The sequence below is a fragment of the Gossypium arboreum genome, chromosome 2 (genome assembly GCF_025698485.1).
Source record: "Gossypium arboreum isolate Shixiya-1 chromosome 2, ASM2569848v2, whole genome shotgun sequence".
NCBI classification, from domain to species: Eukaryota; Viridiplantae; Streptophyta; class Magnoliopsida; order Malvales; family Malvaceae; genus Gossypium; species Gossypium arboreum.
In genome coordinates this window covers 26,836,475-26,980,653 of record NC_069071.1, presented here as the reverse complement: position 1 = coordinate 26,980,653, position 144,179 = coordinate 26,836,475, and the positions used below count along the sequence as shown (strand labels likewise).

The window sequence follows — 144,179 nt, the reverse complement described above, 5'->3', positions numbered from 1 at the left end:
CTTGCGTTCTAGTAAGGTAAATGAAATGCTAATGTATTAAGATATATATATGTGCACGATATTTGAGGATTTTAACTGCTAAGACACAGAGGCCTTGTGTGAGATTTATATCCTGCTAAGTCCGGAGGCATTCATGCTGATATTATATCCGGTTAAGTCCGAAGGCATTCCTCACGATACTATATCCGGGTTAAGTCCCAAGGCATTCGTGTTGGTATTATATCCAAAGCTAAGTCCCAAGGCATTTGTGCCGATATTATATCCGGGCTAAGTCCAGTAGGCATTCGTGCTGATGTTATATCCGGGCTAAGTTCCGAAGGCATTTGGGTTGGAAATGTGTGATCTTGCTGTAATAATTCAAATAAATAGGCTCACAAACCTAACATGGTCAGGTATGTACCATATATATGTTATAAAATTGATTCGGTTTAAATTGTGATTATTCATTTGGATAGTGTTCTTTCGGCCATTGCATATGGTTGTATGAAGTATATATATAAATTATTCAGGATATATGAATTTTGATTCAAATGAAAATATGTTAAGATTGGCTCTGAGTATGTAAGTATATTGGTTGAAGTATGAAGTAACATGAACATGTGAATATGCGTATATGTATTTATTTAGCCTTGAAATTGGATGAGATGTATTCGGCTAAATAATGAAGCTGGTTGAATAAAAAGAAGTTATCTATGTGATATGAATTGATGTTTAAGGAATAAATTAAAATGACAGGCATGAACAATAGTAGTATATTTAGACATGTTTATATTAGGTCAAAGAAAGGATGATAAGCATTATAAATGCTATGCCTTAATTTTTAATGATTTCATTACTTAAAACTTACTAAGCATAGAAATGCTTACTATGTTGCTTTAATCCTCTGTTTTATAGATCTTGTTCGTTAGCTACGGTCTCGGGATCCCAAAGTCAAGTCGTCCACACTATCTAAGCCCATTCGGTACTCTAGTAGTTAAACTTCGATAATGGCATGTATAGGCTTGTCTTTTTGTTGTTAAATAAGTATCTTTTTGATGATGTATATATGTATAGCCATGCGAAAATGGCTTGTTAAGTTACTATATGTATTCCATATAGTTAATGTGAATGTGTGTTTGATATTTGATTAATGTTTTCAATGTTTTGATATGAATTGAACTTAAGAATGAATCAATATGCCCATTATCTTGAGATGACTCTTTTGTATATTGTATAAAAAAAAACACAATTTGGAATTCGGTTTTATAAGTGTGACATCGGGAGTTATTCAAATATAGTTAAATGAAATTTCGTGCTTGTTTGGTAATACTCTTTAACCCTCCGGAGAAGGGTACGAGTTAGGAGTGTTACATTTTATTGGTATCAGAGCTATAGTTTAGTCGATTCTAGGACTAACGTAGCACGTATGAGTCTAGCTATTCATGCCATTAAGTGTTAATATGATAGTGTGATGATTTCTGACAGTTAAAAACATGTTTACATATAGTAATGGATCCCGATCCCGATCGAGCAGTAGCTGATGATGTTGAGAGTGTAGTGCCTGGTCCCGCACACGGGACCGTGCCGATAGATTCGCAACCTAATACAAGCAATCAAAATGATGAGGCTAGACAAGCCTTTTATAATGTGATGAATGATTGGTTCAACCAATACATTCGGGCAAATACGGCTGCTCCACAACCCCCACTTCCAACAAATACACCCGCTGCACCTATTATACCTCTGGTGATTGATCACATGAGGATGAATAAGCCCCCGGTAGACAGAATTAGAAAGTATGGAGCTATTGAATTTAAAGCTACAGACAGTGATGATGCCGAGCAAGCTGAGTTTTGGTTGGATAATACTATCCAAGTATTCGATGAACTATCTTGCACACCTGATGAATGCCTGAAATGTGCCATATCTCTGCTACGTGATTCTGCTTATTATTGGTGGAATACATTGGTTTCGGTTGTGCCCAAAGAACGGGTGACGTGGGAATTCTTCCAGACTGAGTTCCGAAAAAAATATATCAGTCAGAGGTTCATCGATCAAAAACGAAAAGAATTTCTTGAGCTTAAACAGGGTTTCATGTCCGTTACTGATTATGAACGGAAGTTTGTCAGGCTTAGTAGATATGCTCGGGAATGTGTATCGTCTGAGGCTATTATGTGTAAACGTTTTGAAGATGGGCTGAATGAAGATATAAAAAAGTTTGTTGGCATTCTTGAAATACGAGAGTTCGTAGTACTTGTCAAGCGAGCTTGCAAGGTCGAAGAACTTAGAAAAGAGAAAAGAAAAGCTGATGTTGAAGATGGAGAATTTCGTAAAAGATCTTCAAGAAAGTCTTTTCAGCAATCATCGAAGAAATTTCGAAATGATTCGGACTGATCAAAGAACAGTTTGGGTTTTTCCAGACGAGACCGCAATCGACCCCCTGTGAGTACACGAGCCACTTCAGTTGCCAGTGTTGGAAATGATAGACGGGATAGGACCGAGTGCAAGTATTGTGGTAAATGGCATTCGGGGAGCTGTAGATTTCATGACCGCTCCTGTTATAAATGCGGATCAGCTGACCACTTTATTAAAGACTGCCCGAGGTTATCTGAACAAAATGTGAACCAGAGTGGGAAACCGAGTACTAATACAGCACAAGGTAGACCACCTAGGAATACGGGCAATGTTAGCGGCAATCAGAGAGGGTCTAGAGATACTACAACCAGATCCGAGGCTCGTGCTCCTGCTAGAGCTTATGCTAAACGCGCACGCGAGGATGCTTCTTCGCCTGATGTTATTACCGGTACTTTCACTCTCTTTGATACTGATGTGATTGCTTTGATTGACCCTGGTTCTACTCATTCATATCTATGCGAGACTTTAGCATCCAGTAAGACTCTACCTGTTGAGTCTACTGAGTTTGTGATCCGAGTGTCAAATCCCTTGGGTCGATATGTGCTAGTCGACAAAGTGTGCAGGAAATGTCCCCTGATAATCCGAGGTTCTTGTTTTCTGGTCGATTTGATGCTTTTACTGTTTAATGAATTTGATGTTATTCTCGGTATGGATTGGTTGACTGTGCATGATGCAGTTGTGAATTGCAAAAGAAAGACTATTGATTTGAGATGTGCAAATGATGAGATAATTTAAGTTGAGTCTACTAATATGAACGGGTTACCAGCAGTAATATCCTCGATGTTGGCTCAAAAGTATGTAAAAAAGGGGTGTAAAGCATATCTTGCGTACGTACTTGATAGTAAAGAATCAGAAAAGAAGCTTGAATTAGTACCAGTGGTTTGTGAGTATCCAGATATTTTTCCCGAAAAATTACTGAAATTACCACCTGTTCGAGAGGTAGAGTTTGGTATTGAACTTGTGCCTGGGACTACACCAATTTCGATAGCCCCATACCGTATGGCGCCAACAGAATTGAAGGAATTGAAAACTCAGTTGCAAGAGTTGACGGATAGAGGTTTCGCTCGACTGAGTTTCTCACCTTGGGGTGCACCAGTATTGTTTGTGAAAAAGAAAGACGGAACCATGAGAATGTGTATCGACTATCGTCAATTAAATAAAGTGACAAAAAAGAACAAATATCCATTACAGTGTATTGATGATTTGTTTGATCAGCTGAAGGGAGCATTAGTGTTTTCAAAGATGGATTTGAGATCGAGTTATTATCAATTGTGAGTTCGAGACTCAGATATACCTAAAACTGCTTTTAGAACTAGATACAGTCACTACGAGTTCTTAGTGATGCCGTTTGGGCTCACTAATGCCCCCGCGGTATTTATGGATTTGATGAACCGAATTTTCAGGCAGTATTTAGACCGGTTTGTAGTTGTGTTTATAGATGACATCTTGATTTATTCACGCGATGAAACTGAACACGCCGAACACCTGAGATTAGTGTTGTAGATTTTACGGGATAAGCAGTTATATGCTAAGTTCAGTAAATGTGAATTCTGGTTGAGAGAAGTTAGCTTTCTGGGACATGTAGTATCCGCATCAGGTATTCGAGTTGATTCAAACAAAATTTCAGCCATACTTGATTGGAAGCCTCCGAGAAATGTTACTAAAGTTTGGAGCTTTTTAGGACTTGCCAGTTATTACCGACGATTTGTAAAAGGTTTTTCGATGATCATGACACCTTTAACAAAATTGCTGTAAAAAGACGTCAAATTCGAATGGTAGAAAGGTGTCAGAAAAGTTTCAACCAGCTGAAAACACTTTTGACTAAAGCCCCAGTGTTAGTGCAGCCCGAATTCGGCAGTGATGCGTCCTTACATGGGCTGGGTTGTGTATTGATGCAAGAGGGTCGAGTTGTAGCTTATGCGTCGAGGCAATTGAAACCACACGAGAAAAACTATCCGACTCATGATATCGAATTAGCTGCTATCGTATTTGCTTTGAAAATATGGCGACATTACTTGTTTGGAGAGAGATGTCATGTATATTCGGATCATAAAAGCCTCAAATATTTGATGACTCAAAGAGATTTGAATCTGCGACAAAGACGTTGGCTTGAATTGTTGAAAGATTATGAGCTCGTCATTGACTATCACCTGGGAAAGGCTAACGTGGTTGCCGATGCTTTAAGTCGCAAGTCACTGTTTGCTTTGCGATCGATGAATGTACACCTGTCCGTTTCATCCAGAAATGTGTTAGTAGCAGAATTAAATGCCAAACTATTATTAATTCATCAAATACATGAATCCCAAAAAGCCGACGATGAATTGTTTGCTAAACGAGCAGAATGTGCTTCTAATGTGGAATCAGAGTTTCAAATAGATGACAATGATTGTTTGAGGTTCATAAGTCGATTGTGTGTTCCAAAAAATTCAAAACTTATTTCGATGATTTTGAGTGAGGCTCATAGTAGCCGAATGTCAATCCACCCGGGTAGTACGAAAATGTACAATGATCTAAAACGTCAGTTTTGGTGGCATGGTATGAAACGATACATTTTTTACTTTGTTTCGAAGTGTTTGATATGTCAACAAGTGAAAGCGGAACATCAAGTGCCTTCAGGGTTACTTCAACCAATCATGATACCCGAATGGAAATGGGATCGAGTCACGATGGATTTTGTATCTGGGTTGCCATTGTCGTCAAGCAAGAAAGATGCGATCTGGGTTGTTGTTGATAGACTGAAAAAGTCGGCTCATTTTATTCCTATACGTAAGGATTATTCACTTGACAAACTAGCCGAGTTGTATGTTTCTCAGATTGTGACGTTACACGGGGTACCTATTTCTATCGTGTCGGATAGAGATCCGAGATTCACATCACGATTCTGGAAGAAGTTGCAAGAAGCATTGGGTACCAAGTTGCATTTTAGCACCTCTTTTCATCCCCAGACTGATGGTCAATCCGAACCGATTATTCAGATACTCGAGGATATGTTGAGATGTTGCATCCTTGAGTTTAGTGGTTCTTGGGAACGGTATGTGCCTTTGATTGAATTTGCTTACAACAATAGTTTTCAATCAAGCATTAAAATGGCACCTTACGAGGCTTTGTACGGTCGTAAATGTCGTACACCGTTGTTTTGGACCGAGCTTAGTGAAAATAAAATCTTCGCGGTTGATTTGATCAAAGATGCTGAATAGAAAGTAAAAGTGATCCATAAAAGTCTGAAAGCAGCTTCAGATCGTCAGAAGTCGTATGCAGATTTAAAATGAAAAGACATTGAATATCAAGTCGGAGACAAAGTTTTTCTTAAAGTTTCACCTTGGAAAAAGGTGCTCAGATTTGGCCATAAGGGAAAATTGAGTCCGAGGTTTATCAGGCCATATGAAATATCCGAACGAATTGGGCCGGTAGCATACAAATTGATTCTGCCCCCTAAACTTGAAAAGATTCACAATGTTTTTCATGTTTCGATGCTTTGAAGTTATAGATCCGATCCATCGCATGTAATTAGTCCATCAGAGGTTGAGATTCGATCTGATTTGAGTTACGAAGAAGAACCGATTCGTATTTTGGCTCATGGCGTAAAAGAACTACGAAATAAGGAAATCTCATTAGTGAAGGTACTATGGCTTAAGCATGGAGTTGAAGAAGCTACATGGGAACCTGAAAACTCTATGAAAGATCGATATCCTAACTTGTTTACTGGTAAGATTTTCGGGGACGAAAATTCCTTATGTGGGGGAGAGTTGTGACAGCCCTAATTTGACCCTAGTAGGAAAATGGTTTTGGGACCACAAAACCGAGTCATAAAAATAATTAACTGTTAAATTCTATGTTTATTATATGTGTAAATGCATGTGTGAAAGTTTCATGCTTTAATCTGGTCATTTATATGTGAAATTTATAAGATAGGACTCATGTGATAAAACTTGAAAGTGTAATAGGCAAATTTTAAAGTATCAAATAATGCATGAAATGATAACATGAGGGATTTGCATGTCAAATGGACCAATTTTGTTTAGTGGCCGGCCATAAATTATGGTTGATGTATAATATATGTTTTATTATACTATTATAATAAGTGATGGCTTTATTTTTTTTAAAGAAATTAATTAGTAAAACAATAAAAGTTGAAAAAAAATAGATGTTCATCTTTCTTCTTGATTGCCAAATTTGGGAAAGAAAATATTGAAGAAAGAAAAGGGGGAAGACTTTCGGTCATTTGAATGCTTAAGAAGGTTAGTATATTGTGTTAAAGTTGTGAAATTTTAGCTTGTTTTAGGTTAATTATCATGGTTCTTACTTAGCCCATGCTAAATTTTTAAATTTTGATGGATGGATGGAGCATTCAGCTATGGTTATTAAATAAGGAATTTGATTATTTCCTTTAAGTTTTGATGAAGAATGTGTTGAGGAAAGAAATTGATCTTGCTAAAAATATGAATTTTTAATGCTCATATATGTAATAGCCGAAAATAAAAATTCTTGATATCTTGAACAAATGTTGTTTCGATGTGTTGAATTGAGTAAATTAGATGTTTGAACACTTAAGGATTCGGCATTGTTCATGATTTTTTTTTAGAATGTGATTTTGAATGATATGAGTAATGTTATGCATAGGTTTCGGCTTTGATAAGTAAAAATATAATGGTGGCTTAAGTTGAATAACACTCGGCTAAGGATTATAAATGTTAGCTAATTCGGCATAAGGGTATAGGTGACAACTAATTTGTATTTGAAGTTTTGAAGAATAGGTAGGGTTTAATTAAGTGATGAAGGTTAAATTTTTAAGTTTGGTTAAATTGGGCATTCGGCAATACTTATGACATCAGATATGAGTGTATGAAAGATTAAGTTTGAGTAGTTAAGTACATTAAAATAGTTGATAATTTGAGTACTACCTATGGTTGATTCGATTATGGTCTTTACATGAGTAAAGTGTTATTATGTGCATATATGCTAATGAATATTCAACTATGTTATAAATTTTATAAAATGAAATGATGTATATGGAATTATGATAAGAGATATATTTTGATTTTGTTACAAATTATAATCCAAAGACTTACTCCATGATAAAATACATGAAACTGTATGCAAATTTAGTTTATGAAATTTGAATATGCAAGGTAATAAGTTAGTAAAATGTTGATAGTTTAGTTTATTAATTGGGAATAAATGTGATTGTCGATTGTAGCCTAGTAATATGTTCGATTATGCATGAGTAGGGCATATGAATGATGCTTAAATAGCTAGTTTAGTAAGGTCATTTGTACCTTAAATATATGATATATATATATATATATGTATCAAATTAAATTGATTAATTGATAAGTAATTGAACAAAATTCATTTGTTTAAATTAAGCTCAAGAGCAAAGAGGAACTAATTCAGATAAAGGAAAAGAGAAAGCAATCGAGTAGCCTATCTGCAACTATTCAAAACATCCGAGGTAAGTTTTTGAGTAATGGAACTTAGCTTATGAATTGATAAAATCATGATATATAAGCTTAATATATAAATTGTAACCTAAAGTTTCTACTTAAATTAAGTAGTGAGATAAATAATTTGTACATATGACTTGTATCCGAATGCTTATAGAGATCATGTTGAATATTGAAATGAAATCGGGTTCTTTGTATATGGCTATTGAGCAGAAAGTGATATTATTGATAAGCATGTTGTGCTTGCGTTCTAGTAAGGTAAATGAAATGCTAATGTATTAAGATATATATATGTGCACGATATTTGAGGATTTTAACTGGTCTAAGACCTGTAGGCCTTGTGTGAGATTTATATCCGGGCTAAGTCCCAAAGGCATTCGTGCTGATATTATATCCGGGTTAAGTCCCAAAGGCATTCGTGCTGATATTATATCCGGGTTAAGTCCCGAAGGCATTCGTGCTGGTATTATATCCGGGCTAAGTCCCGAAGGCATTCGTGCTGATATTATATTCGAGCTAAGTCCCGTAGGCATTCGTGCTGATGTTATATCCGGGCTAAGTTCCGAAGGCATTTGGGTTGGAAATGTGTGATCTTGCTGTAATAATTCAAATAAATGGGCTCACAAACCTAACATGGTCAGGTATGTACCATATATATGTTATAAAATTGATTCGGTTTAAATTGTGATTATTCATTTGGATAGTGTTCTCATCGGCCATTGCATATGGTTGTATGAAGTATATATATAAATTATTAGGGATATATGAATTTTGATTCAAATGAAAATATGTTAAGATTGGCTCTGAGTATGTAAGTATATTGGTTGAAGTATGAAGTAACATGAACATGTGAATATGCGTATATGTATTTATTTAGCCTTGAAATTGGATGAGATGTATTCGGCTAAATAATGAAGCTGGTTGAATAAAAAGAAGTTATCTATGTGATATGAATTGATGTTTAAGGAATAAATTAAAATGACAGGCACGAACAATAGTAGTATATTTAGACATGTTTATATTAGGTCAAAGAAAGGATCATAAGCATTATAAATGCTATGCCTTAATTTTTAATGATTTCATTACTTAAAACTTACTAAGCATAGAAATGCTTACTATGTTGCTTTAATCCTCTATTTTATAGATCTTGTTTGTTAGCTACAGTCTCGAGGATCCCAAAGTCGAAGTCGTCCACACTATCTAAGCCCATTCGGTACTCTAGTAGTTAAACTTCGATAATGGCATATATATGCTTGTCTTTTTGTTGTTAAATAAGTATCTTTTTGATGATGTAAATATGTATAGCCATGCGAAAATGGCTTGTTAAGCTACTATATGTATTCCATATAGTTAATGTCAATGTGTGTTTGATATTTGATTAATGTTTTCAATGTTTTGATGTGAATTGAACTTAAGAATGAATCAATATGCCCATTATCTTGAGATGACTCTTTTGTATATTGTATAAAAAAAATTTGGAATTCGGTTTTATAAGTGTGATATCGGGAGTTATTCAAATATAGTTAAATGAAATTTCGTGCTTGGTTGGTAATACTCCAGAGACGGGTACGGGTTAGGAGTGTTACAGTAATACATTTCAGTCTATAACAATAAACAGTGTCAGAAAACTTACAGATTTGGTGCCGAAGACTCGGTGTGCCACATTTCCAATCACAACGTTTAAAATTCAAATTTTCAAAAACCCATTCCAGAGCTGAGTTTCGCAAACCTGGCTCTAATACCACTAAATGTAATACCCCAAACCCGGCCTAGATGTTATGGTCGAATCTAGTGTGTCACGTCAAAGTGTTTTTTGAAACTGTGTTTCCATTGAAAAACCCTTCTTACTATTTAAAGCTTGTGTAAAGTCTCAGTCTGTGTTCGTTTAATTTTAAAAATGTGATTCATTGAAAAGTTAATCACTTCTAAAGAAGTCCTTAATTATGTTGTTGAAAACCTCTTTCAGCTGCGAAAGCTAATTTAAATTTAAGAAGTTAAAACATCTGTTTTTGAAAACAGTAATTGGTTTGAAACCCGTCTTTTCCTAGTCTAGCAGTTTCAGGTAGGAAATCAAAGCCCAAATAAAAGTTAAAACCTCAAATGGCCTAATTATATAACCAAAAATCCAATACAAAATTTGAGTAAATAAAGTCAAAAGTAGAACATCAGTAATCGTGTGGCCACCTCCCTCGGAGGCTCCAAACCGTCTAAGGCTGAGGATTACCTGTACAGTTAAAAGAAAGGGTGAGTTTACGAAAACTCAGTGTGTAATCCCCTATCAGTCAAACAGTAAACAACGCATGCAAGAATGATGGGCTGGACCCTATTCAAGATCAAGACACGATGGGCCTTAGCCTTATACAAGAATAAAGATGTGGGCCTAAGCCCAATTCAAGATCAAGACAAAGGCGGACATGTAACCCACCCCAATCCAACCAACACACCACCTGTACCAACCAACACACTATGTGGGGATCAAATAAACCCACCTAGCCATCACACCAATATCGCAATGGGTTACTAACGAGAATGCAAAGAATGTCGCTAATAATAGTAAACGTGGCAAAGCCACCAGAGCAGTAATTACGTGGCAAAGCCACTAATACAGTACTTCCTCCAAATCAGAAACCCAACCCCATGTAGTATGGCGTGTCATAAACATTACGTGTATGCAGTATGTCATACTCAAACCAGTCATATAAATTTCATACACACATCAATTAACCTACCACTAGAGGTATAATGGTCATTTCGTCGATTAGGGGTAAAACAGTAATTTTACCCCTCAGGGGTATTTCGGTCATTTAACTAATTTAAGGGTCTCAGTACATATCACGACCCTTCAAAAGGTCTAAAGTCGTCTCGAACAACTCAGATACCCATATGGCCAAAACAGTGTAAATGGGCCCAAGTGGCCCACACGCTCCTGCGGCCCATTTAGCCCAAATTCAGTCGCGACTATGCAATAACCATAGTCCACTCCATTATTTGTCACTTATCATAAATTTTATTCGTGTGGGGCCCACGAACCTATTGGGTCCACTCGGCCCATGCCCAACGAGGCCCATAACGGCCCAAGCGTACGAGAATACTCGTGGTGGCCTCTATGGTCTGTTACCATTGATTTATGCATTCGGTTTACCACACGAGTGTTCACACGTTCATGAGGCCTCAAATGCCGATGTTTTGGCTTTTTGGCCTTTCGGTTTTTGCCGATTTGCTGCAATGTAGTGGTGTGAATACACACCTTTATCCAGTGTTTCAGTAATAGCAAGATTTGGTGTATGATTACACACCTTTTGGAGAGGAGAACATCAATCACCACATGCCCAACCTAAATCCAAAATGATGATCCAATGTTAGTCCTCAATCACTTGGGTTAACCACCCTCTTATGAACTCTTAATCCCCAACAATACATACCGCTTACCTTGATAAAATAAGTAGGGTTCAACCCACCCTTAACCAACGATCACTCCCTTAAAGAACGTGCACTTCTTACCAAAACACTGACTAAGAGAGGAGGATAGCGGCATTCGGCCTACCCCAATACAACCTACAATCGAGGCACGTGATGCCACGAATGCTCTTCTGACAATAATCGATAACAAGGAAGGGATTAGAAAGGGAGACTATTATAGCACAAGAAAAAGAAAGAGGAATGGCACAACTGTGAACCCATACATTGGTGATAGCAATAGCAAGGCTCAGCTAATGCTAAGAATTCAGCAATCCAATAGGAAACTCAATTACCTTGATCAAAGCAGGGAGAGATTCAGCTTAAAAAAGGAATATTCAGCTAGCATAGAGAAAAACCCAAATGAGTAGAGAGGGAGAGAAGGCAAGTGGTTTTCAGCCAAGGCTCCAAGAAGGGAAACGCAGTTGAGAGTAAGAAGGAGAGTGGAGAAGGATCAGAAAGATATTCGACCAAGCAAAATGAATAAGGGAGGTGGAAGGTGGAGATGTTTGGCCAATAATAAGTTGCAAAAGAGAGGCTTGACGGTCTCAAGAGAAATGAGAGAGAGCGAAAACCCAAATGGTTAGAGACGTACCAAAAATGCAGAGAGGAAACAACAGAACTCAAGAGAAAAGTTACCGAAAAACAAAAAAAAAATGCAAAGCCCTCTTGTTCCTATACCTATTTGGCACCACCAAAAGAACAGAGAAATTCCTCAAAGTGTTCCCCCAAAGTGCCGAATACACAACCCCAAAGAGTCTTAAATTCGGCCAACACCTTCCCACCCAAGCTCCACAATTTTCTCCCTTTTATCTCTCCACCTTTTCCTCCTCCAAATCCCCACCAACCTTTATCCAAATCCCTTTTGACCAAGTCTCCAACCACCTCTACAAAGTTTGCATCCAACTCTACCTCTCATGCTACAGAGACATAAAATAAAATCCCCTTTTCCATTACCTAGGATTTGAACCCATGCCCTCTCAGATGCTCCACATGCTACTTGCCACTACGCCACAAAGCTTTTTGTGACACAAAACAACCACAACCATTTATAAAGCCCATTATTCAGTACCCAGATTCTTTTAAAAGCAAAATCAAAAATTCTGCAAAAGCCGGAGCTTGAACCCAGGACTTCCCAGACATCCCCAAACACACCCAATTCACTTAACCACTACACCAAACATGCAATTTGTGTCAAACCACGCAAAATTACAGACCCTATATTTTTGGGGCATTACATCAAATCCATAAAGATAGCAAGTGCATTCGTTAATCTGAAAGGCATAAGTAAAAACTCACGGTGGTCGTACTTTGTTCTGAATGTAGTTTTTGAAATGTCTAAATCTTTTACTCTCAACTAATAATAGCCTGATCTCAAATCTATCTTCGAAAACACAATAGCTTTTTTCAATTGATCAAAAAAATCATCAATTCGAGGTAGAGGATACTTATTCTTGATAGTTACTTTGTTCAACTGACGATAATCTATGCACATTCTCATCGTACTGTTCACAAACAGAACAGGAGCACCCCAAGGTGAGAAACTCGGTCTAGCAAACCCTTTATCGGTCAACTCTTGCAATTGAGACTTTAATTCTTTTAGTTTGGTCGGAGCCATTCTATACAGAGCTTTTAAAATCGGAGTAGTTCCCAATAATAACTTAATGCCAAATTCAACTTCTCGTATCGGAGGTAATCTCGAAAGTTCATCTGAAAACACATCAGGAAATTCACAGACAACAGGCACTGATTCAACTTTCTTTTCTGACACTTTCGAATCAATCACATAGGCAAAGTAAGCTTCACAACCTTTTCTAACAATACTAAAATCTTTCATCGAAGATATCATAGTAGGCAATCCATTTAAATCATTGGATTCAATTCGAACTATTTCATCATTCTTGCATCTCAAATCAATAGTTTTCTGTTTGCAATTCACAACAGCATCATGCAATATTAACCAATCCATACCCAAAATTATATCAAACTCATTAAAAGGTAATAACATTAGGTCGACCGGAAAACAAATGTATCAAAACATTAACGGGCATTTCTTGCAGACTTTATCAGCCAAAACACATCTGCCTAGGGGGTTCGATATTCTAATCACAAATTCAGTAGACTTTACATGCAAAGTCTTACTGGATGCTAAATTCATGCATATATAAGAATGCGTTGATCCAGGATCTATCAAAGCAATCACAGAAGTATCATAAAGTGTGAAAGTACCCATAATCACATCTGGAGACGAATCTTCCTCATGAGCTCGAATGGCACAGGCTCTGGCAGGTGCACCAGCCTCGATTCTAACAGCAGTGTCTTTTGTTCCCCTCTGACTGCCACTCACATTTCCAATATTTCTGGGAGGTCTACCACGAGATGCATTGCCACTTAGCCTCAAATTTTGTACAATTTCTTGCTTGATAGATTCAGGGCAATTACGGATGAAATGATCTAATGATCTACATTTCAAACAAACCCGATCGTATAATCTACAATTGTCTAGATGTCTTTTACCATAGTGTTTACACTCAGGTTTATCAGATCGAACATTTCCAACACTGGCAACAGATGTAGCTGGAGCTCTAAAGCTCGAATGTGATCTAGCACGATCTCTACTTGAATGTCCCACATTAGCCTTTGAACGGCTAAAATCATCTCGGAATTTCTTTGACGCAGACTGAAATGATTTACTTGCAGATCTCTTTCTCACGTCTCTAGCTTTAGAATCAACTTTTCTTTTCTCCTTTTCGAGTTCTTCGACTTTACATGCTTGTTCAACAAGCATAACGAATTCTTTAATCTCAAGAATCCCGACTAACAAATGGATATCCTCATTCAAGCCATCTTCAAATCTTTTGCACATTATTGTCTCAGTAGATACACATTCTCGAGCATACTGACTCAGTCTTACAAATTCTCGCTCATATTCTGTAACAAACATACGGCCTTTTTTAAGCTTAAGAAACTCTTTACATTTTTAATCAATAAATCTCTGACTGATATATTTCTTCTGGAATTTAGCTTGGAAGAAATCCCAGGTGGCTCGCTCACTTGAAACCACGGATATCAAAGTCTTCCACCAGTGATACGCTATATCACTCAGAAGTGAAACGACACATTTTATGCATTCATTTGGATTCAAAAACAATTCATCAAATACTCGTATTGTATTTTCTAACCAGAACTCGACTCTCTCAGCATCATCATTTGTTGTAGCACAGAATTCTTCAGCTCTATATTTTCTAATCTTATCAACTGGTGGCCTATTAAACGGAATCAGATTCATTTATGGCATAATAGTGACTTGCGGAGGATTAGCCGAGGTTGGGGGTTGTTGAACAGTCGGATTAGTTCTAATGAACTGACTGAACCAATCATTCATCATTTGATAGAAGGCTTGTCTAGCCTCTCCACCATGGCTACTCGTAGCTGGTCTAGAATCAGATGGCGCTATCCCTTGCGTGGGAGCAGGCTCATTACTCTTGAAATCGTCAACTATGGCTCGTTCGGGATCCAATTGCTATATAAAAACATATTTTCATTTTTAGGAATCATCACACTATCGCATTTCATAAATATGGCATGTATAGTTAGACTCACATATGCTACGTTAGTCCTAGAATCGACTAAACCGTAGCTTGATACCAATCAAATGTAACACCTCTAAATCGTATCCGTCGCCGGACTAGGGTTAAAGGCGTTACCGGACAATTGAAAATATTTTGCAAACAATTCACATACATCATCCATAAACATAATCAAACATCATTATAGAGTCCCTTATATAGGTCATCGAGACCTGAAACATGCATTAGAAAGGGGTCAGGACTAAACTGAGCTCATACAAAATTTTTTAAAACTTAAACAAATTTTCAAAGTTTCACAAATCACACGCCCGTGTGAACAGGCGTGTGCCTCACACGGCTTTAGACACACTCGTGTCTCTAGGCCATGTCAAAACAGGGCATACATACTAACTTGTCCACACGGCCACATGACACGCCCATGTGCCAGGCCGTGTGAAAATTAGGGAGGCTACTGACTTGGATCACACGGCCAATCACACGCCCGTGTGTCTAGCCAATGGTCAAAACTGACTTGGCCACACGGTCTAGCACACGCCCGTGTGTGCAACCGTATGGTCTCCCAGGCTCATTTTGAAATGGCCCTCAAGCAACATGGCTGAGACACACGCCCGTGTCTCTGTCTATGTTGGAAAAAATAGGCCATTTACAAGGTCAATTTGCCACCTATTAAGGGTTCTCCCTACAATCAACAAAACCACAACATTTTATGCCAAATTCTCAACCATTTCTCAACCAAAACATATAGCGTTCATGCCATAACATTATCAACCAATTTCATGCTTGAAACATATACCAAATCATATGATTTATAACCATATATCCATCATTCAATCTCATGCCATAATCTTACCTTTTCTCCAAACAAGCACAATTCAAAACCTTACCAATTTGGCCAATTTCTTTGGCCATTCATAAACACATCAAACATACCAATAGTGCATCACATATCATATACCAAATCAAACCATAAGTTCAACCATAATTAAGCCATATTACAAGGCTAAATATACACTTCACAAAACATATTCAACTACCTCTAGCCTATACATGTCATACTTTAATATATACATTTTCAAAAGGTACCAAAATATATAGTTGATCCCTAAGCTCCCGATAGCTACGATATCTATAAAACAATGCAAACACACACAAAGTAAGCTTTCAAAAGCTTAGTAAGCCATATACAAATAAACTTATCACAAAATACAATTATAAACTAAATCAATTGCATGAATAATGGCATATCATAATGATAAGTTCACATTTCTCATTTAACTCAAAGGCTCATAATCATTTGCTCATATATGCATAATTCACTTATACTTAACATATTTCATTTTCACATACTTCATACTTATTCCATAAGTTCACTTATATACATATGCTTTGTACTTACCTTATTCTCAAACATAATGTACATTTCAAACGTACCTGAATCGGATACATATTCACATAGTCATTCATTTCACGAAATGTCCGTTGAACCATTCGGAATCATAAGGATACACGAATAGCTCGAAAAGCTCGTACAATGCCAACATCCTAGACGTAGTTTTACATAAAATCAAATATCGATGCCACTGTCCCATATAGGGTCTTACACGAAAACAATTATGTTGCCAACGTCCCAGACGTGGTCTTACACGTAAATCATAAGTCGATGCCAACGTCCCCATGGTCTTACATGATAACACATATTGGATCCTATGTCATGACATATGTATCCTAACTATTCCTAAGGTTCGTACGAGGCTTTTCGGAAGTCGGAACTTGGTCGATACTTTCTCGGATATCTCATTCTCAACACATATATTCATTCAACATTGTTCAAAATAATATAATCAATAATAATTCAATTCAAAATACATTTATTTGTATATCGACCTATCTCGTACGGATTTGGATAGACGGAATCGGCTACTCGACGACTTTCTACTTTTCCCGATCTAATTCCATTTTCTTTTGTTCTTGATTTATATAAATTCAAATTTAACCTTTTTATTCACCAAATCATTCAAATCAATCCACAAGCACACTTTGGGCATTTTACAAATTAGCCCTCATATTTTCACATTTTGACACTTTAGTCCCTAATTCACAAAATCACAAAATACTCAAAATTTCTTTACAACCATGCTTAGCCGAATCTTTATGGTGTTCATACAAGTCCACATATTTCATTTATTTTACATTTTAGCCCCTCAATTTCTCATTTTCACAAATTAGCCCAAATTACTCAAATTTATCAAAGATTCAAAGACAAAATATGTTAACTCAAAACATATCTTTTATTTTCCAGCAACTAACATCATAAAGCCCACAGTTTCATCAATGGCATATTTCAAAATCATCAAAAAAATCAGAAATTCAAACATGGGCTTGATAGAACTCTAAGCAACGATCACAAAAACGTAGAAATTATTGAAAACGAATTAAAACACATACCTCAATCAAGAATCAAAGTGCCGAAACCCTAAGAGCTCTTTTCTTTCTTCTTTTTCTTTGATTTTTCAACAAGAATAACATGAATGGCCAAAGTTTTATGTTTTGTTTTAATTATTATGTTTTGTTTTAATTATAATAACTTTAATAACCAAATACCAATTTTGTCCTTAATAAAAACATTAGTAAAACAATTAATGGTTGGCCATTTATGACAATTTCCACTATCAATGGTCTAATAACATTATAAAGACCTCTCAATTAAAAGGCCATAGCAAATAGGCACTTTAACATATAGCATGCAACTTTTACATTTTATGCGATTAGGTCCTTTTGTCAAATTAAACACACAAACAATTAAATTTTCTCATGAAAAATTCACAGACATAAATTCATATATTATAAACACGAAAAATAATATTAATATATTTTTCTGAATCGAATTTGTGGTCCCAAAACCACTATTTCGACTGCGGCCTAAATCGGACTATTATAGATCACATTACAAAGTATTAGATCAAAAAGGCCTAAGAAGTACTCGTAATTGGACTCGATGTGAGAAAGGCCCAAAACCACTCATGTAACATGAAAGGGGCGGCAACCCTAGTAGGAATACTAGGGTGTACCATCCACCCCTCTCCTACTCTAAGTAGGAAGTTATTTTTCTATTTAAAATAAACCACTACAACTCAATAAAAGTTCTACTTTCTTCTCCTATAAATTAATGGCACCAGTAAAGCTATTTACACAATTTTTGAGAGATTGTTATTCTGTCAAAAAAATAGAGAGAATTAATTCTCAACTATTAAATATATTTTTCCAAAATAAAATTCTATTGTTTTCTATAAAGAAGAGAAAATTTTTGTTTTCACCCCAAAAAGAAAAGAAAACTTTTTCTAGTTTTTTGTTTTGATTCAATTGGTTCGAACCCACACTCAAAGCAGTTCATGGTATGAGAATAGAAAAGAAGATTGTTTGGTTGAATGCCAGAAAATGTCAAGGATCCGCTTATCCAAAAACATAGGGATGATTTTGTTTAAGGTTTATTGCTATAAATATCACAAATCGGGTTGGTTTTCAAAATTTTAATTTTCTTCTGTGCATGAAAAACGTTTTCAAGCCAGGTTTTTTTTCCAACATCATAGAGCAATGAGCAATCTCATCAGACTCCTCCCAGCATTTTCTAGTCTCAACTTGAGTGACTGGAGGGCACTTATTATCAAGAATAGTTTTATGCTTCTCACGACTCAAGACAATCATCATATTCCTTTTCCATTCCTTATAGTTATTTTCACTTAGTTTGTTTTCAGTGATTATGTTCAATACGAGAGTAGGTGTCATTTTTTATCTGAAAAATAAAACAGTCATTTTATTAGTATCTTTGTATAATAAAATGTTTGAAAATGTTTTGCAACAATATGATTTGCATTAAAACGATGCATACGATTTACATTAAACCTTGAAAACATTTGTAAGTCATTGCAATGATAAATCCTACACCTATTGAATCAAACCACCGTGGGGTGATCATGATCAACCTGTAAGAACATGTATTTCCATCCAATTAGCACATGAACCTAATTCCTTTGGCATTCATACATACTAATAACCGTGTAACGTTCAGTCATCTTTCTAACTTAAGTAAAGCTCCGTAGGGAGTTACTTAACTAGAAGATCTTGAATGTATAATTATCAACTCAGCACTTATCGCATCATGCACCACAAATGAGTCATTGTGGGACATCTTTTGTGTCGTCACCGCTAGCCACCGTTGCACCACCAGCAACCTCATGCTATTAGACCACCTTCAATCACTTTCTAATTTTGTTAGGTCCGGTTTGCATCGTCTCAATCAATCTGGATGCATCTCAGTTCTTCGGGTTTCATTGGGAAGAATATTACAAAATTTTTATGTCTGCTTCCAGCTCACATATTTTATTCAAAAATAATAAAATTAATTATGCATGGAGATGATAGTCTATGATCTAAAATACACATGCCCAAGATAATAAATTACATTTATTTTCTAGGAATCACGACTTTGACAAAATTACTTTATCATCCATAGTAATAATAAAATTACATACATTCATTTGCATACATTCCTCTGAGCATGCATACAATTACAAGAATGTCACATTTTATCAAATATAATCATACATGAAGAAGATAGAATTTTGGTTTTGATTTACACTATAAACATAGTACAATTTTCTTAGACAATGGAAAATTAAAAATTTTGAAAACCGACCCGGTTTGTGATATTTATAGAAATAAACCCTTCACCAAATTCACACCTATGTTTTCATATAGACGGATCATTGTTGTTCTCAACTTTCAACCAAACGATCTTATCTACTATTCTTGTACCATGAACTGCTCCGAGTGTGGGCTTGAACAAATCGAATCAAATATAGAACCAAAAATATTTTATTTACTTTTAGTGGAAAAGTAAATCTCTCTAAATAGAAACACGAAGAATTGCAATTCCCAGAATATATAATTTATTCTTAAAATAAATTACCACTATTTTCTATTAGAATAACAATATTGAAAACTTCAGAGAAATTAATGTTTTTCTCTTTTTGTTGGTGTGATTTGAAGTCAACCAGTGACATCTATTTATAAGGAGAGTTGGTAGAATATTAGTTGAAGTGGTAGAATACAAATAATATTATTTTGGTAGAAAAAATATCTAACACCCTATTATTTAGGGAGAGAGGCAGAAACCCTAGATAAGAATACTAGGGTTTCGCGTTCCATGTATTCCATATAAGGGGAGTTGGACCTCTCCTGTACTAGGTCTAAATATATGTGCTTTCGGGACTTTAACCCAACATTTTATAATTTATTATAACCTAATCCATTTTTTTCTATTTCTCAAATTAAATATTATTTACTCAATTAATTTAAATTAATTAATTTTTCAATTAAATATTTTCTCAATCCAATTCTAATTATCTTAAAATCATGACAACGTTTTAAAAAAAAATTATGAGAAAATGTATTTAATTTTTCTACATTCAATTAGATTCACAATAACTAATTAATTTAAATCCATTTTTGAACATTAATTAATTAAGTAATAATTTGAAAAACCATAAATTAATTCTCAAGTCATTTCAATATTTAGCGAGAAAACCACATTCATTTCCAAATGTAACCTATTTCTCTAACTTCATCATTACTATTCATTTATGTTTATTTGATTCATCCTGCAATTCATTTCTGGTTTCAACGAGCTAGCAGAGGGATCGATTGGAAATATGTAATTAAGACTCAAATGATTTATAATTAAGTTCCAACATTTTTCCTATTAATTATAAACTCATTTAGTCACGAAGTCATTTCACTATAGTATCGTGACTAAGCTCTCCCCAACAACATACCATTACAAAAACAACTTGATCAGTGCTCGTCCAATAACCTTACCATAAGTGTGTTACCCTCATAGGATATTCTTCATCTTTTTGGGATAATATTTGTTCTCCCAATATGATCCTATTTTATCTAATGGTAGACATTACATCTTCCTTCATGAAAAGTCAATTACTATCAAATAGTAATCAAGTCATTCATCACAAACACGAACGACCCATGGCTATGTTTACTTTTCATCAACCATGTAATTCCAATGAAAAGATATCATTTACCCATGTGTCAGGCTATGAACTCTACTGTTATGAATGACTCTACATACTACAGAAGTCGTACACCTAATGCACCAGCTTTGGGTTCCTTATCTATTCAAATTCAGGCTTTTACTTACATCAAAGTGTATGAGTCACGCATACATTGTCCGTCATCCACTTAGTATTTAGGTATGCCACTCAGGATCTATTCTTTTTGGGTCCATTCTAATGTACTGTCTGTCTAGTCAGTAACATCTATGTGTCTATCTTCTGGGAGTCATCCACTCCGATGCCCAAAAAAAAAGCATATCCCCAATTGGACTTGATAGACAACATTTTAGTCTTTCAGTCAGTTTGCTCATTTTCAATTAGACTAAAAACATTTTTAGGTTCATCTACTAATACAAACTTCCTTTCCATATTATAATCTGACCACATAATACTGCTTAGTATCAGTTTAAACATTAGACAACCAATAAGCAACATTTGCTTCCATTTTAATTTGCGTGCAAAAACCCATATGAGGACATTATATAAAGTATTAATGTAATTCATGTAGAATTTTATTAACCAATTTGTTCAAAAAAATTACAAGTGTACTTAGATGAAAATCCTACACTTAGAGAACTAGATCCAACAATTATGAACATTTCGGTGTTCTAAACTCATATCGACTTTTGTCATCATAAAGCAATACTTTACAATTTGATCTTCTCTTTATTATACATATGTAAATATAATTTCCACTAATTCACTTTGATCATTTAATCTTCCTTTCTTTCTCTATTACTAATCACACATTATTATATTTATTTGTACCTTCATATTAAATGATTCACTATTTCACATATCTTGTAATAATTTAACTTTTTATTTCTTACAATTTAGTCCTTACTTCTCATCACACCATCACATGTCAGATTCACTTATCACTTTCATTTCTTCATCCTTACTTTAAATTCAAACTTTATCTTTTACATATATCCACATTTCACGCCTATTATCATGAATCATACCAGGTTCATACCTAATCAAGAATGATTCAAGTCTCATTCTACTATCTTTTCAAATTTCAAATTCACATTTCATCACTTCACATTCATTTTATTACGTGAAATTTATTTTTAGACTCGACCTTTGTTTGAGGACCGACTAAACCTAAGCTCTAATACCACTAAATATGACACCTTAAACCCAACCCAACTATTGAAATCGGATGTATGATGTCACATTACATTGCCAGAGCAACTAAGACTATTTCAACCCATTATATTAAATAATTTGTGAGATCAATTGCAAAAATTTTCATGAAAATCACTCTTCAATATAATATCACCTAAATTTCACCCAATTTTACAATCTTTTAAATTAGTATCATATAAAACTTTTCAACCTTTTCAATTTAAATCCATATAATACTTCAACTTATCCATTAATACTTCATTAATTCATCATATAACAATTAATCACTTAATGTCTCATCAATTTCATTTAAACTTCTCTTACATATTAGCAATTTCATCTCTTATATAACCTTCATAGTACTAGAACTCTTCTATTATGTTCTTCCTCCTCTCCATTTCACATCCTATACGTACATGTATATATATAAGAATCTTTGTCTTTTAGTGTAGCATGCCTATATGTAATATTAATTATTCTTTCACTAATTACACATATACTCTTAACAAGGTTGTTTACTTGAGTAGTAATCACTAAATTATTTATATCCTAGCCTACAAAATTCAAAATTATGATCTCGCTTGTTGTTTTTGAAACTAAACTCAATGAAATTTTGAACATAACAACTTTAGAATTTCTGTAGGCCAATTAATTCAACATTTTCTTCAAATCTTCCCTTGTTCTATTGCTAGGTAGCTTTGACCCTTCTCCACTAAAAAATATTTATCTTTCAGTACAAATTTTGTACAATGTTGCTGTTTTTTTTTAAATAGGCTCATTAAGATTTTATTCATATAAATTTCATCTTAAAAATATTTTTTACAATATTTAATGATTTTTCAAAGTTAAAGCAGGGGAACCCGAAATCAATCTGACATTGTCTCACTTAAATTTAGTTATATCATAATCTACAATTCTATTGCTTAAATAATTTCTTCCATACAAAACCAAACTCATTAACCTTCAATTTCATACTTGGATCATCATTTAAATAATTTTTTTACAATTTTTGGTGAATTTTCCCTACTATTGCTGTCCAAAAATTGTTTTAGCAAAAATATTTACTTTTCCATAATTTTTGATTAGCTTTCAATTGAATGTATATAATCATTATACTCTTTATTATTATTCAATTTATTCATATAAATTCATATGTTAGTAACATATTCACTTCTTTACCTTAACATTTCTCATGATATAGATTATATCTCTCTTTTCTAATAAAACTTATGCTTTCAGATATCATTAATTCTAAAAAAAATACTTATTTTCCTACCATCTTGATTAAATTCACATATCATACATTCCAATCATAACACATCTAACTCAGTTCTTTGAAATAAAAATAAAGTTAATATGAAAACCTACCTATTTTATCAAGAATTTCCTCCCCTTTACTTTTCTTCTCTTCTTCAATTCATAACTATCCTTCTCTTTTCTTCTAATTTTCTTTGCTTCCATCTATTAATTTCTTACTTTTAGATTGATGAACATACTCTTTGGAATCTCTATTTCATTAGCATGAAATCCCACACCTCCTGATTTCTGTTAAATATACGATTGTATGTTCAACATGCTTACTATTCTAACTATGTATTTGCATGTCATGTCACATTGCATGAGGTTGGGATGATATGGTAAGGAGGGAGTTTTGACAATTTAATGATCTGCACTATCTGGTGGTTTAACCACGTATCTGTTCTAGCAACTTGACTGCAATTATGGTGGCTCGAACACACATATATGTTCTAGAAATGTATCTGTGATTCTGGTGGCACTATCCACGTTCATTTGTTAGTGTGTGTTGGATGGATGATTTTTGGAGAACTCTATTTGGGTAGCGGAGTTGGGTAGAAAATTTTTAAAAATCTGCGTTATGTTTTCCCAAAAAATACCGCATTTACATAATCATGCATTTTGTTCAAATTTGTGAAATTGATCATTATAATATTCTCTATGATATTTTGATATGTTTATTACATTATTTGTATTTATGCTTGTGTTAAGTCACACATTGAGCTTTTTAGCTCACCTCATTTGTTTAATATTTCAGGAAATCCATGGACTTAAGATTGGGCAGCGCACGGGAGTTCGAATAGGTTTTCTTGCATAAGATTATTTTTAAATAATTATTAATTTATGGACTTTTGAACTGTTTGACAAATTTTCAGATTTTTATTTTGGTTTTGGGTTATGTTGAGTTTTTTTTAGATAATTAGTTTAAATGCTTTGCATGATTTCTGTTAATAAAAAATAAATGTTTAATTTTCAAAATTAAACAAGTTAAGGATTTTTTTTTCCACTGTAAACTTGAAATGAGCAATTCAAAAGATAATAACAAAGGTTTTAGAAGTTACTCACTTGAAAAAAGTAAAGTTTTCCTTGGAGATAAAGTAAATCGTGTTTTGCAAAATTATTACTGCTTCTACAAGTTCAAACATTGTTTAATAAGACAAGCTTTCTGGTGTTTTCGGGTGGTTGATGTAACCTCCAGGATTCAGTCATAATGCTTAAGTCGGGTAGGGGGTGTTATATATAGTGGCATTGGAAGTATGTAAAGTAAGAAGAAATTTATTCATCTTTCATAAAAATATCTCAATTAATTAATTAATATTATAATAAAATAAAATAATAAAATATTCTAACCAAACATGTTTTAATACCATTTCGTACTTATTATTACCATGATAATTCAAGATAATTATCTTGATTGAAAAATAATCATTTTGCCCTTGTAATATCTCAATATTCACTTTTGTGTCATTTCTCACTTTTGGTAAAATTATAATTTAGTCCCTTTCATTTTTCTACTTATTCAATTTGATCCTCATTTACCAAATTATTTGACTCTTTAGTTCTTTACTCCTTTAGCATATTTTCACTTTTAGTCCTTCAATTTTTTCCTAATTATGTTTTGACCCTAAAATTTTGAATATTTACACTAAAGCCACATCACTTTTCATGGCTTTACAATTTAGTCTGTACCTTAAATTAATACATCATATCCTATTTTTTGACTCAATTTCCTTTAGTATTCACTAGCTTTCCCTTATAACATTGATCAATTTCCTTTTCATTTACAATCATGAATCTGTCACGTATTTTTTCCGATATTACACTATTTACTATCAAAGTGGATTATTGAGATGTTACACGTGTATTGCACGGAATACAAACTAGTATATAGGTATATAGGTTATATAGATAAATTTAGACACATATAACTATTATCAAATTTTAATTTTTATTATATTATTTTAAGTATGTAAATTATTATAATTTAATTAATTTGTACAATATGTATGCATTTTTAACTTAGTTTGGATAAATTCTAATTCAGTTTACCAGTTTTATTTTCTTTTTCTTTTCAACTCTCCTCACTTTATAAATTAAAACTATTTAATGGTTAGATAATACTAAACATATATTTCATAAAAATAAAAATTTTAAATGAGTTATAAAATGTGTACAATTTTTACAATTAAATATTTATATCTTAAATACACCAAATGAATTGTTTAAAGAAATATTTTATTTTACTAGTGAGGTTTTATTATTATTAACAAAAGTTGAGGCATTGACTCTTTGTGTACTAAAGGTCAAGTTTCATTATATGTAATTATTATGTACGGGTCTTGAATTTCACCATATGTAATTTTAATCTAAATTATATCAATTCTTAATTTATTTGTGCTTCATATTAAATTGATTCTATTTTACAATTACTTGAACATATATTTGAGATTGTACTATGATTACATGCAAGGTCCTTTTCTCCCAAAAGTTTGTGGCAATCTAAAATATAAAAAATGCAAGTTTCAACATATCAATAACTTTAAATATAATTTAATATGGGCAAAATAAGGCCTATAGGCCAATTTTTATTTTTAATTAGGGTTTTAGGCTGGTTTTAAAATTAATTAGGGATATAAGTTGATTTAGCGGGATGCGCTTTCCAAATCTCTCTCTTAGGGTTAGGGTTTTTAGGGTTAAGGTTTTGGTTTAGGGTTTAAGGCATTTTGAAAGTGTTTAGGGTTTTTTACTGAAACAACAAAAATTCTTAGGTAGTTTTAACTGCTTGAGGATGTGGTAACGTGCCTTAGCACACATACATTTCATATGTCATGGTAGGATAGGACCATGATCTTAGAAACCAATTATGGGAAATCCAGTTTCGAGGTAATAATGATTGATACAATCAGGGTTTGAATTCAACATAAAGGTCCCAGTTGATGGCCATGACGTGGTCACGGGTTTGAGTATAATCGAGGGACCAGGTGACAGTCGTTATGCAGTCAAGAGTTCAAGCTTTTCGAATACCTGCAAACAATGCCTTATATATACCATACATAAGATTGAGACCATATTCATACAAAAAAACTCTGGGGACTTCTGGTGTAATCAACATAATTTTTTTAACTATTTCCAAGTAGTAGGTATCTCTAACCTTTCATTTTTGTCTGAAGATCGACATCGAGGTGGACACAAGAGCATAGAAGATGTTTCAACACAGTAGCGGTCAAACTCGAGCCAGCGTGGTAGCGATTGAAGTTATTAACGGGTTCTGTAATAACGATAACTGTCGTCGCTCCAAAAGGAGCATCACCTTTACTGTACTGTAACAGTCGCTCCCCATCTGAGAGTCCTCTTATGTCCACGACGGTGTCGGCCTTCAAACAAAAATGAAGTTAAAGGTACAGGTTACCTAGAAATGGAGAAAAATATTACACAGATTATAACTAGATGCCCCAAAGTTTTTCCATATGAATATGCACTCAAACTTCTGTATGGTATTTATAGGGAAAAATTTTCAAGTATTTGAAAAGATTGAGCTTGTGGCCGTGTAACAACCGTCAAATGACTCCCCCGTTATACCCTGATCTATAACTCATAATGGTACTTGATTGAGACCTCCACATCGACTTTCACCTTGACCGTACAAGGCAAAATCACCTCATAACTGACTTCCCTAGGATAGGCTTTAGAGGCAATGATTCCATCTCGACATGATATATGAAATGTGTGCAACACAAAACAATATCTCATCACCAACGACTCAAAAATACCTTGAATGTAAACCAAATATTTTTAGCGACTAGAATTTTTAAGACCAGGAAATGGTTTATAGTGAAGAAATAAAAAGGTTTGAGGAAAAATTATATGAGTGAGGGATGATGAAGCTTGGTATGTGAGAGTCATTTTATTGCCACATGGAAAGGTCTGTTTGTGAAGGAAAACCTTCAAAGTGCACTAGAACATATTCTGAACTTGTTGACGTATTTAAATCATCTGAATTATGCAAGCGTCAAGCTTAGAATATAAGCTCGGCGAGCTTTCTCTAACATATTTACTATCCCTGAGCAGAAAGTACTTTTTCAAATGACTGTTGTGCATGTTATAAAGCGTAAAATCTCAATAAAATTATATGATTTTTGAATGCATGATGAAAATTATTTGCACCATACATTATGAAACGAATTTGTGCTTTTGTAAACAAAATTCATAACACGTGTTCTCTTTTTTCTCTACATAATTTTCTTATAAAATGGGCTTAATTTTCATTACATAGACACATATCAAGTTAATATCAAACAAAATTACCTTGCATCATGGATGAGAGTTGTGTGTACTCCTTCGGACAACTCTCTACTTATTTTTTTGAGTTTATTCATCCAAACCTTAACCAATACTGAAATAAGTCAACGAGTGAAATTTGTTATATACTATGATGATCAAATCTGTAATACAAAGTTTGGGGAGGTGTTTGTAGGAGCGAAGTCCATGGAATTAGCATTTAATAGTACCATTCAAATGTGTGAGCTAGAATCAGGAGGAAAGTTGAAGGATCGAGTCGGGGAAGAATTACGAGGTTGTAATACAGATTTCTTGCATTCGTTGACCCTATAAGTACGAGTTATTCAATGTGATTAGTGAGATGCATCTCAAGACGATAATATAATCGCACATCTCAAGCGAAAATGTTGTTATTGAGTTATATGTTGACTTCGCCAATGTTGATGCGAAGGTCCTACTGAAGTTCAAGTAGAAAGTCCTACTATACAGTTCTAGGTGGGTTTCCTAGCCTCCTTCAAAGTAGCTACTATGATTTTCCTGGAACATGTATAGGCAGACACTCATCGGTCTCCAGGATCAATCTAAACTTAGAGGATCAGTACCAATCGGGGTATCAACATAACCCAACCTGGACACTCGGACTTGACATTCAATCAGTGCATTTGATTTCAACTTCGACACTGGGTCGATGTAATGGGGTAGAAACAATTATACCGGGGGATGATTGATGTACACCAGTCATCAACCCAAAGATTATTCTAGTGGTCACATGGGTTACAGGAGAACCGATAACCTACTCATTTTGACGGGGCCACTGATGGTACGTTAACACCGTGCTCAAAGGTGACAATAAAGGCGTGGACGAGGATAGGGATGTAGGTGAGGAAAAAAGGGTTGCGAACGCAAACAAGGCGGAGGAGTTAAAACGTAAGCCAATCTGGCAGCGAGATCTGGATGGTTCAAAAATGGCACTATTTTCCAAACTGGACCAATTACAACGGATTCAAAACCTTGCGAGTCTGAAGATAACGCTTCGGAAAGTGTATAACACCTCTTACCCATATTCGACACCGGAATAAGGTACGACGCATTACTGGACTTACCACACAAACAATCGTACAATTTTGAGTTATAAATTTGCGTCCAAATTAAAACCATTCACATTCAATCATATTGTCGGTGGCACGAGCCTACAAGGCCCAAAACATGCTTTGGAAGTGGTCCGGGACTAAACCGATAACTTTAAAAATTTTTACAAAACTTAGAAAATTTTTCCCCTAAACAGGGATCACACACCCATGCAGATATGGGACACGCTCATGTAGGCAGGCTGTGTGGTCACACACACCCACGTCCGACTGCGTGTAACTCTCTAACTTGTAACTCATGAACAAGTTGAGATCACATGGCCAAGTCACACGCCCGTGTGCTACGTCCGTGTGCTACGCCTGTGTGCTACGCCCGTGTGCTAGGCCGTGTAGGAAATTCATTTTCACAAAATAGGTACAGACTTCACACGATCAAGGCACACATCCATGTTCGAGACCGTGTTATCCATACAGCTTAGACACACGCACGTGTCTCTACCCGTGTGCTCAATTCTGAGCATTCTGTTTCTCAAATTTAAAGTTCAGAGGACACACGGCCTAGACACACGCCCGTTTGTCTACCCGTGTGGACAAAAATAAGGCTATTTATCAAGCCATTTTGCCACATTTTAAAGCTCACACCTACACAACATAACATAGCACCAATCCAAGCATATACATACAACCAAACATCCGTAACCAATACATCAACACATCATTCATGAAAGGCATCATTAAATGAATATACTTATAACCAATACTAGCCCATTTCCAATGGCCTTATATAAAATGAACTTCTAACCAATATAAGCCAGCACATTTGTCCAAATAAATTATGGCACATAACAAAATGACCAAGTCCCCTATAAATGCCATAACTCAAAAAGTTGAATTCCTTAATATCAAAATATTTGTTGATAGTGTGAATGGATCTCCGACGATCTCCGAACCAGAGCTAGCTTGGTGACACTATAAGACAAGAGAAAGAAAGAGGAGTAAGCTATCTAGCTTAGTAAGTCCATATGCAAATAATAAGCATCTTAGTCACACTTTAATCATGCAATTTATATAATGTGAGATAACATAAATGTTACTAAAATGATAACATAAATGTTACTAAAATCACATAGTCATAACTTGCTCAATCACAACCTTACCAAGAGTTCATCACCTAGTTGAATTTATTTCTTATGAGTTTTACGTACATACCTGCACCAACTCGTAACATAACCACACCTTTCACATCTTGACATTCCCGTTGAACACTTGGAATATTATCGGATACTCGAAAAATCTTACGCATAAGTGTCATATATGTAACTAAAGCTACCTCATATTTAATAACACATATAGGCTCGTTCTCGAGCTATTCACAGGCCAACCCACACAAGCTGTCAATTAGGACGTAGCTACACAGTGCTGCTCACACAAGCTGTCAGGTATCTACAACATATGCCAGAATACTCAGCCACTGGTAGGATGTAAAAGACCAGCACCTGAATAATGTAAATACATAAACATATGGGGTTCCTAGTGACATGTCACTCGTATCCTATTCTAATCATAAGATTCAATCGGGATTTCTCATTTGTTGAAACATTGTTGAATACATCCAAAGAGTCAATCACACCATTCATGCAATATTAAAGCATTTAAAACATAAATATAACATTGCATTATTCACATACAAACTTACCTCGGTAAAAAAAAAAGATTTGGACCTAATCGTCAAACACTTTGTTTTCCCCCCGATCTAGGTCCGAACCTCATTTTTCTTGATCTATAGTAACAAACTTAACTTATTTAATACTCACATTATTCAATTTGGCCCAAAAATCATATAATATCAAAACTACATTTTTTCCCCTAATGTTTCACATTTTTACAATTTAGTCCCTAGGCTTGTAAAATGAAATGTATTCAATTTCTTCAAAACCCAAGCCTAGCCAAACCATTTTCATACTCATATCATCCCACATTTTCCACTTAACCACACTTTTACTACTCATTTTATAACTTTTACAAATAAGTCATTTTTGACATTTTTACCGAAAATCACTTAGCAAAAGGTGTTTATCTAACACCAAACATATATTTTCTACCATTAGACATCAAAATACACAAATATCTAACATGGTTAAAATTTCAAACTTCATCTTTCTTTCAAATTAGCCCTTGAAATAGCTAGATTAGGTTACAAGGATCTCAAAAACATGAAAATCATTAAAAATGGGGCTAGAACGGACTTATAATCGAGCTTGGAAGCTTTGGCCAAAACTCTAGCTATGGTGACTCTTAAAATTCGGCACAAGGGGACTAAATTGGAGAAGTTGACATCTTTTTATTAGTTATTTTTGTCTTTTTTACCCAAATGACCAAAATGCCCTTAATTCCAAACTTGAAATTTCACCTTACCATGTCCATTTTGGTCCAACTTAAAGTAAAATGGTCTAGTTACAATTTAAGGACCTCTAATTTAAAATTTCATAGCAATTAGACACCTCTAGCTTCTAGAACACACATTTTGCACCTATTACAATTTAGTCCTCTTAGTCAAATTGGATACCTTATCGATAAAATTTCTTGATAAAATTTTTACACAATCATTCAATCATACTGTAGACTATAAAAACATAATAGAAATAAATCTTTCTACGTCAAATTCGTGGTCCCAAAACCACTATTCCGACTGGACCCAAAGTCGGGCAGTTACAACTTTCCCCCTTTTAGGGATTATCGTCCCCAAAAATCTTACCAAGAAATAGGTTTGGGTATTATTTTCTCATAGCTTCCTTAGGTTCCCACGTAGCCTCTTCGACCCCATGTCATTGCCGTAAAACTTTTAATAGGGCTATGCTTTTATGTCTCAATTGTTTAACTTCCCGAGCCAAAATCTTGATCAGTTCCTCTCTATAAGTCATATCGGATCAATCTCAACCTCTGTTGGTGAAATCACATGTGAAGGATCAGAACGATATCGTCGCAACATCGACACATGAAACACATTATGAATTCTTTCCAACTCTGTCGGTAAAGCTAATCGATATGCCACCGGCCCTATTCTTTCAATAATCTCATACGGCTTAATAAAACGTGGACTTAACTTGCCTTTACGGCCAAATCTCAGAATCTTCTTCCATGGAGATACTATAAGAAATACCTTATCAATAACTTGAAATTCAATTTCTTTCCATTTCAAATCCGCGTATGATTTCTGTCTATCTGAAGCAGCTTTCAAACAATCACGAATTACTTTCACTTTCTCTTCAGTTTCTTTAACCAAATCAACCCCATAAATCTGACTCTCACTGAGCTCGGTCTAGTACAACGGAGTTCGACACTTGTAGCCATACAATGCCTCATACGGTGTCATCTTTATACTCGACTGAAAACTATTGTTATAAGTAAATTCAACTAAAGGTAAATATTTTTCCCAACTACCTTCAAACTCTAAAACACAGCAGCAAAGCATATCTTCGAGAACCTAAATCGTCCTCTCAAATTGACCGTCGGTTTGTAGATGAAATACGGTGCTAAAGTTCAACTTTATACCCAAAGTTTTTTGCAACTTCTTCCAAAATCGTAAAGTAAATCTCAGATCTCTATCCAATATAATAGAAATAGGCACTCCGTGCAATCTCACAATTTCAGCAATGTACAATTCATCTAGCTTATCAAGTGAATAGTCGATATGTACTTGAATAAAATGAGCTGATTTTATCAATCTATCAACAACAACACAAACGTCATCTTTATTTTTTGAAGTTAAAGGCAAACCCGTTATGAAGTCCATCATAATCCTATCCCATTTCCACTCGGATACCATCACTGGTTGAAGTAAAAACCCTAAGGCACTTGATGGTCGGCTTTTACTTGTTGACAAATCAAACATTTTGATACAAATTCAGATATATCTCGTTTCATACCTGACCATTAATACAATTTCTTCAAATCATTATACATTTTCGTCCTACTGGGATGAACTGATAAACAATCACTATGTGCCTCATGTAAAATTTTCTGAATAAGTTTATCATTCTTTGGTACACATACTCTATCTCAGAACATCAAAAAATCATCCGAATCGATCCGAAAGTCTAAATCATTATCCAATTCACACTGAGCTCTTTTGACTTGCAATTCACTATCATTTTTCTGAGCTGTAGAAATTTGCTAAAGAAATATTTGTCAAGCTCTCATCTCAGCCAAAATTGAGTAGGAAAATTTAGCTTCGTATTCATAACTCTCAAATCAAACAATGACTTTCAACTCAAGGCATCAGCAACTACATTCGTCTTTCCTGGATGATAGTAATCACTAATTCATATTCTTTCAGTAACTCAAGCCATCTCCTTTGTCGCAAGTTTAGATATTTCTGAGTAATCAAATATTTTAAACTCTTATGATCAGTAAAAATATGGCATTTCTCACCGTACAAATGATGACACCAAATTTCAAAGAAAAAACAATGGCGGTCAATTCCAAATCGTGCGTCGGATAATTCTTCTCGTGTGGTTTCAACTGTCTCGAAGCATAAGCTATCACTTTGCCCTCTTGCATCAATACACAACCCAAACCATTCAATGAAACATCACTGTAAATCAAAAATTCGTTTCCTGATTTAGGTTGTACTAAAATCGGTGCCTCAGTCAATAATGCTTTCAATTTCTCAAAATTTTGCTGACATTTTTCAGACCATTCAAATTTAACATCTTTTTGCAACAACTTGGTCATAGGAGTAGCAATCATTGAAAATCCTTTGACAAAACATCAGTAATAACCGCCTAAACCCAAAAAGCTTTTAACTTCATATACATTCCTTGGCGGTTTACAATCAACAATTGTCGAAATCTTGCTTGGATCAACCCGAATACCATCACCTGAAACGATATGTCCTAAAAATCTAACTTCTCGAAGCCAAAATTCACTTTTACTGAATTTAGCAAACGATTTATTATCTCTCAAGGTCTGCAATACAATTCTTAAATGCCCAGAATGCTCGGACTCGTCTCGAGAATAAATTAGAATATCATCGATGAACACAACCACAAACTTATCTAAATATGGTCAGAAGATCTAATTCATCAAATCCATAAAAATAGTAGGAGCATTAGTTAATCCAAATGGCATAACAAGAAATTCATAATGCCCATACCTTGTCCTGAAAGCGGTTTTTGGCACATTCGACTCTTTAACTCTCAACTAATAGTAGCCTGATCTCAAATCAATCTTCGAGAATATTGTTGCTCCTTTTAGCTGATCAAACAAGTCATCAATCCTCGAAAAAGGATACTTGTTCTTTATAGTCACCTTGTTGAGCTGTCGATAATTGATACAAAGTCTTATAGATCCGTCTTACTTCTTTACAAATAACACTGGAGCACCCCAAAGAGAAAAACTAGGTCTCGCAAAACCCTTATCTATCAACTCTTGTAACTGAGCTTTCAATTATTTTAACTAGGTTGAAGCCATTCTACACGGAGCAATCAATATTGGTGCAATCCCAGGTACTAAATCAATAGCAAACTCAACCTCTCTAATTAGAGGTAACCCAGGCAACTCTTGTAGAAACACATCGGGATATTCACAGACTACTGCCACTGATTCGATTTTCAATTCAGGCATATTTTTATTTAACACATAAGCAAGATAATCTTCACAACCTTTCCTTGCATACCTCTGAGCAGATATAGACAAAATCACAATAGGCAATTCACTTGATTCATCGGTTTCAACCTAAAGAACTTCAAAATTTTCACATTTCAATTCAATGGTTTTCTGTCTACAATTTACTATGACATCATGTAGTGTCAACTAGTCTATACCCAAAATAACATCGAATTCTTCAAATGGAAATGACATTAAGTCAGCCAAAAAATAGTGACCTCGAATCATCAAAAGACAATTCTTGCAAATGTTATCAACTAGCACATATTTACCCTAAGGGGTTTGACACTTTAATCATAAACTCAATGGGAAAATTCTTACTAGATACCAAATTCACACAAACATAAGAATAAGTTGAACCAGGATCGATCAATGCAATAACATTAGTATTATAAAGAGAAAATGTATCAGTAATCACATTGGGAGATGACACGTCCTCACGAGCACTTATGGCATAAGCTCTAATAGATGCTTTAGCTTTGGATCTCACAGCTGAATCCTTCGTTAAACCTTTACTGCTAGCTCCATTTTTGATATTTCTTGGTGGCGTACCTCCATTGGTAGTATTACTCAGCCTTGTACTCTGAAATTTTTCTTCCTCATCCATTTTAGGGAAATCTCGGATAAAATGCTCTTAAGAACCATACTTGAAACAATCTCGTTCATTCATCCTATACTCGCTGGGATGTTGTCTACCACAACGCTGACATTCAGGTCTGTTAGACCTAACATTACCCACACTTGCCATTAAAGTAGCTTGAGCTTTAGGACTCGACTATTGTTTCCTACAGTCTTTGTGTGAATGCCCAGCTGAAACATTCGAACGATAATACATTTCTCTGGATTTCTTTCATTGAGATTGAAATGACTTACTCATCGGCCTTTTTCTTGCATCTCTAGCCTCACTTTTGATCTTTCTTTTCTCTTTATTTCGTTCTTCAGCTTTGCAAGCTCGTTCAACCAATACAAAAAATTCTTTTAGTTCCAAGATTCCAACTAACAATCTGATGTCCTCATTCAGCCCATCTTCGAACATTTTACACATAATAGCCTCAGAGGAAACACATTCTCGGGTATCCTTATTGAGCCTGACAAATTTTCGCTCATGCTTTGTCACTGACATTCGGCCCTGTTTCAGCTTAAGAAATTCTTTACATTTCTGATCGATGAACCGCTGACTAATATATTTCTTTTGGAATTCCTCTTGAAAGTACTCCCATGTAACCCTCTCTTCCACCAATGATATGTTGTGTCCCTCAATAATGATATAGCACATTTCAAGCATTCATCGGATGTACATGATAACTCATCAAATACCCTGATAGTATTCTCAAGCTAGAACTCAGCTCTTTCGGGGTCATCATCTACATTTGCTCTAAATTCTTCAGCCCCTTACTTTCGAATCTAATCAACTGGAGGCTTATTCAGCATTACCAATTCAGCATCTTGAGGAGCTACGGGAATCGGTTGGGGATAAGGAGGGAGTGGAGGATGTTGAGCAGTCAGATTTGTTCGAACAAACTTCGAATACCAGTCATTAATCATGTGGAGAAAGGCTTCCTTAGCCCCTCCTCCCTAACTAACTGTGAGATGTTTACTTTCAGATGTGCTGCTTCTTGAGCAGGAGCCGGCGCATTACTTTCTACCTCATCAGCTACAGCTCGATCGGGATTCATTACTATATGAAAACACAGTTTAAAATTGTCAGAAGTCATCACATTATCACAGTTTATTCATGGAATGTATAGCTAGACTTTTACACATGCTACATTAGTCAAAGAATCGACTAAATCGTAGCTCTGATACCACTAAATGTAACACCCCTCACCTGTATTTGACGTCGAAACAGGGTACGAGGCTTTACCGGACTTACCACTTAAACAATCATACAATTCCGAGTATAAATTTGTGTCCAAATTAAAACCATTCACATTTAATCATAATATCCCTAGCACGAGCCTACGAGACCCGAAACATGCTTTGGAAGTGGTCCGAGACTAAACCGAGAACTTTAGAAATTTTTACAAAACTTAGAAAATTTTTGCCCTAAACAGGGGTCACATGCCCATGTGGATTGGAACATGCCCGTGTGGGCAAGCCATGTGGTCACACACGCCCGTGTCCCGACCCCTTTAACTCTCTAACTTGTAACTCATTAACAAATTCAGATCACACGGTAAAGTCACACGCCCGTGGGCTAGGCCATGTAGGAAATTAATTTTCACAAAATAGGTGCAGACTTCACATGGCCAGGGCACACGCCCGTGTTTGAGACCGTGTCGTCCACACGACTGAGACACACGGTTGAGACACACGCCTATGTCTCTACTCATGTGCTTAATTCTGTGTAACACCCCGAACCCGAGACCATCGCCGGTGTCGGACGCGAGGGGTTAACGAGCCAAGTCCTCTTAAAGCACCGACCAATTTGGCATTTCCAGACAGGCTGGAAAAACTGCGTCACTGTCGCCTTAAAAATCATATCTCGAGTTTCAAAACTTGGAAACTGATTTCGTAAATTTTTCCTGAATTTAGACTCATATATCCTTCCATGGATTTATTTCTAGAATTTTTGGTCAGGCCAATTGGTACAGTTTATTAGTTAAAGTCACCCATGTTACAGGGGTCGACTACACTGACCTTCGCACGTTACAACTTGAATATCTCTCTGTACAGGGTTTCAATACTGATGCCGTTTGTTTTTAATGAAACTAGACTCAAAAATGAATCTGCAAATATAAGGCATGACTTCTAATTCATTCTGGATAATTTATGGTAAATTTTCAAAGTCGCGACAGGGGACCCAGAAACCCTTCTGGCCCTGTCTCACGAGAACTTTAATATCTCTCGGTATACTGTTCATATGATCGTTTCGTTACTTTCATATGAAAATAGACTCGTCAAGGTTCGATCGCATAATTTATTCACTATTTAAAACCATTCCTACAAATTATGGTGATTTTCCACATCCACATCACTGCAGCTGGCAGCATCTGTTTTTAAGGTAGGCTTTACCTATATTGTAGTTCCCATGGACCAACTATAGTCTAGTCATACTTAGGTCCAACATATGATCATATTTAGCCATTCCAATGGCTGATCATGTGACCAACTCTCTCATTCCAAACCATAATCACATCATGAAACCAAATATAATTACAAACCACATATGGTCAAATTTCGTACTCCACTTTTACGAACCATTTTCGCATGGCGCACACATATACATCACAAAGTACTTAAAACAACCGAGGGTAGTCCTATACATGCCATATCCAAAACTCAACTAAAGGAGTACCAAAAGGGCTTTGATAGTGTGGTTGACTTCAACTTCTATGATCCCGAATCCGATCACTAACGAGCAAAATCTATAAACAGAGAAACAAAGAAACGGAGTAAGCAATTTATGCTTAGTAAGTTTCGAGCCATAATATACACACAACCAAAGCATAGCATTCAAGTAGCTAAACAATAATTCATATGCACAATTTCTCAAAGACATGCTTACTTCACAATCCCAACTCTTATATTCATACACAAATAACGGCCTAGTTAATGCCGATAGCTCATTTATCATTAGAGCGAATATTCATACGCACTTACTCATAGTGTGCGAAGCACACACAAAACATACCTTGTTGTTGGGAATTTCACAAGGGCATTAACTGAAAATTTTCCAGCAAGTTCAAAGTTCTCGAATCACATACCTTCGGAGTTTATCCGGATATAGCTACTCGTTCAAACGCCTTCGGGACATAGCCCGGTTATGGTAACCCGCACAAAGGCCTTCGGGACTTAACCCGGATATCACAATTTGCACAATTGCCTTCGGGCTTAGCCCGGATATCATAACTCGCACAATTGCCTTCGGGCTTAGCCCGGATATCACAATTTGCACAATTGCCTTCGGGCTTAGCCCGGATATCACTCGAACATTCATACACATCTTTGTTTCAATTTCATAACACAACTTTTATGCACAATTCACTTAGCAAAAATATCATTTCGGCTCAATGGCTACATACAAAGGCACAAATTCGATTGCTTATTACTTCATTCAATCGAATCAAAATCTAAGTTTCGATACTCGAAAACTTACCTCGGACGTGGTCGAACAATTTCGACGGCTATTCGACGACTTTTTCCTTCCCCTTATCGGATTTAGCTCCCCTTTGCTCTTGAGCTTAATTTAGCAAATAAATTGGTTTTATCATTTGAGCATCGAAAGAGGAATTCAAGAGACCTAGCCAATATATATGCTCATTAGGCATCAAAGTCGCATATGTACGAAATCACGAATCGAACTCAACACATTAGTTAATATTCCTCTTAGCCGAATTTTCTAAGCCAAGAATAGGCATCAATATGCTTGCCTCTAACCGAATGCATGCACACCAATTTCCCCTCATGTGGCGAATATGCATGTCCATGTTGAGGCCAATTATGCACTTAATACCACACAAAACAGCATGCATTTTACTAACTAACGATTACATATTGTAGCTCAATACACATCTCTCATGTACTTCATAACCGAAACATCATCACAAGCAAATATATACCTTGAAATAGTATATCGTCATGCCAATACATCATGTGCAAACATGTATACACATATAGGTGCAAGGTCAATCTCAAGGGGTTCATACCCATCCAAACACAAATTTTACCAATCAAGTAACAAGCATAAATCATGCTCATGAATGCACCATGGCGAATACATCACAACCATACTCTTTCAACTTCGGTCATGGTTAAACAAAGAATTCAATGTCCTACTCAAGAATACTAAAAAGAAATTTCAAGAGTAGTCAATCCATCATTACATGCATCATCAACAAGCTTCACATTTAGCATGCAATGGCTTTAACACAATATCAACCTTGGCCAAATACCATTTTTCATGGCATAGCAAGGATTTGAACCATGGCTAACATGCACATCAAGTTAGCAACCAAAACAAGCATGAATCTCATGACACAACCTCAACATACCTTAATCTTGATGCAAGTATAGCCAAATCTCCTTCTAGATCTCTTCTAAACTAAAAATGGAGCAAAATTTCCTTCCTTCTTAGAATTTTCAGCCCAAAGAAAATGAGAGTGGATGAACCAAATTTTTTCTTTTCCTTTCTCTCAACTCACGGCCAAGGGGGGAAGCATGGATGAGACCATTTTTTTTCTTTCTTTGCCCATGCTCTTTATTTTATTATTTCACCGATGCACCAACAAAACATGTTTCATGACATGTTTTGCCCATCCACTCTTGCCATGGCCGGCCACTTCATGTTGGGGGAAATTTGACATGCAAATCCTTATTTTTGCATGCATGATCAACTAGTCATCACACATTTCCCCATCATACTTTCAAAGTTCACTACTAGGTCCTTTCTAGTGAAATTCACATTTATAACACTAAATCGAAACATCAAAAATGTCACACACAAATTAACACATATCATAGGCATCAAAATAAATTTTAAATTATTTTTATGCCTCGGTTTTGTGGTCCCGAAACCACATCCCGACTAGGGTCAATTTTGGGCTGTCACAACTCTCCCCCACTTAAGAAATTTTCGTCCCCGAAAATCTTACCGGTAAATAGGGTTGGGTATCGCTCTTTCATAGAGTTCTTGGTTTCCCAAGTAGCTTCTTGTAACACCCCTAACTCGTGACCGACGCCGGTGTCGGACACGAGGGGTTAACGAGACAAATCCTCTTAAAGTACCGACCAATTTGGCATTTCTGGACAGGCTGGAAAACTGCATCACCGTCGCCTTAAAAATCATATCTCGAGTTCCAAAACTCGGAAACTGGTTTTGTAAATTTTCCCCGAATTTAGACTCATATACCCATCCATGGATTTATTTTTAGAATTTTTGGTTGGGCCAATTGGTACAGTTTATTAGTTAAAATCACCCATGTTACAGGGATTGACTGCTCTGACCTCCGCGCGTTACAACTTGAATATCTTTCTGTACAGGGACTTAATACTGGTGCCGTTTGTTTCTAATGAAACTAGACTCAAAATGGAATCTGTACATATAAGGCATGACTCCTAATTCTTTCTGGATAATTTATGGTAAATTTTCAAAGGACCGACAAGGGACCCAGAAATCGTTCTAGCCCTGTCTCACGAGAACTTTAATATTTCCCAGTATACTGCTCATATGGTCGTTTCGTTTCGTCCATATAAAAATAGATTCATCAAGGTTCAGTTCCATAATTTACTCACTATTTAATTCTACTTATACTATTTTTAGTGATTTTTCAATCTCATCTCACTGCTGCTGTCCGCAACAGTTACTGCAGTAGACTATGCCAATTTCATGAATTTTTCCTTGGCCTTAATCATCCATCATACATGACACAAATTATAGCCACCTTAACAAAATTTGAGTTTCTAAGACTCGTGGCTATAGGTTCTAGCATCCCACTCGGACGACCACATAGGCCATTTTCACATGGCTTAAAGTTTACAACCCACAATTCGACAAAATATAATAGCCTATACATGCCAAATGTTCTTCAACAACAAAAAAACAATACCACAAGATTTCAGCCGGTGTGATGACTTCAACGACGGTTCCGAGCACGCAACAATACGAGTCCAAGAGACCTAAAATGGGTGACAAGAAAACACCGAGTGAGTTTACAACTCAGTAAGTCATAAGCATTCGTCAATCCACTGATAAAGTTACTACTACATGTACAACAAATGAGGCTAGGTACTCGTCCATATCGAATCTATACCATAATACCTCGGACCTTTCGGTCCAATCTTGTACCAATTCATACATCCACATTTCATATTCTACACAACAAGATAATCAAGCATTTTACACATTAACTCAATTTCCAGCACAACCATACAATTTCAATCATCACATAGATTTAAGGCTTACCAAATTCAACCCCGAGCATGAACATATTTTCTATTTGTCAAGAGCTCGAGGTACTTACCCGATCCGCTGTCCGAGATTAGCTCGATAATGTCACACACTCAGTGCCAATTGTAATGCAAGAACATATAGTGAATCCGCACACTTAGTGCTATATGTATTCAACTCGCACACTTAGTGCTATATAATCAAACTCGCACACTTAGTGCTGTACAATTTTAAACCCGCACACTTAGTGCCAATCTTGTCACCGTGTCCATTTATACCCGCACACTTAGTGTCGAGACCAATACCTTATGTATTTTGCTGCCTTTATACATTCAACAATGGCATCATTCCATACACATACATTTCCATTTACACACCAACTCATTTAAACACATTTGCATATATATATTGATCATTTAAATCAACACCAAATATACGCTTAATGACTTACCTTGTGTTGGGTAAAACAGTCCAAGTCGGCTACTCGATGACCTTCGTCTTTCCCTTGCTTGATTCTCCTTCTTTAACTCCTTGAGCTTAATCAATAAATCAACTAGTTTAACCCTCTTGCTAAACATTTATAATTCAATTACACATGCATATGTATGTTTGTATATTCGCAACCATCCTCACTTATTACCCATTTGGTCAACAATCTAAGCCAAGATAAGGCTTCAATATGGTTGCCTCTAACCGAATACATGCACACCAATCTACTTCCTTTGGCGAATATGCATGTCTATATGGAGGCTAATTTTACACTTAATACTACACAAAAAAACAGCATACATTTTCCTAATTAACGCATTACATATTGTAGTTCTATACACATCTCTCATTTATTTCATAATCGAAACAACATCACAAGCAAATAGACACCTTAAAATAGTATACTTGTCATACCAATTCATCATGTGCAAACATATATTCATGTAGGTGCAATGGCGAATTCTCAAGTGGCTTATATCCAAATATACACACATATCCAAAGCTTAAATCTTACTTACCATGCAACATGCATGAATCATACTTATGGATACAACATGGCGAATACCACAACACCATACCGTTTCAATTTGGTCATGGTTAAACAAAGAACTTAGTATCTCATTCAAAATGCTAAAAGAAAATCTAAGAATCCTCAATCTACCATCACATGAATCATTATCAAGCTTGATATTTAGCATGCAATGGCATTAACACCATATTCACTTTGGCCGAATTTCATTCCCATGACATAACAAAGATTTGAATCATGGGCTAACAAGAACATCAAGCTAGCAACTAAAATATACATGAATCTCATGGCAAAACATCAAACTTACCTTAATCTAGGTACAAGTATGGCCAAACCTCCTCCTAAACCTCTTCCAAACCAACATGAAACAAGAATTCCTTCCTTCCTCCTTAGAATTTTCAGCCCAAAGGAAATGAAAATGATGAACAAAATTCTTCTTTCTTTCTCCACACTCACGGCAACAAGGGCATCCAAACTCATCTTTCTCTTTTTTTTTTTCATTTTTTATGCTTATTTTATTATAATACTTCCTACATAACTCACTAGCCAAACATGTTGGAAACATGTTTTCCCTTGCCCATCATGCCCACCTTGGCCGGCCACTATAGTCAAATTTGGGGGAATTTGACATGCAAGGACAACATTTCCTAGTGTGCATCAATAGACCACTTCCACATTTGCCTATCTCAATTCTAATTTTCTCACACAAGTCCTTTCTAGTGAAATTCACCTTTATAACACTAAATCAATCATCATAAAATGTCATACATGAGCACACACATATTATAGGCATCAAAATAAATTTTTAATTATTTTTATGCCTCGGTTTTGTGGTCCCGAAACCACATTCCGACTAGGGTCAATTTTGGGCTGTTGCACTTCTTCTATCCCGTGTTTGAGCCATAACACTTTCACTAGCGGAACCCGCTTGTTTCGCAACTCTTTCACTTCACGTGATAGGATACGAATCGGTTCTTCCTCATAACTCATATTGGCTTGAATTTCAACCTCTGATGGACTAATCACGTGCGATGGATCAGATCTATAGCGTCGAAGCATCGAAACATGAAAGACATCGTGAATCTTTTCGAGTTCAGGGGGCAAAATCAAATGATATGCAACTGGACCAACTCGCTCGGATATCTCATATGGCCCAATGAACCTCGAGCTCAATTTGCCCTTACTACCGAATCGAGTATCTTTTCCAAGGCGAAACCTTGAGAAACACTTTATCTCCCACGATACTCGATGTCTTTTCGTTTGAGACCAGCGCACGACTTGACGATCGGAGGCTATCTTCGAGACTTTCACGGATTACTTTCACTTTACATTCAGCATCTCTAATCAAATCCACCGAAAATTTTGCTTTCACCGAGCTTAGTCCAAAACAATGGCGTCACGGCATTTACGACCGTACAAAGCCTCGTAGGGTGCCATCTTAATACTTGATTGAAAACTATTGTTGTAAGCGAATTCAATCAAAGGCAAATACCGTTCCCATGAACCACTGAACTCGAGGATGCAACATCTTAACATATCCTCAAGTATCTGAATTATCCGCTCGGATTGACCATCGGTTTGGGGTGAAAGGCGGTCTTGAAATGCAACTTGGTACCCAAAGCTTCTTGCAACTTCTTCCAAAATCGCGAGGTAAATCTTGGATCTCTATCCGACACGATGGAAATAGGCACCCCGTGTAATCTCACAATCTGAGAAACGTACAATTCGGCTAGTTTGTCCATTGAAAAACCCGTACGTACGGGGACAAAGTGAGCCGACTTAGTCAATCTATCTACAACGACCCAAACCGCATCCTTCTTACTCGCTGACAATGGCAGTCCGGACACAAAGTCCATGGTAACTCGATCCCATTTCCACTCAGGTATCGTGATCGGCTGAAGTAATCCTGAAGGCACTTGATGTTCCTCTTTCACTTGTTGACATATTAAACATCTCGAAACAAAGTCGGAGATGTCTCGTTTCATACCATGCCACCAAAACCGACGTTTCAAATCGTTGTACATCTTCGTACTCCCCGGGTGGATTGCCATTCAGCTACAATGGGCTTCGTTCGAATTATCGAAATAAGTTCAATTCTTTGGAACACAGACGACTTTTGAACCTCAAACAATCGTCATCATCGATTTGAAACTCGAGTCCTTGCTCGGAACACACCCGGCCGTTTTGCGACCAACTCGTTGTCGACTTTACGAGCTTCACGAATTTGATGTATCAATAATGGTTTGGCTTTCAATTCACTACTAACACATTGTCGGATCGAAGACAAGTGCACATTCATCGCTCAGAAAGCGAATAATGATTTCGACTTAAGGCATCCGCAACCACATTAGCCTTTCCCGGGTGATAATCAACGACGAGCTCATAATCTTTTAACAACTCGAGCCAACGTCTTTGTCGCAGATTTAAGTCTCTTTGGGTCATCAAATATTTGAGACTTTTGTGATCCGAATACATGGCACTTCTCACCAAATAAGTAATGTCGCCATATCTTTAAAGCGAATCGATGGCGACCAATTTGAGATCATGGGTCGGATAATTTTTCTCATGTGGCTTTAATTGTCTCGACGCATAGGCCACAACTCGCCCTTCTTGCATCAATACACAACCCAACCCAAGTAGGGATGCGTCACTATAAATAACAAACTCTTTGCCCGATTCGGGTTGCACTAGAATTGGGGCTTCATCAAATAAGTTTTCGATTGATCGAAACTTTTCGACATTTCTCCGTCCATTCGAACTTAACATCCTTTTGGAGTAGCCGTCATTGGCGTGGCTATCGTTGAGAAACCTTTTACAAATCGTCGGTAATAACCGCCCCCCCAAAAAGCTCGAACCTCGATAATATTTCTGAGGCTTCGGTTAAGTATGGCTGAAATTTTGTTGGTCGACTCGAATACCGATGTAGATATCACATGCCCCAAGAAGCTAACCTCTCTTAACCGAACTCACACTTCTTTGAACTTAGCATATAATTGCTTATTCAAAAATTTGCAGCACTAACCTCGGTGTTCAAGCATGTTCGGTCTCATTTCTTGAATAGACCAAAATGTCATCAATGAACACGACTACAAACCGATCCAAATATGGTCTGAAGATCCGATTCATTAAATTCATAAATATCGCAGGGGCATTAGTAAGCCCAAACGGCATCACTAGGAACTCGTAGTGACCATATCTCGTTCTGAAGGCAGTCTTGGGTACATCCGAATCTCGAATTCGTAATTGATAATAGCCCGATCTCAAATCTATTTTCGAGAACACTGAAGCTCCCTTCAGTTGATCGAACAAATCGTCGATCTGTGATAACGGATATTTGTTCTTTATCGTCGCTTTATTAAGTCGACGATAGTCGATGCACTGACCTCATGGTTCCATCCTTCTTTTCACAAACAACACCTTTGGCGCACCCAAGGCGAGAAACTCGGGCGAGCAAAACCTCTATCCACCAATTCTTGCAACCGAGCTTTCAACTCCTTTAATTCCGTTGGTGCCATACGACACGGAGCTATCGAAATTGGAGTGGTACCGGTACCAATTCGATGCCAAATTCTATTTCCGAACAGTGGTAAACCGGCAATTCTTGTGGAAAACATCCGGTATTCACAAACCAGCGCAGATTCGGGTTTCTTTTCGACTCCTTGTCATCGAGCACATACGCAAGGTATGCTTCGCACCCTTTTCTTACATATTTCTGGGCCAACATTGCTGATATTACAGCTGGCAACCCCTTTAAGTCCGTAGACTCAACACGAATTATCTCGTTATTCGCGCACCTCAAATCGATGGTCTTGGTTTTGCAATTTACAACCGCATCGTGCATGGTCAACCAATCCAAACCAAGAATAACGTCGAATTCGTCGAACGGCAAAAGCATCAAGTCCGCCGGAAAACAAGAACCTCGGAATACTAAGGGACTTTTCTTACACACTTTGTTGACAAGCACGTAATGACCCAAGGGGTTTGACACCTGAATTACAAACTCAGTAGACTCAATGGGCAAAGTCTTACTGGATGCTAAGGTTTCGCATATATATAAGAATGAGTAGGACCAGGGTCAATCAAAGCAATCACATTAGTGTAAAGGAGAGTAAAAGTACCGGTAATAACATCTGACGAGAAAGCATCCTCACGTGCGAGTATAGCATAAGTCCTAGCAGGAGCACGAGCCTCGGATCTGATGGTAGCATCTCTAGATCCTCTCTGACCGCCACTAGCATTGCCCATATTTCTAGGTGGCCTATCTCGAGTTGTGGTAGCACCGGGTTCCCACTTTGATTTACGTTTTGTTCGAGATAAACTCGGGCAATCCTTAATGAAATGATCGGTGATCCGCACTTGTAACGAGAGCGGTCACGGAATCTACAACTCCGAATGCCATTTGCCACAATATTGGCACTCCGTTCTGTCTCGACGATCATTGCCAACACCGGCGATCGAAATGACTCAGCGTGCCCATAGGGGTCGATCGCGGTCTCGTCTAGAAAAGCCGAAGTGTCTCTAGACCGGCCTAAGCCATCTCTAAATTTCTTTGATGATCGTGGGAAGGGCTTCCCAAGACCTCTTCTGAAACTCCTTGCTCCCACTTCACTTTTCTTTTCTCCATCTTGAGCTCCTCGGTTTTGCGCTTCGCTCGACAAGAGCCACAAACTCTCGGATTTCCAAAATGCCAACATACGACTTTATATCATCATTCATCCATCTTGAGCGTTTACACATCACGACTTCGAAGAAATGCATTCATGAAAATCGACTAAGCCTCACAAATTTTCGTCAGTAGTCGATGAACCGACATGGAACCTTGTTTAAGTTCAAGAAATTCCTTCCGTTTTGATCCATAAATCTCGGTGATATACTTCTTTGAACTCGATTAGAAAGAACTCCCAAGTTACGTGCTCCCTAGGCACAACAGAAGTCGAGTACTCCACCAATAGTAGGCGGAATCGCGTAGCAAGGAGATAGTACACTTTAAGCATTCATCGGTGTACATGATAGCTCATCGAGCACCGGATAGTGTTGTCCAACCAAAATTCAGCTTGCTCGGCATCGTCGCTATCCGTAGCTTTAAATTCAGTAGCCCCATGTTTTGAATTCATCATTGGGGCTTACTTGACCTTATTTGGTCGATTCGGAGGTATTATAGGTCTTGAGGTTGCATTAGTCGGGAATGGAGGTTGTGGAACAGTAGTGTTAGTTCGAATGTATTGGTTGAACCAATCATTCATCACGCTATAAAAGGCTTGCCTAGCCTCATCATTCGGATTGCTGGCCATAGGTTGAGAGTCCGCCGGCGTTGTCCCTTGCGGGAGCAGCGCCACACTCTCCACATCATCAGCTATTGCTCGGTTGGGATCGGGATCCATTGCTATAAACAAACACAAATTGATTGTCGTAAATCACCACACTATCAATTTATCACTATATGGCATGTATAGCTAGACCCCAAACATATCACGGTAGTCCTAGAATCGACTAAACCGTAGCTCGATACCAATAAAATTGTAACACCCGAACCCGAGACCATCGCCGTGTCGGACGCTAGGGGTTAACGAGCCAAGTCCTCTTAAAGCACCGACCAATTTGGCATTTCAGATGTGCTGGAAAAACTGCATCACTGTCGCCTTACAAATCATATCTCGAGTTTCAAAACTCGGAAACTGATTCCGTAAATTTTTCCTGAATTTAGACTCATATATCCTTCCATGTATTTATTTCTAGAATTTTTGGTCGGGCCAATTGGTACATTTTATTAGTTAAAGTCACCCATGTTACAGGGGTCGACTACACTGACCTTCGCGCGTTACAACTTGAATATCTCTCTGTACAGGGTTTCAATACTGATGCCGTTTGTTTCTAATGAAACTAGACTCAAAAAGGAATCTGCACATATAAGGCATGACTTCTAATTCATTCTGGATAATTTATGGTAAATTTTTAAATTCGCGACAGGGGACCCAGAAACCGCTCTGCCCTGTCTCACGAGAACTTTAATATCTCTCGGTATACTGTTCATATGATCGTTTCGTTACTTTCATATGAAAATAGACTCGTCAAGGTTCGATCGTATAATTTATTCACTATTTAAAACCATTCCCACAAATTTTGGTGATTTTCCACATCCACGTCACTGCAGCTGGCAGCATCTGTTTTTAAGGTAGGCTTTACCTATATTGTAGTTCCCATGGACCAACTATAGTCTAGTCATACTTAGGTCCAACATATGATCATATTTAGCCATTCCAATGGCTGATCATGTGACCAACTCTCTCATTCCAAACCATAATCACATCATGAAACCAAATATAATTACAAACCACATATGGTCAAATTCCGTACTCCACTTTTACGAACCATTTTCGCATGGCCGCACACATATACATCACAAAGTACTTAAAAACAACCGAGGGTAGTCCTATACATGCCATATCCAAAACTCAACTAAAGGAGTACCAAAAGGGCTTTGATAGTGTGGTTGACTTCAACTTCTATGATCCCGAATCCGATCGCTAACGAGCAAAATCTATAAGCAGAGAAACAAAGAAACGGAGTAAGCAATTTATGCTTAGTAAGTTTGAGCCATAATATACACACAACCAAAGCATAGCATTCAAGTAGCTAAACAATAATTCATATGCACAATTTCTCAAAGACATGCTTACTTCACAATCCCAACTCTTATATTCATACACAAATAATGGCCTAGTTAATGCCGATAGCTCATTTATCATTAGGCGAATATTCATACGCACTTACTCATAGTGTGCGGCACACAAAACATACCTTGTTGTTGGGAATTTCACAAGGGCATTAACTGAAAATTTTCCAGCAAGTTCAAAGTTCTCAAATCACATACCTTGGAGTTTATCCGGATATAGCTACTCGTTCAAACGCCTTGGGACATAGCCCGGTTATGGTAACCCGCACAAAGGCCTTTGGGACTTAACTGGATATCACAATTTGCACAATTGCCTTGGGCTTAGCCCGGATATCATAACTCGCACAATTGCCTTCGGGCTTAGCCCGGATATCACAATTTGCACAATTGCCTTGAGCTTAGCCCGGATATCACAATTTGCACAATTGCCTTCGGGCTTAGCCCGGATATCACTCGAACATTCATACACATCTTTGTTTCAATTTCATAACACAACTTTTATGCACAATTCACTTAGCAAAAATATCATTTCGGCTCAATGGCCACATACAAAGGCACAAATTCGATTGCTTATTACTTCATTCAATCGAATCAAAATCTAAGTTTCGATACTCAAAACTTACCTCGGGCGTGGTCGAACGATTTGACGGCTATTCGACGACTTTTCCTTCCCTTATCGGATTTAGCTCCCTTTGCTCTTGAGCTTAATTTAGCAAATAAATTGGTTTTATCATTTGAGCATCAAAAGAGGAATTCAAGATACCTAGCCAATATATATGCTCATTAGGCATCAAAGTCGCATATATCTGAAATCACGAATCGAACTCAACACATTAGTTAATATTCCTCTTAGCGAATTTTCTAAGCCAAGAATAGGCATCAATATGCTTGCCTCTAACCGAATGCATGCACACCAATTTCCCTCATGTGGCGAATATGCATGTCCATGTTGAGGCCAATTATGCACTTAATACCACACAAAAACAGCATGCATTTTACTAACTAACGCATTACATATTGTAGCTCAATACACATCTCTCATGTACTTCATAACCGAAACATCATCACAAGCAAATATATACCTTGAAATAGTATATACGTCATGCCAATACATCATGTGCAAACATGTATACACATATAGGTGCAAGGCCGAATCTCAAGGGGTTCATACCCATCCAAACACAAATTTTTACCAATCAAGTAACAAGCATAAATCATGCTCATGAATGCACCATGGCCGAATACATCACAACCATACTCTTTCAACTTCGGTCATGGTTAAACAAAGAATTCAATGTCCTACTCAAGAATACTAAAAAAGAAATTTCAAGAGTAGTCAATCCATCATTACATGCATCATCAACAAGCTTCACATTTAGAATGCAATGGCTTTAACACAATATCAACCTTGGCCAAATACCATTTTTCATGGCATAGCAAGGATTTGAACCATGGCTAACATGCACATCAAGTTAGCAACCAAAACAAGCATGAATCTCATGACACAACCTCAACATACCTTAATCTTGATGCAAGTATAGCCAAATCTCCTTCTAGATCTCTTCTAAACTAAAAATGGAGCAAAATTTCCTTCCTTCTTAGAATTTTCAGCCCAAAGAAAATGAGAGTGGATGAACCAAATTTTTTCTTTTCCTTTCTCTCAACTCACGGCCAAGGGGGAAGCATGGATGAGACCATTTTTTTTCTTTCTTTGCCCATGCTCTTTATTTTATTATTTCACCCTAATGCACCAACAAAACATGTTTCATGACATGTTTTGCCCATCCTCTTGCCATGGCCGGCCACTTCATGTTGGGGGAAATTTGACATGCAAATCCTTATTTTTGCATGCATGATCAACTAGTCATCACACATTTCCCATCATACTTTCAAAGTTCACTACTAGGTCCTTTCTAGTGAAATTCACATTTATAACACTAAATCGAAACATCAAAATGTCACACACAAATTAACACATATCATAGGCATCAAAATAAATTTTAAATTATTTTTATGCCTCGGTTTTGTGGTCCCGAAACCACATCCCGACTAGGGTCAATTTTGGGCTGTCACATTCTGAGCATTCTGTTTCTCAACATTAAAGTGCAGAGGACACACAGACAAATCACACGCCCATGGGGTAGACCGTGTGTCACACACAGCCTAGACAAATGCCCGTGTGGACAAAAATAAGGCTATTTATCAAGCCATTTTGCCACCCTTTAAAGCTCATACCTATATAACATAACATAGCACCAATCCAAGCATATACATACAATCAAGTATCCATAACCAAGATATCAACACAACATTTATGAAAGGTATTATTATATGAATATACTTATAACCAATACTAGCCCATTTCCAATGGCCTTATACAAAATGAACTTCTAACCAATATAAGCCAACACATTTGGCCAAATCAATTATGACACATAACAAAATGACCAAGTGCCCTATACATGCCATAACTCAAAATGTTGAATTCCTTAATACCAAAATATTTGTTGATAGTGTGAATGGATGTCCGACGATCTCTGAACCTGAGCTAGCTTGGTGACACTATAAGACAAGGGAAAGAAAGAGGAGTAAGTTATATAGCTTAGTAAGTTTATATGCAAATAATAAGCATCTTAGCCACACTTTAATCATGCAATTTATATAATGTGAGATAACATAAATGTTACTAAAATCTCATAGTCATAACTTGCTCAATCATAACCTTACCAAGAGTTCATCACCTATCAAGTTTATTTCTTATGAGTTTTACGTACATACCAATACCAACTCGTAACATAACCACATCCTTTCACATCTTGACATTCCCGTTGAACACTTGGAATTTTATCGGATACTCAAAAAATCTTGCACATAAGTGCCATATATGTAGCTAAAGCTACCTCATATCTCATAACACATATAGGCTCACTCTCGAGCTATTCACGGGCCTGCTCACACAAGCTGTCAGTCAAGACGTAGCTACACAGTACTACTCACACAAGCTGTCAGGTATCCGCAACATATGCCAGAATACCCAGCCACTAGTAGGACGTACAAGACCAACACCCAGATCATGTAAACACATATACATATGGCGTTCCTAGTGACATGTCACTCGTATCCTATTCTATTCCTAAGGTTCAATCAGGATTTCTAATTTGTTGAACCTTCGTCGAGTACACCCAAAGAGTCAATCACACCATTCATGCAGTATTAAAGCATTTAGAACATAAATATAACATTGCATTATTCACATACGAACTTACCTCGGTACAAAAATAGTAGAATTGGACCTAATCGTCAAACACTTTATTTTTTCCCCGATCTAAGTCCGAACCTCATTTTTCTTAATCTACAATATCAAACTTAACTCATTTAATACTCACATTATTCAATTTGGACCAAAAATAATATTATAGAAAACTACATTTTTGCCTCTAATGTTTCACATTTTTACAATTTAGTCCCTAGGCTCGTACAATGAAATGTATTCAATTTCTTCAAAACTCAAGCCTAGTCGAACCATTTTCATACTCATATCAGCCCACATTTTCCACTTAATCACTTTTACTACTCATTTTATAACTTTTACAAATAAGTCCTTTTTGACATTTTTACCAAAAATCACTTAGCAAAAGTTATTTATCTAACACCAAACATGCATTTTCTACCATTAGACATCAAACTAAACAACTATCTAACATGGTTAAAATTTTAAACCTCATCTTTCTTTCAAATTAGTGATTAAAATAGCTAGATTAGGTTACAAGGATCTCAAAAACATGAAAATCATTAAAAACGGGGCTAGAATGGACTTATAATTGAGCTTGGAAGCTTTGGCCAAAACCCTAGCTATGGTGACTCTTCAAATTCGGTATAAGGAGACTAAATTGGAGAAGATGACATATTTTTATTAGTTATTTTGTCTTTATTACCCAAATGACCAAAATGCCCTTAATGCCAAATTTGAAATTTCACCCTACCATGTCCATTTTTGTCCAATTTAAAGTAAAATGGTCTAATTACAATTTAAGGACCTCTAATTTAAAATTTCATAGTAATTAGACCCCTCTAGCTTCTAGAACACACGTTTTGCACCTATTGCAATTTAGTCCTCTTAGTCAAATTGGACACCTTATCGATAAAATCTCTCAACGAAATTTTCACACAATCATTCAATCATACTATAGACCATAAAAATATAATAAAAATAAATCTTTCTATGTCAGATTCGTGGTCCCAAAACCACTGTTTCGACTAGACCCAAAGTTGGGCTTTTACACAATGCTCTGGACCCAGATCCATAATTTAAGTCGTATGAACCTCTGCCTCACATGACACATCGACTTATTGGTCGAGGGTGGTTTAGATATTTCTCAACTTCTACACAAAGCAGATGGTCATACAAGCACAATTCGTGATGTACGAGTACTGGAAGTTGGAATGGAATACCCCAACAAAGATACTCTTCTTACTGTACTGAAGCGGTACAACATCAAGAACGACATGAACTATTACGTCACAAAGTCCTGTTCTGAGGAATTCAAAGAAAAATATGCAATGAAGGACAGGAGGTGTAAGTGGAAAAAATCACCGCGTCTTACCAAAAGAAAAGCGGGCTATGGATGAAAAAGAAGTATCCCGGTCCCCATGCATGTGTTTTGACGGGTGCAAGTCAGGACCATCTGAGGCTAGACTTGAACATGATTGCTAACATTATTCTACTGGTGGTTGATGCCAGTCCCCAGATTGAAATATCGTTACTGATTGTGAACATACATAGCCAGTACCAGTACACTCCAACGTACTACAAAATATGGGCTACAAAACAGAAGGCTGTAGAGAAGTTATATCATGGGTGGGAAAGTTCATATAGCTATATTTGGAAATGGTGTTAGGTATTGGATTGATACATACTAGGTTCTATAACTGATCTCGAAACACGCCCAGGGTACTGTGGCAATCAAATGGTCCTTGGGAAAAGAGTATTCCACCGATCCTTTTGGACCTTTGAGTAATGTAGAGAGGCATTTCAACACTATAAGTCTATGGTCCAAATTGATGACACCTGGCTGTATAGAAGGTATCAAAAATGTATGTTGCTTGTCATTGCTCAAGCAAAAATCGAAAGATTCTGCCTATAGCGTTTGTTATAACTCTCGGAGAAACGACAGATGACTTGGATTTCTTCTTGAGCCAGTTGTGTTGCCTCGTTTGCCCGTAGGCTGACATTGTGTCATATCAAAAAAGGGACCCAAAATAATCTCGACGATTGACCGTCACGGATCCCTTTGGGATTGCACTTATCATTGGTATTGCATACGACATGTAGGATCGAACTACTAGCAAAAATATCCTTCGGCAACTGAGCGAGATCTAGTCATCGACATGGGTTTGTAGTTCCAACTATGTATTTACTACACTTCAAATTTTCAATTATGGGGTAATTTCATTGCATTAACTGGTACCTATTTATCGACAGGTTACGAGCTCGTCTAACATGTTTTCCATCAAAAGTTAAACAACTTGAGCACCGTTAACTTTTACAGTTCGATGTATGTTTCAAAAATACCGTTCGAATAATGGATGTAGTCGTACGACGGGATCTATGATATGGGCACATGACATATAACTTGGCTGAGTGCATCAATTCGGTACTAAAGAGACGCGTCATTTTTCGGTAAGATCGGTTGTCAAGAGACATATTTTCGACTGGCTGCCTTGTTTCCTTAAAGGGAGTTGGCGTATGTTGGACAAATAGCAAGGGATGGTACATACTGTGATGACATGATGCAAGAGATTCGACGAAATACAACTAAAGTAAAAATGATGTATGTAGTGTGCCACTCACATCAGAACTTTGATTTTCGAGTCATGGAGCATGCTAGGTCCAACCAGGAAATGTTAGGTGCATCCTATCGTATGAACCTGACAGAAGAGACCTACGATTGTAAGAGATTCCAAACACTTCAATTCTCATGCGCACATACAATTACCGCATGTGAGAACATATTGATTGAGTACGCACATTACATCAATGACGTCTACCAACTACAACATATTCGTAGTGTATGGAGTCCTGAATTTCCACCCATCCCAAATGGGAGTATGTGGTCCCTTGTGTCCAGCGCGTTGTTCGAGTTGGTACCAAACAAGGACCTACATCACATCTCAAAAGGTCATCTGAATTCTACTCGAATAAAGAACAATATGGATATTCGGGAGAGGTATAACCAATAGAAATTACGTAGGTATTGTAGAAACCTAGGGCATGCGAAGCCAACATGTTCTCTGTATAAGGAAACGTTGGGGCCCTAGCCTCAATAACATTGCTTTCAACCAAATTTCATATTCGTTAGTGTTTTTTATAACTAAATTTTATTTTCATATGCGCGTGCCATACTAATAGTGTTTGTTGTATTCAGTATAAACTATAAAGGTCAATGTTTCGTATTGCGATTGGTTTTAAGGACACAATTTATTTAGTTGTTAAATGTCATGACTTTTAAATGTACGGAAAGCGAACATTTTTTATTCTACATTTTTCATGTTATCTTTCTTTTCTTTTTTATTTAAATGACAAGGTAAATCCAAAAAAAAATGCATATTTAAAACAATATGTCGATAACAAAATCTGACATTTTTTATTTATCGATGAAACATAGATAGTAATAATGACAAATGGTTTGTTTGAATGAATAACCTTAGTTTTTTTTTATTTATTTATGACATATTTATGTTTACATTTAAAAATTAAAAGAAAAAAATACAATCATTGGTGTCGTCAAGGAGAATGTGTGGCACAATGTGGTGGATGACGATCATATGGAAGATTCCTGTATATATTAGTCGTACCACCAGAAGTGCATATGGAGTAGCATCCGGAGGTGTATCAGAGGTGCGGGCTTGTAGAATTCCTCCTCGTCGTCATCATCTCCTGAGTGCGTAGCTAGCACAGCTCCCTGGGCAATCGTATCTTCGGGATCGACACCACCATAACCTTCCTCCGTAGTTGATTACTGCGTCGTCCTCGCCTGTCATCGTGTATTCGCCACTACCTTGTTCACCGGTTGCAATGATGAGCCACCCCTATGAAATTATGATGTGCACGGTGTTTGGGTCACTATAGGCATGAAACCATAAGGTTCCCCAAATCCCGGGCATGTCGGAAAGGTACTGGGCATCAACATCGTCATCGACTGTTGTATGGGCACTTGCATCAATAGTGGTAGGTACATCAGCATATGTCCCGACACAGGGTTCAGCATTAACATCTACGCAGAGGTGTAGTATACGGGGGATGTCAGTGGAACGAAATATGCACCTGCAGGAACAGAAGAACTGACCACATGCGACGGTGGTCTGTAGTGAGATGGTGCTTGTGAATAAAACATAGGGTTACTTCATTGAATGGGAATACCTAGATCGAAGTGACCCAGGTATTGCGCAGCCATAGGTGGTGCATCTTCTGCTGGAGCGGATGACAAACCTGTCATGTGACCATGTCCCCTCCTAGTATGTTGTGGCAGTCCACCGCGTCCTCTCCTCCAGTGTTAGCAAGTGTGGCTTAATGACGGCTTTGAACCGTGCCAAATAATCATTAATTGCCACTGAGTCCGTTGAGAAAAATTGTTAGCAAATGGGTATGGATTGTATAACACCCTTTACCCATATCCAACTCCGGGACAGAGTTCGAGGCGTTACCGAACTTAAAAGTACACAATTTTATAAAATCGGGGCATAAAATTTCATTTAAATTAAAAACATTCAATCACATGCATAATGTCCTTTACGCGAGCTACTGAGGCTCTAAACATGCATTAAAGGTAGTTTGGGAGTAAACCGAGAGCTTCTAGAAATTTTACAACGCTTAGGAAATTCTCCATGTTTAGAGAGTCACACGCCAGTGTGGGTTAAGCCGTGTAGTCACACATGCCCGTTTAGCTTGGGACACGCCCGTATCCTCAGCTCGTGTAACTCTCTATTTATGATGTCAGCAATGAAATAAGGTCACACGGCCAAGTCACACGCCCGTGTGCTAAGGCTGTGTCCCCCACACAGCTAAGACACACAGCTGTGTCTCTGCCCGTGTGGCCAACACTTAGGCTATTTTCCAAGCCTTGGTCAGCCATAAACCCTCACACATTTATACAACATCCATAACATATAACATGACATCCATTTAATGATTAAACATCTTTAATTAGGCCACAAGCATAACATTTGCATGTCATGATACATGTGTTTTACATACTTATTTTATACTAAGTTAAACACACCGATTCACACTCATTTGGCCTTGTCTATTATAATGTCACTTATACTTTTATACCATGGTTACCATCATACCAAGAGATTTCAACTAAATCATCAAACAGTCATACTCAAGCCTAACTCATAACTTTATAAAATACCAACATATTTCATATGCGCAGAATAACATGCTTGTTTAAGACATAGACATTGCACACCATAGCAAGTCACGTACTCACATCACATGAAATTTTTAAGCTTGTGCATGCACATATAATAGGGTGACAACCCATTAATCAATATAAGCCACATCTCATGGCTATATATAATTGAATTATTATAGGCCAATACATTTGGCCAATTCATGAAACACATATATCGAAAGACTAAGTCTCTATACATGCCACTCACTTATGTACGCTTAACTTATACATGTTAACAATCCAAAGGGGATGGCTTGATAGTGTGATGCTGCCTCTGACGATCTCTAACCCCGAGCCAACCTGACAACACTAAAGAAATAGAGAGGAGGGAGTAAGCTTAAAGCTTAGTAAGTCCATATGAAAATAATAAGCAAATTATCAACATGATTCCATGGAAATATAATCATAATTGCACTTTTACTTATTTTCTGGTCATGCTATTTTCTTGAGTCATAGTTACTAATTTATTTATATCTGGAGCTACGGAACTCTAAATTAAGATCCGTAAATTTTCCCTGAAACTATACTCATATATATTCTTACCATAAAATTTCCAGAATTTTTGGTCTAGCAAATAAGTACATTTCATATGATTCTATTGAAAATAGACTCATTAATGGCTTATTCATATAAATTTTAATCCACAATTATTTTTTTAAAATTTCTAGTAATTTTCCAAAGTTGAGATAAGGGAGCCCCAAAATCACCCTGACTCTATCTCACAAAAGTTCAAGTATCTCATAATATAAAACTCTTTTGCTTACACTGTTTCCTCTATGTGAAACTAAACTCAATAAGCTTTAATCTCATATCTTATTCAGTTCCTAATTCAATTTCCACAATTTTTGGTAGATTTTCAAAGTCACATAAGTGTTGCTGTCCAACACTGTTGCAGTGCAAATTCATAATAACTAACATAAGTTCATTGTCACTTGATCATGGACTCATCATTTCATGGACCCCCTATTCAATTACACAATGTAAGTTAACATGATATTGCAAAAATTTCATAATCATAGGCATAAAGATGGTTCACCATTCAACCCTTTTCACTTGTTTATCATATATATATAGACATACATATGCTTCCTCATCACAAGTCATCATTCACTGAAGTATTACTCATGAATTTAGCAACATACCTGTGCTCATCGTAGTATATCCTATAACCATACCTCTTAACATGCCCTTCTCGAGACTTTCATCACATTCATTACATATCAATACCTATTGAACACTTGGAATACTATTGGATACACGGAACCTTACATATATAGTAATTGATCTAGGTGTAACTACACGGGCTACTCACAAAAGATGATAGGTATCTGACCGCTCAAGGATTACCTAGCCATCGGTAGAACACTCAAGACCGTTGCCCGAAACTCTGTCACAGGCATCGCATCCACAATGAACACGGACCACTCAACGAGCTCGGATGCCACATATCTCATGAACTTGGACCACTCAACAAGTTCGGAATATCATACATATCATGAACTTGGACCACTCAACGAACTCGGATTGCTTAATTCCTAGTGACATGTCACTTGTATCCTAAACTATTCCTAAGGTTCAAACGAGATTCTTTCTCACTTGCACATGGTATACTTGCTCGTGATGTCGTATTTAATGGCCATATGTCATTTAGGCTTACAATAGTACCAATTGCCCTTTCATAGCATCAACCACATATTCATGGGATATTCAAGACACATTCCATAATAAAATTTAAGCATTAAACACATGGTACAACATTACATTAATTATTTATACTCATCATAGTAAAAGCTTTCATTTCATTTCACTTTTTCATATTCTAATCAATTCATCACAACTAAATTAACATACCAATTTAGATTTCAGCCATAAACAACAATAACATTAACAACTTTCTTTTTTCATCATATGAAATTACCTCGGGTTCGAGTACAACTACTTATTCCGAATTACTCCATAACCTTGTTCAACCTTATTCTAAGCCTGAATCTTGTTTTCCTTGATCTATAATATCATATTTAGCTTAAAAATTAGTCACATTATTCAAATGGGTCCAAAAATCATATTTTTTAAAAATTTACATTTTGACCCCTAAATTTTCACATATTTGCACTTTTGACCCAAGGCTCGTAAAATGATTTTTATTCCATTTTCCCATTCTATAGGCCTAGCTGAACCATTTTCATAACTATATAAAACTACAATTCTCATTATAACACCCTTTTATACCATTTTTACAACTTTTACATTTTAGTCCTTTTTAGGTGTTTTCATGAAAAATCACCTAGCAAAAGATGTTTATCAAGCTTTAATCTTTCGTATTCTACCATTAAACATCAAAATCCTAACATGTCATGACTGGGTCAATTTTTCAAACATAAACCCTAACTCAAACTAATGGTAGAAATGAGTAGGTCATGTTCCCAAGACTTTAAAAATGCATAGAACGTTAAAAACGGGGCTCGGGAGTACATACTATTGAGCTTGGAAGCTTGAAAACCCTAACCATGGATTCCCCCTTGCTACATTCGGCCATGAGAAAGATGGATGAGCAAATTTTTGTTTTGTTTTCCCTTTCTAATTCATTTAATTACTAAATGACTAAAATACCCTTAATGCCTTTCTTTGAAATTTTACCTAACCATGTCCATTTTTGTCCAAATTTTTAGAAATTGGTCAAATTACTCTTTAAAGGCCTATAATTAATAATTCAATTCAATTTCATACTTGAAGCTTCTAGAACTCAAGTTTTACAATTTATTCAATTTAGTCCTTAAAGCCAAATTAAGCACTTTAGACATAAAATTTCCTCATGAAATTTTTACACAAACATATAAACATATCATAGGCCTTATAATAATCATAAAATAATTATTTCCAATTCAGATTTGTGGTCTTGAAACCACTGTTCCAACTTGGCCCTAATTTGGGATATTACAGATTGCATCCTACGATCCCACGCCTTGATGTGCTCTCCTCATTGCACTGACCAATCGATTTTTTCCTTCCCATGTATGTCCACCTTGTGCAGCTCTTTCAAGTCTTGCGGTGGCAGCGAAATTTGTTGCCTCTACCCTAATTGTCGCAACACCGGTCTGTTTCATGCATTTTCATTATCTTGTACACTACCAAAGACACCTTCGCATTCCACATCTCCTAATTGCCCAACACTTCCAACGGGATGCAGGAGATGACATCAGTGTCGGCGTACGACATCCATTCAAACTGAAAAGCAAAATTGTAAATATCGTTATTTATGTTTTTTTATGAATCATTACATAATTAATATAGGTTTAAAAGAATAGATAACTAACCTCGGCTTCCGAGTGTTGATCTAATAATAGCCTAATATCTTTTAGATCATCGGGCAGTCCTACATAGCTCGACCCATAGTTCCACCTGTACAAGCGATATGTTAGTCGAAACGTATAATAATAAAAATTATAGTACAAACTACGTATTTGTTAATAAATTATATTTACCTCGCCATCAACGGGAACATATATGGGTTGGTCACCTTACGACATAGAAACGGTAGTCGATGCTAGACCTACAACTGCAGTGGAAGTAGACAATCGGTGATCGACCTTGCACTCGGTAGTGTGGCCTGACACATCTTATAAGATAACGTAGATAATACAGAAGATCCCCAACTCAGTTTCCTGCATTCATTGAAGTCCATTAGATGTAGTAGCCACCTTGCGTACACCAAATTTTGAGATTTGTCAGGCATTAAAAAGCCCCTGATTAACCTCATGATGTATGCTCAAGCGTATTATTGTATGAACTCCTCCGCTTGGTCTTCAAGGAGCTTATTGAAATTATCCTTCAACCAGTTTATTGATATCCGACCACCTTCAAACTTGTCTAGGACCTTTCCCAACAGCAGAGGGTCACTTTGCCCGAAGCAATCGCAAATCCCGTGATAACTGGCCCATCCACTATCAGAAAGTTGTAGCGCTACGTCTTCGAGTGTGATTGTACACTCGACGCATGGAAGGTGGAAAGTGTATTTCAGGACTCCATCTTTCCACCAACGCGTTGATTAGTTGCAAATTGAGTTTGCAGCCCTCGGACATGCAAGACACATGTAAGAATCCAGTCGCTTGCAAGTGACCACGAATTTCAGGGATTGTAGGCTTTCCCATATTATGGATGAAGCCCTCTAGAACATGATCATCTGCCTAGTTATACAATAAAAAAAATATAATTATAATAAAAAATTAATTTTAACGTTATTGAAATTAATGAAATTTAAATTTCGGTCTTACAATTGCTAATTGGGTGGCGAAAATATGCTTGTTGTCAAAAAGGATTAAAGAAGCGGCCATTCATGAGAAATCAATTTAAACGAATAAAAACAAGATAATTCAAAAAATATAATTTTAAATAAAAATATCGAAAAATATTAAAAACGAGAGACTTGAGAGACTTGAGACGGTTTAAAAGAGTTGAGAGAATGATGTGAATGAAAAAAATGAAATTTGAGGGGTATTTATAAGGTAAAAAAAGTTACCGTTGAGTTTTGTTTTACCATTGGCGGCAACGTTAAAAAGCCGTTGGAATCTAACCGTTAATTAAAAAGCTTGTTCAGCTGGATGTACTTTCTAATTAAATTAACCTATATCCCTAATTAATTTAAAAATCGACCTAAAACCCTAATTAAAAATAAAAGTTGGCCTAAAAATCTTATTTGCCTTGACAAAATTTAATAAATTATCCTGTTATAAAATGAGAGAATAGGATCGAAAAAAGTGACAATAAATTTGTTTTTAAATATCCGAGATTAAAACAGAGGAGAATACATCTGATTATACCAAAATTGGTTAAAAAAGGAGGATGAGATCATGACCCTTTTTTTCCTTTTTTTGATTGGGTAAAGGTGAGCTGTAACCATCGTGCTTAAACGTGGGTTAAGGAATAAAACATATGGTTATGATTGTGGAATAGGAGGTAGAAAAAAGCACAGTTAATTAACCTAATAACTAAGAAGAAAATTAAATTAAAAAGATTAAATTAAAAGGATTAAATTGCACAATTTTCAAAAAAATATTAATAATTAAGGACGGTATACTTGGACACTCACAGCTACAAAAAGATAGATTCTTTAGCCTTTTAGGTTTTATATACTTCATTAATTATCAACAATGTCAAGGTTAATTTCATTGCCAATAAGAACTATACACGTATTACATCTTTCTTAATTATGTTTGTATGTGTACATAATTTATAGTGTTAAAAATTTTAAAATATCTTCAAGAATTTTAAAATTAAAAATGAATTCACTTATTTTAATAAATAAAAATTTAAAATTTGTAAGAAATTTCAAAAAGAAATAGTAACTCAAATTTCCTAGAAAATAATCTAATTTTTTAAAAAATATTTATTCTAACAAAATAATCATAAATATTAACATTACATTAAAAAGAGTGAGTAAGCTTTGTCATCCAAAGACACATTAAAATATCCATAAGTCTCTTCACCCAGTTAAAATATTTTATAAATTTAGTAATTTGGATAAATATTTATATTGTTTGGTGAATAATTAGTAATGAAGAAGGAAGGTAGTTTAAATTATAAAGGGGGCAAGGACAATGCTTGTATGTGGCCTAGCTGTTACCCTTTAAAGTGACAGCTGCCACAATTATGCTAAGATATACCTTTCACTTTGTTGCTTTGACTCTTTTTCTTAATGTTAAAATTTTTGTTGATGGCTGCCTTTTTATTTTTTATTTATCTTTTTTACATTACCTTTGAAATTAACCTGTTTGAAGTAAAAAAAAGATGGTTTAATTACCTAGTTTTGAAGTTAAGCTCAATCACTTTTAACTCTAAAATTCCTCAATTACTCAAATTAGTCTAAAGCATTGATATGTTTACTTTTATAACAAAAAAAAAAAAACCAAATCCAAAACAATGAATAACCTATTTCTATCACTTTTATAAAACTAAACATATATATATATATATATATATATATAATAAATTTACCTTCCGATAACAACGGAAAATAAACATAGTTTAATTCTAAATAAATAATCACTTACTTTAAGCAACTTGCAAGTCACTTCTGGTTTATAATTAAATCAATTCCCTTTTGCAAGTAAAAAGATGCTCCCATTTCCTCCTATTTGCAATTCTGCCCTTCCTTTCACTCCTCAAAACCCACCCTGCCTCTTCACTCTTCACTCTCTCTCTAAACTCTGTTTAAATTTTTGCTTCTTTTTCTCTCTTACGCCAACCATATAGGTACTTGTACATTGTACGGCTTAATGGAGGCGGCGGACTTCTTCGTCGGAGGATATTACGATGGTGCAGCAGGCGACGGTTTCTTGCCGGAGCAAAAGCTACCAGAGAATTTCACGGTGGACGACCTCCTTGACTTCTCCAATGAAGATGCTATTATCAGCGACTGTTTCCTCGACAATGTGGCCGCCAATTCCACCGATTCCTCCACCGTCACTACGGGAGGCGATAACCACTTCTCCTCCGCTAATGTCCCTCACCACTCTCAGTTCTCCGGCGAACTCTGCGTCCCGGTAATTAACCGAAATGTTCTATTAGCTTTTTTCCCCCCTTATTTTTGCATGGTAAAAGATTGTTTTCACGTACTCAAGTAATTTGTTTTGGCGAGTCGTACTTAAAATATTTTCAACTTGTAGACATTTATCATTTTTAAGATAAAAGTGTAAAAATGGATAAATAAACACTTCTTTTCTTCTGAAATCAATTGAACAATTATCAAATTAGACTTCCTAATTTTTCTTTTAATAGATTTATAATTTGTATGTGGAATAAAGAAATAAATAAAATTCATAAAGAGATTATTAAAGTAAATTGAATCAGAAATGAAGTGAAATTATTTAAGTAGTAAACATTTTGGTTTTGCAGTATGATGATTTGGCGGAACTTGAATGGCTCTCGAATTTCGTAGAAGACTCCTTCTCAACAGATCAGAATTTACAAAGCAACCTCCAGATATTGGCCACCTCAAAATCACCCACGCCCGAATCATCCTCTTCATCCACCCGATCCGACAACAACCTGATTTTCCAACACGACATTCCACACCCGGCGAAGGCCCGGTCTAAGCGTTCACGGGCACCACCTTGCGATTGGTCCACCCGGGTGCTCCACCTCATCCCGAAATCCATGGGCCAGAAGAAAAGGGAGAACTCCAACGCCAACCCGGAGTCTTCGGGTCGTAAATGTTTGCATTGTGCGGCGGAGAAGACCCCGCAATGGAGAACGGGTCCAATGGGTCCGAAAACACTTTGTAATGCGTGTGGGGTGAGGTATAAGTCGGGTCGGTTGGTATCTGAATACCGACCCGCGGCGAGCCCGACATTTGTGTCGACGAAGCATTCGAATTCGCATAGGAAAGTTTTGGAGCTTAGGAGGCAAAAGGATTTGCAAAGAGCACAGCACCAACAGTTCCTTAGTCAAACTTCGATTTTCGGCATATCCAACGGTGGTGGTGGTACTGATGATTTCTTGATCCATCATCATGGTGTGCCCCATTTTAGGCACATGATTTAGTTATAATTTCAACCCAAAAAAGAAATTGTATCTCCTTTCCTAAATTTTGGACTTCAAAAAAGAATTTTGTAGTTTTTTTTTTTAAATGGATCTAGAAAAAATTCGAATTTTAAATATGTGAAGTAATATTAAAGAGAAACATTTCCTAAAAACGACGGTATGAACAAATAGAATTGAAGTCGTTTTCTTTTAAGGATCAAAATTCAAATTCCTTTATATATACTTAAATTAAAAATCAACATCATAATACAAAATATAGCAATTAATATCTGGTTTTCAAAACAACCCTTACTCATCTTTTTTTATTATAAAAATAAAGGTATTTTTAATTAGTTAAATATTAAACTAATTTGTGGATTAATACTCAAACTTCAAGGACCCAAATTACTGGCATAAAATTCAGTGAAATAAAATCAAAGTGAACAAAATCAATTTAGACATCGTCTTTGGCACGTACCAATTTTATAGGGGTTAACTCACAATAGAGAATTAATTTGTAGTAGAGATCCAGAAATATTGAGAGAATCAACAATCTTATTATTATTTAAGGGCAGAATTAGGCTGCATAGTTTGCCTAATGGTCACATGCCAAAGTGAGAAAAATAATAACAAAAATCATAATTACTTCTTCATTGCTTGTCTACCTGACTCTAAACATTTGCTCTTCCAATTGGGTCCACTCTAATTGTTTTTAAATTTTTTTTTATGATTATTTTATGGTCTAATTTAAATTTCATCTTTTCACTTTATACAAAAGTTAATAAATTAACTCTTTTACTTTTATTTGTCAAATTTTACTTATTGTTTTTCTGGAAAGCTTAGACATTGGTTTAGTTATAACTAATTTATTACATATAAATTGTTGAATTGTTAATTTTAAGCCAACAATTTAATAGTATTACCCGATTAAATTAACTTCTCAATTTGTATAATGTATAAAGATAAATTTTAACAACTTAAAATACTGAGACTAATTTTTAAAATTTTCTAGAGTAGAAGAATGAATTCAAATTAAACCAATAATCTTTTATATATCTTTCTTTCCTAATCGCCTAAAACCCATCTAAAATTCGAAAATAACATCATTGAAATTAAATAAATAATATGATGGTACATAATTTAATCAAGATTGATATAACATTTTTGAAATGAATATAGAAGTGTTTAAAGAAGATGATATATGAATTTGAGCTACTTTCTTTTGTCACTTTATAAAAAGCCTAAACGAGATAAATAATCAATTTTAAAAAGCATAAAAAAGTACATCATATATATACATGGTGGTCATATATGCATTCTAATTTAAAAATGTGCACGGGAGCGAAGGAAATGTATAGGCAAGTGGATATGTGTTAGGCTTGAATTTGTTATATAATATTTATTCTATATATATTCGTCATATATTCAAGAATATAGTATAGATAATCTTCAATTAACGAAATTATTTTACGAATCCTTCCCACCACATCATTCATGATCATTTTTTAATTATTTAACGATATTTCACAAAAAAATTTTATGTCATTGACATATAATTTTGGTAATTTATTTTACCCCGAACCTAAAATCCTAAATATAGAATTTTGAACCCCAAACCCGAACCTTAAACCCCGGGTTTGGGGAATTCAAGGTTTCAAGTTTGAAGTTTAGAGTTTAGCTTTGGGTTCGAGTTTGAGGTTTATGGTTTATGGTTTGAGGTTTGGAGTTTGAGTTTGAGGTTTAAGATTTAAGATTATGGGTTCGAGTTTTAGAGTTTTGGTTCAAGATTCAAAGTAAAAAAAATTATCAAAATTATGTGTTAATAATATAAAAAGAACTGCTGAAATGTTATTAAATTATAAAAATAGACAAAAAAATATGATGAAAAAAGTCTATAAAATAATTTCTCATTTCAAACTACATAAAAAGTTTTTTAAGGAAGAAGTAAAACATGTGTACATGGACTAGGTTATTGGAACTTCTTATTATTTTTAAAATAATTATATTCAACATTTATATTTTACTTTTATATCCGACACGAATATTAAGATAAGATTCTTCAATCATATAAATATATATATACACTTGTATAAAGTGGATATCGATACTATTACCCGAACCCGAAACATGCAGCAAAATGCTTTAACATGCATGTGATTATCTAAGAAGAGCACATGCAAGCGGTACGTGACGTGCATGAGTGCTACTGCAGAAGTTTTAATTTAAAGATATATATATCCAAAAATTTTCAGAATGGTTTTGCTGCCCTTTGTCTAGGGATCTTTCCATGTTATTTGTATACAATTTGCTAGGATTTTTGTCCCCGAAACCCATTTTTTAGGGCTATTTTTTATTATTATCTTAGCTTTTTTAATCAATTGCCCTTTTTATTGCCCAACAATTTGCACATTTGTAGGGAAAGAAAAAGGTAAATGAGATGTAAAAATTATTTCACATGTTTTAGAATTATTGGCATGAGATCAGAATATGTAGGGAAGGACAGAATATATACAAACTATAGCTTGGCTCAAAGAAGATATCCACTAATTCATTGTAAATAAATAATAGAATATTAAATTTATTTTATTTTACAATTTTATTGCATTTAAATTGAGTAAAAAAATAGATAATTTTTTAATGATAAAACTTCCATCCCTTGGTTCAAATCTTCTATTAACATTAATGTTCTTAGACAATCACTATCCTTTATAAAACATATTTAAAAAAATTAAAGGTTAAAACGTTAAAAGGCCCTTTAACATTTTTGAAAACAAATCATTTAAGTTCTTGCTTTTTTCTAGAAAAAGAAAATTCAATTGTATACTTAATTATGAGAATACATCAATGACATTAACTATTAAAACTTAAAGGTAGTGCTTATGTAGCTGTTAACTTTTTTTTTCATTTTTATATGTGTCGCCTGTGTAATATGTTAGCGTAGCATTTTGAGAAAAATAAATTTCCATGAAATTTGTGTATAAATTATTAAAATTATTTTTAAAAATTATAAAGTTTATTAAAATTCATAAAATATAAAGAATTAAAATATGTTAAAACTTTTAAAAATATTAAAAATCTTTCTTTATTTCTTTTTCTTCATGTATTTTTCCTTTTCTGATTGAGGCAGCTTCATTTCTTTCCCTTTCATTTCAGTCCATTCATTTTTCTACCATATTTTTCATCTTCATCATCAACCAATAAGAAAAACTAAGATTTTAAACACTACTAAAATCCTAAGATCGTTAGTGGTGTCAACTGCTCACCATCATCATCAACCACTGATCATTGGTGGTGGTTTGAGACTTGTTATGAGTATTAAAACCAACAGTTATTACTATTATTGTTATAGTTGGTTAAAGAAGTTACTAGTTGTTAGACTAAGTAGTTGTTTATGTTATTTCTAGTATGAGTACATGGCTGTGTTAAATAGCCATAGTGTTTCATTCTGTAAGTGAGTTCTAGAATGAAAAGCAAGTCTTCTTCTTTTACTTTCATTTGTTTTGCTATTCTAACATGGTATCAAGAGCTAGTGTTTTCTTGGTATAACGAGCGCCTAGTCTTGTGGTTTAATGGCTACGGAGGAAGTTCCAGTAGTTGATACTCCTCATCATTCCTCAAACATTAGGGAAGCAATCCATTCCCAAAATAATAGTGGTATGATTTTACAGCAGGTTCAATATTTTTCAAAGCATGACGTGATAAAACTTGGTGAGAATAATTTTATTTTATGGAAACATCAAATTCTATTGATTCTTGAAGGGTATGATCTTGATGGATATGTTTTAGGCACAGTTAGTGTTCCTTCACAATTCCTAACTGGCAACAAGGGTTAGTTAGTTGAAAATCCATCTTTTCTTGTTCACAAGAAGTAGGACAAGTTTCTAGCTTCTTGGTTATTATCTACAATCATGGATGATGTATTGGTGTATCTCACAAAGGCTAGAACTAGTTTTGATGTTTGAACAACTATTAAAAGGAGGTTTGGTGCAAATTCCAGTATCAAAATTTCAAGTATGTATCATGCCTTTTATTCTTTAAAGAAAGCAAATCTTACTATCAAAGAGTACTTGTTCAAGGTAAAAAGTATGAGTGATAATTTGATTGCAGCTGGTAGTGTGGTGACTAATCAAGAACAAGTAAGCATTATTTTGGCAAGACTCTTGATGGAATATGAAAATATTCGTGTGTTTGCTTCAGCAACTCTGGTGTCACTTGATTTGCTGACTGAGATGCTTCTTGATTGTGAAGCAACAATTGGTTTTACTTACTGAAGTCCCTATGTAGGTAATTTGGCATCTCACCAGAAACAAGATGATGCAATTCAAACAAAACAAACTAAGGATTCCAGGAGTTATCCTCAGAAGTTCAAGCACGAACATAAAGGGTATGGAAGAGGTTGGTTTTGTAGCAAAACTCGTGGTACTAGTCGTGGTTGGTCTCGTTTCGACCACTGTGTCAACTGTGTGGCAAAGTTGGCCACATGGTTCAAAACTTCTATTACAAGTTTGATGAGAATTTTTCTGGTGTTGATCAAAGCTCTTCAATGTCAGTCAGTTTTCATCACTTTAATGGACAAGGATGTTCTGCTCAAGCATCTTATTGTTCCACCATGTCCCATTGCTATGGATCGACTGTTTCATTTTCACAAATTCAATCCTAGTCCATTCTAAGCAATCTTCGAGGCTCTTCTTCTACTAATGAAGATCAAACCTGGTATCATGATTTAGGAGCAACTAATCATATTACTCTAGACATGGCTACTCTCACGAATACATCAACCTATATAGCTACAAGTAAGGTGTCTATGGGTAATGGTGAATCAATATCTATAGATAATATAGGGTCTTCTTCTCTATTGGCTAGTCTTAGGATTTTGCAACTCAGGAATGTGCTTCATGTACCAACTATTTGTCTGAATTTTCTATCAGTAGGACAATTTTCAAAAGACAATGGTGTTTATTTTGAGTTTCATCCTTTTCTTTATTTTACGAAGGATATTCAGAAAAAGAAACCACTGTTAGTGGGCCATATGCATGATGGACTCTACATATTTGATTCTCATGTAGCTTCCAACTTAGTCGCTATTGGGATATGAAGGTCAGCATCAAAGCTTGTGTGCAATGCTCAACTAGGAACTTCTGTTGAATTGTGGCATAAACGACTTGGTCATCTTTGTAATAATACTCTTAGTAGTGTTTTGCGTGATTGTAATGTTGTTTTCAGTAATAACAAATTGCCTTATGTGTGTTCTGTAATAGCCCGATTTTAGCTAAATCAGAATGGTGATTTTGGAACTAAAAATTCGAGGTCGTAAAATTATTTTAATATTATTTTTGGCGTTTACAGTATGTGATAAGTTTCGTGTAATTTTATCGTTTAGGTAGTTAATTTGAGAAAATAACTAAATCGCATAAAATGCAAAAGTTACATTCCACTTGTTAAAAGTGCTTAATTGACATGGCTTATTAAATGGAAGGTCCTTATGTTGTAATTATACCATTGATAGTGGAAATTGACATGAATGGCCTTATATTTGATGATTAAATAGTTTAATGACTAAGGGTAAAATGGTAAACTTTGTATTAATGAATATTAAATAAAATAAATGATAAAAATTAATGAGTTTATCATATTTTTCATAGAAATTCAAAGGAAGAAGAAGCCATTGTTGGGTTTAAGGGTTCAACAATTGCATTAACAAATTGGTATGTGATTTTTACTCAGTTTTTTATGATTTCTACATTTTTGTGATCGTTGTTTCGTGTTCTAGCTAGTCCATGCTTCAATTTTTGAAAGTGTTGATGATTTTGAAAGTTTCCATTGGTGAATGCTTGAGTTCTTGAATGTTTGATGATGAAAAATGAGTATTTGTTGATATATTATCATGTTTTATAAAGTGATTTTTAGTGAAATTGTAAAAAAAAGGGGGTTAATTTGTGAAATGTAAAAATGTGGGGTTAAATGTGTGAATAAATGATAAATATAGGTTAATATGTAAACTATGAAAATTCGAATAGCATGAAATTAGAATGAAATTGTGTAATTTGTGATTTTGTGAAATAAGGACAAAATTGTAAGAGATATGAAAGTTTAGGGCCAAAGTGCAAATTGGCTAAATTATGCGTTTGTGGATGAAATTGATTGAGTTGATGATTAATTGGATTAATTTTGAATACATATAGATCCTGAAAGAAAGAAATTGGATCTAGATTGGGGGAAATAGAATGTTGCTGAATAGTCGACCCCGTCCGTTTATTCTGACTATGAGGTAAGTTCATATGCAAATAAATGTCTTTATATTGAAATATATATAATTACTTGTCATTGAAGTTCTATAAATTTTGAACAAGCAAATACGAGAAAGAATCGACGAAGTTACGACATCTGAAAGTCCTGTACGAACCTTAGGAATAGCATAGGATACGAATGTCATGACATTAGGTTATCGAGTTGTGATTACATGTAAGACCATGTCTAGGACATTGGCATTATAATGTGATTACATGTAAGACCATGTCTGGGACATTGGCATTGTATTGTGATTTCGTGTAAGACCCTATCTGGGACAGTGGCATTGATATATAATAACATGTAAGACCATATCTGGGATATGGCATTGTACGAGCTTATGTGATTTTTGAGTATCCTTTATGATTTCGAATGGTTCAACTAGCAAAGATAAGTCGAGAAAAAATGTATTAATGATTTAAATGACTCAGGTACATACGAGATTCATACGAGTATTGGAAAGTGAAGTAATTGATAAGTTTACATGAGAAAATGCATATGTACTTATTGAGAAAGGTTTGTGTATCTATATGTGTTTACTTGTTCTTGGCCCATTGATAGAAATGTTGTAATTCATATGATAGCTTTATTTGTATATGGCTTACTAAGCTTTTAAAGTTTACTTCATTTGTTCTTTCTATATTTTATAGATTTTCGAAGCTAGCTCAAACATTGGGGATCATCGGGAACCATCATCACACTATCGACAACTTGTTGGTACTTTTGGAGCTTTGTATATATGGTATATGACATGTATAGGCTAGTGTCATTTTGGTATGTTTTGAGTTATGGTTATAGCCATGAGATTTAGCTTGTAAATGTTTGTATGCATGGCCATTTAAGTTGGCTTGAATCATGTGTTTGATAAGTGATATAAGTAATGTATATAATGCCTTATATGTTGGCTTGGTTTGGTATGTTTCTCATTATAACAGTCTGATTTAGACCCTAGTTGGAACAAAGGCTTCGGGACCACATATCCGGGCCAAAAAATATTTTATTATTATTTTCTGTGTTTATTATACGTGAATTAGTATGTGTGAAAATTTCGTATGAAAATTTAATCGTTTGTGTGCTTAATTTGATAAAAAGGACCTAATCACGTAAAATGTAAAAGTTGCATGCTATATGTTAAGAGTGCCTATTTGATTTGTCTTATTAAAAGAAAGGTCCTTAAGTTGTAATTAGTCCATTGATAGTGGGAATGGACATAAATGGGCATTAAAATGATGGTTTTAAATGGTTTATTAAAGGGGTAGAATGGTAAAATGTGCATTAATGTTTATTAAATAATAAAAACATTTTGTTCATCCATTTTTCACTCATCTTTGTCCAAAATTCAAAGGAAAAGAAAAGAAATAAGCTTGCTAGGGTTCGGCACTTTGATTACTTGATTGAGTTACAGTTTTGACTCGATTTTTGATAATTTCTACGTTTTTGTAATCGTTGCTTTGTATACTACCAAGCCCATGTCTCAATTTCTGATTTTGATGATGATTTTGAAATATGCCATGGATGAATTCATGAGTTTTGTGTTGTTAAATGGTGAAATATGAAAGCTTGATGTTGGGTTTACATGTTTTGTCTTTAGATTTTTGATGAATTTGAGTAATTTGGGCTAAATTGTGAAAATGTTATTTGAGGGACTAAATGTGAAATAAATGAAATGTATGCATTTGTATGAGAGTTATGAAAATTCGGCTAAGCTTGTGTACAAGTAAATTATGTGTATTTTGTGATTTTGCGAATTAGGGACTAAAGTGTCAAAATGTAAATATGTGAGGGCTAGTTCACAAAATGCCTTAATTGTGTGTGTATGGATTGTTTTGAATGAATGTGTGATTGAATAAGTTAAATTTGAATTGATTTAGATCGGGAACTAAAGAATACGGAATTAGATCGGGGAAAGTTGAAAGTCGTCGAGTAACTGATTCAGTTTATCCGAATCCGTACGAGGTAAGTCGACATACAATAAATGTGTTTGAATTGAATTTTTATTATTCAAATGATATTGAATTGTGATGAATGAATGTCTGAGCTAAATATATGCTATCTGAGAAAGTATCGACAAAGTTCCGAAGTCCGAAAAGCCCCGTACGAACCCTAGGAATAGTTAGGATACATATGTCATGACATAGGATCTGATATGTGAATTCGTGTAAGACCACGTCTGGGACGTTGGCATCGACTTCTGTTTTACGTGTAAGACCATGTCTGGGACATCGACATCGTATCTGATTTCATATAAGACCATGTCTGGGATAGTGGCATCGATGTTTGATTACATGTAAGACCACGTCTGGGACGTTGGCATTGTATATGTTCTCTGAGCTATCCGTGTATCCTTACATTTCCGAATGGTTGAATGGGCATTCCGAGAAAATGAATGAATAAGTGAATATATATCCTATTCAAGTATGCTCGAATTGTGTTCTATATTTGAAAATAAAAGGTAAGTATATGTGCAAATGATGATCTATGATCCAAGTGTATGAATATGAAGTTTGTGTTGGTATTTGGCTCTAAAGTATAAGTAATTTGGCGATGTTTATATGCTTTAAATGATAAGTTTTCTTACTAAGCTTTTGAAAGCTTACTTTGTGTCTGTTTGTATTATTTTATAGATATCGAAGCTACCGTGAGCTCAGGGATCATCGAGGAACATTACCACACTATTGAATCTCATTTTGGTACCTTTTGGAAATGTATATAGTAAAGTATGGCATGTATAGACTAGAAGTACTTTGGATAGAATTTGTAATGTTTATATTTAGATATGTGACATGGCTTGATATGATTGTGTTTATGTTTTGATTTTGGTATATGAAATGTGATGCAAAATGATCTATTTGATGTGTTCATGAATGGCTATGAGAAATGGTAAGATTGGCAAGTTTTGGTATGAGATTTGATCTTATGTTTTGACACAATTGAGTTGAGTTTATAAGCATGTAAATGATTGATAATGTTATGGCATGAATGTGGTATAGTTTGGTTTAGAAATTGGTTGAAATTATTGTGTAAAATATGCTTTGTTTGGTGTTTGTAGGTTGACCCAAATTGTGGTGGCAAGTTGGCTATTCAAATAGCCTATTTTTGTCTACACGAGTAGAGACACGGGTGTGTATCTCAGCCATGTGCGACGAAGGGCTATGTTGCACAGCCGTGTGTCCCTTGGGGTACCCTACAATTTGTAAGCCAGGCTCAGGCATGGCCAAGGCACACAGGCGTGTGGCTAGCCATGTGGCCCAAGTCAGTTTCGACCACAGCCAAGGCACACAGGCATGTCTTGTGGTCGTGTGTGTAAGTCAGTATGTATGCCCTGTTTTGACATGGCATAGACACACGAGCGTGTCTAATGCCGTGTAAGGCACATGGACTATTTACACGGACGTGTGACCTGTACTTCTTTAAAAAATGTTTAAGTTTTGGGGAAATTTTATATGTCTTTGGTTTAGTCCCGACTCTTTTCTTGCGTACGTTTTAGGTCTTGAAGGCCTTTATAAGGGACTCTATATTGATGTTGATCTCTGGTGCTTTAATGTTTATGAAATGAAAGTTAAATGTTCCAATTCATCTAGTAATGCCTTTAAACCTAGTCTGGCAATAGATACGGGTTAAATGTGTTACATTTGATTGGTATCAGAGTTATGATTTAGTCGGTTCTAGGACTAACGTAGCGTATGTGAGTCTAGCTATATATGCCATATTTATAAACTACGATAGTGTGATGAATCTTGACACTGAAATATGCTTTTATATAGTAAATGGATCCTGATCGAGCCATAGTGGACGATGTTGAAAGCTATGCGCCTGCTCCCGAGCAAGGGATGACGCCATCCAATTCTAGACTGGCTATGAGTAGCCGTCATAGTGAGGCTAGACAAGCCTTCTATCAGATGATGAACGATTGGTTTAGCCAATATATTAGAACCAATCCGGCTGTACAACAACCTCCACCCCCGGTTAATTCGCCACAAGCTCCTTTTATGTCACCAGTGAATCCGATTTAGTTAAGTAGACCACCAGTCGATAAGATTAGAAAATATGGGGCTAAAGAGTTTCGAGCTAGAACAAATGATGATGCTGAAAATGCCGAGTTTTGGTTAGAGAACACTATAAGAGTGTTCGATGAATTGTCTTTGAATCCAAAAAAATGTACTAAATGTGCTGTTTCCCTTCTGAGGGATACGACGTACCATTGGTGGAAGACTTTGACATTTGTGGTTCCGAGTGAACGGGTTACTTGGGATTTCTTCCAAGCTGAATTTCGGAAGAAATATATCAGTCAAAGATTCATTGATCAGAAACGTAAAGATTTTCTTGAGCTTAAACAAGGCTGTATGTCTGTCACAGAGTACGAATGGGAATTTGTAAGATTGAGTCAGTATGCTCGTGAATGTGTATCTACTGAGGCGATAATGTGTAAAAGATTTGAAGATGGTTTGAATGAGGATATTCGTTTGTTAGTCGGGATTATTGAAATTAAAGAATTTGTTGTGCTTTTTGAATGAGCATGTAAAGCTGAAGATCTTGGGAAAGAGAAAAGAAAAGCTGATTTTGAAACTAGAGAAGTACGAAAGAGATCATCGGGTAAATCAGTTCAGTCTATATCAAAGAAATTCAGAGATGATAATAGCTGTTCAAAAGCTAATGTGGGGTATTTGAATAGAGATCGTGCTAGATCGCAGTCAAACTTCAAAGCTCCAGCTGCATCCATTGCCAGTGTCGAAAATGCTAAATCTGATAGCCCTGAGTGCAAGCATTGTGGTAAAAGACATTCCGATAATTGTAGACTGTATGATCGGGCTTGTTTTAGATGTGGATCATTAAACCATTTTATCCGCGATTGCCTTGAATCTGTCAAGCAAGAAAGTGTGCAAAATTTGAGACCGGGTGGCAATGCTTCTCGTGGTAGACCTCCCAGAAATATGAGAAATGTAAGTGATAGTTAAAGAGGGATAAAAGATATAGCTGTTAGATCCGAGGCTCGTGCACCTGCCAGAGCCTATGCTATCTGAGCTTATGAGGAAGCTTCAATGCCAGATGTGATTACGGGTACATTTACTCTTCATGATTCTTCTGTGATTTCTTTGATAGATCCTGGATCGACATATTCGTATATATGCATGAACTTAGTAAACAGTAAGACTTTACCTAGAGAGTCTATTGAATTTGTAATTAGAGTTTCGAACCCTCTAGGCAGATGTATTTTGGTTGATAAAGTCTACAAGAATTGTCTGTTAATGTTTTGAGACACTTGTTTTCCTGCGGATCTAATGCTATTACCTTTTGATGAATTTGATATATTTTGGGAATGGATTGGTTAACTTTGCATGATGCTATTGTGAACTGCAAATGGAAAACTAGTGATTTGAGATGCAAGAATGATGAAATAGTCAGAATTGAATCTAGTGATTTGAATGGATTGCCTGTTGTAATATCTTCGATGAAAGCTTTGAGTATTGTGAGAAAGGGTTGTGAAGCCTACTTTGAGTAATCAGTGACCGTTGTATAGAAATTTCCTGATGTGTTTCCTGAAGAACTTCCGGGATTACCTTCGGTTAGAGAAATTGAATTTGGCATTAAATTGGTACCTGGCACTACTCTGATTTCGATAGCTCTGTATAGAATAGGTTCGACCAAATTAAAATAATTAAAGTCTCAGTTGTAAGAATTGATCGATAGAGGATTTGCTAGACCGATTTTCTCACCTTGGGGTGCTCTAGTTCTGTTTGTGAAAAAGAAAGACGGTACGATGAGAGTGTGTATAGATTATTGTCAGTTGAACAAAGTGACTATCAAGAATAAGTATCCCCTACCCCGAATTGATGATTTTTTTTATCAGTTGAAAGGAGCTACTGTGTTTTTGAAGATAGATTTGAGATCAGGCTATTATCAGTTGCGAGTAAAAGACTCAGACATTCCAAAAATTGCTTTCAAAATGAGGTATGGCCACTATGAATTCTTAGTTATGCCTTTCGAATTGACTAACGCACCTGCTATCTTTATGGATTTGATGAATAGAATTTTCAGACTGTATCTAGATTAATTTGTTGTTGTATTCATTGATGACATTTTGATTTATTCACATGATGAATCCGAACATGCTGAGCATCTGAGATTAGTTCTTCAGATTCTGTGAGATAAACAATTATATGCGAAATTTAGTAAATGTGAATTCTGGCTGCGAGAAGTTGGTTTTTTGGGTCATATTGTAACAGCATCTGGTTTCTGAGTTGATCCGAGTAAGATTTCAGGTATTCTGGATTGGAAACCTCCGAGGAATGTTTCTGAAGTCCGTAGTTTTTTGGGACTTTCTGGTTATTATAGATGGTTCGTAAAAGGCTTTTCTATGATTGTAACTCCATTAACGAAGTTACTTCAGAAAGATGTGAAGTTTGAATGGTCTGAAAAGTGTCAGAATAGCTTTGATCAATTGAAAACTTTGTTGACTGAAGCTCCGGTATTGGTACAACCTGAATCGGGTACAAAATTTTTGATCTATAGTGATGCTTCATTGATCTGTATGGGATATGTTTTAATGTAAGAAGGTAAAGTCATTGCTTATGCTTCGAGACAGTTGAAGCCACACGAAAAGAACTATCCAACACACGATCTTGAGTTAGCTGCGATTATGTTTGCTCTAAAGATTTGGCGTCACTATTATTTGGTGAGAAATGTCATGTATATTCTGATCATAAGAGTTTGAAATATCTGATGACTTAGAAAGATCTGAATCTACGACAGAGAAGATGGTTAGAATTTCTAAAAGACTATAACCTTGTGATTGATTATCATCCAGGTAAAGCAAATGTTGTAGCAGATGCTTTAAGTCAGAAATCATTATTTGCTCTGCGTATGATGAATGTTCATTTGGTTCTATCCGATGATGGTTCAGTTTTAGCTTAATTGAAAGCAAGACCTTTGTTCTTACTGCAGATTATAGAAGCTCAGAAGATTGATAATGAGGTTTTAGCTAAACGAGCTCAGTGTGATGTAGAGTCTGATTCAGAATTCAGAGTTGATAAAGATGATTGTCTGAGATTCCGAGATAGAATTTGTGTCTCGAGAAATCCAAAGTTAATTCAGATAATTTTGAATAAAGCTCACAACAGTTGATTATCTGCTCATCCGGGTAGTATGAAAATGTATAATGATCTGAAATAGCTTTATTAGTGGCAAGGTGTGAAACGAGACATTTCTGACTTTGTTTCAAAATGTTTAGTCTGTCAGCAAATAAAAGCTTAATATCAGGTGCCTTTTGGGTCGCTTCAACCGATCATGATACCTGGGTGGAAGTGGGACAGAGTCACAATGGATTTTGTATCTGGTCTACTATTGACACCGAGCAAGAAAGATGCAATCTGGGTTATTGTGGATAGATTGAATAAATAGGCTCACTTTATTCCGGTTCGTATAGATTATTCGCTTGACAAGCTTGCTAAGTTATATCTTTCTTAGATTGTGAGATTACACGGTGTGCCTATTTCTATTGCTTCAGATAGAGATCCGAGATTTACATCACGATTCTGGAAGAAATTACAAGATGCTCTGGTCTAAATTGCACTTCAGTACTGCTTTTCACCTGCAAACGGATGGTCAATCTGAGCAGATTATTCAGATCCTCGAGGATATGTTGAGAAGTTGCATTCTTGAGTTTGAAGGTACGTGGGAAAAGTATTTTCCCTTGATTGAATTTTCTTATAATAATAGTTTTCAGTCGAGCATTAAAATGGCACCATACAAATTTTTATATGGTCACAAATGCCGTACACCTTTGTATTGGACTGATCTCAGCGAAAATAAGATTCACGGAATTGATTTGATAAAAGAAACTGAACATAAAGTAAAAGTGATCCGAGATAGCTTAAAAGCAGCTTCTGATCGTCAAAAATCTTATGGGGATCTGAAAAGAAAAGATATTGAGTTTGAGATAGGCAACAGAGTGTTTTTGAAGGTGTCTCCATGGAAGAAATTACTTCGGTTCAGTAGAAAAGGCAAATTGAGTCCGAGGTTCATTGAGCCGTATGAGATTACCGAGCATATTGGGCTGGTAGCATATAGATTATTGTTGCCACCAGAGTTAGAAAAGATTCATATTGTGTTTTGCGTATTGATGTTTCAATAATACAGATCTGATCCATCGCATGTGATTTCTCCGTCTGAGATTGAAATTCAGTCTGATATGACTTATGAAGAAAAGCCGATCCGTATCTTAGCTCGCGAGATTAAAGAACTGCGAAATAAGAAAATTCCATTAGTAAAAGTGATGTGGCATTGACACGGTATTGAAGAGGCCACATGGGAGCCTGAAGATGCTATGACTCAGTAATATCTGAATTTGTTTAATGGTAAGATTTTCGGGGAAGAAAATCCCTAAATGGGGAGTATTATAACAGTCCGATTTAGACCCTAGTCGGAGCAATAGTTTTCAGACCACATATCCACGTCAGAAAAATATTTTAATATTATTTTATTTGTTTATTATACGTGAATTAGTTTGTGTGAAAATTTCATATGAAAATTTAATCATTTGTGTGCTCAATTTGAAAAAAAGGACCTAATCGCGTAAAATGTAAAAGTTGCATGCTATATGTTAAGAGTGCCTATTTGATTTGTCTTATTAAAAGAAAGTTCCTTAAGTTGTAATTAGTCCATTTATAGTGGGAATGGACATAAATGGGCATTAAAATGATGGTTTTAAATGGTTTATTAAAGGGGTAGAATGGTAAAATGTGCATTAATGTTTATTAAATAAAATAAAAAAATTTTGTTCATCCATTTTTCACTCATCTTCGCCGAAAATTTGAAGGAAAAGAAAAGAAATAAGCTTGCTAGGGTTCAGCACTTTGATTACTTGATTGAGGTACGATTTTGACTCGATTTTTGATAATTCCTACGTTTTTGTAATCGTTGCTTTGTATACTATCAAGCCCATGTCTCAATTTCTAATTTTGATGATGATTTTAAAATATCTCATGTATGAATTCATGAATTTTGTGTAGTTAAATAGTGAAATATGAAAGCTTGATGTTAGGTTTACATGTTTTGTCTTTGGATTTTTGATGAATTTGAGTAATTTGGGCTAAATTGTGAAAATGTTATTTTGAGGGACTAAAATGTAAAATAAATTGTATGAGAGCTATGAAAATTCGGCTAAGCTTGTGTACAAGTAAATTATGTGTATTTTGTGATTTTGCGAAATAGGGACTAAAGTGTCAAAATGTAAATATGTGAGGGCTAGTTCGCAAAATGCCCTAATTGTGTGTATATGGATTGTTTTGAAAGAATGTGTGATTGAATAAGTTAAATTTGAATTGAGTTAGATCGGGAACTAAAGAATACGAAATTAGATCGGGGAAAGTTGAAAGTTGTCGAGTAACCGATTCAGTTTATCCGAATCTGTACGAGGTAAGTCGATATACAATAAACGTGTTTGAATTGAATTTTTATTATTCAAATGATATTGAATTGTGATGAATGAATGTCTGAGCTAAATATATGCTATCTGAGAAAGTATCGACAAAGTTTCGAAGTCTGAAAAGCCCCGTACGAACCTTAGGAATAGTTAGGATACATATGTCATGACGTAGGATCTGATATGTGAATTCGTGTAAGACCACGTCTGGGACGTTGGCATCGACTTCTGTTTTACGTGTAAGACAATGTCTTGGACATCGACATCGTATCTGACTTCATATAAGACCATGTCTAGGATAGTGGCATCGATGTTTGATTACATGTAAGACCACGTCTAGGACGTTGGCATTGTATATGTTCTCTAAGCTATCCGTGTATCCTTACGTTTCCGAATGGTTGAACGGGCACTCTGAGAAAATGAATGAATAAGTGAATATATATCCGATTCAGGTACGTTCGAATTGTGGTCTATATTTGAAAATAAAAGGTAAGTATATGTGCAAATGATGATTTATTATCCAAGTATATGAATATGAAGTTTGTGTTGGTATTTGGCTCTAAAGTATAAGTAATTTGATGATGTTTATATGCTTCAAATGATAAGTTTATTTGTATATAGCTTACTAAGCTTTTGAAAGCTTACTTTGTGTCTGTTTGTATTTTTTTATAGATATCGAAGCTACCGTGAGCTCAGGGATCATCGAGGATCATTACCACACTATTGAATCTCATTTTGGTACCTTTTGAAAATGTATATAGTAAAGTATGGCATGTATAGGCTAGAAGTACTTTGGATAGAATTTGTAATGTTTATATTTAGATATGTGATATGGCTTGATATGGTTGTGTTTATGTTTTGATTTTGGTATATGAAATGTGATGCAAAATGATCTATTTGATGTGTTCATGAATGGCTATGAGAAATGGTAAGATTGGCAAGTTTTGGTATGGGATTTGATCTTATGTTTTGACACAATTGAGTTGAGTTTATAAGCATGTAAATGGTTGATAATGTTATGGCATGAATGTGGTATAGTTTGGTTTAGAAATTGGTTGAAATTATTGTGTAAAATATGCTTGGTTTGGTGTTTGTAGGTTGACCCAAATTGGGGTGGCAAGTTGGCTATTCAATTAGCCTATTTTTGTCCACATGGGTAGAGACATAGGCGTGTGTCTCAGCCGTGTACAACACACGGCTATGTTGCACAGTCATGTGTCCCCTGGGTACCCTACAATTTGTAAGTCAGGCACGACCAAGGCACACGGGCGTGAGGCTAACCGTGTGGCCCAAGTTAGTTTCAACCACGGCCAAGGCATACGGGCATGTTCTGTGGCCGTGTGAGTAAGTCAGTATGTTGGCCCTGTTTTGACACGGCATAGACACACGAACGTGTCTAATGGTGTGTAAGGCACACAACTTGTTTACACGGGCATGTGACTTGTACTTCTTTGAAAAATGTTTAAGTTTTGGAGAAATTTTATATGTCTTCAATTTAGTCCTGACTTTTTTCTGACGCATGTTTTAGGTCTTGAAGTCCTTTATAAGGGACTCTATATTGATGTTGATCTTTGATGCTTTAATGTTTATGAAATGAAAGTTAAATGTTCCAATTCATCTGGTAATGCCTTTAACCCTAGTCCGGCGACGAATATGGGTTAGGGGTGTTACAGTCATAGTTGTGAATATAGCTAAATGGATGTTGATTTGGTTAGTTATAAATGCTTGAGGAATGGTAAATTTTGGTATGATTTATGGATGAGGAATTGGAATGTTTGAAAAGCATAATTTGGTTGATAGAAAGGTGAGAAAAGTCATTTAGGAGTTATGTGAGTTTGATGATTATGGCATGTTGATTTAGTATGTTTTGAGTATGGAATTGAGTGGTTGAAATGATAGTGAATAGATGGCATGATATGAGTATGAATTGGCATTTTTTTGGTTGCTTAAAGATGTATTGAAGTGGTTCTATTTTGGTTGCTATGTGTGCTTGTGGAAAGGGTGGCAAATTTGGCTTTACAAATGGCCTATTTTTGTCCACACGGGCAGAGACACAGGCGTGTGTCTCAGCCGTGTGTGACACACGGTTATGTTACATGGCCATGTGTCCCTTGGGGTAGCTGTACGAATTAATTCAGTATACCCTATGTAACACCCCGTACCCGAGACCGTTGCCGGAGTCGAACATGAGGTGCTAACAGACTTATTTCATTGTAAAACACAGTTCATTTAAAATTTCCAGACAAGCTAGCTAACTGCGTCACTATCACCTTAAAAATCATATCTCGAGTTCCAAAACTCAAAAACAAGTTTCGTAAATTTTTATTGAAACTAGACTCATATGTCCATCTAAAAATTTTTTTCTAGAATTTTTGGTCGGGCCAATTAGTACAGTTTATTAGTTAAAGTCTCCCCTATTTTAGGGTTCGACTGCTCTGACCTTCATGCATTACGACTTATATATCTCCCTGTACCGGGATTCAATACTTATTTCGTTTGTTTCTAACGAAACTAGACTCAAAAAGAAATCTATAAATATATGGAATGACCTCTAATTTTCTCTGGTTAATTTATAGTGAATTTCCAAATTCAGATCAGGGGATCCAGAAATTGCTCTAGCCCTGTTCCACGAAAACTTAAATATCTCTTAAAATACAACTCATATGATCGTTTCGTTTCTTCCATATGAAAGTAGATTCATCAAGGTTCGATTACATAATTTATTCACTATTTAATTACATTCCTAATATTTTTAGTGATTTTTCAAATCCACACCACTACTGCTGTCAGCATCTATTTTTAAGGTAAACTTTACCCATTTCATGGTTTCCATGAATCAACTAGAACTTGTCATACGTAGCACCAAAATGATCATGATTAACCATTCCAATGGCTAATCGTTACCAAACATTTCCATACCTCTCAATGAACAACATACAAAACGATTATAATGCTATGCTCAAAGTGTATATAAGCCATTTTCGCATGGCTATCCAAATTTATACAAAACCAAAGGGTACATGACCAACAACAAAAAGGGGTAGTCCTATACATGCCATTTTCAAAGTTCAACCAAAAGTGTACCAAAAGGGCTTTGATAGTGTGGACGACTTCGACTTCGACAATCCCGAGTCCGATAGCTGACGAACCAAAATCTATAAAACAGAGATTCAAAGAAACGGAGTAAGCATTAAATGCTTAGTAAGTTTTGAGCCATGAAATTAGACACAACTAAAGCGTAGCATTCATATGGCTAAACGGATAATTTCATATGCACAAATTCTCAATATCATACTTACTTCACATTACCAACCCTTATATTCATACACAAAAGATCAACTTAGCCAAAGGCGGTAGCTCATTTATCGATCGAGCGAATACTATTTGTAAGGATCAACTAATTTAATGCATATCTGAAACATACCTCATCATTTGGGATTTTACGAGCGTATTAATTGAAACTATTACAGCAAGGTCGCTCATTCCCAAGCCAAGTACCTTGAGATTTAACCGGATATAGCTACTTACTCGAATGCCTTGGGACTTAGCCGGATATAGTAACTCACACAAATGCCTTGGGACTTAGCAGGATATAGTAACTTCGCACAAATGCCTTGGGACTTAGCCGGATATAGTAACTTCGCACAAATGCCTTGGGACTTAGCGGAACTAGTCACTAAGCGCAAATGCCTTGGGACTTAGCCGGTTATCATCCAAATATTCATGCACATATCAATAAATCATGACACATCCATATTTCATTTTCATAATTAGAGTTCAAACACAAGTCACGTATTAAGCAATCCCATTTTCGCTCACTAGCCACATACAAACAACATGGTTTAGTTTGCTTTATGACACGATCTCTATGCACATACGGCTACCGTCATACGTATAGACTAATTAACTCAACATATAATTCAAGTAGGATCATCATATCACCGTATATTTGTTATGCTCATACGTCATGACTTAATCAAATCGTAAACTAAGTCTCGTTACTCGAAAACTTACCTCGGATGTTGTCGAACAATTTCGATGGCTATTCGATCACTTTTTCCTTCCCTTTATCGGATTTAGTTCCCCTTTGCTCTTGAGCTTAATTTAACAAATAAATTGATTTAATCATTTGAGCATCGAAAAGAGGAACTCAAGGTACTTAGCCCATATATATATATATACATTAGACATTAAAGTCACATACATATGAAATCATGAATCAACTCAACATATTAACCTACACTTCCTTTTAGCCGATTGTCTAAGCCAAGATAAAAGCATCAATATGCTTGCCTCGAACCGAATACATGCAACACTAATCTTCTTCCTATGGCCGAATATGCATGTCTATGTTGAGGCCGATTATATGCTTAATACTTCCTACAAGCATGGTTACTTGTATTGATTATATATCATCTTATTTCAAGTTCAAAACTCGGCTAATACGCATATATACACTAGTAATCAAATACTAACATTTTGCACTTCACCTTACTACCATTTCACATCTACTTTCTACCATGGCCGAATGCATCAAGACACCATACCATTCAATTTTGGTCGTGGGTTACACAAAGAACTTAATGTCTAACTCAAAAATGCCAAAAAGAAAATCCAAGAGTCATCAATCGCCATCACATGTATCGTTACAAAGCTTCACACTTAGCATGTAAATGACATCAACACAAATCCACCTTAGCCGAAACTTAACTCATCTTCATGCCTCGTCACCACAACATCAAACATCAACCAAGAAGACAACACCCATGGCCGAATATCATCTCCATCTTATAGCAAAGATTTAAACCATGAGCTAGGTAGAACTCAAACTAACAACTAAAAACATGCATGAATCTCATGGACAACATCAAACATACCTTACTCTAGCAAACCACCATAGCCGATTTTCTCCAAGCTCTTTCCTTTCCTTTCTTTCCTCTATTCGGCCAAAGATGTTCAAGAATGAACACTTTTTTTTTGTTTTCTTTCTTCAATTCACGGCAATGGGGGGAACATGGATGAGACAATTTTTTTTTTCATCACTCCTCCCTTTGCACTATTATTTTATTACCCATACTCCTTATTTTATTTTTCCTAACATAAATCACTAACATAACATGTTTATGACATGTTTTGCCCATAACATTTGTCCTCCTTCCTTGTCATGGCGGCCACTACTAAATTAAGGGGGAAATTGACATGCAAGTCCACCCTTTTATTACATGCACTAATAGATCCTTATAGATTAACCTATCACATTTCAAAAGTGTCACACATAAGTCCTATTAGCTGAATTCACATGCAATCGACTAAATCGAAGCTTAAAACTTTCACACATTCATATTCACATATTTTAGAAAATAAATATCATATTCAAATAATTTGGTGACTCAGTTTAGCGGTCCCGAAACCGCTTTCCGACTGGGGTCACTTTAGGGCTGTCACAACTCTCCCCCACTTAAGAAATTTTCGTCCCCGAAAATCTTACCGGTAAATAGGTTTGGGTATCACTCTTTCATAGAGTTCTCGGGTTCCCAAGTAGCTTCTTCCATCCTGTGTTTGAGCCATAACACTTTTACTAACGGAACCCTTTTGTTTCGCAACTCTTTCACTTCACGAGCTAGGATATGAATCGGTTCTTCTTCATAACTCATATCGGATTGAATTTCAACCTCTGATGGATTAATTACGTGTGATGGATCAGATCTATAACGTCGAAGCATCGAAACATGAAAGACATCGTGAATCTTTTCAAGTTCAGGGGGCAAAATCAATCTATACGCAACTGGACCAATTCGTTCGGATACTTCATATGGCCCTATGAACCTCGGACTCGGTTTGCCCTTACGGCCAAATCGAGTATCTTTTTCAAGGTGAGACCTTAAGAAACACTTTGTCTCCACGATACTCAATATCTCTTCGTCTTAAATCCGCATACGACTTCGACGATCGATGTCGCCTTCAGACTTTCACGAATTATTTTTACTTTACATTCAAAGCATCTTTAATCAAATCCACTCCGAAAATTTTTCTTTCACCGAGCTCGGTCCAAAACAATGGTGTACAGCATTTTCGACTGTACAAAGCCTCGTAAGGCGCCATCTTAATGCTTGACTGAAAACTATTGTTGTAAGCGAACTCAATCAAAGGTAGATATCATTCCCATGAACCACTAAACTCAAGGATGCAGCATCTCAACATATCCTCGAGTATCTGAATTATCCGCTCGGATTGACCATCAGTTTGGGGATGAAAAGCGGTGCTAAAATGCAACTTGGTACCCAAAGCTTCTTGCAATTTCTTCCAAAATCGTGAGGTGAATCTCGGATCTCTATCCGACACAATAGAAATGGGCACCCCGTGTAATCTCACAATCTGAGAAACATACAATTCAACTAGTTTATCCAATGAAAAATCCGTACGTACGGGGATAAAGTGAGCCGACTTAGTCAGTCTATCAACAACAACCCAAATCGCATCTTTCTTACTTGCCGATACTGGCAAACCAGATACAAAATCCATCGTGACTCGATCCCATTTCCATTCGGCTATCATGATCGGCTGAAGTAAACCCGTAGGCACTTGATGTTCCGCCTTCACTTGCTGACATACTAAGCACTTCGAAGCAAAATCGGAAATGTCTCGTTTCATACCATGCCACCAAAACTGACGTCTCAGATCGTTGTACATTTTCGTACTCCCCGGGTGAATTGACATTCGGCTACAATGAGCTTCGTTCAGAATCATCGAAATAAGTTCTAAATTTCTTGGAACACACAAACAACTTCTGAACCTCAAACAATCGTCATCATCAATTTGAAACTCTGATTCCATATTCGAAACACATTCAGCCCGTTTTGCAACCAATTCATCATCGACTTTCTGAGCTTCACGAATTTGATGAATCAACAATGGTTTAGCCTTTAATTCAGCTACTAACACATTGTCGGGTAGAAACGGACAAGTGTCGTTCATCGCTTCATAAAGCAACAAGTGATTTTCGGCTTAAGGCGTCGCAACCACATTAGCCTTTCCGGGTGATAATCAATGACAAGCTCATAATCTTTCAACAACTCAAGCCAACGCCTTTGTCGCAGATTCAAGTCTCTTTGAGTCATCAAATATTTGAGACTTTTGTGATCCGAATATACATGGCACTTCTCACCAAATAAATAATGTCGCCATATTTTCAAAGCGAATCGATGGCGGCTAGTTCGAGATCATGGGTCGGATAATTTTTCTCATGTGGCTTTAATTGTCTCGCATAGGCCACAACTCGACCTTCTTGCATCAATCGCAACCCAACCCAAGTAGGGATGCATCACTATAAATGACAAACTCCTTGCACGATTCGGGCTGCACTAGAATTGAGCTTGATCAAATAAGTTTTCAGTTGATCAAAACTTTTCGACATTTTTCCGTCCATTCGAACTTAACATCTTTTGAAGTAGCCGTCATTGGTGTGACTATCATCGAAACCCTTTACAAACCGTCTGTAAGTAACCGGCTAGTCCCAAAAGCTCGAACCTCGATAATATTTCTGGAGGCTTCCGGTTAAGTATGGCTGAAATTTTGCTCGGATCAACTCGAATACCGTCGGATACCACATAACCCAAGAAGCTCACTTCTCTTAACCGAACTCACACTTCTTGAACTTAGCATATAACCGCTTATCTCGTAAAATCTGCAACACTAATCTCGGTGCTCGGCATGCTCGGTTTCATCTCTTGAGTAGACCAAGATGTCATCAATAAACACAACTACAAACCGGTCCGGATCATCGTCGAAGACCCGATTCATCAGATCCATAAATACCGCAGGGCATTAGTGAGCCCAAGCGGCATCACTAAGAACTCGTAGTGACCGTATCTCGATTCGAAAATTGTTTTGGGTATATTCGAATCTCGAATTCATGAATCGATAATAACCCGATCTCAAGTCTATCTTTGAAAACACCGAGGCTCCCTTTAGTTGATCAAACAAATCGTCAATGCGTGGTATCGGATATTTATTCTTTATTGTCACCTTATTCGGTGATGATAGTCGATCGCAACCTCATGGTTCATCCTTCTTTTCACAAACAATCTTGGTGCACCCAAGGTGAGAAACTTGGTCGGCGAAACCCTATCATCAACTCTTGCAACCTGAACTTTCAACTCTTTTAACTCGGTTGGTGCCATACGATCTGAGCTATCGAAATCGGTGTAGTCCTAGGTACAAGCTCGATACCAAACTCTACCTCCGAGCAGGTGGTAAACCCGATAATTCTTCGGGAAAAACATCCGGGTATTCACAAACCACTCGCACGGATTCAGGCTTCTTTTCTAACTCTTTGTCATCCAGTACATACGCAAGGTATGCTTCACACCCCTTTCTTACATATTTCTGAGCCAACATCGATGATATTACAGCTGGCAACCTATTCAAGTCGAGAGACTCAACTCGGATTACCACGTTATTTACACACCTTAAATCGATGGTTTTCTTTTGCAATTTACAATTGCATCATGTACGGTCAACCAATCCATACCGAGGATAACATCAAATTCGTCAAACAGTAAAAGCATCAAATCGGCCGGAAAACAGGAACCTCGGATTACTAGGGGACATTTCTTACACACTTTGTCGACAAGCACGTAACGACCCAAAGGATTTGACACCGAATTACAAACTCGATGAGACTCAGCGGTAGAGTCTTCTTTGGATGCTAAGGTTTCACATATATAAGAATGAGTAGAACCGGGGTCAATCAAAGCAATCACATTAGTATCAAAGAGAGTAAAAGTACCGGTAATAACATCTGGCGAAGAAGCATCCTCGCGTGCGCGTATGGCATAAGCTCTAGCGAGAGCACGAGCCTCAGATTTGGTTGTAGCATCTCTAGATCCTCTCGACCGCCACTAGCATTGCCGTATTCCTAGATGGTCTACCCGAGCGGTAGTAGCACCGGGTTTCCCACTCGATTTACGTTCTGTTCGGACAATCTCGGGCAATCTTTAATAAAGTGGTCAGCTGATCCGCACTTGTAACAGGAGCGGTCATGGAATCTACAACTCCCCGAATGCCATTTACCACAATACTGACACTCCGTTCTGTCTCGACAATCATTTCCAACACTGGCGACTGAAGTGACTCGTGCACTCACAGGGGGTCGATCACGATCTCGTTTAGAAAAACCCGAAGTGTCTCTAGACCGGCCTAAGTCATCTCTAAATTTCTTCGATGACTGTTGGAAGGGCTTCCCCGAAGACCTCTTATGAAACTCCTTTGCTCCCACCTCAGCTTTTCTTTTCTCCATACTGAGCGCCTCGGCTTTGCAAGCTCGCTCGACAAGTACCACAAATTCTCGGATTTCCAAAATGCCAACATACAGCTTTATATCATCATTTAGCCCATCCTTGAAACGTTTACACATCACGGCTTCTGAGGAAATACATTCTCGAGCGTACCGGCTAAGCCTTACAAATTTTCGTTCATAGTTGGTAACCGACATGGAACCTTGTTTAAGTTCAAGAAATTCCTTCCGTTTTTGATCCATGAATCTCTGACTGATATACTTTTTCCGAAACTTCGGTTTGGAAAAACTCCCAATTACTTGCTCTCTGGCACTGTGAAGTCAACGTTTTCCACCAATAGTAGGAAGAATCACGTAGCAAGGAGATAGTACACTTTAGGCACTCATCGGGTGTGCAAGATAGCCCATCAAGTATCCGAATAGTGTTGTCCAACCAAAATTCAGCTTGCTCGGCATCATCGCTGTCCGTAGCTTTAAATTGATAGCCCGTGTTTTCGGATTACATCAGCTGGGGTTTATTTGACCTTATTTGGTCGATTCTTTGGAGGTATTATAGGTGCGGGGTGGCATTAGTCGGGAATGGAGGTTGTGGAACAGCCGTATTAGTTCGAATGTATTGCTTGAACCAATCATTCATCACGCTATAGAAAGCTTGCCTAGACTCATCATTCGGATTGCTAGCAATAGGTTGAGAGTCCGCCCGGCTGTCCCTTGTCTTGGGAGCAGCGCTACACTCTCAAGATCATCACTACCGCTTTCGGTCAGGATCGGGATCCATTACTATAAATAAACACATTTGCAAATGTCAGAAATTACCACACTATCAAATAATCACAAAATGGCATGTATAGCTAGACCCAAACGTCTTACGGTAGTCCTAGAATCGACTAAACCGTAGATCTGATACCAATAAAATTGTAACACCCCGTACCCAAGACCGTTGCCGGAGTCGAACACGAGGTGCTAACAGACTTATTTCATTGTAAAACATAGTTCATTTACAATTTCCAGACAAGCTAGCTAACTGCGTCACTGTCACCTTAAAAATCATATCTCGAGTTCCAAAACTCGAAACAAGTTCCGTAAATTTTTCCTGAAACTAGACTCATATGTCCATCTAAAAAAGTTTTCTAGAATTTTTGGTCGGGTCAATTAGTACAGTTTATTAGTTAAAGTCTCCCTGTTTGAGGTTCGACTATACGACCTTCATGCATTACGACTTATATATCTCCCTGTACAGGGCTTCAATACTTATGCCGTTTGTTTCTAACGAAACTAGACTCAAAAAGGAATCTATACATATATGGCATGACCTCTAATTATCTCTGGTTAATTTATAGTGAATTTCCAAAGTCAGATCAGGGGATCCAGAAATCGCTCTAGCCCTGTTCCACGAAAACTTAAATATCTCTTAAAATACAACTCATATGATCGTTTCATTTCTTCCATATGAAATTAGATTCATCAAGGTTCGATTACATAATTTATTCACTATTTAATTCCATTCCTACTATTTTTAGGGATTTTTCAAATCCGCACCACTGTTGCTGTCAGCATCTGTTTTTAAGGTAAACTTTACCCATTTCATGGTTTTCATGAATCAACTAGAACTTGTCATACGTAGCACCAAAATGATCATGATTAACCATTCCAATGGCTAATCGTTACCAAAAATTTCCATACCTCTCAATGAACAACATACAAAACAATTATAATGCTATGCTCAAAGTGTATATAAGCCATTTTCGCATGGCTATCCAAATTTATACAAAACCAAAGGGTACATGACCAACAACAAAAAGGGGTAGTCCTATACATGCCATTTTCAGAGTTCAACCAAAAGTGTACCAAAAGGGCTTTGATAGTGTGGACGAATTCGACTTCGACAATCCCAAGTCCGATAGCTGTCGAACCAAAATCTATAAAACAGAGATTCAAAGAAATGGAGTAAGCATTAAATGCTTAGTAAGTTTTGAGCCATGAAATTAGACACAACTAAAGCGTAGCATTCATATGGCTAAACGGATAATTTCATATGCCCAAATTCTCAATATCATACTTACTTCACATTACCAACCCTTATATTCATACACAAAGATCAACTTAGCCAAAGGCGGTGAGCTCATTTATCGACTAGCGAATACTATTTGTAAGGGATCAACTAATTCAATGCATATCTGAAACATACCTCATCATTTGGGATTTTACGAGCGTATTAATTGAAACTATTACAGCAAGGTCGCTCATTCCCAAGCCAAGTACCTTGGATTTAACCGGATATAGCTACTTACTCGAATGCCTTTGGGACATAGCCAGGATATAATAACTTCGCACCAATGCCTTGGGACTTAGCGAATATAGTAACTCGCACAAATGCCTTGAGGACTTAGCGGATATAGTGGCGCACAAATGCCTTGGGACTTAGCTCGGATATAGTAACTCGCATAAATGCCTTCCGGACTTAGCAGGAACTAGTCACTAGCATAAATGCCTTGAGGACTTAGCAGGTTATCATCCAAATATTCATGCACATATCAATAAATCATGACACATCCATATTTCATTTTCATAATTAGAGTTCAAACACAAGTCACGTATTAAGCAATCCCATTTTCGGCTCACTAGCCACATACAAACAGCATAGTTTAGTTTGCTTTATGACACGATCTCTATGCACATACGGTTACCCGTCATACGTATAGACTAATTAACTCAACATATAATTCAAGTAGGATCATCATATCACCGTATACTTGTTATGCTCATATGTCATGACTTAATCAAATCGTAAACTAAGTCTCGTTACTCGAAAACTTACCTCGGATGTTGTCGAACGATTTCGATGGCTATTCGACCACTTTTTCCTTCCCTTTATCGGATTTAGTTCCCCTTTGCTCTTGAGCTTAATTTAACAAATAAATTGATTTAATCATTTGAGCATCGAAAAGAGGAACTCAAGGTACTTAGCCCATATATATATACATTAGACATTAAAGTCACATACATATGAAATCATGAATCAACTCAACATATTAACCTACACTTCCTTTTAGCCGATTGTCTAAGCCAAGATAAAAGCATCAATATGCTTGCCTCTAACCGAATACATGCAACACTAATCTTCTTCCTATGGCCGAATATGCATGTCTATGTTGAGGCCGATTATATGCTTAATACTTCCTACAAGTATGGTTACTCTTATTGATTATATATCATCTTATTTCAAGTTCAAAACTCGACTAATACGCATATATACACTAGTAATCAAATACTAACATTTTGCACTTCACCTTACTACCATTTCACATCTACTTTCTACCATGGCCGAATGCATTAAGACACCATACCATTCAATTTTGGTCATGGGTTACACAAAGAACTTAATGTCTAACTCAAAAATGCCAAAAATAAAATCCAAGAGTCATCAATCGCCATCACATGTATCATTACAAAGCTTCACACTTAGCATGCAAATGACATCAACACAAATCCACCTTAGCCGACACTTAACCCATCTTCATGCCTCGTCACCACAACATCAAACATCAACCAAGAAGACAACACCCATGGCCGAATATCATCTCCATCTTATAGCAAAGATTTAAACTATGGGCTAGGTAGAACTCAAACTAACAACTAAAAACATGCATGAATCTCATGGACAACATCAAACATACCTTAGTCTAGCAAACCACCATAGCCGATTTTCTCCAAGCTCTTTCCCTTCCTTTCTTTCCTCTATTCGGCCAAAGATGTTCAAGAATGAACACTTTTTTTTTTGTTTTCTTTCTTCAATTCACAGCAATGGGGGGGGGGGGGAGAAACATGGATGAGACAAATTTTTTTTTTCATCACTCCTCCTTTTGTATTATTATTTTATTACCCATACTCCTTATTTTATTTTTCCTAACATAAATCACTAACATAACATTTTTATGACATGTTTTGCCCATAACATTTTGTCCTCCTTCCTTGTCATGGCCAGCCACTACTAAATTAAGGGGGAAATTGACATGCAAGTCCACCCTTTTATTACATGCACTAATAGATCCTTATAGATTAACCTATCACATTTCAAAAGTGTCACACATAAGTCCTATTAGCTGAATTCACATGCAATCGACTAAATCGAAGCTTAAAACTTTCACACATTCATATTCATATATTTTAGACAATAAATATCATATTCAAATAATTTGGTGACTCGGTTTAGCGGTCCCGAAACTGCTTTCTGACTAGGGTCACTTTATGGCTGTCACACCCTACAGGTTTGGCACGATCTAGACACATGTGTGTGTCTACTGGTCGTGTGAGTCACACGGGTTCGCACACGGACGTGTGACTGGCTGTGTGATATAAGTCAGTATACCCCTAAATGGCATATGGCCTAGCACACGGGCGTGTGTGGCCATTTCGAAGGGTACACGGGCTAGACACACGAGCGTGTGGTCGGCCGTGTGACTTAAGTCAGTAACCTCTTTAGTTTTCACACGGCTATGGCACACGGGCATGTCTCTGGCCGTATGGTACAAGTCAGTAGGCGTACCCTGTTTTCACACGGCCTGTGCCACGGGCGTGTGACCCTTAAATGTTGGAAAATTTTATAAGATTCTTAAAGTTTGCAAATGTTATCGGTTTAGTCTCGAACCACTTTTAAGCACATGTTAAGGTCTCGTAGAGCCTTATAAGGGAAATTGTGAATGAATTTTAATTATGATTGCTATAATGTATGAATTATGTTGTGATTGATCGGTAATGCCTTTTAACCCTATTCCAGCAACGAATACGAGTTAGGGTGTTACATTTTATTAGTATCAGAGCTGCTGTTTAGTCGATTCTAGGACTAACGTAGCGTGTGAGAGTCTAGCTATACATGCCATATATATAAACTATGATAATATGATGATTCATGGCAGTTAAAATATGTTTTTCGTATAGAAAATAGATCCTGAATGAGCAATAGCTGACAATGTTTAAAGTAACGTGCCTGCTGCCGCTCAAGGGACAGCGCCGACTGATTCTAGGCTGATTTCTAGTAGCCAAGGTGGAGAGGCTGTAACACCCCTAACCCGTATCCATCGCCGGACTAGGGTTAAAGGCGTTATCAGACAAATCGGAACACTTTACGGACAAATCATATACATCATCCACAGTCATAAACAAATATTACCATAGAGTCCTTATATAGGTATCGAGACATAAAGCATGCATTAGAAAGGGGTCGGGACTAAATTGAGCTCATATAAAAATTTTCAAAACTTAAAACATTTTTCAAAGTTATACAGGTCACACGCCCGTGTAAACAGGCCATGTGCCTCACACGACTTTAGACATGCCCGTGTGTCTAAGCCGTGTCAAAACAAGGCATACATACTGACTTGTCCACACGGCCACTAGACACGCCCGTGTGCAAAGCCATGTGAAAATTAGGGAGGCTACTGACTTCGTCACACGGCCAGTCACACGCCCGTGTGTCTAGCCCGTGGTCAAAATTGACTTGGCTACATGGCCTAGCAGATGTCCATGTGTGCAACCGTGTGGTCTGCCCAAGCACATTTTGAAACGGTGCTCAAGCAACACAGCTGAGACACACGCCTGTGTCCCTACCTGTGTGGGTAAAAATAGGCCATTTGCACGGCTAAATTACCACCCATTGAGGGTCCTTCCTACAAGCATCAAATTGTCATCTAAAGCATCATATTTTCAACCAATTTCAAACCAAAATCATACATCATTCATATCATATATTCATCAACCTATTTCATTCATAATTCACAAATCAAAACATAACATTCATAAGCCAAGAACATACCAAAACATATGATTTGTAACATCAATTTACCTCATCATTGTCATGTCAAAATCTTACCAAATCCACAATCAAACATATACCAAAAACTTACCAAAATTACCATTTCGTTTGGCCATCCAAAAACACCTCATAATAGCTACATTGCATCACATATCATATACCAAATCCAAACCATAAATTTAACCATAATCTAGCCATATCACATGGCATGATATATACATTACAAAACATATTCTAATACTTCTAGCCTATACATGCCATACTTCAATATATACATTTTCAAAAGATACAAAAATAGAGTTCGATAGTGTGGTGATGATCCTCAACAATCCCCGAGCTTCCGATAGCTTCGATATATATAAAACAGTTGAAAAACACGCAAAGTAGGCTTTCAAAAGCTTAGTAAGCCATATAAAAATAAACTTAACAATATAAAAATATAAGAATCATAATATACTTATACTCAGCCAAATGAAATCACAAACCAAATAGCTCAAATACATTTCACATAAAGCATATTTTCTCATACTTTTGTCACATATAATCACTTGATCACAAAGATACATATACTTACCTTTCAACATGAAATATGATATACAAATTCAAACGTACTTGAATTGGATACACATTTCATATAATCAATCATTTCTCGGAATGACCGTTGAACCTTTCAGAATCATAAGGATATGCAGATAGCTCGAAAAGCTCATACATGGCCAACGTCCCAGACGTGGTCTTACATGTAATCAAATATCAATGCCACTGTCCCAGACAGGGTCTTAGACAAAATCAAATACGATGCCAATGTCCCAGACATGGTCTTACATGTAAATCATAAGTCGATGCCAACGTCCCAAACGTGGTCTTATAGGATAACACATATCGGATCCTATGTCATGACATATGTGTCCTAACTATTCCTATGGCTCATACGGGGCTTTTCGGACGTTGTCACATTATCAAAGATTTCTCGGATAACACTTATTGAGCTCGAATAGTTACTCATCACAATTCAATAACATATAAGCAATAATAATTCAATTCAAACACATTTATTTGTATATTAACTGACCTCGTACGTAAATGAACGGAAACGAGCAACTATTCAATGACTTTCATTTTCCCTCGATCTAATTTCGTTTTCTTTGGTTCTTGACCTAAACACATTCAAATTTAACCCTTTTATTAACCACATCATTCAATTCAATCCACAAACATACATTTAGGGCATTTTACAAATTAACCCTCACATTTTCATATTTTGACACTTTAGTCCCTCATTCACAAAATCACAAAATACACAAATTTTTCTTACACATATACTTAGCCGGATTTTCATAGTGTTCGTATAAGTCCATATATTTCATTTATTTCTCATTTTAGTCCCTCAATTGACAAATTTCACAATCTAGCCCAAATTACTCAAATTTTTCAAAAATTTAAAGACAAAACTTAGTAATCTAACACATATCTTTAATTTACCATCATCAAACTTCATAAAGCTCACATTATCAACAATGGCATAACTCAAAATCATCAAAAAAATCAGAAATTAGGGCATGGTCTTGATAGATTACTAAACAAAGATTACAAAAATGTAAAAATTATCAAAACCGATCAAAACACATACCTTAATCTACAATCACAAGTGCCGAAACCCTAAGAGCTTTTATTCTTTGTTTTGTTCTTAAATTTTTGGCAATATGAGCATATAATGAACTATTTTCATGTTTTGTTTAATTTAATTAACATTAATACATCAACTACCAATTTACCCTTGCATTATAAACATTTAAAACATTAATATCAAGGTCATTAATGTCCACTCATATGTTCAATGGTAAAATAACAACATAAGGACTTCTCAATTATAAAGACATAGCAAATAGGCACTTTAGCAAATAGAACACATCTTTTTCGTTTTACGCGATTAAGTCTTTTTTCAAAATTAAGCACACAAATGATGAAATTTTCATACGAAACTTTCACAAATGTCATTTAACATATTATAAGCACGAAAAATAATATTAAAATATTTTTTTGACTTGGATTTGTGGTTCCAAAACTACTATTCCGACTAGAGTCTAAATCGGACTGTTACAACTCTCCCCCTTAGGGATTTTCGTCCCCGAAAAACTTACCGTTGAGCAGATTCAAAAATCATCGTCTCATAATATCTTCAGGCTCTGACGTAGCCTCTTCAACACCGTGTCTATGCCACAATACTTTTACTAACGAAATTTTCTTATTTCTCAATTCTTTAATCTCATGAGCTAAGATACGGATCGATTCTTCTTCATAGGTCATATCGGATTGAATCTCAATCTCAAACGGAGAAATCACATGTGATGGATCAGATTTATACCGTCAAAGCATCGATATGTGGAATACATTATGAATCTTTTCTAGCTCAGGTGGCAACAACAATCTATAAGCAACTAGCCTAATACGCTCGATAATCTCGTATGGCCTGATGAACCTCAGACTTAATTTACCTTTTCTGCCAAATTGGAGTATTTCCCTCCACGGGGATACTTTCAAAAACACTTTGTTAGCGGTATCAATTTTTATATCTTTTCGTTTCAAATCTGCATAAGATTTCTGACGATCAGAAGCTGCTTTCAAACTATCTCGAATCACCTTTACTTTCTATTCAGTCTTTTTGATCAAATCGACCCCATATATCTTATTCTCACTGAGCTTAGTCTAATACAAAGGTGTACAACATTTGCGACCATATAAGGCTTCGTACGGTGCCATTTTAATGCTCAATTGAAAACTGTTATTATAAGCGGATTCAATCAAAGGCAAATATTGTTCCCACATACCTTCAAACTCAAGAATGCAATAAGCGGATTCAATCAAAGGCAAATATTGTTCCCACATACCTTCAAACTCAAGAATGCAACATCTCAACATATCCTCAAGAATCTGAATAATCCGCTTGGATTGACCATTCGTTTGCAGGTGAAATGCAGTACTGAAGTGCAATTTCATACCCAAAGCATCTTACAATTTCTTCCAAAATCGTGATGTGAATCTCGGATCTCTGTCTGACACAATAGATATTGGCACATCGTGTAATCTCACAATATCAGAAATGTATAACTTAGCTAACTTTTCATGCGAGTAATCGGATCGTACCGGAATAAAATGAGCTAATTTCGTCAATCGATCAACCACAACCCAAATAGCATCTTTCTTTCGCGGAGATAGGGGCAAACTCGAAACAAAATCTATCGTTACTCTATCTCATTTCCATTCCAGAATCATAATCGGTTGTAACAAATCGGATGTCACCTGATGTTCAGCTTTAATTTGCTGACAGATTAAACATTTCAAAACAAAGTTGGAGATATCTTTTTTCATTCTAGATCACCAGTAATGCTGTTTTAAATCATTATACATTTTCGTACTACCCGGATGCACAGATAAACGACTATTGTAAGCTTCATTCAAAATCATATGAATCAACTCTGGATTTCTCGAAACACAAATCCGATCTCAGAATCTCAAACAATCATCTTTATCAATTTCAAGTTCTGAATCAGAATCTAAGTCACTCTGAGCTCGTTTTGCTATTATCTCATTATCAACTTTCTGAACATCAATATTTTGTTGTAAAAACAACGATCTCGCTTTCAATCCACTAAAACCGAACCATCATCATAAAAAGCTAAATAAGTATTCATGGCACGTAATGTAAACAGTGATTTTCGAGTCAAAGCATCAGCAACAATATTTTCTTTTCTTGGATGATAGTCAATCACAAGCTCATAGTCTTTTAGCAGTTCTAACCACCTTCTTTGTCACAAATTCAAATTTTTCTGAGTCATCAGATATTTCAAACTCTTATGATAAGAATATACGTGACATTTCTCACCAAACAGATAGTGACACCAAATCCTCGAAGCAAAAACAATCGCAGCTAACTCAAGGTTATGCGTTGGATAGTTCTTTTCATGTGGCTTTAGCTATCTCGAAGCATAAGCAATGACTTTACCTTCCTGCATCAAAACACATCCCAGACCATTTAACGAAACATCACTGTAGATCACAAATTCTTTACCCAGTTCGGGTTGTATTAACACTAGAGCTTCAGTAAATACGGCTTTCAACTAATCAAAGCTTTTCTAATACTTTTCAGACCATTTAAATTTCACATCTTTCTAAAGTAGGTTCGTCAACGGAGTTACAATCATCGAAAAGCCTTTCACAAATTGTCGGTAATAACCAAGAAGTCCTAGAAAACTGCAGACTTTAGAAACATTTATCGGAGGCTTCCAATCCAGAATAGCTAAAATCTTGCTCGGATCAACTCGGATACCTGATGCTGATACTATATGACCTAGAAAACAAACTTCGCGTAGCCCGAACACACATTTACTGAACTTCGCATACAATTGCTTATCTCGCAAAGTCTGTAGCACTATTCTTAAATGCTCGGCATGCTCGGATTCATCACCCGAATAAGTCAATATGTCATCAATGAATATGACAACAAATCGATCTAAAGACGATCTGAAAATTCTGTTCATCAAATCCATAAAAATGGCAGGTGCATTAGTTAATCTGAAAGGCATATCTGAATCTTTTACTCGCAACTGATAATAGCCAATGTCCCAGACATGGTCTGACTCATAAATCATAAGTCAAAGCCAATGTCCCAGACATGGTCTTACAGGATAACACATATTGGATCCTATGTCATGACATATGTATCCTAACTATTCCTATGGCTCATACGGGGCTTTTCGGACGTTGTCACATTATCGGAGATTTCTCGGATAAAACTTATTGAGCTCGAATAGTTACTTATCACAATTCAATACCATATAAGCAATAATAATTCAATTCAAACACATTTATTTGTATATTGACTTACCTCATATGGAAATGAACGGAAACAAGCAACTATTCAATGACTTTCGTTTTCCCTCGATCTAATTCCATTTTCTTTGGTTCTTTATCTAAACATATTCAAATTTAACCCTTTTATTAACCAAATCATTAAATTCAATCCTCAAACACACATTTAGGGTATTTTACAAATTAGCCTTCACATTTTCACATTTTGACACTTTAGTCCCTAATTTACAAAATCACAAAATACACAAAATTTTCTTACACATATACTTAGCCAAATTTTCATAGTATTCATATAAGTCCATATATTTCATTTATTTCTTATTTTAGTCCCTCAATTTATAAATTGTACAATCTAGCCCAAATTACTAAAGTTCATCAAAAATTCAAAGACAAAACTTAGTAATCTAACACAAATCTTTAATATACCATCATCAAACTTCATAAAGCTCACATTATCAACAATGGAATAACTCAAAATCATCAAAAAAATCAGAAATTAGGGCATGGGCTTGATAGATTACTAAACAAGGATTACAAAAACGTAGAAATTATCAAAAACCGTTCAAAACACATACCTTAATCCACAATCAGAATTGTCGAAACCCTAAGAGCTTTTATTCCTTCTTTTTTTCTTAAATTTTTGGCAAGATGAGCATATGATGAACTATTTTCATGTTTTATTTAATTTAATTAACATTAATACATCAATTACCAATTTACCCTTGCATTATAAACATTTAAAACATTAATATCAAGGCCATTAATGTCCACTCATATGTCCAATGGTGAAATAACAACATAAGGACCTCTCAATTCTAAACATAGCAAATAGGCACTTTAGAAAATAGAACACATCTTTTACATTTTATGCGATTAAGTCCTTTTTCAAAATTAAGCACACAAACGATCAAATTTTCATACGAAACTTTCACATATGTCAATTAACGTATTATAAGCACGAAAAATAATATTAAAACATTTTTTGACTCGGATTTGTGGTCCTAAAACCACTATTCTGACTAGAGTCTAAACCAGATTGTTATAGAGGCTAAACAAGCCTTCTTCCAAATGATAAAAGAGTGGTTTACAGAGTTCGTTCGAACGAATCCAGCCGCTCAACAACCTCCACCCCTAGTTATTCCTCAACAAGTTCTGGTTGTGTCACAAGTGATAGATCCACTTCGATTGAGTAAGCCGCCAGTGGATAAGATTCGTAAGCACAGTGTTGAGGAGTTCTGAGCGACCGTTGATGATGATGCTAAGAGAGCTAAGTTCTGGCTTGAGAACACTATCCGAGTATTCGATGAATTATCTTGTATTCCAGGTGAGTGTATTAAATATGTTGTATCTTTACTGAGAGATAGTTCGTATCATTGGTGGAAAATATTGATATCAGTAGTTCCAAGGGAACATGTCACCTGGAATTCTTTCAGACCAAGTTTCGAAAAAAGTATATAAGCCAGTGATTTCTAGATAAAAAGCATAAAAAGTTTCTAGAATTGAAACAGGGCCAAATGACTATCACTGAGTATGAAAGAGAATTTTTACGGTTAAGCAAGTATGCTCGGAAATATGTTTCCACTGAAGAAATCATGTTCAAATGTTTCGTCAATGGTTTGAATGAAGATATTAAGCTGTTAGTTGGAATACTTGAATTGAAAGAATTTGTCGTACTAGTTGAGAGAGCTTGTAAACCTGATGATCTTAGTAAAAAAGAGAAAAGCTGATTTTGAAGCTAGAGATTTGAGAAAGAGATCAACTAGTAAATTTTATTAGTCTGCATCGAAGAAATTTTGAGACTCATATAATCATCCTAATTCATTTGTGGGACATTCAAATAGAGATCGTGAAAAGCAACCTATTAGTTCCAAAGTCCAAACTATAATTGTTGCTAGTGTTGGTATTATAAGACCTAACAAACCTGAATGTAAACATTGTGGTAAACGGAATTCTGGTGATTGTAGATTTGATGATAGGGCTTGTTTTAAATGTAGATCGTTAGATCATTTTATCAGAGATTACCCAGAGTTAGCTAAAAAAGATAATGTTCAGAGTACAAGACTAAGAAACACGACAGTTAGAGGGAGACCTTCCCGTAATGTTGTAAATGTGAGTGGTGGTAGAGGTATGACAGAAGACACTGCTGTGAGATCTGATGCTAGAGCACCTGCACGAGCTTATGCTATTCGTGCTCTTGAAAAAGCGTCATTTCCATACGTCATTACCGGTACTTTTACTCTCAATGATACTAAAGTTATTGCATTGATAGATCTAGGATCAACCCATTCATATGTATGTGTGAATTTAGTATCTACTAAGACTTTTCCTGTAGAGTCTACTGAATTTGTAATTAGAGTATTGAACCCCTTAGGTGTAATAGCCTGCTTTTAGGGTTAATCGGAACAATGATTTTGGGACGACAATCTGAAGTCAAAATATTTATTTTATTATTTTATTATGGTTTACAACATAATAGAATTATTGTGTGAAAATTTCATAAAGAAATTTTACCGTTTAAAGGCTTAATTCGGTAAAAAAAGGACTAAATGGCGTAAAGCATAAAAGTTGTGTTCTATAAGCTAAAGGTGTCAAATAGCTATAGAACTTAAATATAGAGGTCCTTATGTGGCAAATAGCTCATTTATGAGATAGTGGATGATAGTGGAATGGCAATTGGTGTAATTACTAATGTTTTTAAAAGTTAATTTAGTAAATAGTTAATAAAGGTTAATATTAATAAAACAAAAGCCAAAAATCCTTATTTTTATCATCCCTTCCATCGAAATTTGAAGAAAATGGCAGCCATGGATAAGCTAGGTTCGGCAAACATTGTTTTGCTCATTTAGGTATGGATTTTGATCCGTTTTTAATAATTTCTACGTTTTTGAGATCGTTGCAGCTTAATCTAGCTAGCTCGTATCTTTGTTTTTGAAACTGTTATAGATTTTGTGAGATGCCATTGATGAATATTCATGCTTTTTGATGTTTAATAAAGAAATATGAATATTTAATGGTAGATTTTCATATTTTATAAAGTGATTTTTGATAAAAATGTCAATTTTGGACTAAATTGTGAAATATGATAAATTGTATGGTAAAAGTTTGAATAAATGAAAGATATGAGCTGTTATGAGCATGTATGAAATTTAGCTAGCTTGGGACTAATTTGTAAAAAGGCATGAGCTTTTATTTAATTGAATTGAATTATGAAAGATGTGAGTTGTTATTGAATTGAATTGAATTATATACGCTTATTTGATATTGAACTACTATGAATGTCAAATGAGTAACTACGAGCAAGAATCGACAGAGTTAAGACATCCGAAAGTCCCGTACGAACCTTAGGAATAGTATAGGATACAAATGTCATGACATTAGGTTATCAAGATGTGATTACATGTAAGACCATGTCTGGGACATTAGTATTGTATTGTGATTACGTGTAAGACCATGTCTGGGACATTAGCATTGTTAATTGATTTCATGTAAGACCCTGTTTGGGATAGTGGCATCGATATGTGATAACACGTAAAACCATATCTGGGATATGGAATTGTATGAGTTATACATGATTGTCGAGTATCCTTAATGATTCTGAACGGTTCAACGGGCACAATTAAGATGTGAATTAAATTACGGTCGGAATAAGTAATACAGGTACGTACAGAACCTATGTAAGAATAGGATGAAAGTAAATTGGTGAGTTCATATTGTATTATGTATATTAAATAAAAGAGAATTGTGTATAAATGTCAAAATGTGTTTATTTGACTATAATGAAGTATGTATTGAATGTTATGTGAGATATGAATTATAGTTGTGTTAACTAAATATACATATGGAAATTGACCGATAAGACTATAACCGGGTTATGGCACGTGAAAGAAAGACCACGGTAGTGCCTTGGCAATGTATGTGTAAGACTACAGTTGGACTATGGAACCGAAAAATCGATGAATTTGTATCATAAGTAATAATAAACCAGAGAGGTTTGATAAGAGTATGGGTGACAAATAGAAAGGTATCAGTATAGGTATGTTTGGAAAACTACTCAAGTATCGAGTTATATGACGTTGAGAACTTGTGAATGAGGACATGAATAATTTGATGTTAGCTCATGAATTGATGCTTTAAATGTTAATGATTTATCTATTTCGAATTGCTATATGAATGTTGTGACATTTTCGCTCACATACGAACTTACTAAGCTGTGAAGATTACTTTATGTTATTTTTCTATGTTTTATAGTGTCTCAGACGTTCGCTCGGGTTGGGAGTCAATGAAGATCACTTCACACTATTTGACTTTTGATTTTTGGTATTTTACACCTTGTGGCTTGGTTTTATGGCATATATAGGCTAATGAGTTGATGATATATTTTAAAGTTTAATATAGCCATAAGATTTGGCTTGCTTTTGACTTGTAAATGTTGGTATGTGTTTGGCCATTTAAGTCACCTTAAATTATTTATTGGATAGGTGTTATATGTGATGTATATAATGTCTTGTGTTTTGACATTGTTTGCCTTGGTTATTGATATGATTAAATGGTTGCTCATTTGGTTAGTTATTAATGTTTGAGGAATAGTATATTATGATATGATTATAGATGATGATAAGGTGTGCTTTGATACAGGATATAGATGATAATTTGATGAGTAAATGCATTTAGTAGTTATGTGAGATTGATGATTGTGGCATATTGATTTAATATGTTTTTGAATATAGAATTGAGTAATTGAAATGGTTGTGGATAGATAGCATGTTATGTGTATGAAATAGCATGTTTTGTTGCTAAAATGTGTATGGAATTGGTACCAAATTGGTTGCTATGCGTGCATGAGAGAAAGGTGGAAAATTGGCTTTATAAATGGCCTATTTTTGTCCACACAGGCAGAGACACCGGCGTGTGTCTCAGCCGTGCTACACGGTCGTGTGTCCCCTGGGGTACCCTTCGAATTTAAGTTAGTATACCCTACAGGTTTGACATGGCATAGACACACGGGAGTGTCTACTAGTTGTATATGGCACACGGGCTGGTATACAGGCATTTGGCCAAGTCAGTAACCCCTCTAGATTTCACAAGGCCTAGCATGCAGGCATGTCCTCGGCCATGTGATGCAAGTTAGTATGTATGCCCTTTTTTCACATGGCCTGTGACACAGGTTGTCTGGTGGCCGTGTGAGGTTCACGACCTGTTAATACTAGCGTGTTACCTTTAAATGTTTGAAAATTTTCTATGTCTCCTAAAGTTTGCAAATGTTATCGGTTTAGTCCCAAACCACTTCTAAGCATGTTTTAAGGTCTCGAAGAGCCTTACAAGGGACATTGTAAATGTTTTGAATGTATTTTGAGAATGAATACATAAATGTATAGGTTATGTATGTGAATGATGTGTATTGATCAGTAATGCCTCGGAACCCTATTCCGGTGACAGATATGGGTTAGGGGTGTTACATTAGGCAATTGTGTGTTGGTTGATAAATTGTGCAAGAACTGTCCATTGATGATTCAGGATAATTGCTTTTCGGCCGATCTCATGTTGTTGCCATTTGACGAGTTTGATATAATCTTGGGTATGGATTGGCTAACGTTACATGATGTTGTTGTGAATTGCAAAAGAAAGACGATAGATTTGAGATGTCTGAATAATGAGATTATTCGAATTGAGTCAGATGATCTGAATGGTTTGCCAGCAGTAATTTAATCGATGTTGGCTCAGAAATATGTAAGAAAGGGTTATGAAGCTTATTTTGCTTATGTGCTTGATACGAAAGTGACTGAAAAGAAGATTGAATTAGTGCTAGTTGTGTGTGAGTATCCAGATGTGTTTCCTAAAGAGTTATCGAGATTACCACCAATCCGAGAGGTTGAGTTTGGAATTGAGTTAGTGCCGGGAACAACGCCGATATCGATAGCTCCGTACAGAATGGAACCGACAGAATTAAAAGAACTAAAAGCTCAGTTGTAAGAATTAACTGATTGAGGTTTTGCAAGACTGAGTTTCTTACCTTGGGGTGCTCCCGTATTGTTTGTGAAAAAGAAAGATGGCACGATGAGAATGTGTAAAGACTACAGACAGCTTAAAAAAGTGATGAGTAAGAATAAATACCCGTTACCACGAATGTTTTCGAAGATAGATTTGAGATCAGGTTATTATTAGTTGCGAGTTAAAGACTCTGATGTGCCAAAGACTATTTTTAGAACGAGGTACGAGAATTATGAATTTTTAGTTATGCCTTTTGGACTAAAGAATTCTCCTGCAGTCTTTAAAGACTTAATGAACTGGATTTTCAGACCATACCTAGATCAATTTGTTGTTGTATTTATTGATGATATATTGATTTATTCACGTGACGAAACTGAACATACCAAGCATTTGAGAATTGTATTACAGACTCTGCGTGATAAACAGTTATATGCAAAGTTCAGTAAATGTGAATTCTGGTTGCAGGAGGTTGGTTTTCTAGGGCATATTGTGTCAGCATCGGGTATTCGAGTCGATCCGAGCAAGATTTCTGCTATAATGGATTGGAAGCCTCCAAGAAATGTATCTGAAGTCTGTAGTTTTCTAGGACTAGCTGGCTATTACCGATGATTTGTAAAAGGCTTTTCGATGATTGTGACTCCATTGACAAGATTGCTTCAGAAAGATGTAAGGTTTGAATGGTCCGAGGAATGTTAGAAAACATTTGATCAACTGGAAAATCTTTTGACTGAAGCTTCAGTGTTAGTACAACCATAATCAGGTAAAAAATTCGTGATCTATATTGATACATCGTTGAATGGTCTAGGTTATATTTTGATACAGGAGGGCAAAGTCATAGATTGTGCCTCGAGACGGTTGAAACAGCATGAAAAAAAATTACCCGACGTATGATTTAGAGTTGGTAGCCATTGTGTTGGTGTTAAAGATTTGGCGCCATTATTTGTTTGGTGAAAAATGTCATGTTTATTCAGATCACAAGAGTTTAAAATATTTGATGACTCAAAAATATTTGAATTTGCGATAGCGGAGATGGCTAAAATTGCTAAACGATTACGCGTTAGTGATTGACTATCATCCGGGAAAAGTAAATGTTGTTGTTGATGCTTTAAGCCAAAATCTTTGTTTGCTCTACGTGCAATGAATACTCAGTTGGCTCTATCTGATGACGACTCAATTGTAGTTGAGTTGAAAGTAAGACCGTTGTTTTTACAGTAGATTTGTGAAGCTCAGAAAGTTGATAATGAAATATTAGCAAAACGAGCTCAGTGTGATCCGAACCTTGATTCAGAGTTTCAAGTTGATTCAGATGATTGTTTGAAATTCAGAGGTCAAATTTGTGTTCTGAGAAATTCAGAGTTGATTCAAATGATTTTGAATGAAGCACATAATAGTCGTTTATCTGTTCATCCAAGCAGTAAGAAAATGTATAACGATTTGAAACAACTTTATTGGTGGCATGGTATGAAACGTGACATTTCAAAATTCTTTTCTAAATGTTTGATTTGTCAGCAAGTTAAAGCTGAGCATCAGGTACCGTCTGGTTTATTGTTGTAATATCTTGATTTTGGGCCTAGTCGGAATAGCGGTTTCGTGACCACAAAATCTGAGATAGAAATAATTATCTTATGATTATTTTGAGGTCTATGATATGATTGCATGATTGTGTGAAAATTTCGTGAAGAAATTTTATGCATAAAGTGCTTAAATTGAAATTAGGGACTAAATTGAATAATTTGTAAAACTTGCATTCTAGAAGTTTCTAGTATGAAATTGTTTTGAAATATTAATTAGGAGGTCTTAAATAGAAATTTTACCAATTTCTAAGTCTATGGACAAAATTGGACATGGATGGAATTTTGGAAAGTTTAGTAGTAAGGGCATTTTGGTCATTTAGGGTAAAATGAATTAAAATAAAAATTAAAAGCCAATTTTGCTCATCTTCAACCCCATGGCCGAATATAGCAAGGAGAAACCATGGCTAGGGTTTTCAAGCTTCCAAGCTCGATTGTAAGTCCGTTCTAGCCTCATTTTTAATGATTTTTACGTTTTTGGAGTCCCGATAGCTCGATTTAGCTTATGCTAGCAATAATTTAACCTAGGGTTTATATTTGGAAAAATACCCATAGGTGAAATTTGTGTATTTTGGTGTTTTATGATATAATATGAGGTTTTAAATTATGTTAGACAACTTGTGCTACTCGGTTTTAAGTGAAAACGAGCAAAAGGGCTTAATCGGTAAAAATACCTAATAGTCATAAGTACATGTTAGAGTGAGAATTTGATGTTGCCATAGAAGGGAAAAATGATCAGCATGTCATAAAACATAAGAAAATAGGCTGAAGTTTAATTTATGAGCTTTGGGGCAAAAGTGTAAATATGCAAAAGTTTAGGGGCAAAATTATAATTTTTCCAAAATATGATTTTGGGTCAATTTGAATAATGTGAGTCCTAATTAGACTATATTTTAAATGATAGAGCAAGGAAAACTAAAATTCGGGCTAAAATGGGGAAAATACCAAGTTGTGGACGAAATGGTAAAAGTAGCCATTTTAGCACACGAGGTAAGTTCATATGTACATGTTGGTAACATAGTTATTATTTTAAATGTTTTAATGTTATTTAAATGATATGATAATTATTATGAAATATCATACTTGTGACAATTGTTTGATAATATGTCAAATTATGTGATATACTTGGAAAATGTGAAATACTACCGAGTATCAGTATCGGCATTCCGTAGAAGATGGTTGAGACACATGATTGGGAAAAGGTCCGTTGAACCTTAGGAATGGATTAGGATACAAGTGACATGTCACTAGGATGGTTGAGCATCCGAACTCGTTGAGTTGAGTCCGAGTTCACTTATGGATGCAAATGTCCGAACTCGTTAAGTTGAGTCCGAGTTCGTGAGATGTAACTAGGCATCCGAACTGGTTGAGTTGAGTCCGAGTTCACTCATGGATGCGAACACCCGAGCTCGTTGAGTTGAGTCCGAGTTCGCTTATGGGCGGGTTACATAGTAGCTTGGCTACATATGTGGCACTTATGTGCAAACTTTCCATGTATCCGAATTATATTCCGATGTGTTCAACGGGTAAAGTTCTACTCAAATGGAGGAATACTCAAGATGAAAGGGACGATTGGTAAGTGTTGTGAAATGGATACTTTGAACAGGTATGTACTTAACCCTCGGGTTGAAAACTCGATATAACAACAATATGGTAAGATGATAAATGAAAATGTGATATGAATGTCTTGGTGATGATTATGCAAATGATGTTTTATGTTTGCTTATATGGTTATGTTACTTGCTATTTGCATGTGAACTTATTAAGCATTTATGCTTACTCCTCCTTTTCATTCCTTGTAGTTTTGACAAGCCAGCTCGTAAATCGGGAACGGTCGAGGCTCGCTCACACTATCCGTATACCATCTTGGCATAATGGCTTGTATATTTTGAGTATGGCATGTATAGCATTATAATCATTTTGTATATATGGTCTTATGATATGGTTATTGAGTGGTATGGAAATGCTTGGTAATGATTATCCATTGGAATGGCTAATCATGATCATATTTGGTGTTATGTATGTCAAATTGCTAGCTAATCCATGGAAACCATGAAATAGGTAAAATTTACCATAAAATAGATTCAGACAACAGTAGTGATGTGAATTTGAAAAATCACTAAAAATAGTAGAAATGGAATTAAATAATGAATAAGTTATGGAATCGAAGCTTGATGAGTCTATTTTCATATGGAAGAAGCAAAAAAGGTATATGAGCTATATTTTATGAGATGTTTAAATTTTTGTGAAATAGGGCCAGAGCAATTTCTGGATCCCCTGTTCTGACTTTGGAAATTCACCATAAATTTTACAAAGATAATTAGAATTCATGCTTTATATGTACAGATTCCTTATTGAGTCTAGTTTTATTAGAGACAAACGGTATAGTCATTGAATCTCTGTACAGGGAGATATATGATTCGTAATACACAGAGGTCAGAGTAGTCGAACCCTGAAACAGGGGTGACTTTAACTAATAAATTGTACTAATTTGCCTGAACAAAAATTCTAGAAAAAAATTAGTAGATAGATATATGAGTCTAGTTTTAGGAAAAATTTACAGAATTGGATTTTGAGTTTTGGAACTCGAGATATGATTTTTAAAGCGACTGTGATGCAGTTAGCCAGCTTGTCTGGAAATTTTAAAATAAATTGTATGAGCTGTTTAAGTAATGAATTAAGTCCGTTAACACCTCGTGTTCGACTCCGGCAACGGTCTCGGGTACGGGGCATTACAATTGCAGCTGATTATGATTTCTGAGTGGAAATGTGATAGAGTAACTATGGATTTTGTTTCAAGTTTGCCCCTATCTCTGAGTAAGAAAGATGCAATCTGGGTTATAGTTGACAGATTGATGAAATCATCTCATTTCATTCTGGTACGAACGAACTATTCGCTTGAAAAGTTAGCTGAGTTATATATCTCCGAGGTTGTGAGATTACATGGAGTACCTATTTCTATTGTTTCGGATAGAGATTCGAGGTTCACATCGAGATTTTGGAAGAAATTGCAAGATACACTAGGTACAAAGCTACACTTTAGTACCCCATTTCACCCGCAGACGAATGGTCAATCTAAGCGAGTTGTACAAATACTTGAAGATATATTGAGATGTTGTATTCTTGAGTTTGAAGGTACGTGGGAAAAGTTTTTGTCGTTGATTGAATTCTCATATAACAACAATTTTCAATTGAGTATTAAAATAGAACCTAACGAAGCTTGATACGGTCGGAAGTATCGAATACCATTGTACTAGATTGAACTTAGTGAGAATAAGATTCACGGGGTCGATCTGATTAGAGAAACAAAAGAAAAAGTGAAAGTGATCTGTGATAGTTTGAAAGCAGCGTCAGATCGTCAGAAATCATATGCAGACTTGAAATGGAAAGATATTGAATTTTAGATCAGGGATAGAGTATTTTTGAAAATATCTCCGTGGAAGAAAATATTTTGATTTAGTCGTAAAGGCAAATTAAGTCCGAGATTCATCGGGCCATAGGAGATTATCGAGAGAGTTAGACTAGTGGCTTATCGGTTAGCATTTCCGTCTGAATTAGAAAAGATTCATAATATGTTTCACGTATCGATGCTTCGACGATATAGATCTGATCTTTCGCATGTTATTTCCTTGACTAGAGTTGAGATTCAGTTAGACTTATCGTATAGAGAAGAACTGATCTGAGTTCTCACTTGTGAGATCAAAGAATTAAGAAATAAAAGAATAGCATAATTAAAAGTATTATGGCATCAACACGGAGTTGAAGAAGCCACGTGGAAACTCGAGGATGCTATGAGAAAGCAATATTCAAACCTATTCGCTGGAAAGTTTTTCGGGGACGAAAATCCTTAAGGGGGGAGAGTTGTAACAACCCAGTTTTAGCTAAATTGGAACAGTGGTTTCGGAACCACAAATTTGAGGTCATAAAATTATTTTAATATTATTTTTGGTGTTTACAATATGTGATTATATAAGTGTGAAAGTTTCGTGTAATAATTTTATCGTTTAGGTAGTTGATTTGAGAAAAGGACTGAATCGCGTAGAATGCAAAAGTTGCATTTCACTTGTTAAAAGTGCTTAATTTCCATGGCTTATTAAATGGAAGGTCCTTATGTTGTAATTAGACCATTGATAGTGGAAATTGACATGAATGGCCTTATATTTGATGATTAAATAGTTTAATGACCAAGGGTAAAATGCTAAACTTTGTATTAATGAATATTAAATAAAACAAATCATAAAAATTAGTGAGTTTATCATATTTTTCACCGAAATTCAAAGGAAGAGGAAGCCATTGTTGGGTTTAAGGGTTCGACAATTGCATTAACAAATTGGTATGTTATTTTTGCTCGTTTTTTGATGATTTTTACATTTTTGTTATCATTGCTTCGTGTTCTAGCTAGCCCATGCTTCAATTTTTGAAAGTGTTGATGATTTTGAAAGTTTTCATTGATGAATGCTTGAGTTCTTGAATTTTTTATGATGGAAAATGAGTATTTGTTGATAGATTATCATATTTTGTAAAGTGATTTTTAGTGAAATTGCAAAAAAGGGGTTAAATTGTGAAAATGTGAAAATGTGAGGTTAAATTTGTGAATAAATGATAAATATGGGCTAATATGTACACTATGAAAATTCAGCTAGTATGAAATTAGAAAGAAATTGTGTAATTTGTGATTTTGTGAAACAATGACTAAATTGTAAGAAATGTGAAAGTTTAGGGCCAAAGTGTGAATTGGCTAAATTATGTGTTTGGGGATGAAATTGATTGAGTTGATGATTAGGTGGATTAATTTTGAATACATATAGATCCTGAAAGAAAGAAATCAGATTTAGATTGGGGGAAATCGAAAGTTGCTGAATAGTCGACCCCGTCCGTTTATTCTGACTGCGAGGTAAGCTCATATGCAAATAAATGTCTTTATATTGAAATATATATAATTATTTGTAATTAAAATTCTATTAATGTTGAACAAGAAAATATGAGCCAGAATCGACGAAGTTACGACATCCTAAATTCCCTTACAAACCTTAGGAATAGCATAGGATACGAATGTCATGACATTAGGTTATCGAGTTGTGATTACATGTAAGACCATGTCTGGGACATTGGCATTGTATTGTGATTACGTGTAAGACCATGTCTAGGATATTGGCATCATTAATTGATTTCGTGTAAGACCCTGTCTGGGACAGTGGCATCGATATATGATAACATGTAAGACCATCTCTGGGATATGGCATTGTACGAGCTTATGTGATTTTCGAGTATCCTTTATGATTTTGAATGGTTCAACGGGAAAATATAAGTTGAGAAAGACTGCATTAATAAGTTAAATGACTCAGGTACGTACGAGATTCATACGAGTATTGGAAAGTGAAGTAATTGATGAGTTTACATGAGAAAATGCATATGTACTTATTGAGAAAGGTTTTTTGTTTCTATATGTGTTTACTTGTACTTTTCCCATTGATAGAAATGTTGTGATTCATATGATAGCTTTATTTGTATATGGCTTATTAAGCTTTTAAAGCTTACTTCGTGTGTTCTTTCTATGTTTTATAGATTTTCTAAGCTAGCTAGGACATCGGGGATCATCGGGAACCATCATCACACTATCGACTACTTGTTGGTACTTTTAGAGCATTGTATATATGGTATATGGCATGTATAGGCTAGTTTCATTTTGGTAAGTTTTGAGTTATGGTTATAGCCATGAGATTTGGCCTGTAAATGTTTGTGTATGGCCATTTATGTTGGCTTGAATCATGTGTTTGTTAAGTGATATAAGTGATGTATATTATGCCTTATATGTTGGCTTGGTTTGGTATGTTTGTCATAGTTGTGAATATAGCTAAATGGATGTTGATTTGGTTAGTTATAAATGCTTGAGGAATGGTAAATTTTGGTATGATTTGTAGATGATGAATTGGAATGTTTGAGAAGCATGATTTGGTTGATAGAAAGGTGTGAAAATTCATTTAAGAGTTATGTGAGTTTGATGATTGTGGCATGTTGATTTAGTATGTTTTGAATATTGAATTGAGTGGTTGAATTGGTAGTGAATAGATGGCATGATATGAGTATGAATTGGCTTGTTTTTGGTTACTTAAAGATGCATTGAAGTGGTGCTATTTTGATTGCTATGTGTGCTTGTGGAAAGGGTGGCAAATTTGGCTTTACAAATGGCCTATTTTTTTCCACACGGGTAGAGATATAGGCGTGTATCTTAGCCGTGTGTGTAATATCCCGAATTAGGGCCTAATCGGAATAGTGGTTTCATGACCACAAATCCGAGATAGAAATAATTATTTTATAATTATTTTAAGGTTTATGATATGGTAGCATGATTGTGTGAAAATTTCGTGATGAAATCCTATGCCTAAAGTGCTTAAATTGAAATTTGGGACTAAATCGAATAATTTGCAAAACTTGCATTCTAGAAGTTTTTAGTATGAAATTGCTTTGGAATATTAATGAGGAGGTCTTAAATAGCAATTTGACCAATTTATAAGTCTATGGACAAAAATTGGACATGGATGGAATTTTTGGAAAGTTTAGTAGTAAGGGTATTTTGGTCATTTAGTTATTAAAATGAATTAAAAACAATATTAAAAGCCAATTTTTTTCCATCTTCTTCATTAGATCAAAATTTCAAGGGTTCTCCATAGATAGGGTTTGTTTCAAGCTTCCAAGCTCCATAGTAAGTAGTTCCAAGCCCTGTTTTTAAGTTTCTTTACGTTTTTGGAATCCTGGTAGCTCGATTTAGCTTATGCTAGCAATAATTCAACCTAGGGTTCATATTTGGAAAACTAACCATAGGTTAAATTTGTGTATTTTTTTGTTTTATGATAGAATATGAGGTTTTAAATTATGTTAGACAACTTGTACTACTCGGTTTTAAGTGAAAACGAGTAAAAGGGCTTAATCGGTAAAAATACCTAATATACATAAGTACATGTTAGAGTGCGAATTTGATGTTGCCATAGAAGGTAAAAATGATTAGCATGTCAGAAAAAATAAGAATAAGAGATGAAGTTTAATTCCCGAGCCTAGGGGCAAAAGTGTAATTATGCAAAAGTTTAGGGGCAAAATGGTAATTTTGCCAAAGTTCATATTAGGGACTGTTTTGATGAATGTATGTATTAAATAAATTAATTTGGCATTATAGATCAAGAGAAATGAGATTCAAGTCGCGATCGAGGGAAAAACAAAGTTTACGAGGAATAGGCTCGATTGCTAATATTTTGCATTGAGGTAAGTTCATGTGTAAATAAGGTAACATAATTTTTATTTTAAGTGATTTAAAGATATTTATATGATATGATATTTATTTTCATGAAATATTATGTTTTGTGAATTATTATTTGATATGCAAATTGTGTGAACAACTTGATGAGTATGAATTATTACCGAAGTATCGATTTCGACATTCCGTGTAAGAGGGAAAAGATGTGTGATTAAGGAAAAAGCCCGTTTGAACCTTGGGAATAGATTACGGTACAAGTGACATGTCACTAGGATATTTGGGCATCCGAACTCGTTGAGTTGAGCACGAGTTCACTTATGGATGCGAATGTCCGAACTCGTTAAGTTGAGTTCGAGTTCGTGAGATGTAACTAGGCATCCGAGCTCATTGAGTTGAGTCCAAGTTCATTGATGGATGCGAACGCCCGAGCTCATGAGTTGAGTCCGAGTTCGTTTATGGGTGGGTTACATAGTAGCTTGGCTACATGGATTTCAAAAGCTATTGAGCTTGTTAGCTATGAGCATAGCACTTATGTGCACATTATCCGTGTATCCGAAATCATATTCCGATGTGTTCAACGGGAGAACTCTAATGAAATAAGGAGAATGCCTAAAACGAAGGTGACATGTTGGTAAATGTGGTAAATGAGAAATTTGACAGGTATGTATTTAAATTCTCGGATTGAGAACTCGGTATGATGAAATCGTAGTAAGATATTAAATGCAAATGCAATATGAATGTCTTGGTGTTGTTTATGCAAATAATGTTTTATGTGGGATTGTATGATTATGTTACTTACTATTTGCATGTGAACTTACTAAGAATTTGTGCTTACTCCCTCCTTTTCATTCATTGTAGTTGTTGACAAGCTGGCTTGAGAATCGGGATAGGTCGAAGACTCGTTCACACTATCCGAAGGCCTAAATTGGTAAAATGGCTTGTGTGTTTTGAATGTGGCATGTATGGCAAAATACTCACTTTGTGTAAATGATCTTATGATATGGCTATGGTTTGGCAAGAAAAGGGTTTGTAAATGATTAACCATTGGAATGGCCAATCTAAGTCATAGTTGATGTTATGTATGTTTAAAATGCTATTTAGTCCATGAAAATCTATAGTAAAGTAAAATTTGCCATAAAATGAATCGACAAAGAAGAAGTGATGTAAATTTGAAAAATCACTAAAAATAGTATAAATGGAATTAAATGATGAGTAAGTTATGAAATTGAAGCTTGATGAGTCTATTTTCATATTGATGGAACAAAACAGGTATATGGGTTATATTTTGTGAGATATTTAAGTTTTTGTGGAACTGGGTCAGTGTGATCTCTGTATCCCCTATTTTGACTTTAAAAATTCACTATAAATTGTAACTAATTAGGAGTTTTAACTTACATGTATGAAATCCTTATTGAGTATAGTTTTATAATAAAGAAATAGCATAGCAATTGAAACTCTGTATAGGGAGATATCTTATTTGTAATACATAGGGTCAGAGTAGTCGAACCTTGAAATAGGGGAGACTTTAACTAATAAAATGTACTAATTGGCTTGACCAAAAATTCTAGAAAACAATTAGTAAATATATATGAATCTAGTTTCAGGTAAAATTTACAGATCTTAATTTCGAGTTTTGAAACTCGAGATATGAATTTTTAAGCGACTGTGATGCAGTTGGTCAGCTTGTCTGGAAAGTTTAAAAATAAATTGTTTGAGCTGTTTAATTGATGAATTAAGTTTAGTAACACCTCAAGCTTGACTCTGGCGATGGTCTCAGGCGTGAGGGCGTTACATTTGGTGGTATCAAAGCAGGTTTAGTCGGTTCTCGGGCTAATGTGTTGTATGTACGGGTTTTGCTATACATGCCATATATATATTGTGATAGTGTGACGACTTCTGACCTTTTAAATGATTTTTTTATAGTAAATGGATCCCGATCCAGGTGCGGCTGATGATGTAGAGAGTAATGCACCAGCTCCGGTGAAGGGCGGTGCCAATCTGAAAATCCACCTCCCTTTGTTGGTCAAGGAGGAGGAGAAAGGGCTCGGGAAGCCTTTCTCCAGATGATGAGTTCCTGGTATACTGAGTTCGTTCGTGCGAACCCGAATGCACAACCTCCCCCACCTCCCCCGATTCCTCAACCTGTACCCCCGATGCCTCAAGGCGTAGATTTGATGAAATTTCACAGAACTCCAGTTGACAGAATCTGTAAGCAAGGGGACAAAGAAATCAGGGCAAATATTGATGATGATGCTGAAAAAGCAGAGTTTTGGCTTGAGAATTCTATTCGAGTATTTGATGAATTGTCTTGTATACCTAAGGAATGCTTGAAATGTGCTATATCATTGTTGAGGGATTCAGCTTATCATTGGTGGAAGACATTGACTTTAGTAGTACTGAAAGAGAAAATAACTTGGGAGTTCTTTCAAGAAGAATTTCGGAAGAAATACATCAGTGAAAGATTTCTTGATCAGAAGCATAAAGAGTTTCTTGAATTAAAGCAGAGGAACATGGCAGTTACTGAATACGAAAGGGAGTTCGTCAGGTTGAGTAAGTATGCTAGAGAATATATTCCTACAGAGGCTAAAATGTGCAGATGATTTGAAGACAGACTAAATGAAGACATCAAAGTATTTGTTGGGATTCTTGAATTAAAAGAAATGGTAGTACTGGTTGATCGTGCTTGCAAGGCTGAAGAACTACTTAAAGAGAAGAAAAAAGTAGAGGCCGAGACTAGAAATTGAAAGAAAAGACCGACAAGTAGTTCATTCTCACAGCAATCCAGAAAATCTAGAACTATGAATCCTCGTTCACAGGTTTCAGCTGGACAATCATATGGAAATTTTAAGAAGCAAAATGTGGGTACTAAATCTCAGACTACTTCTGCGGCTAGTGTGGGAAATACGAGATTTGTTAAGCCCGAGTGCCAGCGGTGTGGCAGAAATTATTTTGGCCCATGTAGAGCGAATAAATGTTTTACGGTGTGGTTCTCTGAATTATTTTATTAGAGACTGCCCAGAGAGAGTCGAGAAAGAAAAATTTTAGAGTGCAAAAGCTAGTGGTGCAGACTCGAGAGGAAGATAATCGAGAAAAGCTGGAAATGAAGCAAGTAGCAAAAATGTAGTTAGAGATTCAGCAGCTAAATCTAAAGCAAGGGCTCCAGCTAGAACTTATGCTATAAAGGCACGTGAAAATGCTTCATCACCTGACGTGATTACTGGTATATTTTCTCTTTATGATGTTAATGTTATTACTTTGATTGATCCCGGTTCTACTCATTCATATGTGTCCTTGAAATTGATGTCTAGTATGAATATACCTATTGAGTCTATGGAATTTATGATTAAAGTGTCAAATCCATTAGGCAAATGTGTGATAGTTGATAAAGTATGCAAGAAATGCCCTTAAATGATTCGGGGTCATTACTTTCCGGCTAACTTGATGCTCTTTCCGTTTGATGAATTTGATGTTATTTTGGGTATGGATTGGTTGACATTGCATGATGCTATAGTAAATTGCAAAGAAAATGTTATAGAATTAAAGTGTGAAAGTGGTGAAATTCTGCGGGTTGAACCAGACAAATCAGAGGCATTATCTAGTATGATTTCTTTGATGTCGGCTCAGAGATATTTGAGAAAGGGTTATGAAGCTTATTTGGCGTATGTAATTAATACAAAAGAAATTGAAAAGAAAGTTGAATTAGTGCCAATTGTGTTTGAATTTGCGGATGTATTTCCAGAAGAATTGCCAGGTTTGCCTCCAGTCAGGGAAGTAGAATTTAGTATTGAATTGATACCAGGAACAGCTCCGATCTCGATTGCTCCATATAGAATGGCACCAGCAGAGTTGAAAGAATTAAAGTCGCAGTTGCAAGAGTTGACTAATAAAGGCTTTGTGAGACTGAGTTTTTCACCTTGGGGTGCTCCCGTGTTCTTTGTGAAAAAGAATGATGGTTCTATGAGATTTTGTGTTGACTATTGGTAATTAAACAAGGTGACAATCAAGAACAAGTATCCGTTGCCGATAATTGATGATTTGTTTTATCAGCTGAAAGGAGCGACATGGTTTTCAAATATTGACTTGACATCTGGGTACTACCAACTGCGAGTAAAAGAGTCAGATGTGCCTAAAACTGCTTTTAGAACAAGGTACGGTCATTATGAATTCTTAGTTATGCCATTCGGGTTAACCAATGCTCCTGCTATGTTTATGGATTTGATGAATCGCATATTTCAGCGATACTTGGACAAACTTGTTGTGGTGTTTATAGATGAAATCTTAATTTATTCAAAAGATGAGACAGAACATGCTGAGCACTTGAGGATAGTTTTGCAAACTTTGAGAGATAAGCAGCTGTATGCTAAGTTCAGTAAAAGTGAATTTTGGCTTCGGGAAGTTGGATTTTTAGGTCATATTGTTTCAAGTGATGGTATACGGGTTGATCCTAGTAAAATTTCAGCCATTGTTGATTGGAAACCACCGAAAAATGTAACCAAGGTTAGAAGTTTCTTAGGGCTAGCTGGGTATTATCGGCGGTTTGTAAATGGATTTTCTATAATTGCTGCTCCTATGACTAGACTACTCCGAAAGGATGTTAAATTTGAATGGACGGAAAAATGTCAACAGAGTTTTGAAGAATTGAAAAAGTTATTAACTGAAGCACCGGTGTTGGTACAACCCGAATCAGGTAAAGAATTTGTGGTGAATAGTGATGCTTCTTGAAATGGCTTAGGATGTGTACTTATGCAAGAAGGAAAAGTGGTGGCTTATGCTTCGAGGCAGTTAAAATCTCACGAAAGGAATTATCCGACTCATGACTTGGAATTGGCTGCTATAGTGTATGCTTTGAAGATTTGGCGACATTATTTGTATGGTGAAAAGTGCCGAGTATATACCGAGCACAAAAGTCTTAAGTACTTGATGTCACAAAAAGACTTGAATTTGAGAAAGTGAAGATGGTTGGAGTTATTGAAAGATTACGAGCCTGTTATTGATTACCATTCGGGAATAGCGAATATGGTTGCCGATGCTTTAAGTAGAAAGTTGCTATTTGCTTTAAGAGATATGAACACTAAGTTAAAGGTATCAGATGATGGTTCAATTCTAGCAGAGTTAAGAGCAAGACCGATATTTTTACAAGAGATTTGTGAAGCTCAGAAAAATGATCAAGATTTGCAAGCCAAGAGAAAGCAATGTGAAACTGATACGGGATCAGATTTCAGAATGGTTCTAATGGTTGCTTGATGTTTAAAAATCAAATTTGTGTACCGAAAAATGATGAGTTGATTCAAAAGATTTTGCATGAAGCACATAATGGTTGTTTGGTGGTTCATCTGGGCACTACGAAAATGTATAATGACTTGAAGAAAATGTATTGGTGGAGTGGAATGAAAAGAGATATCTCCGAGTTTGTATCAAAGTGTTTAATTTGTCAACAAGTGAAAGCTGAACACCAAGTACCTTCGGGACTACTCCAGCTTATCATGGTACCTGAATGGAAATGGGATTGGATTACTATGGATTTTGTATTAGGGTTGCCGTTAACTCCGGGGAAGAAAGATGCCATCTGGGTAATAGTTGACAGACTGACTAAATCGGCTCATTTTATTCCGGTACTATGAATTATTCTCTTAATAAGTTGGCTGAATTGTATATCAGTGAGATTGTTAGACTTCATGGAATACTTTTGTCAACCGTTTCGGATAGAGATCTGAGATTTACTTCACGGTTTTGGCAAAAGTTGCAAGAGGCATTAGGTACGAAGTTAAATTTCAGCACTGCCTTTCATCCACAAACTGATGGACAATCAGAGAGAGTAATTCAGATTCTTGAAGACATGCTCAGATGTTGTGTATTGGAATTTCAAGGTAGTTGGGAAAGGTACTTACCGTTGGTAAAATTTTCTTATAATAATAGTTATCAGACGAGTTTGAATATGGCACCTTATGAAGCATTTTATGGTCGCAAATGTCGGACGCCATTGTCTTTGGATGAATCAAGGAAAATCGATTTATGGAGTTGATCTAATAAAAGAAACCGAAGAAAAGGTGAAAGTGATTCGAGATTGTTTGAAAGCTGCTTCAGATAGACAGAAATCTTATGCGGATTTGAAACGAAAGGAAATCGAATTTCAAGTTGGTGATAAGGTATTTTTAAAAGTGTCTCCATAGAAGAAAGTCCTTAGATTTGGACGGAAGGGCAAGTTATGTCCGCGTTTTATTGGACTGTATGAAGTAATTGAAAGAATTGGACCAGTAGCTTATCAGTTAGCATTGCCATCTGAATTACAGAGGATGCATGATGTTTTCCACGTATCTATGCTATGTCGGTATCATTCGGATCCTTCACATATAATTTCACCAACAGAAGTTGAGCTACGACCGGATATGACTTACGAAGAAGAACCGATTAAGATTTTAGCTCGAGAAGTCAAACAACTAAGAAATAAAAGTGTCGCTCTCGTGAAAGTATTGTGGGAAAAGCACAGGGTAGAAGAGACTACATGGGAACCTGAGGAACTATGAGAAACCAATACCCACACCTGTTTACCGGTAAGATTTTCGAGGACGAAAATCCTTAAAGGGGGGAGAGTTGTAATATCCCGAATTAGGGCCTAATCAGAATAGTGGTTTTGTGACCACAAATCCGAGATAGAAATAATTATTTTATAATTATTTTGAGGATTATGATATGGTTGCATGATTGTGTGAAAATTTCTTGATGAAATCCTATGCCTAAAGTGCTTAAATTGAAATTTGGGACTAAATCGAATAATTTGCAAAACTTGCATTCTAGAAGTTTTTAGTATGAAATTGCTTTGGAATATTAATGAGGAGGTCTTAAATTGCAATTTTACCAATTTCTAAGTCTATGGACAAAAATTGGACATGGATGGAATTTTTGGAAAGTTTAATAGTAAGGGCATTTTTGTCATTTAGTTATTAAAATGAATTAAAAACCAAATTAAAAGCCAATTTTTGTCCATCTTCTTCATTAGGACAAAATTTCAAGGGTTCTCCATAGCTAGGGTTTTTTTCAAGCTTCCAAGCTCCATAGTAAGTAATTCCAAGCCCCGTTTTTAATGTTCTTTACGTTTTTGGAATCCCGGTAGCTCGATTTAGCTTATGTTAGCAATAATTCAACCTAGGGTTCATATTTGGAAAAATACCCATAGGTGAAATTTGTGTATTTTTATGTTTTATGATAGAATATGAGGCTTTAAATTATGTTAGACAACTTGTACTACTCGGTTTTAAGTGAAAACGTGTAAAAAGGCTTAATCGGTAAAAATACCTAATATACATAAGTACATGTTAGAGTGAGAATTTGATGTTTCCATAGAAGGGAAAAATGATCAGCATGTCATAAAACATAAGAATAAGAGATGAAGTTTAATTCCCGAGCCTAGGGGCAAAAGTGTAATTATGCAAAAGTTTAGGGGCAAAATGGTAATTTTGCCAAAGTTCATATTAGGGACTGTTTTGATGAATGTATGTATTAAATAAATTAATTTCGCATTATAGATCAAGAGAAACGAGATTCAAGTCACGATCGAGGGAAAAACAAAGTTTACGAGGAATAGACTCGATTGCTAATATTTTGCATTGAGGTAAGTTCATGTGTAAATAAGGTAACATAATTTTTATTTTAAGTGATTTAAAGATATTTATATGATATGATATTTATTTTCATGAAATATTATGTTTTGTGAATTATTATTTGATGATATGCAAATTGTATGAACAACTTGATGAGTTTGAATTATTACCAAAGTATCGATTTCGACATTCCGTGGAAGAGGGCAAAGATGTGTGATCGAGGAAAAAGCTCGTTTGAACCTTGGGAATAGATTAGGGTACAAGTGACATGTCACTAGGATATTTGGGCATCTGAACTCATTGAGTTGAGTCCGAGTTCACTTATGGATGCGAATGTCCGAACTCGTTGAGTTGAGTCCGAGTTCGTGAGATGTAACTAGGCATCCGAGCTCGTTGAGTTGAGTCCGAGTTCACTGATGGATGCGAATGCCCGAGCTTGTTGAGTTGAGTCCGAGTTCGTTTATGGGCGGGTTACATAGTAGCTTGGCTACATGGATTTCAAAAGCTATTGAGCTTGTTAGCTATGAGCATAGCACTTATGTGCACATTATCCGCGTATCCAAAATCATATTCCGATGTGTTCAACAGGAGAACTCTAATGAAATAAGGAGAATACCTAAAACGAAGGTGACATGTTGGTAAGTGTGGTAAATAAGAAATTTGATAGGTATGTGTTTAAATTCTCGGATTGAGAACTTGGTATGATGCAATCGTAGTAAGATATTAAATGCAACTGCAATATGAATGTCTTGGTGTTGTTTATGAAAATGATGTTTTATGTGGGATTGTATGATTATGTTACTTACTATTTGCATGTGAACTTACTAAGCATTTGTGCTTACTCCCTCCTTTTCATTCATTATAGTTGTTGACAAGCCGGCTTGAGAATCGGGATAGGTCGAAGGCTCGTTCACACTATCCGAAGGCCTAAATTGGTAAAATGGCTTGTGTGTTTTGAATGTGGCATGTATGGCAAAATACTCACTTTGTGTAAATGATCTTATGATATGTCTATGGTTTGGCAAGAAAAGGGTTTGTAAATGATAAACCATTGGAATGACCAATCTAAGTCATATTTGATGTTATGTATGTTTAAAATGCTATTTAGTCCATGAAAATCTATAGTAAAGTAAAATTTGCCATAAAAGCAGAATCGACAAAGAATAAAGTGATGTAAATTTGAAAAATCACTAAAAATAGTATAAATGGAATTAAATGATGATTAAGTTATGAAATTGAAGCTTGATGAGTCTATTTTCATATTGATGGAACAAAACAGGTATATGAGTTATATTTTGTGAGATATTTAAGTTTTTGTAGAACAGGGTCAGAGTGATCTCTGTATCCCCTGTTCTGACTTTAAAAATTCACTATAAATTGTACAAAAACAATTAGGAGTTGTATCTTACATGTATGAAATCCTTATTGAGTCTAGTTTTATAATAAATAACCATCATAGATATCTGATTCGTAATACATAGGGGTCAGAGTAGTCGAACCCTGAAATAGGGGAGACTTTGACTAATAAACTGTACTAATTGGCTCAACCAAAAATTCTAGAAAAAAATTATTAAATAGATATATGAGTCTAGTTTCAGGGAAAATTTATGCATCCTAATTTAGAGTTTCGAAACTTGGGATATGAATTTTTAAGTGACTGTGATGCAGTTGGCTAGCTTGTCTAGAAATTTTTAAAATAAATTGTTTGACCTGTTTAATTGATGAATTAAGTTTAGTAACACCTCAAGCTGGACTCTGGTGATGGTCTCGGGCGTGAGGCCGTTACAGTGTGCGACACACGGTTATTACACAGTCGTGTGTCCCCTGGGGTCGCTCTACAAATTAAGTCAGCATGACCTACAGGTTTGACACGGTCTAGACACACGGGTGTGTCTACTGGCCATGTGAATCACATGGGTTCACACAGGGGCATGTGACTGGTCTTGTGATATAAGTGAGTATACCCCCCTAAATGGCACATGGCCTAGCACACGGGCGTGTGTGGCCATTTTGAAGGGTACACGAGCTAGACACACGGGCGTGTGGTTGGTCGTGTGACTCAAGTCAATAACCTCTCTAGTTTTCCCATGGCCATGGCACACGGGCATGTCTCTGGCCGTGAGGTACAAGTCAGTATGTGTGCCCTATTTTTACAGGGCCTATGCCACAGGCGTGTATGGTGGCCGTGTGAGGCACACGATCTGTTCACACAGGTGTGTGACCCTTAAATGTTGGAAAATTTTCTAAGATTCCCAAAGTTTACAAATGTTATCGGTTTAGTCCCGAACCACTTTTAAGCACATGTTAAAGTCTTGTAGAGCCTTGTAAGGGACATTGTCAATGAATTTTAATTATGATTGCTATAATGTATGAATTATGTTGTGATTGATCGGTAATGCCTCGTAACCCTATTCCGAAAATGGGTACGGGTTAGGGGTGTTATATGTTCAGCTTGTCAACTAGGCAAAGCTCACAAATTACCTTTTGATTCTTCCAAAATAGTATATTCTCTACCTTTTGAATTGGTTGTGTTGGATATTTGGGGACTAGCACACACAAGATCAAATGGTTTTCTCTATTATGTTTCTTTTGTTGACATGTACAATCGACATACCTGGTTGTATTTCTTTAAGAATAAATATGAGGTTTTAAGCTGTTTTCTTCATTTCCAAAATTTTGTTCAGGTTCAGTTTGGATATTCTATAAAAATGCTTCAAAGTGAATGGGGAGGGGAGTATCGTTCTCTTTTGAAGGACTGATTAGGTGTTTAGCATAGGGTCATGTTTCTGCATACTTCTGATCGGAATGGAGTAGCTGAAAGGAAGCATAAACATGTTGTTGACATGGGACTCACTCTCTTGGCTTAGGCATCCATGCCTTTTGAATTTTGGTCACATGCCTTTTCTCATGCTGTTCATTTGGTGAATAGGTTACCTACTACTTTTTATAAGGATGTACTCTTTATGAGAAGCTTTATAGAGCCAAGTCTGTTTATTCATAGCTTATAGTGTTTGGGTGTGCTTGTTTCCCTTATCTGAGGCCTTTCAATCAACATAAACTTCAGTTTCAATCCAATCAGTGTGTTTTTCTTGGGTTTGGTGCAAAAAGGTTACAAGTGTCTTGATGAATGAGGTGGAGTATTTGTTTCTCGATATGTTGTGTTTGATGAATATACATTTCCCTTTAAGTGGGGTTTTTCATCACAATCTCGATCGGGCTCCATAATTCATCCGTATAAGCAATTACATGTACCTATGGTTGTGGCTACTGCACCTAGGTATTGTGAACGTGACTCAAATCCCTCATCTGTTTCAGCTAGGGTTTTTCCTTTGGCAAGTCCACCATGGGTTTCTTTTATAGTAAGCCATTCTTTAGCAAGGGGTATTGTGTCATGATCTCATATTGAAGGTCAAATTGCAGGACCATCAGAAATGGCTTGTATTAGTGATACTGACCCTAATCCACTTGAACCACTTGAAGGTTTTGAAAGGCCTATCTCACCATTACATACCTATTTGAATTTGCACCCCATGCAAACTCAATTGAAGAGTGGAATATTCAATCCTAAAGTGTTCTCATCAGTTTTGACTAAGAAGGAACCGGTGTCCATTGAAAAAGCTTTCAAAAGTGCTGCTTGGACAGGGGTTGCACTAAAGGAATATGATGCCTTGATCACTAATTAAACTTGGGAACTTATGCCTTTACTTGAAGGACGAAGGGCAATAGGTTGTAAGTGGATTTTTAAACTAAAGAGGAATGATGATGGCTGTGACCAGGTACAAAGGCAGATTGGTGGTTAAGGGTTATCTACAAGAGGCAGGCATTGATTTTCAGGAGATTTTTAGCCCTATGGTTAAACCAATAGCAATTAAGGTAGTTCTTGCACTTGTTGTCTCAATGGGGCCGTCTCTCAGCCAAGTGGACATAAATAATGCATTTCTAAATGGTGATCTACATGAAAAAATTTACATGGTGCAACCACCAAGTTTTGAACAACAAGGGAGTAATGGAAAATAATTGGTGTGTAGGTTAATAAAGGCTTTATATGGCCTTAAGCAAGCAACTCGAGTCTAGTTCCACAAGCTAAAGGAGTATCTTGTGGCTACTAAATTTTAGGTGTCAAAGGTTGATAATTCTCTTTTTATTCATCGTAAGGGGTCACAACTACTTTATGTTTTGGTATATGTGGATGACATTATTGTCACTAGAAATAACTCCCATGCGGTAGATCGGTTTGTTAAGGAGCTCGGTTAGAGAAGCTAAGTTACTTTTTGAAATTGAAATTACTTATACTCCAAATGGTATTTTCCTCAACCAGAAGAAGTATATTCTTGATCTACTTCAAAGGGCATCCATGGACAAGTCGAAAGGATATCCCACGCAAATGGTGACTACATCAATTTGCCAACTCAAGTAGGAAGTCCCGTTGAAGATGAATCTCTGTATAGGAGTATAATAGGTGCTCTACAATATGTTGTGATCACGAGGATAGACATTTCCTTCTCTATGAATAAACTATGCCACTTCATGCACAAGCCATTGGATCTCCATTTTAAAGATGTCAAGAGGATCTTGCGTTATTTGCAGGATACCTTGGATCATGGGTTGTGTTTTACTTGAGCTTCAAAGTTTTTTCTTCAAGGATATTTAGATGTGAATTGGGGTTCAGATCTTGATAATCAAAGATCCACTTCATGGTATTGTATGTTTCTTAGAGGGAATCTAGTTTCTTGGAGTTCAAGAAAACAATAAGTAGTTTCAAGGTCCATAGCCAAGATTGAGTATAGAAGCCTTGTACATGTCACAACAAAAATTATTTGGCTCCAATCTTTGTTATTTGAATTATATGTACCAGTTAAAAGCAAAGCTTTGGTATGGTTTGATAGTTCAATAGCAGTTGCGGTTGCAGGGAATCCTATTTTGCATTCCAAATTCAAGCATGTAGAGTTGGATTTGTTCTTTGTTAGGGAGAGAGTTGATAGTGGTTCACTCCAAGTTGGTCATGTTCCTAGTCAAGATCAGATTACAGATACCTTTACTAAACCATTATACGTAGGGTTGTTCAAGAAGTTCATAAGTCAGCTTAGAGTCCTTACCGATAGTCATGAAGTTATAGGGAGAAAAGAAAGTCACCAAGCACGAGGAATGCTATGAGTATTAAAACCAACGATTATTGCTGTTATTATTATAGTTGGTTAAAGAAGTTACCTAGTTGTTAGACTAAGAGTTGTTTCTGTTATTTCTGGTATAAGTACATGGCTGCTTTAAATAGCCATAGAGTTTCATTCTGTAAGTGAGTTCTAGAATGAAAAACAAGTCTTCTTCTTCTTTCGTTTGTTTTGCTATTCTAACAAAACTTAAATAGATCCTCAAAATTGATTTTTCCATCCTCTTTATTGGACCTCATTTTCATGAAATTGTAATATCCAAATAAATAACAAATAAGTAAATTCAAAAATAACATAATATGTAAAAGTTGAAAAATCAAAATATTAATATTTTTGAAAATAGTTCCAAGATCATATTCATATGTGGAAGTGATGGTTTAAGTTCTAGCCATAACACTCGATTGATTTAGAATTTATACGGTTAGAGAACTTCCAGTATGAATTACAACCACCATGTTTATCGGAGACTTCTTAAAACTCTTTAGGAAATAATGTAAGATTTTTAGAAAGATTGAAAATAGATAGGGATGAGTATCATAAATTCTCTCTCACCTATTTAATCTTCCAATAAATATGTTAAATACTATATTGTACTTAATGATAATTACTTCAAATATAAAAACTATTTAGTTTTATATTATAAAATTAAGAACCATTAATATATGTAAAATATTTATTTAATAAATATTCTAACAGTCTCTCACTTAGTTTGGATTTTATAACAATGTTATCAATAATAGTTTTATACACCATATGTTTAAGTAGAAAAGTAGATTCACTCGAATAACAATCGTAAGTTCTAAGTTAAGCTGTTGAAACCAGTTTTTGTACAAAAGTGGCTTGACAATATTTGATAAAACCTAAAAATTTTATTTTTTAAAATGCTAAGATTTTATTAAAAAATAAGAGTTTTCACTATCTTTTTGACTATGTGCGATTAGCCACCTAATAAAATTACCTTTTAATAATGAAAAATTTTGAAATTCTCTTTAAAAGATAATTTTTGGTTTGCGTTTAAAAACTAGAGTAAATAAGTTTAGGTTCAGGAGTCAATTATGTATGAAAAAGGTATTACCACTCTTGCAACGTCCAGAAATTGGTATTTCGTTTTACATGTAACACCCCTTACCCGTATCCGATGCCGAAACAAGGTTCAAGGCTTTACCAGACTTAAACATAAACAAACATACAAAGTCGGGCCATAAAGTTTTGTTCAATTTAAAACCATTCATATCATAAGCATATTGTCCCTTATATGGGCTTACGAGACCCAAAACATACTTCAGAAGTGATTCGGGACTAAACCAAAAACTTTAGAAAACTTTGGATAACTTAGTGAATTTTCTTACTTTGGAGAGTCACACGCCCGTGTGGGTAGGCCGTGTGGTCACACACGCCCGTGACCTTAGCTCGTGTAACCCTCTGTTTATGACATCATCATCCAAATAAGGTCACATGGCCAAGTCACAGCCCGTGTGTTTTAGCCTTGTGGCGAATTAAATTCCAAAAATTAAGTGCAGACTTTACACGGCTTGGGCAAACGCCCATGTCTTAAAGCCGTGTCCCTCACACGGCTGAGACACACGGCTGTGTCTCTACCGTGTGTTTACTACTGGGCATTCTATTTTACATAATTAGGGTGCAGGGGACACACGACCGAATCACACGCCCATGGGGCAGTCCGTGTATCACACACAGCCAATACACATGCTTGTGTGTCTAAACGTGTGGACAAATTCTAGGCTATTTTCCAAGCCATTTGCCACCCTTATTCACTCACAAACTTAAACCCACTTCATGGCGTGCAACATGACACATTTGGTTATTCAAGCATCCACATTCATGGATAAAATATGTCTATAATGTCACATGATACATACTCAACCTATCATGCCTTCTTATAGCATTCCACACCAATTTCACTTTTATCTATCATTATAAACCTACCTTTAAATTTCACATTGGTACCACATTTATTATTATCCACATTAACCATATTTCATTCATTAAACATGCATACCATCCATCATATTCATTAATATGAACAACCACATTAAGCATAACACATTTGTATGCATGCATGACTAATCAGGGTTACAACCTAATAATCAATATGAGCCACCTCTCATGGCCATATACAAAATAGTCATAATACTTTCATGAGCCAACACATTTGGCTATTCAATATGACACATAAAAAAATAACCAAGTCCCTATCCATGCCATATTCAAAACGTTGAGACTAATAATACCCAAATTATCCAATTGATAGTGTGAACAAGAACTCTGACGTCCTTCGATCCTTGAGCTAACTTGGCAACACTATAAGTAAGGAAAAGAAGGGGATAAGTAACTTAAATAAACATTAATCATACATTTAGCATAATGAACATAGTCTTGCATTTTTATCAAATCTCTTAAACTTACTCTTCATATCTATATTCTTAACCCAAGTTCATCATATATCATGGTATTCTCATGAGTTCGATGTACATACCTGTGCCACTTGCACATAATAGCTTACTTTTTTAGTCTTTGATGCATTCATTAAGATTATTCATTGATCTTCTCTTGAACTACCCGTTGAACACTCGGAATACTATCGAATACATCGGAATCTTGCACCTAAGTTCCCCATATGTAGCCAATGCTACCTCATATATTATATCACATGTTGCTTACTTTCAAGATACCCACAGGTCTGCTTACATAGGCTGTCAAGTATTCGCAACACATGCTGGGCTACCCTGCCATATGTAGTATATATAAGACCAATACCTGGACCGCCATAACATGTGTCACATAAATCATGAACTCAGACCACAACTCATGAGTTTAGATCACATGATTTCCTAGTTACATGTCACTTGTATCATAAACTATTCCTAAGCTTCAAACGGGATTTTCGATACCACCTCTCTGTCGAACTTGCTCATAATGTCGATTTCAATACTCATAGCCCTAATCACAAACTTATGGAATAATCAAAGCATAATACATAATAAAATTTAGGCATCAAACACATGATACAACATTACATTAAATATATAAATACTCACCATACATGCAATATTAAAGCATTTAAAGTATGGTACACATTGCATAATTTGCATATGAACTTACCTCGGTGCAAAAATGATAAGAATGAGCCTAATCCTCGTAAACTTTGTTTTTCTCCCGATCGAGTCCCGTATCATGTTTTTCTTGATCTATAATGCCAAATTTAGCTTGTTTAATACTCACATTGCTTGAATCGACCCATAATTCATACTTAGGGAAAATTACCTTTTTACCCCTAACTTTTCACTTATTTACACTTTGGTCCCTAAGCTTGTAAAATGAAATGGATGCATTTTCTTGGTTACCCAAGCCTAGCCGATACCATGCTCATATCAGCCCATATTTTCCTTTATTTCACATTTCTACTACCCATTTTTACATCTTTTACAAATAAGCCCTTTTTGGGTGTTTTCACTAAAAATCACTTAGTAAAAGATGTTCATTACACATCAAACTTTCATATTCTTCCATTAAACATCAAAATACAAACATGTCACTCATGGGTCAAATTTCATACATGAACCCTAGCTCAAATAAAGGGTAGAAATGAATAGATCGGTTGATGACAACTTCAAAAATACAAAGAACATTAAAAACGGGACTAGGATGCACTTACTTTTAAGCTTGAAAGATGAACAAACCCTAGCTATGGTGACCCTTGGAATTTTGGCATAAGCAAGAAGAAGATGGACAAATTTTGTTTTCTTTTTCCCTTTTTATTTATTTATTTACCAAATGACTAAAATGCCCTTAAGGCCTTTCTTTCAAATTTTTCCTATTCATGCCCATTTTGCCCAAAATTTTAGAACTTGGTGAAATTACTATTTAAGGACCTCTAATTAATAATCCAATACAATTTCATGCTTGAATCTTCTAGAACACAAGTTTTGCAACTTATTCAATTTAATCCCTAAAGTCAAATTGGACACCTTAGGCATAGAATTTCTTCATGAAAATTTCACACAAACATGCAATCATATCATAAACCTCATAATGCTCATAAAATAATTATTTCTACTTCAGATTTGTGGTCTCAAAACTACTGTTCCGACTAGACCTATTTTGGGATGTTACATTACATGTGTTATTTTTTAAATTTCAAATATTACAAATTCGAATCTAATATTTGAATATGATCCCATAAATTGTTTGGATAAACATGCATTTCATTAATTGAGTGAATTTTATTTAAAACTCAAAATATACTAAATTTATTTTATTTTATTTTAAAAATTCACTCGAGTTTAAAAATATGTTTTAACATTAAAGATACTAAATAATATCATATGTCATCAACTTCTTCTAAGGTTAAATGTTGCATTATGTTTGAAAAAAAGTCTTCAATAAATGCATGTGTTATAACACAACAACAATTACACTACACTCAAAATATTAAAATTCCAATAATCAACACATATTGATGATAATCAATATTATTTAACTGACAGTAACACATAAATAAATAAATAAAAGAAAAACAAGGCATGAAAACTGACAATAAATAAACAACACAAACAAGGAGGAAAAATACAAAAGAACTTAGTAAGGCAAATAAAAATGACAAGGACAAAAGATATGATTTTATAGAAGAAGCAAACTGACAGAAACTAAGCTCATGGCTGTGCAAGTCTCCTTTACTCTTTGTTGTTCAGTATATGGATTAAAGATGATAGTGTGTTTGTCGTTAAAATGTGAAAAATGAGATGAATGTGTAATAGAGATTTAAGATTGAGAGAGTGAGAGATGAAGTCATTCATATGATGGTTAATGTTGAAGATGATTTTTTAAGAGATGAAGTCATTCATATGATGGTTAATGTTGAAGATGATTTTTTCCAAATGATGAAAAACCCTGAAATTTGAGTCCCCCAAAGAAGTTTTTATTTTTTCCTCGAAATAAAGTCATTGATATGGTGGTGGTTGATGTTGAAGTCATTAACTTTGTATTTTTGTGTTCAATGAGCACTTCCATGAATTTAATTTGCTCTTTGGTTGCTAAGTACTTAATGCAGACATGCTTACTTTGGTTTCCACTTTTGATGTTCTTAGAAAAGAACACCACTACCATATTGTCACAATATATTCATATGGGCCTCCAAAACCTGCAATGAAATTTTGCAACAAAATACCTTATGATGTAACTTCAAAACGTGAAACAATTTCAACCTCCAAAATAGAAGTAGATACTAGTATCTACTTGACACTTCTAAAAGATATGGCTCCACTGGCAAACATGAAAAAAATATTCGAATATTGATTGTCAAGCATCAACGCAAATGAAAAAAATTGAGTCTAATTATTCAATGACTTCCTAATGTCGTATCACCTATATGTAAGCATGTAAATTTTTAGTTTCTTGAAGATATCTCATCACTTTCTTTCAACTCTCTTATAGTCTGCCCCAGGATTGCTTGGATATCTTCTCAACATTCTCACTAAAAATGCAGTGTTAGATCTGGTACAAACTTGAACGTATATCAAACTTCCAACAAATAAAGCATATAGGATATTTTCATATGTTCCTTCATAATTTAGAGTTTCAGACATTGATTCAAATTAAACTTATCACCCTTAACAATAGGTGCAACACTTGGTGAACAATCTTTCGTCAGAAGCCTCCAAATCATTTTATCAATATAGGTTTATTGTGGTAATCCCAATATGTGTTGAGATCTAACCTTATGGATCTTAATGACAATGGCATAAGATTTCTTACCCATATCTTTCATGCTAAAGCTCTAAGAGAAATTGTTTCACGTCATGTAACAAACCCAAATCATTGATTGCAATTAGAGTATCATCAACATATAACATAAGAAAGACAATTTTTCTCTCATTGACCTTATGGTATATCTACTAATCCATAACATTCTCTACAAAATCAAATGGAGATATAAAATCATGGAATCTTAAATACTTGTGTTGAACTAATGTTGATAATGACAATATGAAACGATCACAAAGTAAAAAGAAAGAATAAAATAAGAACACATAGATTTTACGTGGAAAACCTTTCGGGAAAAAACCATGGGCGGAGGAGAAGAAAATTCAATAATGTTGAAATTCGAATGATATAAGAGGAGTTTAGACTACATCTATTTATAGGTTAAAAAACCTTTTTCTAGTAAATGATAAATAGATGAAATGTAGCAAGGTTAAAAAACCTTATTCTAATTAATATAAAAGAAAAGAAAAATAGTTCTATATGGATTTTACTTGTATTTTATTTTACCACTTTTTTTTATTTTAACAAGGATTCAAGACACTCAACTCTAACAATCTCTACCTTGACACGAATTCTCAATGAACAAGTTTTTCACCAGGAACTATCAATGAATAAGTTCTCAACCTCTTCCACAAAACTCCTTAAAGGGTGTTATTTAACAATAAACAGCGACCAAGTCTAAGCAATGCTCAAGCTTGGTTATAGGAAGTGACTTAGTCATCATATCTGTAGGATTTTCATGAGTACTAACTTTTCTCACAACAATATCACCACATGCAATAATATCACGCACAAAAAGATACCGAACATCAATGTGCTTTGTTCTCTTATGAAATATTTGATCCTTCATAAGGAAGATGACACTCTGACTGTCATAAAACACTGTATTGATATGAAGGTCTTTATGGAGTTCACCAAAGAATCCCTTTAACCAAATAGCTTCTTTACAAGCCTCAATAATTGCCATGTACTCAACTTCAGTAATAGACAAAGCAACTATAGTTTGCAAAGTGGCTTTCCAGCTGATTACGCAACCCCCAATAGTAAAGACATACCTTGTGAGAGATCTTCTTTTATCAAGGTCTCTAGCAAAATCAGAATCAACATACTCAATGACTCTATCTCTAGTTCTTCCAAAATGTAAGCAAACATCAGTAGTACATCGTAAGTATCTAAAAATCCACTGAATTGCTTTCCAAAAGTGCAAAAGTTGAGTTCTACATGTTAGAAGTGCCTAATTGTTATGAAATTTTAAATTGGAGGTCCTTAAATGGTAATTAGACCATTGGATAACTTTTTGGACAAAAATGGACACGAAAGGGTAAAATATTAAAGATGAGTAAAAAGGGCATTTTGGTAAATTGGTAATTAAATAGACTAAAAGACAAAATAAAAGCCAAAAACTCTTGTCCATCTTCTTCTTTGGCTGAATGTAGCAAGGAGGAAGCTATGGTTAGGGTTTTCAAGCTTCCAAGCTCCATAGTAAGTGATCCCAAGCCCCGTTTTTAATGTTCTTTGCATTTTTGAAATCCTTGTAACATGATCTACTCATTTCTACCCATATTTTAAACTAGGGTTCATGTTTTAAAATTGATCCATTCATGACATGTTAGTATTTTGAAGATTAATGGAAGAATATGAAAGATTAAAGCATGTTTAGCAACTTTTACTAAGTGATTTTACATGAAAATGCTTAAGAAGACAGCTTTGTGAAAGTTATAAAATTTGTCATAAAAGTGTGATTTAGTGGAAATTGTGGGCTGTTATAGTTATGAAAAGTGCAAAGAAATTGAGTAAAAATTATTTTACGAGCTTAGGGGCCAAAGTGTAAATAACTGAAAGTTTAGGGGTAAAAATACAAATTTGTAGAAGTATAATTTTTTGGTCAATTTGAATAATGTGAATAATAAATGAGCTATATTTGAAATGTTAGATCAAGAAAACTGAGATTCGGGCTTAAATCAGGAAAGTTTGAGATTATGGACTAAATTGGAATAGTTGGTCATAATTGCATTCGAGGTAAGTTCGTGTGACTAAATAAGCATATTATTCGTGTTATTGTTATTATACTTGAAGTCCACTTTATTATGATTGTATTGAATTATATGTTAATGATGCTGTGTATAGGAAAGTAATGAACCCCATAAAGTAATCGATAGCTCAAATGTCGTTAACACGATACGTGATGATTGAATATCTTGGAATTTTGAGGGAATATGATGTTTCTTTGAAATGAGTAAGTTTGTGTGAAAGTAATTCATCAACTTCATTATCATGTGCTTAATACTTGATATTGTATGAAATGTCGATTTATACCTTTATTGGAATTGACTTGTGATGATTCAGTGAAAATGTGATGATAGCTTTGTATCTCGGAAGCCCGGGTGACCCAAAGGAATACTTAGGTCTTGGATGTCGTGACACCGTACTGAATGTGTAACATCCCGAAATAGGGCCTAAATGGAACAGTGGTTGTGAAACCACAAATCTGAGGTAGAAAAATTTATTTTATTATTATTTTGAGGTTCATGATATGATTGCATGATTGTGTGAAAATTTCGTGATGAAATTCTATGCATAAAGTGCTTAAGTTGAGATTAGGGACTAAATCGAATAATTTGCAAAACTTGCATTCTAGAAGTTTTTAGTATGAAATTGCTTTGGAATATTAATTAGGAGGGTTTAAATAACAATTTGACCAATTTCTAAGTTCATGGACAAAATAGGACATGGATGGAATTGTTGAAAGTTTAATAAGGAAGGGCATTTTGGTCATTTGAATATCAAATGAAATAAAAAGGGAAAAATAACACAAAATTCATCATCTTCTTCATTAGCACGAAATTTCAAGGGTTCTCCATAGCTAGGGTTTGTTTGAAGCTTTCAAGCTCCATAGTAAGTGATTCCAAGCCCCGTTTTTAATGTTCTTTACGTTTTCGGAGTCTCGGTAGCTCGATAAAGCTTATGCTAGCAATAATTTAAGTTAGGGTTCATATTTGGAAAAATACCCATAGGTGAAAAGTGTTTATTTTGATGTTTTATGATATAATATGAGGTTTTAAATAATGTTAGGCAACTTGTGCTACTCGGTTTTAAGTGAAAACAAGTAAAAGGGCTTAATCGGTAAAAATACCTAATAGTCATAAGTACATGTTAGAGTGTGAATTTGATGTTCTCATAGAAGGGAAAAATGATCAGCATGTCATAAAACATAAGGAATTAGGAAGCCCCGTTTGAACCTTAGGAATGTCGAGGATATTAGGGTTGATGAGACAGACACGGAGACGAAATGAGCCATGTAAGTCCATATCGATATATGGCTTTGGAGAGGAATGAGCCATGTAAGCCCATATTAGATATATATATGGCATTGGAGACAGGAATAATTCATGTAAGTCCATGTCGAAGACATGGCATTAGCGAGATATTGATGAGCGAGAACGACCTAGTATCCTTAGTATTCCGAGTGGTTCAACGGGTCATTGTACACGTTAAATTACAGTGAATTATCAGCAAAAGGGAAGGTAGGTTATATTTATGAATAGTGAAAGTTCAGGTAAGAAAGAAGGTAAGTGAGTAAAGAAAAAGGTAGAAAATGAGAAGTAAAAAAAGTTTATGAGGCTAGGTGACATTATGTATAATTATTCATTATGTTGAATGTTGTAATTTATTTGCTTGTAAGCTTACTAAGCCTAGTTCTTACTCTCTTTATTTTCTTTTTCTTATAGTTTTTATCAAGCCACTCGGGGATCGAAGGAAACGTCGGAGACCCAATCACACTATCGAAGAAATCACATTGGTATAGTTAGACGTTTCGTTTTGTGTATGGCATGTATAGGAACTTGGTTTCTTTTGATATGATATGATCAATGAATGATGTGTAAATACTTGCTAGTGATTAGCTAATAGAATGGCTGATGATATACATGTTTAATAGTATATATAAGTAGTAACTATCACATGAAAACTATGAAAAATGTGAAAGTAACTTAAAAATGGATTCTAGTATCAAAAATAATGTGACTTTGAAAAATCACAACAAAAATTGTAGAGACATGGTTTGATGGTGAATAATATATGAAAATAAATCTCATTGTTTCTATTTTCATATGGAATAAGCAAAAAAGGTAAAGGTTTTGTATTTTATAAGATATCTGAGTTTTAGTGAAATAGGGCCAGAGTGATTTCTAGATCCCCTGTTCCAACTTTGGAAATTCACCATAAATTTTAAAAAAATAATTAGGTGGTGTCCTTTATATTTTTAGAATCCTTATTGAATCTAGGTTTAATAGAAACAAACGGTATAGTCATATGAATTTTGTACAGGGAGCAAAGTGGTTCGTAGTAAGTAGAGGTCAGTGCAGTCAAATTCTGAAACAGGGGTAACTTTAACTAATAAAATGTGCTAATTGGCTAAGTCAAAAATTCTAGAAAAACATTAGTAGATATATATATGAGTCTAGTTTCAGAAAAAATTTACGGATCTTAATTTCGAGTTTTGAAACTTGAGAAATGAATTTTTGCAACCATGACGTAGAAAAAAAGTTTATTCCAAAAATTAAAATAAATGGTTTAAAGTTGTTTAAAAGGTAAGATAAGTTTAGTAACACCTCAAGCTTGACTCCGGTGATGGTTTCGGGCATGGGGGGGTTACATTTATTGGTATCAGAGCAGGTTTAGTTGGTTCTCGGAACAGTTAGTGTGAGTAAAAGTCTAGCTATACATGCCATACCTGTATTTTAATAGTGTGACGACTCCTGACGATTTTTAAATATTTTGTTTTATAGTAATTGATCCCGAGCGAGCTGGTGATGATGATGTAGAAAGTAATGCTCCTACTCCCGCGGAAGGGGCAGCGCCATCTGAGAATAGGCCAGTAACAGTTGATCAGGGAGGAGTGACTCGAGAAGCTCTCTTCCAAGCTTTGAATGATTGGTTTGCCGAGTTCGTTCGTACGAATCTGGCAGTTAGACCTCCACCCCCTCATGATTCTCAGGCTACCCATGTAGCTCAGCGCCCCGATCCACAGTGCAGTGATAAAAGAAAAGCCACCAGTTGATAGAATCAGAAACAAGGCGCGAAGAGTTTGAGCTACAAAAGATGATGATGCGAAAGAAGCGAAATTTTGGTTAGAAAATACTATCGAGTCTTTGACGAATTATCTTGTACACCGAGGAATGTATGAAATGTGTAGTATCACTTCTTAGAGACTCAGCCTACCACTGGTGGAAGACACTTGTATCAATTGTACCAAAGGAGTGGGTCACTTGGGATTTCTTTCAGGAGGAATTTCGTAAAAAGTACATCAGTCAGAGGTTTATTGACCAGAAGAGAAAGGAATTCCTAGAATTGAAACAAGGTAATATGACGGTGACCGATTATGAGCGCGAATTTGTCAGGATTAGTAAATATGCTCGAGAATGTGTGTCCACAGAGGCTATCATGTGTAAAAGGTTTGAGGATGGGTTAAATGATAATATCCGACTGTCAGTGGGTGTCCTAGAAATAAAAGAGTTCGTTATTTTAGTTGAGAGAGCCCTGTAAGGCGGAGGAGTATATAAAAAGAAAAGGCAAAGTTGAGATAGAGACACAAGATACAAGAAAGAGATAGATGAGCAGGTCATTCCAGGCTACATCCAAAAGGCCAAAGGAGTTTTCTACCAGATCTAGTTTCTCAGCCGGGTATTCTAGTCGAATAGAGGTAGCAAATTTAAGGATTCAAGGCTCGGACCACCTCATTGCGAGTGTAGGTAATGTTGGACGAGGTAGATCGTGGTGTCCACGGTGTGGTAGACTTCATTATGGTCCTTGTCGGGCAGGTGAAAATGTTTGTTATAAATGTGATGCTCCAGATCATTTTGTACGAGAATGTCCAGAGGTGGCTAATCGAGAGATAACATAGAGTGCTAGATCCGGAAATGCTTCTACTAGAGGCAGATCACCGAGGCAACCGGGAGTAGGAGCAAGTGTGAGAGGTACCTCAAGAGATTGGTGTGAAACGGATGTTAGAGCCCTTGCAAGGACTTATACTATTCGTGCACGCGAAGAGGCATCCTTCCCGATGTGATTACGGTACATTTTCTCTACATGATATTAATGTCATTGCTTTGGTGATCCGGGTTCAACTCATTCATATGTTTGCAAGAAATTGATGCCTAGTATAAGTATGCCTATAGAATCTCTGAATTTGTGATTAAAGTATCGAATCCATTAGGCAAGCATGTATTAGTAGATAAAGTATGTAGAAATTGTCCTTTGATGATTAGAGGCTCTTGTTTTTTACCGATTTCATGCTATTGCCATTTGATGAGTTTGATGTGATTCTTGGTATGGATTGGTTGACTACACATGATGTGATAGTGAATTGTGGAAAGAAATTCATTGAGTTGAATTGTGAAAATGGTGAAATTCTTCGGGTTAATTCGGAAGAGTCGATAGTTTATTTCCCATAATTTCTGTTATGTCTGCTCAGAAATGTTTGAGAAAAGGGTATGAAGCTTATCTTGCTTTTGTGTTGAACACTAAAGATCCGAATTGAAAATTGAATCAGCACTGTGGTATGTGAGTTTCCGATGTGTTTAGGAAGAACTACCGGTTTGCCTCTGTTAGAGAAGTTGAGTTTGGTATTGAGTTGATTCGGTACCACGCCCATTTCTATTGCTCCTTATAGAATGGCTCTGTTGGAATTGAAATAATTGAAAGCTCAGTTGCAGGAATTAACAGATAAAGGCTTTGTAAGACCCATTAGTTCACCATGGGGTGCACCAGTGCTATTTGTGAAAAAGAAAGACGGGTCGATGAGATTGTGCATAGATTATCGGCAACTTAACAAGGTAACAGTAAAGAACAAGTATCCATTGCCTAAAATTGATGATCTGTTTGATCAATTGAAGGGAGCTACTGCACTCTCCAAGATAGATTTGAGATCCGGATACTATCAGTTGCGGGTTAAAGAGTCAGATGTCCTGAAGACTGCTTTCCAGACTAGGTATGGTCATTATGAGTTCCTTGTGATGCCATTTGGCTTGACTAATGCTCCTGCCATTTTCATAGACTTAATGAACCGAATTTTCAGACCGTACTTGGATAAGTTTGTAGTTGTGTTCATTGATGATATCTTGATTTATTCTCATGATGAGACTGAGCATGCAGAGCATTTGAGAATAGTTTTACAGATTCTAAGAGATAATCAGTTGTATGCCAAGTTCAGCAAAAGTGAGTTTTGGTTACGAGAAGTTGGTTTTATTGGACCGTTTGAAGTGATTGAGAGAGTCAGACCATTAGCATATCGGTTAGCTTTGCCAATTGAGTTAGAGAAGATTCATAATGTATTTCATGTGTCTATGCTACGTCATTATCGTTCAGATCCGTCACATGTGATTTCTCAGACAGAGGTTGAGATTCAGCCAGACATGACTTACGGTGAAGAACCGGTAAAGATTCTAGCTCGAGAGGTAAAGCAATTAAGGAACAAAAGTATTGCACTTGTGAAAGTACTATGGAATAGACATGGGGTAGACGAGGCTACATGGGAACCCGAAGAGGCTATGCAAAAATAGTACCCAAATCTCTTCATAAGTAAGATTTTCGGGGACGAAAATCCCTAAAGGGGGGAGAAATGTAACATCCCGAAATAGGGCCTAAACGGAACAGTGGTTGTGAAACCACAAATCTGAGGTATAAAAATTTATTTTATTATTATTTTGAGGTTCATGATATGATTGCATGATTGTGTGAAAATTTCGTGATGAAATTCTATGCATAAAGTGCTTAAGTTGAGATTAGGGACTAAATCAAATAATTTGCAAAACTTGCATTCTAGAAGTTTTTAGTATGAAATTGCTTTGGAATATTAATTAGGAGGGTTTAAATAACAATTTGACCAATTTCTAAGTTCATGGACAAAATAGGACATGGATGGAATTTTTGAAAGTTTAATAAGGAAGGGCATTTTGGTCATTTGGATATTAAATGAAATAAAAAGGGAAAAATAACACAAAATTCATCATCTTCTTCATTAGCACGAAATTTCAAGGGTTCTCCATAGCTAGGGTTTGTTTCAAGCTTTCAAGCTCCATAGTAAGTGATTCCAAGCCCCGTTTTTAATGTTCTTTACGTTTTCGGAGTCCCGGTAGCTCGATAAAGCTTATGCTAGCAATAATTTAAGTTAGGGTTCATATTTGGAAAAATACCCATAGGTGAAAAGTGTTTATTTTTATGTTTTATGATAGAATATGAGGTTTTAAATTATGTTAGACAACTTGTGCTACTCGGTTTTAAGTGAAAATGAGTAAAAGGGCTTAATCGGTAAAAATACCTAATAGTCATAAGTACATGTTAGAGTGTGAATTTGATGTTGTCATAAAAGGGAAAAATTATCAGCATGTCATAAAACATAAGAAAATAGGATGAAGTTTAAATTACGAGCCTTGGGGCAAAAGTGAAAATATGTGAAAGTTTAGGGGCAAAAATGTAATTTTTCCAAAGTTTGGGTCAAGGACTGTTTTGATAAATGTGAATATTAAATAAGTTAAATTTTCTATTATAGATCAAGAAGAGTGAAATTCGGGAGTAGATCAAGGAAAAGAAAAAGTAAATGACTAAATTGTAAAGTTTAGTCACATTTTGTATCGAGGTAAGTTTACAGTAAATAAATGCAATATTCTTTTATTTTACATTATTATTGTCAATTTCAACATTTATATATTATTTTTGAGAATATTTAAAGTCGAATTAAAGGTAGTGACAGAGAAAAAGCATTAGGAATCCCGTTTGAACCTTAGGAATGTTAGGATATTGGGGTTGATAGGACGAGACGGAGATGAAATGAGCCATGTAAGTCCATATCGGATATATGGCTTTGGAGATAGGAATGAGCCATGTAAGCCCATATTAGATATATATATGGCATTGGAGACAGGAATAATTCATGTAAGTCCATGTCGAAGACATGGCATTAGCGAGATATTGATAGCGAGAACGACCTAGTATCCTTAGTATTCGAGTGGTTCAACGAGTCATTGTACACGTTAAATTACAGTGAATTATCAGCAAAAGGGAAGGTAGGTTATATTTATGAATAGTGAAAGGTCAAGTAAGAAAGAAGGTAAGTGAGTAAAGAAAAAGGTAGAAAATGAGAAGTAAAAAAAGTTTATGAGGCTAGGTGACATTATGTATAATTATTCATTATGTTGAATATTGTAATTTATTTGCTTGTAAGCTTACTAAGCCTAGTTCTTACTCTCTTTATTTTCTTTTTCTTATAGTTTTTATCAAGCCACTCGGGGATCGAAGGAAACGTCGGAGACCCAATCACACTATCGAAGAAATCACATTGGTATAGTTAGACGTTTCGTTTTGTGTATGGCATGTATAGGAACTTGGTTTCTTTTGATATGATATGATCAATGAATGATGTGTAAATACTTGCTAGTGATTAGCTAATAGAATGGCTGATGATATACATGTTTAATAGTATATATGATTAAGTAGTAACTATCACATGAAAACTATGAAAAATGTGAAAGTAACTTAAAAACGGATTCAAGTATCAGAAATAATGTGACTTTGAAAAATCACAAAAAAAATTGTAGAGACATGGTTTTATGGTGAATAATATATGAAATTAAATCTCATTGTGTCTATTTTCATATGGAATAAGCAAAACAGGTAAAGGTTTTGTATTTTATAAGATATCTGAGTTTTAGTGAAATAGGGCCAAAGCAATTTCTGGATCCCCTATTCCAACTTTGGAAATTCACCGTAAATTTTAAAAAAATAATTAGGTAATTTAATTTATATGTTAGAATATTATTGAATCTAGTTTTAATAGAAACAAACGGTATAGTCATATGAATTTTGTACAGGGAGAAAAGTGGTTCGTAGTAAGTAGAGGTCGGTCTTGATTGAATTCGAAATAGGGTAACTTTAACTAATAAACTGTACTAATTGGCTAAGTCAAAAATTCTATAAAAACATTAGTAGATAGATATATGAGTCTAGTTTCAGGAAAAATTTACGGATTTTAATTTCAAGTTTTGAAACTCAAGAAATGATTTTTTAAGCAACCATGACGTAGAAAAATAGTTTATTCCGAAAATTAAAATAAGTGGT

The 144,179-nt window shown here is 35.6% G+C and overlaps 1 protein-coding gene across 1 annotated transcript; it reads left to right on the top strand.

Annotated features, from left to right (window-relative positions):
• Positions 1-63,621: 63,621 nt before the first annotated feature.
• Positions 63,622-65,130, top strand: LOC108466727 (GATA transcription factor 4-like). Its single transcript, XM_017767100.2, has 2 exons — positions 63,622-64,044; positions 64,397-65,130. The coding sequence occupies exons 1-2, from the start codon at positions 63,778-63,780 to the stop codon at positions 65,042-65,044; spliced, it is 915 nt and encodes a 304-aa protein (XP_017622589.1). The 5' UTR covers positions 63,622-63,777; the 3' UTR covers positions 65,045-65,130.
• Positions 65,131-144,179: the final 79,049 nt, after the last annotated feature.

Bases quoted from the DNA above. Each gene is read 5' to 3' on its own strand.
- LOC108466727 (XM_017767100.2), top strand. From the start codon at position 63,778: ATGGAGGCGGCGGACTTCTTCGTCGGAGGATATTACGATGGTGCAGCA. The intron at 64,045-64,396 runs GTAATTAACCGA...TTGGTTTTGCAG, and splicing joins CCGGCGAACTCTGCGTCCCG to TATGATGATTTGGCGGAACT.